Source organism: Rhipicephalus microplus, chromosome 4 (assembly GCF_043290135.1).
Source record: "Rhipicephalus microplus isolate Deutch F79 chromosome 4, USDA_Rmic, whole genome shotgun sequence".
NCBI classification, from domain to species: Eukaryota; Metazoa; Arthropoda; class Arachnida; order Ixodida; family Ixodidae; genus Rhipicephalus; species Rhipicephalus microplus.
Window position 1 is genome coordinate 49,228,487 of NC_134703.1, and position 140,518 is coordinate 49,369,004.

General features: G+C 45.2%; 1 protein-coding gene across 8 annotated transcripts; it reads right to left on the reverse strand.

Annotated features, from left to right (window-relative positions):
* Window positions 1-18,584: 18,584 nt before the first annotated feature.
* On the reverse strand, window positions 18,585-121,541 carry LOC142814263 (kin of IRRE-like protein 2). 8 transcript variants are annotated; one of them, XM_075892721.1, is made up of 12 exons: window positions 120,967-121,495; window positions 81,123-81,206; window positions 71,979-72,103; window positions 69,611-69,884; window positions 64,153-64,488; window positions 62,419-62,688; window positions 36,148-36,423; window positions 33,307-33,485; window positions 23,731-23,908; window positions 22,331-22,429; window positions 19,589-19,677; window positions 18,585-18,805 (listed from the first exon to the last, which is right to left on the reverse strand). In XM_075892721.1, exons 2-10 carry the CDS (start codon window positions 81,127-81,129, stop codon window positions 22,344-22,346), a joined length of 1,731 nt encoding a protein of 576 aa, XP_075748836.1. In that variant the 5' UTR covers window positions 81,130-81,206; window positions 120,967-121,495; the 3' UTR covers window positions 18,585-18,805; window positions 19,589-19,677; window positions 22,331-22,343. The 8 variants fall into 8 exon arrangements, with proteins under 8 accessions (XP_075748836.1, XP_075748835.1, XP_075748834.1 ...); XM_075892720.1 differs by lacking the exon at window positions 120,967-121,495 and adding an exon at window positions 103,569-104,422; XM_075892719.1 differs by lacking the exon at window positions 81,123-81,206 and having other exon boundaries at window positions 19,612-19,677; window positions 120,967-121,501.
* Between the last annotated feature and the right edge of the window lie 18,977 nt (window positions 121,542-140,518).

Here is a 140,518-nt window from a genome sequence, read left to right on the forward strand (position 1 = left end):
TTCAATGCGTGGAGTTCAAGAACTGGGCTTATGAAGGCTGTGTGTGGGCCCATGGAATGAACTTTAAATGATTCTACTGCAACAACTGAATGAATGAATGAACTTTATTTAAAGTCCGGCAGCTTTCTTCGGGCAAGGCGGGGGGAAGGGGGGATTAACTTTACTACCCCTTCCCACCCTCCGCCGATAATTAGGGTGGTGTCTCAGGTTAAACTGACGAGATGATATTTTTCACGCTTTGTTTCATTTTGCCCCGCGTGTCAGGGCAAAATGAGACACTTGGTGCATGCTTTATTTTTTATAACAAACTTTCTAATTGAGGAAGCATGTTCAAATTTGTATAGCACATACTTTGTGCCCATAGGAAAGTTTCTGCCGTGTTCTTTAATGGTAACGAGTGAAATAAAAAACAACCATAAGAAATCTATTCACTATTATCAAACTTTTGTCGCATTTTTCCTCACCCTACCCTCCGTATACGGGTCGTAATTCGTTAAAAAACATGGTTCTGGAATGATCGCCGTGTTATTAGTTATAACGTTCTGCTTGAAAATTGCCGAACGGAGACAAAAGAAAAAAAATACTTCGCGTAAAAATTGGAGTATAATAGGGCATCAAAAGCGCCTAATGGTCGGTGGACAATAGGAGTGCTCCATAAATTGCGCTGCAAGTGAACCTGAAAGCCGGAAATTGAGAAATTGGGAGAGATGCTTTTGTTAATCGGGATGTTGTAATGAAATATTCTGAAAGTTAATCGTCGCGCATTGGACGACAAAACTGTGCCGATTGATTTCTTTGTTTTCATACGCCTAATTGATTTGTGCTTACTTTTTGCGTTTCTTAACAGTGCATATAATGACGAGCCTCCCTTTAATGTACTTTTTTGTAATGTTAGGGAAGAAGCGTTTCTTATTGTTGCTTTTATTTACACTAATTTCATATATTTCTTGCATATACGACATCTAAAAGCAACGTTCATTTTTACTAGAACCCGTTTATGTCGGACACGAGGCTGTGGAAGGGATAGAGATCCAAATCAAAAGTATACAAATTCTACAACATTGTCAAATTTTTGCGCGCTATTAGGAGGAGACGAGCAGTTCACTTGATGTACTTGTAGCGCCAAGTAAACGAAGACAGGCGAAAGCACTTTTTTTTCTTGAATCTTCATTTTCTTTGCGTTTCAAGCTCATTTATAGATCCTCAAAACGCGCCCAACTTTCACATAGCCTAAGTGAACAGCACGTCAAACAAAAAAAAAAAAGGGCACGAAAAAGAATATCACATTACAAAGGACCCTCGGTTGCGTGCCTTCTCGGATTTACACGCACATGCAAATACCATGGCCAGCCATCTAATTTTGTCCCCAAAAGTACTCTAAAAAATGTTACTCGTTCGTTACGCTATCTAACATCTACGTACTTTAAACCACGACGTATACTCGAATAAATGGGCCTCAGTAGTCATCTATGAAGGTTATAAAACCCTCCACCCCCATTAGCTTTTTATTATTCTTTTTATGTAGCTCCGTTTACGACTCAGTTATGGCAAACGAACGCGCATAAAGCACTTTCCGCATTGCGAGTCGTTCTCCTTTCGCGTCTGCTGCCACTATGGCTCCGAGGTGCGCCGTAAAGATTAGCGAGAAATTATACGTTGTCTTTTATGAGCTACGCAGGAGATTGAAAGCGCCGGCAGAGAGAGAGAACATGAAGGGAGTTGCGTAACTCCGCGCTATGCGCACCGCGCAACGCCATAAGCCAATTGAAAAAAAAAATCAACTTAGGCTAATGATCCGAATTAGCGATGCTATTAGCCCAGACGCTGAGTGGGCTATGTTCTCTCGTATAAGGTACCAATCGCCACAGCAGGACTCATTTTTAGCTCTGATGAGGGATTTTTATGGCCAATTGAATTTAACGAAAGAAGGTATAGTGGATACGTCACTCGATTTTTTGTCCGTTTATCGTCTGTACGGGACGACGGGACGATACTTTCGAAAGATCGTTTTTTTTTCTTGTATAATTTTTTATCCCGAAGCGACCTTGCGTGGTAGGTTCCTGAGTTTATTGGAGATGAACGTACGTCATCATAGATGCCAGACTTCTTTCGTAAAGAAGCTTATTTTACGCGGCGTCTGTAAAGCGCCTTATCGGCTTTTCTGTAATGTCTCATTTGTGGCCATATCATACGTTGTTTTACGCGTTCAAAAGGAGCTATATACTGAGGTTGATTGATTGATTGATATGTGGGGTTTAACGTCCCAAAACCACCATATGATTATGAGAGAAGCCGAAGTGGAGGGCTCCGGAAATTTTGACCACCTGGGGTTCTTAACGTGCACCCAAATCTGAGCACACGGGTCTATAACATTTCCGCCTCTATCGGAAATGCAGCCGCTGCAGCCGGGATTCGAGCCCGCTGCAGCCGAGTACCTTAGCCACTAGACCACCGCGGCGGGGCTATATACTGAGGTGCGTACCGTTTCTCAGTCCTCGATGAATTCTCGATAAATTATAAATGCTTGTCGAATAGTATGGCTGCTGAATGAAACAACTACCTTTTCTTTTTGCCGCAGCTTGGTGCACTGCGCATGTGCGAGACGAGAGTGGGAAGTAGAAGACTACGTGAGTGTACGGTACACGCAGATCAAAACAGGATAACTTTGTGCTAAGTAACGCACACAATCTCGCGCCCATTGTCTTCAGCTTGGGCCATATCGGTGTAACTTATTTTGTTTTCCAACCTGAAAACTACTTTCTTTCTCAACCCCCTCACTTACGCGAGACCACTTGCAGCACGTCGAACATGGCATCATCACAATTTTTTAGCACCATTTAAGAAGACCAGAACTAACATATTCAAATTTTCGTTCTTTCTGCCCTTTCTAACCGACTGGAATAGACTGCAGTTATCACCACTAATAAGCGCAAATTTCATTGAACGTTTATCGACTTAGGTGATGTTATCGCCACTGTAATATTGACTTAGTCTGCAACAAAGAGGCTGACCGCCTGGCTCGAGACATGACAGGTCGAGCCTCGGAGCACTCGGCCGCAACGAACACCCCCACACCAGTCACGTCTCACGAAATTCTAGAATTTAAAAGGTACGGATGACGAACCAAGGCTTCGTCCCACAGCAAGCTCAGTGAGGGCCAGGCGACGGACTGGCACTGACTGCAGTGCTGACTAGCACATTCAGTTGCAAAGACTACGTAAGATGTACCCGGACAGACACGAAAACGAGTGCCCTTGGTGCGAAGACAGATAACACTTCAACACATTATACACACACATGCTAGAATCAGCCAGCAGGCGCTGTTTTGCCGCTAGTGAAAGACCCAATCGCAAATTGGTCGTGGGAGGTGCCACTTTCCGACCTGGACTTGGGAAGCTAGTTGGGAAACTAGCTTCCCAGAAGCCAGTGGGGCCTTGTGATAGGGCTTCATTAATATGAACATATACCATCTGTTCGTTTCAATAAAGTTGCTATTTTTGGAATAATACAAATATGCGTGTTTTTAATACAATGCTCACACACAAACATCGTTCTTCTCACAACAACTGCGAAAAACAGCTGCAACATGATTATAATCGAATATAACGCTACGCATATCTTGAATATTCTCATTCATGAAGCATTCCTTGAAATAACTTATATCAATCATGTACGAATCGTCAGTACTGTATGCTGATATGAATATTTCCTGTTGTATTCACAGTCATCTTCGCTAGATTGCGTGCCTTCTCACTGCACTACAGTGAATTTTTTTTGTACAGTACGTGCTTTGTAGCACAGGTTCACCATGCCGTGGCGTTATTTAGGCCATAAACATTGTAAGCTTAAAAAGGCATATTATAAGGAAAGATACTGGTTCATGAAAGCATTTATCAAAAGGTCATATGAATGCAAGTAGCCAGCCTCGCAATGTTTGATAAAGTGCCCGACGAAGTAAACCCAAGCTACAACTGTACGTCCGCACTTGATCTTGACTTCCGAGGTGACAGCGGCTGTGATGAACGATCGACATGCACACGGGATGCCATAGCGGGGCGCCAGGGGCCAGTTCGAGCTCTGCAAAATGACCCGGATGGAGAAAGCTATCGGCCGTCACTGTTTCTGTCATCTGTCATCGAGGACGTCGAAATTTTTGCTCGTCGGTGTGCGAAAGCTGTGACAGGACATCGTTCGCGCCTTTGATCTCGACATTTCCGCATAGCCATTGAACAAATCGAGTCTTTGAGACGTTTCTTTCTTGCACTCAGTGAACTGTGAGCGTTTGTAGGCCCGTGTGCTCAGATTTGGGTGCACGTTAAAGAACCCCAGGTGGTCTAAATTTCCGGAGCCCTCCACTACGGCGTCTCTCATAATCATATAGTGGTTTTGGGACGTTAAACCCCACATATCAATCAATCAATCAATCAATCAATCAATCAATCAATCAATCAATCAATCAATCAATCAATCAATCAATCAATCAATCAATCAATCAATCAATCAATCAATCAATCAATCAATCAATCAATCAATCAATCAACTGTAAGCGTTCGAGTTACTGCTTTCTATAAATTTTCAGTACCCTAGTTTGATCACTGCCCTGTGTGCTGCTGTGCATAAAAAGATACCAGAACACCCACTTTAAAGGTACTGAATGTATGTACGGACGTGAGCAAAAGTGAGCAAATCACGGTATTGCTTGGCAGAATGCATCGACCCTCCATCTAACTACGAGACGCCTGCAGCAGTGCGCATGCACTGCAGCAGGCGTCTTATTTTCAGGTCGCCTCTCATGTCGCTTTGGTTAACTCTGTTACAGCGCTCGTATAGCCAAAACAACTGGGTGTCGCTGTTTTTTGCTTCATTGAATTGATTGATATGTGGGGTTGAACGTCCCATAACCATCGTATGATTATGAGAGACGCCGTAGTGGAGGGCTCCGAAAACTTCGACCACCTGGGGTTCTTTAACGTGCACCCAAATGTATGCACACGGGCCTACAGCATTTTCGGCTGCATCAAAAATGCAGCTGCCGCAGCCGGGAGTCGATCTCGCGACCTGCGGGTCAGCAGCCAAGTACCGTAGCCACTAGACCACCACGGCGCTTGCTCCATCGAATCTGCGCAGTTTTTTTACGTAACGGCTGCGAAGGGCCTGGTTCAAGCGCCAGGCTCGCGTAGTTTTTCGCACCGGTTAATTAGTCTGACTAAGCATTGCGAGCATCGTATAAACTAATGAAGCCAACCGTACAAATTGTTTTATCAGCCTAGCTTGCTTATGTCACATTAAATCAAGTTAAATTTGATTAATTTATTTAAGCAAAGGTAAGCGTAGCTGAAACCAATGAAACTGAGTTTAGCAGGGCATGACCTAATCAAGACAGACATGAGTAGGTTTAATTAGGCTGATTTAAGTCATGTCTAGTCCAGCTCGCTGTCTTCATGTTCAGCCAAGTTAGGCTTAAGTCAGCTCAGATTATTCGAGGTAAGTATAACCAAATGTAATTAGGCATACCTGACTATAGTATTCATTCAGCCGAGCATAATTAGCCTAAATAGGGCAAACCTAATAGTGGCAAATAAATCCAAGACGAGTTCTCCATGAACCCAGAAAAGCAAAGCCCACGAAAAGACTAATTACTCATTACTGATTCAATACTAAATAATCTCATTTAGGTCTCATAGGTGTTCATTGAGACACGTGTCTGAATTAGGCTTAACTAGGTATAGTTTTGATAATTACGCAACATCAAGTACCTCAGGTGGTCTTACTAAGAAGACCACCTGAGGTACTTGATGTTGTGAGGTACGAGATAAGAAGCCACACATATTAGTGAGTAATAATTAGTCTTAGCGCTAGTTTGATATAATTTAGCTTTACGGGACTCGACTCCGTCACCAGCAATTAATAACTTCCTGAGCTGTGATTTTCGAAGCTCATAGGCAATTCCACTGCAATGAGTTTAGTTCTTTGGGTTTAGTTATAATTATGCTTAAGCAGACCTGCGATTAGTTAGCCATAGCATAGACCAATCATGCTAAATTAAATTGTTGTACACCTACCTCATCCCCACCCAATCAGCGTAGTTATACATAACTGACGCAATTGTGTCACGTGAAACTCCAGTATCGGTGGCGTGTCGGGTTGGGTCTCAGGCTAAATAATCAGGCATAGTTAGGATTAATCTCAAATACGAATAATTAGACATAAAATATCTTAATTATTATTGAGTTATAAAAAGTGATTAGTCATCAGTATGAGCTTGGCTTCTCTTGGCTCGTAGGAAATTCAACTTGGATTAATTGGTAACAATTAGGCTTGCCTTATTTAGGCTAGTTATTATCTGCAAAATATAAGGGATAAGGGACATCATGATAAATTATGTCTAATTAGATTTGCCTATAGTTACCTCGACTCATCAAAGCCTAATTTTTAATAACATGAAAACAGCAAACTGCACTAGGCCTAATTAGAATCAGCCGAATGTAACCTACGTATGCTTTGCTTTATTAGGTGATACCACGGTCCACTATGTTTGATTAGTTTCGGCTACACTTACTTTGGGTAAACTAGGCTCATCTAAGTTTAACTTCTCTTAACTCGACAATTGTCAGCTGGGATGAGAAAACTTAATTTTGCATGGTTGGCTTCATTGGATTACACGATGCTAACTATGCCTATTTGGCATAATTAGCGAGTGTAAGAAATGACACCTGAGTGCCCGATGTATTAACACCCCATTCATCGAGGCCCCAGCCTGATCCTATGCGATCATCGACAGAACGTTCTTTGCCATCACTACGTACGCATTATGGGACCTGCACAATACAACGCTTCCTGCTTATGTCAAATGGAATATCGGCTAGCTGCTTTACCCTCATTCACTTCGCCGTAGCTTAGCGACCATATAAGGTAAGGACCATGTAAGGACCTCTAAGATGAAGGTTCGACTCTTGACAATGGCAGCCGCATATAAAGGTGGTGCCAAATGCAAAAGCGGTGCTGTACTCAGAAATCTGTGCCCTTTTTGTGGACCTACAGCGCGCCTTATTACATGCCGTTGTTTCTCGACTTACACCCCCGAAACCAGGGATAAAATAAAAAAAACAAGGTCCCTTTTCTACACAGTTGTCTTCTCGGGACTCAACGCTACATTATCATATTTCAACACATCGCGCACATAATCTCTGACATGTGCTTTTTGTGCATTACGTGTACTTCAGACGCAATCAAATAGCATGCTTGATAAACAAACAAAAAACGGGTCGATTAATCGAACACACACAAAGCTCATTTGCGTCTTGTGCCATTTCCTCTTGAATTTCTAGATAAATGTATTTGTTTCTTACTTACCTTCCATTTCCACGTTCAATGTCATGTGCACGAACACGCGAAACGATCATTTCCCTCACTCACGCGTCATACTATATGAGCTGACCGATGTTTGCGTAAGCCATAATATTCACTAGGTTGCCTACAAAACTCGGGTCCCTAATCACAGACCACCCTGCCTACTACATAAGTAAAGGCTAATCAAGAAGAAAGTTCCGAGCTAATGGTGAACGCTTTTGATAGCCCCAGTTCGATGCTCAAATCTCTGTTGGGCCACTTTATTTTGAGGCATCATTATGACAATGCGTGGCAGGGGCACGCAGCTCACTTAACGTGTTCCAGTTTTTTTTTTTGCATGCTGACGTTCTTTTGATTACCGTTCCAGGTAGATGAACTAACGTTGTTAAATCTTCAAGGCCGAAAAAAATATACTATCCATGGAAGGTCATAGTCGTGTATCAGCACGTATGCAATACCGCTAGTTATCTGTGGTTGTGCCTAGCATTATACTGCGTATTTAACATGTTCATTGGTAAATAATGAGGAAAGAGATTAGTTTTCTTTAGTAAGAGCAGCACAAGTATTCGACCAAGCTATACTTCTAACGAAACGTGTTTTTGCTTCTTTGGTAGTGACAAGATGGATGATGACAAAACTTATTGTTGAATACGTCGCGGTAGTGTCCTAGCCCAAAGCGGGCCGCCTCCACGCTAGGACCGAAAAAGACTTGCAGCCGCTTCGTGGGCCCGTTGGACTGCCTATAATTGTCGCTCTAATGTAGAACTGCGTAGAGCTGCGTCCAACCGTTCTTCAGTATTTTTTTTTTGTTCTTGTGGCTGCGTAACGCGGAGAAACTCCAGAGCATATGAGCGAGATCTTTGGTGTCGTGGCATTTATCGTATGTTAAAGGAAGACATAACGCTAGATAAATCATGGTAATCAACAGCGGATGATAAGATATCGTCGTTATTTTTAACTCATCTCAGTAACCTTGAACTTTTTGCCGACAGAACGATGATTTGCTTCGCGTCATATTTATTCATTTGGTATTTCACTATTTGCGATGCACTGTGAATGAACGTGGTAAATCTGCCTAATTAACTCGAAAGCTCTGCAATTTCCATAAAAGAAACAAGGGTAACTTTTCTAATTCCACGTCATGATTATGTTATAAATTTCTGAGTTCGCGCAGTCATGCGCGTCACTATATTGTCGTGTTCCCTTCTTTTGCGTTTTGTAAATCTGTGCGCTAACTAATAATAAGTAAGTAGTTATTTTGCATTCCATTAGACTTGCTAGTAATGTTATCGCAAAGATGGCTCGTGTAGACATATGCAGCACGTTCAAGGGAAACGAATCTGCATTTCGCAAGCAGGCTGTCTATGATTCTGGCCCAATCGGAAGGAACTGAGAAAAACAAGTCGCATTCACAAACGTCCTCGCCACGACTGACGGCATCGGACATGTTATTAGATGCGAAGCTTCTAATGGTCGAGCTCTATCTGGTGTGTGGCGTGACCACCCTTACGGCGCATGCGCGTACTCTTTCCCGCCGTCTCCTCCAAATTCTTCCCCTCTCCGACCTCGCAAAGCCGATGCAGGCAGCGTCTCCTAGCCAACGCTTGCTCCCCTCTCTCTCCTCTAGGCATCCCTCACCACGGTGTTTACACACCCATTGCACATACGTGCCTCCTCACCCTTTTCTGATACGCTCCACTCTCTCTCGCCTCGCAACGCCGACGAAGGCAGAGTCTGCTAGCAAGTTTCTTGATTGAAAAAACCGACTGCTCGCACTGCGCAATCGTTCACTGGCCACCCCGCATATATAGGCACTGGATGTTGACCTCCAAGCAAGAGCGCCAGTGGGAGATTTCTCCTGCGCGTTGTTCAACAATAAAAATTTGCAGCGTGTGCGTTGACTAAAAGCGGACTGCAGGTTTCTGTGTCTAATCAGAGTTTTCCGCCTCTCATATCCCATGAGCAGCGATTGGCACGTTCCAGTAAGAAAATACGTTCCATCCCTGAGTGCTTTGCGCCTCCCCAGGTTTCTCTCCTGCGCAACACCGTGATCATCCTCAGCGTCAATGCTGCTACCAGTGTTAGTGCTAGCGCGCGCTGCTTCACATCTACACATGATTCTCTTTAGCGGGAGATTGCGTAATTTATTATTTGATATTCTTCGTAAGTATTACGGCGTGAAGGCCTTACAGCAATGAAAAAGTAAGCCATGACGCTTGAATTATGACCACATAAGATTTGTTATCAAGGCTATTTGAAGAGACAACACATAACAACAAAGTTTTCTTGCACGTTCCGTAAATACAGGCATGTTATCGACGAGACGTTCGGCTGATGAACGCAGCACGGAGGACCAAGCCAGACTTCGTGTTTTGCAGACAATGGAATGAAAATGAAATGAACGCACACAGCACTTTAGACCGTTATTGTTCCGAAATAATAAATTTCCCACAGGCCTTACTACAAGGAAGTCACAATGTAAACGTAAACATAGATTCAGCTTTTCTTTTGTATATTAACCATGGCATAGTTGCCTCTAGTAGAAAAGCAGTGCTAGGCAAACTTACGATCCCTCAGAGGCATACTAAAGAAAAAAAAAACATAAGGCTTAGCTTGGTGTTGCAGCAATGTCCTTTGTTGGTCCGGCCATAAAGGAAACATCCTCGCTGGAGCCAGCACGAAGCCGTGGTGGCGGAGAGTACACATACGGTTCCTAATCCAGACATCAAGCAAAATTCTGGAGCGAATCTGAGTTATTTCTCCGTTGAGAAACTTGAAGAGTGCCATTGCTAGCTGCTGTTATATACTTGTCGCACTGCATTGTTTTTTTCTTGAAGACACTGCCTTGTTTCTACCTGTATCGATGTTGTTTTTCATTTGCTCTGTGGATCTCCGGCGACCAACCTATCTCGGAGCCTAAATGTCGGAAAAGTCCACTTTATTGAATCACAATGAACAGAACGTTGAGCGAATTTGTAAAGTACACAGCACTCCGAAGTTGAGTGCTGTCAGAGCAGAGGATGTGGATGAAATTTCAATCTAATCAACTCTGCGTCGTAGAACGTATGTACTCTTTTTCTGCGAAAACGTTGTTGCTCGGACAAGTCTGTGGGGCGTTCTCGAAGACAGCACAATAACAGCACGAAATAAGAAAGGAACAGACGTGTTCACACATGTTTTTGTATTTTTTAATATTTGTGTTCTTTAAGATAAGCACCTTTCAGGTTTTTCTGGGGTTGCGTAGATACTTTTTTATTTACAATAAAAGAGATCAATCCACATAAGCCTTAAAGGAGTAGTAGTTCAGTTAATTGTATATGCTGTGCGAACGTGACCATCAGTTTATGGAAAAGACGTGTCATAACACCATAGCGTCATGCGTCTGCTATGTACGAAATTGAAAAGTCCTGCTGCAGTTCTTAAGGAACGTTGGCCTATATGCACTCATAAAAAACTTCAATGCTAACACAATCTAGGCTTAACTAAAGCTTGTTTTGAAGCAAGAACAGTGAATGCATTGTTTTTCGAATGCGGTTCTTCAAAATATGTCTCCTGTAGAATTTATGGTTCTGTCGGGGTCCACATGTACTCGTTTGTTCACCAAAGCATAACGCTGTGTACATAGTACAATTGTGTGCATCACGAAACACGATCTATTGTCGAACGTACGTCTCATTTTTGAAAGATTGGGTTGACTTCATTACACTTTGTTGGTCGGAAGCGCAATAAACAAACAGAACAGAGAATAGAACACGACACCACCGTTGAACGAATGCAGTTGCGCATTCAAAATTATGGAGAAGGTGCGTAAATCAGCATTTTAGTGAGCTATATATAGATGTCGAGTCCTCTAGTTGCCTTCTTACCTGATCTGTTATACTTTGCATTTTCGTTTATGAAATTGCGTCGGCGCCATAAAAATTAAGCGGTGTTTTATAGAGTTACTCGTATATTTTCTAATGGCCCGCACTGTCAAATAAATCGAAGCTTTGTTCACGAACCATCGACTTTCCCGGCCACGCAGCGGGGTACTCTAAAAAAATAGCGTCTACTGAGAAAACAGAAACAATTACGCATCTATTGAAAAGATCGAGCTTCAGTCTTCCAAAAATCAGCAGTTGAATGCTCCAACTGGTAGTCCGCAATCAGTTCCAGAGCATCAGCGCACCCTCTGTCTCAGTAAGCTAAACTTAAACTTCAACGGTGGCTGAACGGTGCAGCCAATATTGAACTCCGAAGCACGCCCTTTTTCGTAGTTCTTCAGTTTGCTTGACTGGCCCATGAACACTTCGTGTGCATTCATTTTCGTATAGTGCACTGTATCAACATATTTTTTTAACGGTCCTTAAGTTATACATATATAGAGTGGTGAAAGTTATTGATAAAGCTTAAGCACTGAAGTAATGCAAAATGTGGGAAAATAAATGAGCTTGATGGCGTGCTAGTTAGCTCGTGCTTACGTCTGAACTAGTTAATAAGAGCTTAGCAAATTGAGTCAGTTGGAAGATGCTTACGACGACCAACAGAACATAACACAGTGCGAGAAAAGGAAATTATGACACATGCGCTGACGTAGTAGAAAGTAGTGATTAATAATCACGACAAGTATGTACTCACGCAATTATTGTTTAAGCAATGTGCTTGTTAGCGCTCTCTTGGACCGCTGAGAAGGAAAAGGATCAAATTTATTACTGACGTCATTAGGGCTAAGTCTAGCTCTTAACTTAAAAAATGAGAGCCAAGCTTTCAGGATGCATATTCCGAGCGTAAAAAATTCACGATATAGTACAATCGCAACGAAAAAGCATTAACTCAAGTTAATGATGTCTGGAGAAATGGAAGCGCGGCAAGCTGCGCTGTTGTATCCTTATAGGCCGATAGCGAAAGTGTCGAGCAGAATTAAACCATCTTATAAAGCAGGGGTTTGCTGGTCCTCTAACGATCAGTTTTTTTTTTTTTTTGACAACTCTGCTAAAGACGAAGTTGCTCGCAAGTCGAGCGCAAGAAAATAAAACGATAAAAATAAAAATTATGTACGTAACAACGTCTGCCGATGTGGAATGCACAAACATTTATTGAAGATGCGCGCTTTCGAATAGTCCAAAAGAGCAAGATGGGCCGCTCCCTGCCGGTCATTCCTGGTTTGGGAAACGGAACTCGTTTCCCACTCTTGCTATCTGAGTGTTCTGAATAAGAGCGCCACGTGTCGCAATTTTACCGCTCCAGCTCCAGTGACTTGCACGAATCCTTTTCCGTTGCGACTGTAGATGCCTTAGGAAGTGAAGATCAACGATTACACGCGATGCACCCCTGTGTCGGGCTCATTTTTGCTGATCACAAGTTTCTTCTACCTGCACTAGAGAAATACATTGCTGTGAAATGCATCGGGAATGAAGTGTGAAAAGAAAGTACAATAATGAGATGCTCTATTCTTCGAGATAACCTCATGGTTTCGCCATTTGCCGCTAAGTATGACGTTGCTCCTGGTGCAAGTGTACGACGAGTAAGTTTTAGGCCAACGGGATACCAGCTTAATATGCTGGAAACACGATTGCGTGCAATATTTTGCTCAAGGTTCCCACCTATATTCCAGTGGGAACTGTGAAAGAGCTTTCTACCTCTAAGTGGTTGTACAATAAGGTACCGTATTGAGGTGCGGTAGGTGATTCGGCTTCATTAAGAAGTGCATCGCAGTGCACAAATTAATTGGGAGTCAGAGCTGAACTGTGGATAGCCTTTCCTGTGTTTTCGAGGCATTTCCCTATGAAAAACATTATTCGTTAAAAAAAGCGACAAATTATGAGCGCTTAAAACTCGGAACTAGCGGAAGGCGGCATTAAGAGCCCGCATAGAGCACAGCAGCTCTGTGGCGTACTCAGCTGTAAAGCCGCAATCAGTTTTTGTTTTTTTTCCCTTTGCGAATCAAGATTTATACCCTAATTTCCTGCCTTAAAAAAATGGCCGTTAAGCTCGCTTTTTCAATATTCAAATTGTGTAGAGCCTGTAAAGTTTCATTTTTCATTTCTTTTTTTTTCTACTAGCTTGACGAAGTGTGCCTGATTTCCTGTTCTTGAAGCAGTCATCGTTGTCTGAAATTGTTCTCTTGAGAAATTTTTTTTTTCCTCCGAAATGACTTGGAAAGATTTCCGCCGTATTTGCACCAGCAATCAAATCCGTGAACTCTTGACGCAGCGAAATATTGAACGGCTGCCAGCTCTGATAAAAAAAAAAAAAACTATTTTTGTGATCGTTATTTTCTTATTCTCTGCAAGCGTTGAGAGTCCATGTTATTTTGCTTCCTTCAGTTTCTTTTACAAAATAACTTGAATTCCCTGGTGACATGAAGTCACCGTTAAGACATTCATTCACCTTTCATTTTAGTCTAATTAAATCACTGCAGAAGAGATTAGTTATTAAGCAAAAGGAAACACCCGAACTTTAGCAATGAAAATGAATGAAGTTTTAAAACAAAGTCACATTGACAAGCCTTAAGCTAGAAGACGTACTCACCAAAGTTTTTTAGACGTGAAAACACTGCGGGTTATTTAGTGGGTCAGCAAGCTAGAAACGCAGCTGTATTTTTTGTTTGCTATAAACAAAAACACTTTTTTTAGCATCCTTGGAATAATTGACAAGTTATCTTACTGCCTGCACTGATATTGTTCGTATAAGTGAGAGGTGTCTTACTTTATAAGGCATCGCTTTCTCTTGCAATGTGACATCGACAATTTTCTGCCTACTCGTCAGACTTGCGGGCATTTTAATTTTTGATAACCTTCTCTTGAATAGAATTTCAGAAACACCTGCTTATATAAACAGACAATTGATTTGGGCTTGGTGTTTACTCATTCAGGAAAAATAAACGTGTTTGCTATGTGATACGTAAGCAGTTGTGGAAAACACGTCAAGCTATGAAGCATTTCCTATAACTTGTCTCTATTTCAGACCACCTACGCAGTTGCAATAGAGGAATGTCATTTAATGGAATGTTCAGTTAGAGGAATGTCATTTAAAACCATTCTTCAGATTTGCCAATTACTTTTACCAGTGTTAACACGAAAAGCCAAGTATTGCGATAAGTCCGAGTACGTTGCCAGAAGCAGCCACTGAGACATTGCCGTCGCTTTTAGAAGACCTGTGCCTTCGGGACGCTTTCCGCGGAGTGACGTCCTTCTCTAGATGAACCGCGATTAGCTTTAGCAGCTTCGCCTTTAAATAGTTACAAGTCGTATTAGGGCTGAGTTTAGGATTTTTGATTACGCGCGGAAATCAACCGGTGTAGGTGGTGCCAACACTAGTAATTTAGAAAATCATCACGTCTCTGTGTGACTGTACCGTGACGTCCAAGATCACCAAAATTTGTCGCATCGTCATAACGTCTTCATGACGACATGCGACGTCATCACATAACGTGGTATACCTTATTCAAATGGAGGCTGATCTCGGAGGCCGTGCAAAACTATGTTAACTGCGGAAAGTTTTCGAAGGGAGGCGGGCGAATGAACACATCGGGTGAACATCAAAAGAAAATGAGTTTTGCCTTCCAGTCATATTAGGTGCATACAGGAGGGGTCCTGTGAGTTTTTGTTTCAAGTAAAACTTTACCGCACATGCTGCAATCTTTGTGATAACCACGTATCACCACCATGGTGGGGCAGTGGTTATGGTGCACGGCTACTGACCCGAAAGACACGTGTTCGATTTTAGCTGTGACGGTCGCGTTGCGATAGAAGCGAATGGATAGATGCTCGTATAGATTTATCATCCCATCATGCGCATAATTTTATTCATATAAACAGCCTATTAGCATTCGTTCGCATAACTTACAAAAGTTGAGGCTGCTAACTTTAATGTATCAATTCACGGCCCGCCGCGGTGATCTATTGGCTAAGGTACGTCGCTGCTGACCCGTCGGTTGCGGGATCGAATTCCGGCTTCGGCCGGTGCATTTTTAATGGAGGTGAAAATGCTGTAGGCCCGTATGCTCAGATTTGGGCGCACGGTAAAAAAACCTGAGGTGGTCGAAATTTCCGAAGCCCTTCACTACGGCGTCTCTCATAATCATGTGGTAGTTTTGGGATTTAACGATGACTGAGTGTGCGCGCGTGTGCTGCCTAATGTGCTGTGTTTATCTCTCTTCCTTCTCTCCTCTCTATATTTCATCTCCTCCATCCCCCTCCCATGCGCAGGGTAGCGAACCGGCTGCCTATAGGCTGGTTAACCTCCCTGTCATTCTTTGCCTCCTATTTTCCTTCCTTGGGACTTTAAACCCCGCATATCAATCCCTGTATCAATGCGCAGGAGAACCGATTGGGAAGGCAGAACTTACGTGGACAGCCGTGTACGTGTACGTGAGAACGAACCACGCGTGTCGGTGCATAAGGTCCGCTGGCACACTTCTCTCGTGTCATCATTGGCGTGCAAGAACAAGGATCAAACAGAAAATGACTGCCCCTTATGATTACTACTCTGTAAGGCATCCTCTTGTAGCCTGGACTCTCAGGCTTGAAAGAGAGCGGGATATCCATTGCCGGACCTACTTTCCCGTCACTGGGCCCTGGTCCGCACACTAAAGAGACCCCCTTTTTTTACGTTTCCTTTTATATGCGTCGAAGAAATTACACGACCGTCTCCATTTCGGTATCCCGTTCGCACGCTTCACCAACGAAGCTCAAAAAAGCGGGGTAGTAGGCGGCTGCACTTAACTCTTCGCGGCATAACAGCCGAGCACTGCGCAAAGAAAGCTTGTCGGAAGGAGTTCGGTCGTCTAGACGGCGTACTTTCTGCTACGCTGCGCTCGTCTGTGGCAATGTTTTCCGTGTGCGCCCGACCTACAAGGACACGCTTTGTCTGACTCGACTGATTGCTTCGCTTCGTTCTTTTCACCTCGCCAGCCTTTGATGTCTAGCGACGCGCAAAATTGGAGGGGATGGTTGTTGTGTTCTCATTTCTTTCTGCCCTGATCGAACACACGATATTTTCCGGGAACAAACCTTGTAACGACCACCACGTACATTTGACCCTTTGTGACGGCTTCGCATAAGCTTCGAGAGATGCTGTGTTTCAAATAAGAATTATTTGTTTCCGGGGCCCTTAGGGCTGGACAAAAAATGCAGAGCAACAGCATAGGCTACGCTCCCGGAGATGTGACATCTTTGGAAACTGAACCAATGTGGCCACCGACCAATAAGTGAATTAAGTAGTAGTTAATTTCAGTAGAGTACAGTATAGTGTTTATTTATTGAGATCTACGTTATGATATTCTTTTGGATCCTGTTAAACATAATTTAATCAACTTTTCATGAACCTCGCTTACTCACTCAACGCAGTGTAAGAAGAGTCTAGCAGGATTATTCTGATTTCAACTGGTGAAGTGATAAGTTATTACAGTCGTGCTTCTGCTCCTACTTGTGCACACCACTCATGAGCTTGAAAAAAATAATAGGGCATATAGAAACACGCTTCAGCGTTTAGGTGATACCAATGCGCATTAGCAGGCAAGTAAAGTAAATTGATGCCAATTGCAATTCCTCAAGCTTATCTTCCCGTTCCCTTTGTTTCCGTGTCAATTTCAGGATTTCTTATTGAGTAGCTTTTCGATTAACATGTTTTGGAATAGGCCAGCTAAAACGAATGGCTACAGAGCATAGTGATATTTCTTAGCCAGACATAGAAGATGATCAGCGGCTAAACAAAGCACCTTGCCATCTCGACTTCATTCAATATATCTCGATACAGATACTGCATTTGTACGCAACGCGGAAAGTGAACACGATGCTGTAGCACGAAATCACTTTGTTACGAAACTGCATGAAACGGAGAAGGCGTTTCGGCAGTGAGGAATATTGTTTTTTACACCGAGCACACTGTGAATATACGTTTTCAGTGACTACATTGAAAAGCAAGGCTGGCGTAAGTCTGCGCTTGCACAAGTCTCCATTTCACATTCATTCCTGTTTGTGGGGTAGCGCTTCTGTTGTATTGGGACTACCGTCGAGAAAGAGTTGTATTCGGGGACAGAGACCGGAATCAGAAGTGTTCAGGGCACCTGCCATTTTGCTGTCGGGCTGTGTTCCCTTGTGTACAGGACCTTGACTCGCAATCTGCGCAATTCACGTCTGCTGCATGCCAGAGTGAAACACGCGAACACGTCTTTTTTTCTCTGCGAAAAATATGGTTGCTACTAGAACCGAAGTGCCTCGTGATTCAAGGTGGTCTGAATAGAGCAAAAGCTCCTGGAACATTAACAGAACGATGTACTTTTTTGCAGTCTGTGTACATGGAGGTGTAAGAAGCCCCCTCTCCCGCCTTTTTTTCTTGCTTATTTCACCTAGCGATCGGCGACAACCATTTTTTTTTCAGGTATTTCCCAAACTGTCATGGTCTGGCGCAACAACGGCTTGTTCTGTCGTAGGCATGCGATTGTAACTTTGAAGCAGCATTGAAATGTCTGGCCATGCGACCAAGCTGAATAACATATCTTTCGACTGTTCCTGCTTCGAAAAGGGTTTCGAATTATCCATGGCAGTGTCTATTCAAGTGGGAAACCAATAGATCACAGGACGAGTTGTGGAAATAATACAGCATATCCTGATAAGGTGTCTCTCCTTAAAACCTATTCTGCTTCAGGACATTCAGCTCAGTAGTTTACTTTAGAGGACTTGTTTTGCTTCTTACTGAATAAGATATTTGCGAAACTTTTCACCTTAGAAAATCATTTACGTTTTTTGTTATCACATAGCGAGGTACTTGCGCGAAAATAAAGCACACGATATTTCTCAGATATTAAATAAGTCAAGCATATAGGACAAAGAACCTAAAATTAGATATCAAGCTACGTTCTCTCTGTAATACCAGAACGTTAAGACTTTTCTACATATAAGTAATGTCTGCATTCTGGTGCGTTGTGTTTACCACAGGGCATTACAGTGGACGTTACTAGAGTTGTAGTCGTCATAAGTAATAGCTCAAAACAGATAAATTGCACCACTCATGTTTTTCCTGCCTTTTTGTGTACTATGCAACAAATACAACATGAAAGCAGCAACCACAAAACCGGGTTCATTTGCGAACACCGGAGAGGCCTTTTCCCTGCAATGGGCATAGTCGACCTGATAGTGATGAATGATAATGATTTACGCAATGTACAGCCCTGTCTCCACTTGCAAACACAGATCTGCAGAAGCTTATGTTCTACAGCAAGTGAAAGAAACACAAGGTTGACACACTGGCGGTAACCTTCGCAAAATACCATAGTTTATTTTTTCTATTTACATGCTTCTGGATGAAAACACTGAAGCTTCTTTGGTAGCTTTCATGCGTTGTCAGCCCTGTTGATTTAGCTCAGGCCCCAAACGCTGACAAATCTTCGGGACCGGAGTAATGTCTTGGTTCATTCCTGCTGATAGTAATCGGTCAATATTTCCGCTCTTGAAGTGTGAAAAATGAGAACAGGCTGTAAATAAAAAAAAGAAAAACAGAGGACGAGAGAGGGGAAATCAGTCATTCACATGGTTTGCAAAGTATTGAGCAATCAGGGAATCCTTGCAGGTTGTTAATGAATACTTCACAATTGTTAGCGCAGTTTGTAACGCGGTGTCTGTTAAGTAGCAGTACTCGTTTAAAAATAAATGACAAGGACGGCATTTCTTGGCAAGTAATCATTACGACAAGCAACGTTAATATTCGCGAACGCAAGTTTCACCTACACCAGTTCTTTCATATACGGGGTGTTCATTAGAAAAGTTCACATTGCGACCTAATTTGAAGCTGTAAAATGAACTAAACGAACTCCACGAAAGATTCTACAGAAAGCTGGTTGAAATTGTAGCTTGTGCTCATTCGCATTCGTTGTTGAATGGAAAATAGTTGTGAATACCTACAGCGTTCGATGCATCTTCAAAGTAGTTTCTTAATAACACACAGCAAAACCCAGAAAAGATAAGAGTGACTGGGCATTAATACGTTAAGGAATTCAAGAAATGAACCCCATTCGTGCATACTTGCAGACAATGCACGGCGGCTTTCAGATTAATAGCACTCTTTGGACATCTCTTAATTTCTCTCGAACACGTAGTTGAAGACTTCTGGTAGAAACAATGTGAATCTGTAAGCTTAACTGGTTATCTTTCTCAGGCTGCTGGGCATTCAAAACAATGAATCCTATCACACCTCACAAAACTCACAAGTTTCTAGCTTTCGACACACATATAATACTTTATACGAAAGATTTGCTTACCTTTACAATAAATTTTCAATTACCTTCGTTTTTAAAGTGGTCCCCCTTTATGGTGGCTCAACTTGTTCTTGTTTTAGAGTTGCTATGACCTTAAAACATTAAAAATAAAAAGAAAACGTGAGGATACAGGAGGAATACTTATAGAGAAAAATAACGACAAAGATTACGAAATAATCGGCAACCGCTATTGCTAAAGCTTCACACACAGCCAAGGACAATTTAACCAAATTTGAAATTTGTCGACATGGTGCATATCTATGAAATTTCGACCACAGAAAACATGACATTGACAATCACAGGAGGAGACAACAGAACAGGGCCCATCCTGTTTCCTGGTCTTGTGAATGGATCCCAGATCATAACGGACAAAACTTCAAAACGCAGGTTGTTGGTAGATAGAGGACGTACGTCCACATTTATACCAGTCCTGTGCAAATCAGAAGGAAATCAACATACAACGTGAGGATCCCAGACCTCAACACAGAGGAAACCGGCGTACAACATAGGACCAATCAAAACTACCTACCCGAAGTTTTGACTTCACACAAACACTCGGGCTATCGGGTGAACCCGCAATTCAGGGCCAATTTTTTTAGCAACAGGGATCTAGTATGTGTTCTATTCAAATACCAGCCACCCATGAACAATGAGGGGGGGAGCTGTGGAGTCCCCCCTGGCTGGCACGTTTGGGCGACGGACTACCTAGTTCTAAAATCTAATAGGGAGGAATTATAAACTTAAACATCCAAATATCAGCGAGTATCCACGGTAACACTGAATTCATAATAAATTAGTGAAAAGAAAATAGAAAAAACACCTTGTTTTTCCTTTATTTTTTTAACAATTGGAAAATCTCTATATGCCTCTCCTTGGTCTCCGACTACTCGCTAATTATTTACCCAGAGGAAAAGAAAAGGGGGAAACAAAAGGGGGAAGGGAACCCTCTTGACGGTAATAGTTCAAGAAAACAACAATAACCCACACACTTGAGTGGGTCTCAAAAAGTCAATACCGACCATGTTCCAATAATGTTCCGAACAATGCCTTCAAACTCTTTACCACGGAGGTACACCGAAAATATAAACGTTGTAGGTAAAAATGTACAGAACCTCACAGGCACAATACAGTTCTCCTGAAAATTGGAAGAACATGAAACTTAAAGTCTGTTCTGAGCAGGAGCGGGATGGAAAGAAGGAGCAGCCCGAGGGAGATGACACATGCTATACAAGAGCAAAGTTGCATCATTGCTTGGGGTCCACCACGATCCGTGGTCGAGCAAAGATTATCACACAAGAAAAGAGGAAAAAACATGATCGCAATAAACAAATAAAAAAGGGGGAAAGAAACTGATAACGTAAACATAGGGAATAAGTGCGAAAAAGTATAGCTCAGAACATTAGACGAGGACTGCCTGCAATGAACAGAATAACATAAATAAATGGCATGCTGATACCAAATTCATTATCCATCCAGGCTTTAAAATGTTCTAATTGGCTGAAAACACGCACAATGTAAGAAAGGCTGTAAATACACCAACCGAGAAATCATGGGGCAACATAATAGGTGTTTCAGAACAGTGTTTAACAAGCCACAAATAGTCTTCTCTCGAGCAGGAGGAGGAATTGAGAGCAAAGATCAACTGCGTAACAAGAGACAAGGATGAACAAAGGAAGAGTCAAGCACAAGACCCAAGAAACTCAAGAAGAAGTTTCTTAGTCAAGACAGAGGGTACTCGAACGAAATCAATTGTATAACCACAGATTTTATTAAAAATAAATCCCGCTGGTCTGCTCGCCTGGTTCCCCTGTCTGGAGGGCGCTGATGGTATTTCACACTCTATTTTCATAATATCCCACGCCTTCCCGATTCACTTATCCCCTCGTAATCCCTTATTTTTCAAACCAACTATTTGGCGCAAGCCCTGTTCATTTGATTTTAAATGATTTACGCCTGTTATACTTCGGTGGTGCAGGCTGTGGTCTTTATGTTTTTCTTGAAGCCCCAACGTAATTTCTGTTCTTGTGAGTGTGCTTTTTGTCGCTGAAAATTTCCTTTAGCTCAGAGAATTAAAGCAAACTAAAATGCATTTTAAACTGTAGATGCACGTTTAACAGTGCTTAACTGCTGATCTGTTGGTCACGGGAATCCCGAAAGCGGCGGGTGCATTTCAACGGAGGTGAAATTATAGAGGCTCGTGGGCTTAAATTTAGATGCACATTAGGAAACAACAGGTAAAAGATGATTCTGGAGTCCTCCAGATTACCCTTAATATTCATATTGTGGTATCGGAACGTGAAACTACTACAGATATTAGTATTTAACTGCCCTAATAAAGTCTGCGTTTTGTATTTCCTCCATCCTTAAACTCGGCGGACAGGCATCGTAGTACAGGGATACTGATTGCGCAGGACCTGCCATGGTGGTCTAATGACTAAGGCACTCGGCTGCTGACCCGCAGGTCGCGGTATTGAATCTAGACCACGGCTGCCACATTTTCGATGGAGGCGAAAATGCTTGAAGCCCGTTTGCCTAGATTTGGGTGCACGTTAGAGCACCCCGGGTGGTCGAAATTTCTGGAGTCCTCCACCACGGCGTCTCTCACAACCACATGGTGGTTTTGAGACGTTAAACACAGACAATTATTATTATTACTATTCATGTGCAGGAAAGCTTCATGTCGCGTGCAAAGCTTCTGCAGCTTGATTAGGGTTTCTGTAACCAGCATGCAATAAGAGAGCTTGCCTTAATGTGCGTGTCAGCTTCCACCACTACTCAGTGTGTCAGAAAGGACTAGAGATAAGCTCATGCATGTTGGTAGTAGCCAGTGAAGTCCTCGCCTTTCTGAAATGACAGAGCAAAGACACACGCTTATGATATTACAAAAACGAGAGTCGATGTTGAAATTCATTGTCGCGTTTACCTTTTAACCAAGACATTCAGGCTTCTCGTATTTAAGCGCTCGCATGACTTTGAAAAAGTGCGAAATTTTGAGGAAGCTCTCGGCTTGGATGTGTAACCTTATCTGTGAACATTTATACCAATATTGATCAAATATTTTAGAAATACAAAATTTCAGTGGCAGTAGTTCTCATTGTGCGAAATAAATTAGCCCATTGTTGTCTTGTGGTTTAATACACTAAATAATGCATGCTTATTCTTTGCTGACATCTCAACCAATGTGTGGATCACAAAAAACGCAAGAATGGAACATGTAACCGCACCTGAGCTATTGTAATTTACAACACTAGCTTGAAAACTTAAGCAAGAAAGGAGAAAAATAAACATAAAAAATTTGTAATGAAAAGTAAATATGAGATTAAAAAATCAAACAAGAAAAAAGAAATGCAAATATGCTAGTAAACGCAGAAACGATCAAACGAAGCACCGAAACAATGAATGAACAACTTTATTTATCACTTGTTAAAGGGAAGGGGGCAATAGAAAAGAGTGTATTGGGGACGAACTACTTGAAGTATAGTCCCACCTCTACCCTCTCAGTCCACTCCAGTATGGTCTCCTGAATGTCGGGCCTCGAGCTGCGCAAGGCAGCCAAATATGTTTAAAAAAATTGAAAAATAAAGTATCACACAAGCAGGAACAACCATAATGCTGACTCACTATAGCGCAGCTTGCGTGTGAGTTCATGCATTTTTTCTTTCGATTTTTTGACAGCACGCGTATTCGTTTTCTTTATATATAGTTAAACGGATTTCTTTGTACATACTGAAGCTTTAGCGAACACACACGAGGACACAGACGAAATGAACACAAAAGCAGTGCAGACTAACAAATCACTTTTGCTGAATCAGAAAACAGAATATATACTCTCTTCGGGACCTCATGATCACTGCGCGTGAGTGAAAGTTGCATCGTACATTCTTTCGAATAAAACAATAAGTCCTCTAACAGATGCAGTTTTATATCACAAGTTATTCCGCAATGCAATATCTTTTTCATTCAGCGATACTGAAGGATGACTAACGCACATGTATAAGTCTAGAGACATACCACGTTTCTACAATATTTTTTGCTGTCTGATTAGGGCATGCAGATCGGTATGCAGCAAAACTAACTAGCCTGTCTTTCTGTACTACTGGATTTCTTTGACAGCGATAGCTTACCGAACGTAACGCACTACTTACCTGCAAAGGAGCTCGCCTCTGTAAATGACAAGCTCGTTTGATGTGTTACGTTGAGGAGTATGGAGGCATGATCGATGCCCTTTGGATTTCTCGCAACAAAAAGTATCTCTCCGCCATCGTCGGGGTGAACTGACCTAATCTCGAGAGACGTGGTTCTACAAAACGGTGTGTCGGCACTCTGAAAAATGAGGGCATAAAACAAGAATTTTAAATAGGCATACACATTTACCTAAACCTGCACTCAGTACTTTACATGAAATATTTGTGAATTACTAAAGGTGTATACATTTCAATTGCTTCACGAACTTCTATTCTACTTCTCGCTGCCCCGCCGAGGTGGCCTAGTGGCTAAGACACTCGGCCGCTGACCCGCAGTTCGCGGGAAGGAATTCCGGCGGCGACGGCTGCATTTTTGATGGAGGCGACAATGCAGTAGGCTCGTGTGCTCAGATTTTTGCGCATGGTAAGGAACCCCAGGAGGTAAAAATTGCCGGAGCCCTCCACTACGACATCTCTCATAATCATATGGTGGTTCTGGGACGTGAAACCCCACATATATATTTGTTTCTCGCTGTATATATCTGCATATGATAAAGTGTCATTTTAACGCAATAGCGTTAGAGAGCTCGTGTCGCAGAAATTCTGCCGTTGGAGTCGGCCCCGTTGGTCCTGAGCGAAAAGGCTTGTTACAGAGATCGCCGCGGCAGGCCGCTACTGTCCACGCGTGCGCGTGCGATCACACTGAAAAAGCCACTCATTCGAAGAAGGAAGAGAAAAAAGTGCTCAAGGTCACGAGGCGGCGGGTGATGTATAGTTTCGTTGCCTCTGCCATCCCTCTCTGCTTAGCTTCCAGCGCTTTCGTCGGGACCAGAGAAGAGAGAATGCAATTGCAACATGCGACAAACCTTTGTAACTCCACTCGCACTGGACGGATTTTTGAAATTTTTGCGGCGTTGAATTCGTGAGGCAATATGCTATTCTAGTGAATTCATTTCATGATTACTTAAAAAAGTGTTGCAGGGCCCCGTTCATGGATTTTGTTCGACAGGTGTCACGACGAGAACAAGCTTTTTCGGCGATTTGTAGGCGCATTTGTGAGGCCTCAAACTACGTCGACAAAGGCCAGGAAAGTGCAACCATCGCCGCTAAAAACACACAGGAACTTTCAAACAACTCTAAAAATGGACTACTACGTCCATCTAGCGGAAAACATATTATGCCTTTCCAGAGGCGTTGACCAAGAAAACAGTGAACGCTAGATAATGTGCTGCCATCTGTGAGGCATTGTCAGACTCTTTATGGCCTCTGAGATGGCAAGCGAGTGGCGTGTATCTTGGAGGCCATGCGACTCTTGCTTTAGATCAAGAACCTGTATGTACCATTCGCACGCGCGTGCTTGTACAATCTACTGTGTGTGAGTGTGTGTGTGTGCGTATGTGACAAAATATATTACTAGGTATGCACTAAGCGGTTGAATGGCGCACTAAGGGCCGGATTTCGCTATCGCGTTCAACTCTTAAAGGCAAAGCTCAAGGGTCCTTCATTTTTTTTCTTTTATAATGGTTTTATTGTGGTAATGTTTTGTGTAATTTTACTGCTAAAATCGTGGATGTAACTTACGTTATCAATTCCTTTTTTAGGTGTAGTATTGCAATTTTTTGTAAAAAACTTTTGAGCACTCACTTTGTATTGTTTGTTGTTCAACAGTGTTTTATTAGAAATGATGTGTCTATGACGCTTTTAGTGTCATTTTATATGTTTCTTTATATAAAAACATTCTTGGCTACTTTTGTGTTTGAAAAGTTTTCTCAGCCTTAACTTGTTTGCCATGTAGTTGGTCTCCTGGGCCCCATTCAAGCTGTTTGATAACAGCTTTTAGCCCAGGGGGCCATCCAAAGTGTAATATTTTGTAAATTCTACAAAATAAAGAGAATGAATGAATGAATGAATGAAAGTTACGATGTGCTTGCAATTGCTAAAAAACAAAAAAAAAACAAAAAATGGAGGTGACCGTAAAGTGTGACGTAGGTGTTTGCTAATGGAAATCGCACGTCACGTCGGCGTTGATGTGGCTTGGTCTGTAAGAGCTTTACTGGTGTGTTCGTTGCGTTAGTAATTTTTTGTATGTATCGTGCAGACAATGCGAATCTCAGGGGTCACGTAGTTCACGTGACCCCTGAGATTCACCTCAGGAACCACGTGCTTCCTGAGACTCAGGAAGCACGTGGTTCAGGTCTGCTCCACCATGTTGCACAACGATTTCTGCTTCGCCCAATCTTTCATTGACCTCACTCGATTAATGTTCATCTTCTATGCGGACAGTTAAATGGTGCCTATATGAAGTAAATATATACTCCTACATCGTTTGCTTATGGTAGAATAGACTGCTGCGCGAGTCGGCGTTTAATTATCAGTGAAATAGTGCGAGAAAGACGTGGACCAAAAATATTAACAGCCCTTACGTAGGATAACAGCTGAGACTTTTATTGAAAACATGAAGAATATAAAGGGCAGAAAAATCCCGTGCGCATTTTTAACACCAGAAAAATATACATGTGCAATATTTGTGCATCACTGTAACCAATATCGGCTTATTGTTAGGCTTAGGAGAGCTCGGTGACATACTTATACACCTCCGGTTTTGCAAACATAGTGAGCATCAACAGGTCAACAGGCTTTGTGCAGCGCAAGAACTTCGATAATGATTATGCAATCGATGTCACTCTTGAATCATAACCACCAATTTATATTTTTATGAGGCTATTTCTGGATATTCGGAGATCTAGAAGTAAGTGCCCGATCGAGAGTGCTTGGTAGTAAAAGGAGTGTAGCTTTGTGCTTGCGTCATTAAAAAAGGGAAATTCTCTATTTTAAAAGAAGGGCAAGGAAGCGAGAGGCAGGAATGTTAAGCATGCTAGGAGGTCTGGCAATGAAAATCCGAAAAATCGCTAATGAAGAAGTACAATCCCTGTGGAACGCTGAGTGCTTACGGCACACGCGACTGCATGGTTGGACACGTCTCGTCGACTTCGGCCTCCGTCCGGACTATCTCGTTTTGAGACAACGGCACTTTGCTGACTGTGGCCGGGTGTCGCTTTCACCAAAGCTTTCGGCTTTCGGATCGACATGGAAGACAGTGTTGCTTGCAGCCATTGCGGCAGCGATAGAACGATAGAGCACGGTCTTTGTCACGGCCTTTGTTATAGCGTGCAAAGACGGCAGCTAGCTGCTGCGTTAGCTTACCTTGACGACAGACCTGTCTCAGAACAATCAGTGCTTGAAAGGCGACAAGATCTGTCTTCACACAGAAAATCAGGGAAGGCCTCATTGAACTTTTTGCGTGCTAGTGGCCTATTGTATAAGCTATAGCACCCCAGATCACTTTTTTTCTTTTCTCTTTCGCGCGTTCATTTCGATTTTCGCTTTCTTTCACATCTTTATTCTCCATTCTCTCCTCCCTTAGTGCAGAGTAGCAAAACGGATGCTCCTATTTCTGGTTAACCTCACTGCCTTTCCCTCATTTTATTCTATTTCTCTCTCTCTAGGAGGTCTGCTATGCTACTATACACAGGGGAAATAAGAATTATTGCAGTGGTTGTAAGGATGAACTGTCTTACGAATGGTACGCTAGTTTTTCAAAACTTTGGATATTGGTTGGCTAAAATCAAGATAAAAAACTACTTGAAATTTAGAAACACTTTTTTTTTATCACAAGCCCGTTTCAACGAGACCATTTTTTTTCACGTGTGCTCCGGCTAGCGGCATTTCGTTGTGCTTGCCCACAACACCCAGCAATAATCGTCCGCCTCAAGATCATCAAATTTCTGCTTGACATGACGCGTGCATCACGCCCCTTTTTTCCTAAGCTTTAAGCTTTTTGGGAGTTTGAAGCCAGGCGTTTTTGTTGTTGACTGGCTAGGACTTAAGAATGCGCGTTTAAGATTGAAGCGCTCTACGTATCGCTCCTGAACAAATAAGACAGCTTTAGAGCAGAAACGTTTTAGTATTTTGCCGCATTTTTCTCGCGTTATGCCTGCGCGTACTCTAGAATTTGGTGTCTTATTAGGAGTAGGAAGTGAGCTTGAGGGGAGAAAAATACGCTGTTTCTGTAGGTCCTATAGCTGAAAATACGGCTCCATGGGGACAGCAACTATGTCTTCGCAAAGAACTCAGCAAATGAGATAATCAACCTCTGTAAGAGGAAAAAAATTTGCAATATCGACTGGTTGCAACATCACAGAAGACGGCCCTGCTAGCGCTACAGCGCTTTTGGTGATTGACCGACCTTTTTAAACGGTTATAGTTAGAACGTCCTTTCTGTTTGCGTTTTTGTTTTTTCCAAAGTGCACGTGCGCTTTTTTTTTCTCTCTCTACACTGTCTTTCTTGGCCCCTATTTCGCCACCCCCAGTGCTCGGCAGCAAACGGGATGTCAATGTTAATCTCCCAGCTTTCCTTTATTCTCTCTCCGCGGGAATCGAGCAGTTAACCACTCGTAATTTTTGCTGTCTTAAACGCTGTGCAGTATATAACTTTGATATTAGGGTGCCAGTGATGCCAACTTTTACGATGTACCACCAACGGTTTGTAGCCGGCGTAGCACTGGAGCGCTTCAAAGAAAACCGACAAATACGATATTTAGAACAATATTTCTTTGCATAGTGTTCAGGATTCGAGATTTAAAAAAAATGAGAAATTGGCAGCATATCCACGGAGTAAATGATGGAGAGTGGGGCGAAGCATTTGTCCGTCCATTTGTTCTTGCTTCCGTCCGTCCATGCGTCCGTCTGTGTGACCGTCCATGCGTCCATCCGCCCGTCCGCGCGTGCGTCTGTTCGTGCATCCGTCCCTGCGTTCGTCCATGCATCCGCCACTGCGTCCGTTCATGCGTCCATCCATGCATCTGCCTGTGTGTCCGTTCGTCTATCTATTCAACACTCCGAGTACCACCATCTCGCATATTTTCATCATATATTCCCCATATAAAACAACCGCCATCCAGCGGACATTCCAAGGACTGAACGAGAGGTGGCACACGCACACTTTCTTACGGCTTGCGCTTCGTGTCTACTTCCCATTTTTAACCACCTCGAGTTCATGGTATATACTAGTTCACTGTATCATGGCACTGCGGCCCAACGCTCGCTAAAACTTTCTAAATCCGAGGAGATTACGCCCAGCGAGTATAACGTAAAAACCTTTTCCTGTCAGTTAGTGCTCGATGTACATGCCAATGGCTGCTAATGGGAATTGAGAGACAGGAGAATTAGGCTTTTACTTTCTTACGGCTTGCGCTTCGTATCTATTTCCCACTTTTAACCACCTCGAGTTTATCGTATATACTAGTTCATTGTATTCATGGCCCTGCGGCTCAACGCTCGCTAAACCTTTCTGAAACTAAGGATGTTACACCCAGCGAGAATAACGTAGCAACCTTTTCTTGTCAGATAGTGCTCAATGTACATGCCATTGGCTGCTAATGGGGATCGTAGCGCGTGCGTTAACTAAAAGCCAAATGCTCTTGTCTCTCATTCCCCATTAGCACCCATTGACATGTACATTGAGCACTATTTTTTATTGTTCAACAACGTACAAAAGAAATTTTTCACCGGCACCACCTTGGAGGTCAAAATGTTATACTTGTTGCCCACTAAAACGGCTACGAGGGACGAACGGGTGCCGTTATAAACCCTTCGCCCCTAAACTCCAGTTTAGCGCCGGGTTTTTTCATTCAGCCGGCAGCGCCCCTTCGTATTTTAGGTATTTTATACAACCACTACGGCATTTGCGAGTCTGGTCAAACGCTCTCGAAGAAGTAAGACTGAAAATTCAGGATGCACGGGATTTTGACTTCCCGCTTCTTGAGCGGAGGTACCTAGCGCAGACTGTATTTTGCGGTCGCATTTGGTACCTTGCTCACGTCGTGCAACCTTCTTTACGTATCGTGCGATCACTGTAGTCTGCTTTGTGTTCCTTTTTTTGGTCAGGCGGCACTGAGTTGGTCTCTCGCGCGGCACTGGGACAGCAGCGTTCTCAGGGAGGCTTTGCTTTCCCTTCAGTGTCCATACGCTGTCGGCTGCTGGCACTGCGCTTCCTTTTGCGCCTAGTGCAAGGGGAGGAATCTCCCGCATGAGCGCTTGCATATTACTTTCTGGGTACTCACTTTCGGCATTTGATGCCTAATGTGCAACTTAACAGGGGGCCGCAGTCAATAACACTTCCTGCGTTTTATGCAACAACTGTTGCATTTTTTCGCCATGTCAAGTCGAGCTGTCCTGGCATAGATGTTTTGAACAACCACATAGTTGAAACAACTGCTGTTTTGTTGCTTCCGTTGGTCCCGCCAGCCCGCCGTGCTCGCTCTAGACGGGTGTCTCGGAGCACCTTAACGGCTTCTTTTCTGCCTGGACACCTCCGGGACTTCATGTGGCGCCTGGAATGGGGTGTGCTTCCCACTCTCGACCGCCTCGAAAGGTGGAGAATAGTCCAGTCTGCAACATGTCCGAACTGCTCCATTCGGGAAACAAATCAGCATTTTCTGAGGTATTGTGTCATTGCTCGCGTTTTTAGCCGTACATGCCGGATTTCGCTGCCTCAGAGTAAATCGCTTAATTCTTCTGGGCGTTGTTCGCGAGGCCGCTTCGCTTGTCTTCTCATTGTTGCCAGCTGTTTCTGACTCTGGCGCAACCGCTGCGAGGCGGTTGCTGCGGGCCGCCGCCGCCGCGCGCTCTACCCGATCCTAGAACGATTGTACTCGGAGCTGCTGTCTGTTTTGTCGGAGGAGCTCTTCTTCCTCGGTGAACAGGAATTTCTTCGGCACTGGTCTTGCCCTTTTGTGTCGGTCTATGACGGACGAGTGAAACTTGTCTTTCGGCCAGCCTGGTATTGGTAGGCTGATCTGTCGATGCGCCGGCAGAAATGGCATGCCAAAATGTAAATATCCGAAATGTACATATTTATGTTTTATTTGTGTCTCTTGTTTGCCATGAAGTGCTGCACTAATTTCAATATTCCTGGCTTTGACATTCCCGATATAACTATTACTGAGCCGGGAATATTTTCGGCTTTGCTCAACCTTGACCCTAAAAAGTCCGCAGGTCCCGACAGAATACCAAATGCATTCCTTTACCGGTATGCGGAGTGGTGCTCGAAATACCTTTACATTATATTTAGCGAAAGTCTACTAAGCGGTGTGGTTCCAGACGATTGGAAAACTGCAAAAGTTACTCCTGTGCATAAATCCGGCGATAAACTTTCTGTAAAAAACTACCACCCCATATCCCTTTTGTGTACAGCCGGTAAAGTTTTGGAGCACTTTATATTTAAACACCTAGTAACGTATCTTGAGAGCAACATGTTTTTTACGAGCAATCAACATGGTTTTCGGCGTGGATTTTCCACGGTTACACAACTAATACACACGACTAACGACATCTCAAAAGTTTCAGATAAGAGGGGCAAATTGACGCTATATTCTTGGATTTCGAAAAAGCTTTCGATCGAGTACCCCATAGCAACCTGATGTTAAAAATTCGAAACTTGGTCAAAAATGAGAAAATAACTCAGAGGTTGGACTCCTACTTATCAAGCCGGTATCAGTACGTTCAGATAGGTGACTCTGCCTCTCACTTGTCATCAGTTGTTTCTGGAGTCCCACAGGGCTCCGTCTTAGGTCCGTTGCTTTTCATTATCTATTTAAACGATTTACAGTTCGACTGTCTGGTGCGTTTCCGTTTCTTTGCCGATGACTGCGTTGTTTATCTCCCTATTGAATCGGTAAATGACCAGAAAGTTCTCAACAAATACTTTACAGCTGTTAGTAATTGGTGTGCCGATTGGAACATGAGCCTCAACACAACAAAGTGCCGCCAAATGACAATAACGCACAAAAAGTTTCCATTTCAATATGCTTATCAAATTAACAATGTTGAATTAGAGGTTGTTAACGAGTACAAATATTTGGGTGTAACCGTCACATCAAACCTCACCTGGAACAAACACATACAAAATATTACATCATCAGCACTGCGCAGACTTTGACTTCTAGGACACCGACTTAAGCACTGTACAAGCAGAACGAAGACCGTTGCGTACACTACGCTGGTCCGCCCCTTGCTCGAATATGCAGACGTTGTTTGGGACCCACACACAAAGACGGATTCAGCGATGCTCGAACGGGTACAAAAGAAAGCGCTGCGATTTATTCACAACGCATACAGCAGGCGAGTATCCGTGACAGAACTGCGCAAGCGTTCTGACCTACCAACACTAGAGTCCCGCCGTAAATTACATCGACTTAAAACATTACACAGTATAGTCTATGGTTATTCAAAGCTTGACTACAATACTTATCTCGAATTCAACATGTCACGCCCCACCCGGAACAAGCACAACAAAACAATCCTAATGCCTTTCATGAGAACAAACGCTCACCGTCTATCCTTTTTCCCGAGAACGATAGCAGAATGGAACACTTTGCCACGCGACGTTACTAACTTAACTAATCAAAATGCTTTTTCAATGGCTATTCAAAATTGTGTATGATTGGAAGTGCTGGTCTTGTTCCCCTGTCCTACTGAACTAACGTATTTCACGTGTTATCTTGCTACCATGCCACAACGTACACTGCTTTTTTTCTTTTTTTTACTTACTTACTGCATTATTGCTTCCCTGTGTACCGCGGACCGTGTTACTGGTCGCGTGTAAACTTTGTGTTTGTAAACTTTGCGTGTAAACTTTGTGCACTGTACCACTCCTGCCCTGGCTGCCAAAGGGTGGCTGGCAGTACTGAATAAACAAGTATTTTTTGTCGTTGTGTTTTTGTGAACCATCGAATGTGCATGTTCTTTCAACGCCATCTCATATCCATGTTCATGTAAATGACGTCTGTTTTGTCATCATCGTTAGAGTATGTCTAAGAAGGAAATGTTCTGTTGAGTCTTATTGACGTTTGTGGCAATAAATTTTTTCTAAACACAAAAAACATAACAGCTTTACTGACGTGAAGCATGGAGTGGTGGGAAGCATCGGTGCTTCGCATAGAGACCCGTCAATAAGAATGAGAGTAGAGCGTCCTATCATTGCTACACGCAGTGTCTAGTGCCCGTTGCAGAAACAGAGCTTTTCCTGAATGAATGCACCGGCCTAACTGCCACGTGCTTCACCGTGACGGCGATGACGGGAGACACTTGTGACGGGCTAAGAGGACAGTAGATGGAGATCCCCGCCGCGGTGGTCTAGTGGCTAAGGTACTCGGCTGCTGACCAGCAGGTCGCGGTATCGAATCCCAGCTGCAGCGGCGGCATTTCTGATGGAGGCGGGAATGTAGACTCGAGTGCTCAGATTTGGGTGCATGTTAAAGAACCCCAGGTGGTCGAAATTTCCAGAGCCCTCCACTAAGGCGTCTTTCATAATCATATGATGGTTTTGGGACGTTAAAGTCCACATATCAATCAATCAATCAGTAGATGCCCATGGCCAAAGCGAATGACGTGCTTCGCACCAAAAAGTCCGCACATTGGCATTCGTGCTCGCGTGTTGCGCAAGTTCTGCCTCTGCCGTCTCACTGAAGTACTCACACTGTAGTTCCTGGCGATGTAATGGGCGTGCGACGCGTCTCCGGGGCTCAGAAGTACGCGCCTCACGATCCAGTAAGCTCGTGTCGGTGGAGGGTTGGCACAAACTAGCACCGTGATCCTCACAGGCTTGCCCACAATCGCCGTCAGGGTTTTATTCACCGCTCGGACGTCGGGTCGACCTGTACAGAAAAAGATGGGGCGTATTCGAGCAGGTACGATTAATTACTGATACAGCTAAACATCCCGACATTAATCAAAATAGATTCTCGATCGCCGCTGTTTTGGCTTCGCTTGTGGGCGAGACACAAGCACGGGATGCTCACAGTGATGAAATATTGCCTTCAATAGGCACAAAATGTTTCTGTCAGTTTCATTAATAAAAATCAGCTGCTACAACAGTTAACGTGTTTCAGTATATTTCCACCCGAATACGTTGGAGCCTCCTCAATCACTATCGTTGAAGAAAGCACGTATATTGCGAAAGTGAAAGGACATTGACACTTCAAGGTGTGATAAGCGCCGGTCGTATCATTCATTTGACCTTCATTAGCTCGGAAAACAGGATAATTTGGATGTGCTTTCTGGCCCTGGCCAACATCTGCATTGTGTAAAGGCACTAAACACTCGTTGATTCGGTCACTTTTGGCCGCAGCTTGGTCAGTTCTCACGATGCTCGGAGTGCGCCGAGGGTGAAGCGCTGCAATGTGAGACACGAAAACAAAACCGATGTTCACGCACAACCCAATCAAGCTGATTGTTGTCTGCATCGCTATCTTCATTAGTTAGGGACTATGGTTTTGTTCACATGCGGAACCAGGACTTAGCAGCTCCAATATAGCTCGATGCAATGTGCACTCAATTCGCTAAATTCAGTGCTGTCGGTCACTGAAGATACTGAACTCCAACCAAGAGACAGCTGTTGAGAGTCTTTTAGTTGTACAAGAATAAGAGATCTTCCTCGTAGAGCGACCATACAGCTGTGGCTGCTATGCTGACACCAAACTCATTTGCTACATAGTGATGCATGAACTACCAGTCATTTTACCTGCGTAAGGAATACCATCACGTGTGCGTGGTGGTGATGGGCGTGCTAGTAATAAAAAAGGGGTCCTGAGCATCCTTCCCGCTAATTAAACATGGGACTGTGGCACACTGATCACATAGAGAAAGAAACTGAAGGATGAGGAAAGTTGCAGCTTCTACATTGATCTTATGCAAAATAATGCAATTGAGCTTATGCAAATATCTTACGTATTCATCAAGAAAATTTAAGTATATTGATGTAACAAGAATCTGTTTTACAGCGAAAGCTGTTATAAGATCAAAGCCCGGGTTACGTGCAGTTAGTTGTCCACCGCCGCCGCCACTGACGCTGCCGCTGCCGCCGGCATTCGTAACCACATCGCACGAAATTAGAAAAAAAAAACACCTACGGCCAATGACACCGTGGGGCTAGAACACGGGTTCCAGTATTCTACCACTGAGCCACACTGGTGCTTAGGACTTGTTCGTAAACTTGTCTTAGGCAAGCTTGATGTCAGACAAGCAATCGCGTTAATATGACCTATAAGGCGTTTTAAAACAGCTAAAAAACAACTAGTCGTTGAACAATGCGAATAACGTAACGAGTGGGTCGTCCAATGCTCCAACCTATTACAAAAACTTGTTCTTGTTCAGCTATCAATTATGGCGCATACCCACTTCAAGCATGATTCCTCATCGTCGTCAGTCACTGCATGAACAATTGACAGAAAAATTTCTCGCAAGTCTTTGGAGGATACCACACTTCTCAGAAGAATGACGAAAAATAGCAAAGCGAATGCCGGCCTACTACCCTAAACTTTTTAATATTATAACTTTTGTGGGCATCAAGCAAGTGTGCTTGCAGCAGTTACCCATTTATTGTTTAGAAAAGGCTCTAAGAGGCCACTCTTCTAGCTTTCGCCGTGATTGTACTGCGCCTTCTGTGCAGGCCTGGCGTTTTTATTGGTTTCTTGATGCTTTGGGTAATCCGGTGTAGTTGGTTGATTCGGACATTTTCCCCGGTCCCTTGAAACCAAGTTAAGGTTCCTGGTTCCTTTAAATCCAAGTTTAGCGTTTACCTTAGTGATTAAGGTACTAAAGTGTAGAAAATGTTGCCCCTCATTTTAGAGCCATGCATATGCAACGCAACATAGTTCAAGAACTTTTCAGTAGTTAAGCACAGATGCATCACGCATGGCTATTTTACATTATGTGCTTATTATACCCATATTCTGAAAGGAAGACTTGTGTTCCACCGAGGCGTATGAATTTAGGACACAAGATATTCTCGGTCGGGAAAGCGTTTGCCCCTGCCTGGATTCCCGAACCAAGAGGACATTTTCTTTTTCCTAAATTCCGAAAATTTCTTAGAAATCGTCGTTCGGTGACCTTTGCGACCTAGTAGTCCACTAAGTTGATGACGATACTCCTCTCATAAATAATTCCTTGATTGTGAGTTTCGTCAAAGAGTATTTGCCAAAGTCTTATATTAATGACAAACTGTGAAAGTTACAAGGTATTTTATCAATTCGCATAAGACAACTTGAAAGCTATCTTCTTCGTACTTTGTCTTGATTGGATGACGGGAAGGAGGACGCATTGCTTCCGGGATTCGGGGAAAATAGAAGCTTTCGGCCCCACTTTTGGCAGTGCCTCCGAGATCTGCCCACGCTTGACCGAACGACGATGGTATGACGTCATAAAGAGACGTCATCACTTGGCAAATTTTTGAATAAATTGTGTTCAAACGGGATACAATGGCAGTTTTTTGTTCGCGTTTTTTTAGACATTTAAGACATGTGAGCTTGGTAAACGAACCTGATATCGTGAGCAGGATGTTCCTGGTGCGTGCTCGTTCCTCCTTCCATCCGAGGTGGTTTGTTGCCGTGCACTGGTAGCTTCCAGCATCCGAGTACAGCACTGGGTCCAGTAGAAGGGAGCTTTCGGAGGTCATGCTTTCTAGCCGACCCGAGCGCACACGCGTCCAGCAGTAAGATGGTGGCGGCTTGCCGTCAGCCTTGCAGTCCAGCTGCACGGGCTCACCGAAATCGGCCGACACTTGCGACGGTGGCTGCTCGACTATTTCTGGACCGTCTGCGTTGAACGTTTCCGAGTCCACGTTAAGATGACGAGCACACGATTGTCGCACGGCTACTTAGCACACTTTCTCATACCCACTCTTACAAAGAATACGCAGACGGGGACTACGAGAAGTTATCTTGAGCTCCAGTTATCTAGAAGTACATGAATAGTTCCCATTCTCTCATTTTAATTGAGGCTTACTCAAAACACAGCTCTCGAATTATTTGCCCTTCCTTCCCACAACTATCCCTATGTGCGACAGCTGGCATCATGCTCGCCTCGGTGGTGCAAAGCGGTTATGGTGCATAGCTGCCAACCCGAAGACAGTGTATTCTATCCCAAGCACGAGGGTTGCATTTTGATATCGGCGAAATGCTGCAGAGGCGCATAATGTGCGATGTCAGTGCACCTTAAAAGAACACTGGGTGGTCAAAACTTCTGAAGAATTTCAAAATGGCGACCCTCATAATATCGCAGTCTTGCCAAGCAAAACCCCACAAATGTGGTTCTATCGAAACGCGACAGCATATGTGTTGTGAATGTGTATAAAAAATGGTAAGCTGTTAGCGTGAGCACACACAATAATCTCCAGGTTATGACAATGTGCCAACAAATTGCCAAAGAGAGAAAGATAGGAGAAGCAAGGAAAGGCAGGGAGGTTAACCAGGTTCACGTATGGCCGGCAACCTTGCACTGAGGCAGAATTCTAAAAGATTTATTGATTGATATGTGGGGTTTAATGTCCCAAAAACCACCATATGATAATGAAAGACGCCGTAGTGGAGGGCTCCAGAAATTTCGACCACCTGGTGTTCTTTAACGTGCACTCAAATCTGAGCACACGAGCCTACAGCATTCCCGCCTCCATCGGAAATGCAGCTGCTGCAGCCGGGATTCGATCCCGTGACCTGCGGGTCAGCAGCTGAGTACCTTAGCCACTAGACAACCGCAGCGAGAATGATAAAGGAGGCGATAAGAGAGACATAAAATTATCCAAGGTGTAAACTACGCATTGCCTGTGTAGCTGCAGGCTCCTGTGTAAGTAAGTGGCACCGAAGTGCTTGATGTCACAACAACAACAACAACAACAACAACAACAACAACAACAACAACAACAACAACAACAACAACAACAACAACAACAACAACAACAACAACAACAACAACAACAACAACAACAACAACAACAACAACAACAACAACAACAACAACAACAACAACAACAACAACAACGACAACAACGACAACAACGACAACAACAACAACAACAACAACAACAGTAATAATAATAATAATAATAATAATAATAATAATAATAATAATAATAATACTTTATACCACTGAGCACATAACTCAAAGATTTTCAGAAGCATAGAAGTGCGCATAGTTGGTACTTGTCAAGTGCTTAAACTGACGCGAAACTAACACACACACACAGACACCGACAACACGAGCACATTTTCTTTGTCATGCTGATGCCAGGGAGGTACATGACAGTCAACGCTTTTTCTGTGCATTTCATCGATGCTTAATTTTTAATACATTATTTCGCTTTTTCCTTGTTTCTTGTCGGACAGCAGCCGGCAAACAAGAAAAAAATGAGGAAGTTATAAGAAGAAAAGGGAGGAGAACACAAGCTGAGAAGGGCGTTACATGCGCTGTCATTGTCGAGCATTCTAAGCGACAGGGCAACATCTGCCCCACGTCTGACAAAAGACACGCCACCCTCTCGACGCCAACAATAAATGTAGTTAAGAGCGGAAGCGACGCCCCTTTATAAGCCCATCTTTCTCGAATTGTTAAGATGGGCTACATACGCACGAAGAAGTGAAGGAGTGACGGCAAACGGCATTTCGTTGCTTCATACGAAGAATAAACTGTCAGCTTCTCGACGCCAATTTTTGAGGCAAATGGCCGCCGTAATAACGTCTTTGCTTAAAGAGCTATATTTAGCTGGAGAAAGAGAAGAATGAACCGGCGCGACAGCGGTGGACTGGATTATTAAAAGTTAGTCTCAGCTTCCCCACTTGTTTCGTTTACTCTCGAAAACTTTGTCAATCAAAGAAAGAGAAGCGCGCCAAAATACGCTGACATGATCCTGAACTCTTTTGTTTTGTGACGGCTGCTCGTTTTTTTCCCTTCATTTTTTTGATTTTCTGAAAGGAATGAAGGAAGTCTCTCTGGGCTGAGTAGCATATATTGTTCGTGTGTACAGATGACATCCTCAGCGGAGTGAATGGGCCGGACTCCGCGAAAAAGAAGTAGCTGCCTGAAAAACGCGCTTCAATGGAGGGGAAAGAGGAAAAAAAAAAAACATTTTAGAAACGTGAATGATGTTCCCGTTTCTCGATGGTGGTGGTGGTAAAAAACATTTATTTCAGAAAAAGTTTACTAGACAGTGCCGACATGGCACATCGGCGTGCTAGAGTGGCAAGACCCTATTCCGGGATGCCAGTGGAGCTGGAAGCTACCCGTGCGCGCTCCACCAAGGAGCGTTGTGCAGCCAAGGTAGAGCAGCCGAGCAGGTGCTCCTCCCAAGCCTCTCTAGGGGGGATAGGAAAAGGGGATGAGAAAGGGACGGGATTAACTGGGCACGATGCTACGATGTGATATGTGTCGGCCAGCACATGACAGGTCGAGCAGGTGCCATTGATTTCCGGCAAAAAGTGCCTGGCGACTGCCGGACTGATAAAGGTGTTCGTCTGCAGGCGGCGTAGCAGTCGTTCGTCCGCTTTCTCCAAACCGCGTGCGGGGTCCGGGTAGAGGCGGCGCGAAGCCCGGTAATAAGCCGAAATTTCGCGAAAGCGCGTCAGGTTGGTATTGCCAGATTCCGTCTCGGGACATGGAGGGGCAACGACCCGGACAGGAGAAGCGCGGGCAGCGGCATTTGCCGCCTCGTTGCCGGGCAGGCCCGAGTGGCCTGGGGCCCACACTATACGAATGGGATGAGGGTTAAAGCGCCAAGAGGCTGCCTGTAGTAGGCTAGCCGCCAGCGGAGCAATGGAACCCTGAAGGTACTGAGAACAGGCCGAGCGCGAGTCCGTCAGGATGGTGCGTGAGGCAGGGTGAGAGGCGGCCAAAGCTATGGCAACCTCTTCAGCGTGCGTTACTGTGTCTGCTCGAAAGGAGAGGCTATCTACGTGTTTGCCCTCTGTAATCACGGCGGCCGTGAAGTGACCCGAGGGGGAGGGACCCGAGACGTCCACGTAGAAAACACCAGGATGATCGGAGTGTCGCGTATGAAGGGCCGCGGCGCGTGCTAGTCTACGGCCAGGATGGAGGTCAGGGTTCATATTACGGGGTAGAGGTTCCACCCATAGCTTTTGACGCCAGAGCTCTGGTACCGGCTGCAGAGGGTCTTGGTCAGATATCGGGTTAAGGCCAAGTCTGTGTAGAAGACGGCGCCCTGAAGGCGTCTGCGACAGTCGATTGATTTGGTTAACGCGATGAGCTCCGCGCATCTCTGCAAAGGTGTTGTGTACCCCCAGAGCCGTGAATCGGCTGTTGGAAGTTGCAGTAGGTAGGTCCAGAGCGCGTTTGTATACTGAACGAAGAAGGACGTCCAGCTGGTGCTCGTGTCGACGACGCAGGCGAAGGTAAGGCAAGGCGTAGAGGACGCGACTGGTCACAAACGCGTGGGCCAATCGGAGGGACTGAGACCCGCGGAGGCCGCCGCGCTTGGTAGAAACTCGCCGTATCATGCGGCTCACCTGTTCGCTGGTGCGTCTGAGGCCTGCTATTGTGCCCTTTGGATCCAAGGACGATGTGAGGTGAAGGCCAAGAACCCGAATATTTTGCACTGATGGGACGGGCCCGGACGGAAGAAAAATTTGAGGTGGCGGTAGCGGAGAGACTGAAAGAAGAGCCGATTTAGCTGGAGAGCACTCCAGGCCACATGAACCTGCGTAGGTGTCCACCAGAAGGGCAGCCTTTTGCAGGCGTTCTTCGATTTGCGCTAAGGAGCCGGTGTTGGTCCAGATTGTGATATCGTCCGCATATAGTGCGTGTTGTATTACCTCGACCTCGCTTAGAAGAGAGGGGAGGTTCATCATCGCCAGGTTAAAAAATTGCCCGCAGCTTCCCTCGGGGGAACACTGAGGAGGATGCGGAGCATATAATTGGTTAACGGGGTGTTAAAGTGCGACTTACTTGGGTCGATGGCTAAATTGGTTAACGTGGTTGTGAAATGGGGTGTTAAATTGCGACTTACTTGGGTCGATGGCTAAATTGGTTAACGTGGTTGTAGGAGGGGGTGTTAAATGAGTGAACACGTACACACGTATGCGAAAGGGCGGCGCTGGTCGAAGGGACGTCGATCATTGTGTTTGTGGATTCGTTGGAATTCATTTCACCGCGACCTTGGACGTCGACGCGCCGTACAAACCAACCGACGAGCGGCAACTGAGCGAGCGAGCGCCGACCTTGAGTATATATACAGCACGACGGCGCATGCACTGTCAGCTGTTGAATGTTCTCGAAGCGCGACGCCACATGCGCGTCCACTGGAGAATCAGGAGAATTGTAGATGTCGAACGCGGTGTGTAGAGGAGGAAGGGTGCAAAGATGGTGGAAGAGTGGGCGACGGCGCGACGGCGCATGCGCGCGCGTCAGCTGTCGAATGTTCGAGAAGCGGTGCGGACGGCGCGGACGGCGCGGACGGCGCACTACAAGGCGCGAGTATAAGATGCTCCGCATCTAAAAAAACACAGAAGAGTGTATACGACATACGCCACAATGTCTTAGTGGAGCTCAATCCTTCATTATGTTGTGACTTTAGGAAACGTTTGGACAGGAGAATCCGTCATTTGAAATTGACAACAAAAATGGTAGTTCAAAGGTCTTCTCATAAATATTCATCTAATTGTAAGACAGATACGAAAAACTGTGATAATCTTTCACTGCTCTCACCTCATTCTTGAGGTCGGACTTATCGCAGCTTCACGCAAAACTTCTGACGTATAAAGCTCTCTAGGAGACATCATCCTCAGAAAAGGAGTGCTTCGAGTGAACTAGTTTTGCGAAGCGTAATCGCAGATTTGCTATTTGTCTGAAATTGTGCTGTATGCTCATACTCGCGAGTCAAAGCCAGTGAGTGGAGCGATTTCATTCATTCATTCATTCATTCATTCATTCATTCATTCATTCATTCATTCATTCATTCATTAGCATGTAACAGACGCTGAACCAAAAGCGGCTAAACGATAACGTTATTGGGAGCGACAAACAACAGACAAGAGCACGCAGTAAGCAAAAGAGGTTGTAGTGGGCTGTTGATTTCAACTGGTATATATAAAGCATGGAAGGCATTTTCCTGACTGTGCGTTCACACATAATCAGAACTGAAAAGAGCAATACTAATATTTACACAGCCTACGAGATGACGCAATATTTGTGTAGAAATAGAGCTCCGGAAGGCCATTGGTGAAAAAAGAGCAATTTTTCATTAATTATTTATAATTTGAAAAAAAAAATTGGTTGGCTTCTTAGAATGACTATGTGTAAGGTTATGAAAATGATGCATGCTTTCACTGGTTGGCAATAATAGTGTTGCTTGCGTATATCTACTGGCTGTATTCAAGGTAAACAAAAAGTACTTTTAGCTAAACATTGTCTCTTCGTTAAATATGAGACTTTCTAACGAACGCATTGTAGTTCCAAACCTCAGATCGCATCCAGAGATCTCGGGTGATTATATTCATTTGAGAAACGTTACCAAAAAAAAAAGAGAGCATCTCGAAACCTTCCCTGGCATGCTTTTTTGGAAACACTGGCTGTATATTGAACTGTATCTTCCCTTGTTCTACCAAGTTTCTTTACCCTTAAGTTGTGTCTTTTGTAAATCTTGTTTGTACTCTTAAGTGAAACACGTATATTTAATTTCATTTATTTTTAATAGTTTTTGCCTCCAGCCATGTGCGCGCGCTGAGCGCCAGCTTGAAGCACTGTGCCGCAATAGTGGGAGCCCGTGCGAACACTACCGTGAAACAAGTGAGTGCATGTCTCAGGCCGCGACACGCCAAACAACGACGCGCAACTTGACAGCGGGAAGACAGGCGCCGTGATCCCTTTTTATTGCCAGCTGAAGGGTTTACAACGCTGCAGACAGCGTCGGTGGCATCTGGGACCTTTGGGGACGTCAGTGAAGTGTCCTCTTCTCGAGTTACGGTGGTGTCGAGTAGAAAAAAATCATACAGAAGACAACAACAGCAAACTGCGGTGTGCAGAAAAAAAAAAAAAAAACCAGGAACAACATTGTCGAAAAGGCGCAGCAATCGTGACTTCCAAGGATGTTAAGTCCCTCCGCTGAACAATGTGCTCTACCAACCCGCGTGGCACGTGGGTATAAAGCAGAGAAAAACGGCTGCAGGGAATGCGAGATCGTCTTCTAAATGCACTCTCTCGAGGATAGGGATACGGCGCTGGGTAAAATGAAAGCTTCTGCCAAGAATCGGTTGTCATTCTTGCTTTTTTTTTCGTAAAATTCTGCTTTTACACTTAATGTTTGTTCAAGCTGAAAGAGAGAGAGGTTCAATGAAGCAAACAGTGAAGATATGCCCCCCTATTTCCTGCCTCTTATTCCTCCTGTTTATCGAATGCGTTTTGCAAACGGAGTTACAAAGATAGAATCACATCTTCTGACAGCCCCGTGTCCTATGCGCGTAGCGTGCTCTGGAGCCACCCAAGGAGATTGCGTGCAATAACTCGAATAGCGGGCTGGGTCCGCTATGTTTGTTGAGTATATATACAGCTCGACGGCGCATGCACTGTCAGCTGTTGAATGTTCTCGAAGCGCGACGCCACATGCGCGTCCACTGGAGAATCAGGAGAATTGTAGATGTCGAACGCGGTGTGTAGAGGAGGAAGGGTGCACAGATGGTGGAGGAGTGAAGCGCGCGCGGTGTGTAGAGGAGGAAGGGATGCACAGATGGTGGAAGAGTGGGCGACGGCGCGACGGCGCATGCGCGCGCGTCAGCTGTCGAATGTTCGAGAAGCGGTGCGGACGGCGCGGACGGCGCACTACAAGGCGCGAGTATAAGATGCTTCCGCATCTAAAAAGCAGAGGAGACAGGACTGCCCCTTGAGGTGTACCCCGCGTGCCTAATAAGTACGGGCCGTGTTCGGTAGAATTAAGGCGAATGAAGGTGGTGCAATGTGATAGAAAGGCGCGAATGTAGTTGAAAGTCTTCTGCCCGCAGTTTGTGGTAGACAGGTTAGTGAGTATAGTGCTGTGTTTGACGTTGTCGAACGCCCCGCGGAGATCGAGAGCGAGCACGGCTTTATCGTTATGGCGCATAGTAGTCGGCTCTATGATATCGTGTTGAAGCTGGAGCAGGACGTCCTGCGCCGACAGATGCGGGCGAAAGCCAAACATCGTGTCCGCAAAGGTCCTCCTGCCTCCAAGTAGGCGGAAAGGCGTTCGCGAACCATGGTTTCCATGAGTTTGCCTGCGCAGGACGTAAGTGAGATGGGTCTCAGTGCCTCGATACTAACGGACTTTGCCGATTTGGGTATGAATGTCACCACCGATGTGGTCCATTCCGTTGGCAGCGGAGAGCCGTGCCATATCGAATTTATAAGGTAGAGTAGCGAGAGGTGTGCGTGGTCGGGAAGATTTTCCAGGAGCGATACTGTGATTCCGTCGCATCCAGGGGCCGTGCCCCATCGCATTTTCGTGAGTGCAAATCGTAAATCAGAAAGCGTGTATGGGGCGTCGAGGTCGGTGTTAGGGGCGCCGGAATACGTATATGCTGGGCCTGCGGGATCAATTGTGCGGCAGATGTAGCGGTCACAAAGTTCTCGCGCGAGTTCATCCGTAGTGCCCTGAAATGCATGCTGAACACGGTGGAGCTGGCGTTGCGTTTCTCCCCTGGTGGTGGAGGGATCGAGAAGGCTTCTAAAGAGTCGCCACGCATTCTTAGAGCTCATCTGGTTAGCAGCCTTCGAACAGGTGTCTGCCCAGTTAGCATCGGAAAGTTGTGCGGAGTATGCGGCCGCCTCTGCAGTGAGCGCCTCAATGCGAGCGCGAAGTTTCCGATTAAGTTTGTTGCGTTTCCAGCGCCTTATGAGCCCGCGGGGAGCGTGCCAAAGATGTAGGAGGTGTGGATCGATTGCAGGAGTCAAACTAGAGGTTGCAAGGGTGCGAGTGTTCGCTTGTTTCATATGAAGAGCGTATGATGCCCACGCTGCATATTCGGTCGAGGAGAGGACGGCGGGAAATGGTTGCATTCTGAACTGAGTCTAATCGGTGAGACGGGCTTGGCCCCAGTGTTGGCGCATTTTCTGCCGCGGTATGAACGAAATGCGGAGTAAAAAGTGATCGCTGCCTAGGGTTTCGCCTAAATTTTCCCATGTAGCATCGCGGATGTGACGGGTGAGGGAGAGGTCGGGGCATGTGTCTCGCGTGACCGAGTTGCCGGAACGTGTGGGTTGTGCTGGATCGGTAAGAAGCGTGAGGCTCAGCGAGGAAATGAGCTCCTTGAGCTCTCTGCCCCGGGCCTTCTCGTAGTGGTAACCCCAGTGAGGGCTGGGGGCATTAAAGTCCCCTACAATCACCAGTGGTTGTCGGGCCGCTATACGCAGCGCCCGATGGAAGAGATGCGCAAACGAGGCCCTCGCAAGGCGAGGGGGACAGTACACGTTTAAGATATGTAGTGATGGTTGGCCCCTCCGCTGAGACAGCACTGATATCATGCAGTAGTCGTAAGGAAGATCCAGATCTAGGTCAATCTGTATCGCCGTGTAGGCTTTATGCACGAGGAGACATGTGGTGGTGCCGCCTACATAGGAGCAGTATCCAGAAAGGGATGGAGCAGGGCCAGATTTTTGGAGCGCCAAGACGGCCGGCTGAGAGCCAAGTGAGCTGAGGAAAAGGGAAAGATGTGATCGCTTTCGCCTGTTCCCGAAGCCTCCAGGGTTCCACTGTATGACCTCGACTTTAGACGCAATGTTTGAACGGGGCGTACGATTGGTAGCCATCGTGATTGTCTTAGGTTTTATATTTGGCCCTCCATGTCCCGCTCAGAATCCTCAGAGGCAGGGAGGGGCACAAAGGCCGGATTGTCCGACGGCGGGGTGGTGGTAGCCACCTTACGACGAAGCCGTGGAGCTGCACTTTCACTGCTCACCGAGCAGGAGCGGGAACGCGATGCCTTTGGTTGAAACTGGGTGATTGCCCAGGCTTGAATAGCCTGGGTAACCTCTACTACTATGCGTTGGACAGAGAAGCTAGTGTTGAGGTGATTAATCGAAGCTTCGACGCGCGTAAGGCGTTCCTCTATGCGCGGGGCGCGCTCCTCACTAGGGAGAGTTCGGTTAGCGGGCAAGAGAACCTGAGGTGCCCCAGGAGCCTCAAGAGCTTCTGGAGTAGATGTGGCACCGGTTCCGAGTGCTGGAGTACACATGGCTGCTTGAACCGGCGGTTACGAGGCGTTTCTGATGAAAAGAGCAAGTACCCAGTGCGTTAGCGCCCCTTCGCTATATTTTAGAGACAAAGAAGAGGCATTTTTGAAAGATAACCTGCAATGGGAGTGGACTTAGCGCGAGGACTAAGCTTGGACGTAGCTGGTGTAGCCGCCTGGACAGAGGAGGCAATACCGGATGGCCTTGCAGTACACTGTTGTTGAGCTTGAAGTCGCTTATTTAAGAGTTCGAGTTGTTTAGTTAAAAGAGAATTTTGCTTTTGATGTGCCGCAACTTGCTGGCGAAGGGCCGCAAGTTCGGGAGAAGGAGGATCGACAGAAGGGGGTGAGAGAGGCTTAGAAGCGGCATTCCCTGCCCAACTGCTCACCTCAGGTACCGCCGCTGGTGCTTCGAGCGGTGGGAATGCCTGAGTGTCGGCGTGGAGTGGTGGAGCCGACTGATGCAGGTTGGTGCCGCTGTCTGGCTGTGACGAATATGAGGTGGTTCCTCGAGGAGATGTTGAGGGCTGCTTGCGTTTCCGATATTTTCGGTATTTTGCCGATGAGCCACTGGTCCCAGTCTCATGGGCGCCGTGGCAGAGGAGGCACTTGGGGTGGCAGTCGTGGGCATTGAGACCTGCAGGTGCGGGGGTTCCACATTTGGCACACTGGGTTGGAGCGGCGTGAGGGCACTGAGGTGGTCGATGACCGATGGTACCGCACTTGGTGCATACAGGGACCGTTTTCTTGTAGGCGCGGATATACGTCGCCACGCAGTGGTAGAAGAGGAAGCGGGGTAACTTCGTGCCCTCGAAAGTCACCACCGCCGCCGCGGAATCTCCGAGTTTGCGGACCGCAAGGATAGTACCTTGAGGCCAATACAGTTCAGACTTTATCTTCTCCGGGCTTTCAGCAGGGTTTACATTGATGACGCCCTTGCATGTATCCCCTGGTGCTTTGGCGTGGCCTCGAACGGGCAGCTGCTGATCCCCCACTTGCAGCTGGAAGTCCCCGAGGAGTCGCTGTGCCATAGGCAAAATGGTGGTGGTACAGACCAAGATGTTCTGTTCCCAGATTGGCCACACTTGAATTTGCGTGGTAGTCTGGTCGCCGAGGGAGCTGCGGATGGCGTCGCCCGCGTGATCGGCCGGGACGAATGTGCGTAGCTCGCAGGGAACGCGAGGTTTCACTACTACGATGTAGTCGTCGCGAGAGAGGCGAGGAGTTTGACGCGGACGCCACTTGCGTTGTTTCGCTTGCTGCGAGGACGGAGCAGAGGTAGGCACACCACCGGAGGGATGGCGCGCCGGCGTTCCTTGCAAGGCTGGGGAATGGTGGCCCGCCGTGGCGTCTCGTTGTTGTTGAGACGCAGACTTCGATTTCGCTTGCTTGCGTTGCCACAGTCTCACCATGTCGTCGAGGTATTCATCTTCTGATGGCATAGTGTTTTCGGAGGATGAAATCTCCATGGACAGCCTTTGGCTTGAGGTAGGATCATAGCCCGTAACCACGTTAGCGGCTGCCATCGCCGGGCTGAGAGCCCTTAGCGAGGCGGCGTTGTAGCCGGGAGTGAAGGACGTCCCTCAAGTTGTCAAAACTGGACCCACCTGGACGAAGGTGTTGTCTAGGCGAAGCGGAGAACTTGGCGGTGACGATAAATCCAAGTTTCAGGGGTACCAAGGTGGATGTCCGCAGAAATAGCAGAAAATCTACGGAGGCGATGTGGAGTGCGTCCGTCACCATCGAGCGCTCGCAGCGCCTGTAGCGATGACGCGTGCGCACGCTGAGAACAGCGACGCTACGCGAGCACTCTACGCGAGCACTCTACTCCGTTTCTCGAGAGAGCAGAAATTTTTCTGCATCACACAGAGGACACCGCTAGGGGGCCACGGAGTGCGGACGTGTTGCGCGTCGGCTTCGCAACTTTCCTATGTTTTCGGTGGATTGTCGAATTTATCGTGGAAAACGCTTCTCACCATCGATCGGCGGCAGTCTCAAGGACTTCCCTGACACCAAGTTTTGCCAGGTGGGACCACTTTTTAGCCACTTATTGGCGCCTTTTATTCCACCACGAAAGCAAGAACGCCAAGTCCAGCGTCTCTGCGCACGCCATAGGCCGGCCGCTGCGGCGGTGGGGCCTGCAAGCCTAACGTGTCGCCGGACCTCCTCGGAGCTCCCGATCCCCGACGGCAGCGTACAAGGCCTTTGCCAGGGCTAAATGGATGTCGTAGAGGTAGAAGGAGAGGACATTCGGCCGGAAGATTTCGGCGAGGGAGCAGGATGGTGCAGCGTAAAGAGAACGAAACAGGCCGACGGCGCGTCCGAGTCAGCGCAAGACCAGAAGACGGAGACGCAGAAACAGGCGGCTGCCGCGGAGACTACAGGGATTGCCCCGGATACTGCCACAGTGGCGCAGAATAAAAAGAAGTGTGCTCGTTACTTGCAGCACCTCGCTAAGGCGAGCCGAATGCCAGAGCTACCGCCCGATGACTACAGGATCATTGTGCGCCCCCGCGGCGGATTCAACGGGGCTGAATACAAGATAGATCGCATTTACTGCTGCCTTCGTAACGCGGCAGGTATCGGTAGAGAAGCGGCTAGAGAGGACAGCATCTGCCTAAACATTAAACAGAACGTCGTGGTGCTCAGCACTCCGTCCGCGGACAGAGCCAAACGCTACGGAGCCATCAGCAAGCTTTGCATCGGGAACCGAGAGTTCGAGGCGAACGCCTATCAGGCCACCCCGGAGAACACTTCCAAGGGCCTGATTAGGAACATTTCCAAAGACGAGAGCCCGGAGGACATCGTTAACAACCTAGTGACGCAGCGCAACCCCGGCGTGCTGCATGCCAAGCGAATGGGCACCACGGACAACATCATCGTATTGTTCGACGGTTTCCATGTTCCCAGACACGTATACTATGGACCTATGCTTGTGAGATGCTCCCTCTACAGAAAGCACATCGACGTGTGCTACGCGTGCGGGAGGCTGGGCCATCGCTCCGACGTGTGTCCTAACCCTGCCGACAAGATTTGCCGTGGCTGCGGAAGCAGTAACCCACCGTCTGACCATCACTGCGAGCCGCGGTGTCAACTGTGTGGCAAGCATCATCTCACGGGTGACCGCGTCTGCAAGGCGAGATACAAGACTCCTTACATAGTCAAGCGTCGCCGCCTAGAGCGAAAGCGGCGTGAAGAAGAGCAAGCGGCCGCAGCGTCCGACAGCATCTACAACAGCGGCATTAGCACCGAAGGCAACGGAGGTTACTACAATCATTATCCGGCGTTTTACAGTCATTCATCCAACGCCACCCGAAGAGGACGCTCGACAAGCCGAGACGCGAGAGGCGGCGGCGGTAAATCCCGGTCCCGCTCTCGCAGCCGGACACCAAGGCCGAGAAGCATGTCGAAGACGCGCTGTGGCGCCGTTCCGGGCGCCGCAGCTGTCAACCAAGGCATCCAACAAAGTCAGCAGCATCAGACGTGGCGGCAGCCGCAACAACAAGGACCCATGGGCACATGGCAGCAGGTGAGATGGGCGGATGTAGCCGCCTATCGCGCCGGCGGCGTTGTTTCGGCGGGACGTCCTGGCGGTCCCGCCGTCGGTGGCGGCGGTGGGAGCGAGCTCGAGCTAGCGGTAGAGCGAGCGCTAGAACAACGCCTAGGACCATTACAATCGATAATTTCAGAGCTGAAACGCGAGAACGCCGCCCTTAGAGCGGAAAATTCCAAATTGAAAGGAGAGGCTCCACGAATGCAACAACCGCAGCAACAGTCGACGGCGCCGCCACCACCGACGCCTCGGTCTTCGACTCCGTCGAGACCCGAGGCGGCGGAGATGGACACGGATGACGAGAGCAGTTCGGGAGAGGGGGCAGGCGGACGCGAAGACCGCCCGTGTATCGCGAAAAGGATAGCACTAGATCCTGCCAGGCACGAATCCACACAGCGATTTGGCCGTTATGATAAGCTACATAAACAAATCGATACTATCGAGACCAGCCTCGATGAACGTTTTGCTAAACAGGTGGCACAGATGAATGACATGTTCAATAGTGCGATAGCTAAGCTCTCTGAACAAATGACACAAATGCTCACCGCGCACACGGCGCGCATAGAAAACATTGAAGCGCGACTCCCGCCATCTGCGGGCAGACCGATTAGAACGGTGAGTAAGCCCTACGCTAGACAGCAACAGAGTCAGCAGCAGCAGAACGCGCTGCGAGACGCCGAGCTGCAGATTCAGCCGCACCCCAGTCGCCTCGACGGCGATGGGCTAAATTAAACACAAGCATCACCATGGCTAGACACGCGCACACTCACACTAACACTCACAAACAACAGTACACGATCTGGCAGTGGAACTGCCGGGGATATAGGAGGAAGCGGGGAAATCTCGAGCAATTTATTCGAAGCCGTGAGACGAAACCGGACATTATCCTTTTGCAGGAAACAAATTATCCGGCAAAACTAGCTGGTTACAAAGCCATAAATGCGGCCGCGGCGGACAACAGGCGGAAAGAAAAACGTGCTACACAGCGCTCGGCGCGTGGTGGGGCGCCGGGGGCGGCCGCGGGTCGCCGAGGGCGGGGCGATCCGCTCTTGTCGTCGGCGCGACCGCGGTCGCTGCCGTCGCCCCCGCCGCGTCCGGCGCCGGTCGCCGCCGTGCTAGTTAGACGTAACATCACGGTGGCGCAGCGCGAACTTGAGTGCGTAAGGATACCGCATGTTTTTGTAGAATTAATTCCTAAGCGCGGCCGAGGCCTGTTTGTACTTAACGTCTACAGTAAACCCACGCTACAGCACCGATTTGGGGAGATGCTCCGGAGAGCAAGCACGGCCGCCAACGGCGCACCTCTGCTAGTTGCGGGTGATTTTAATGCGCCCCATGGGGCCTGGGGATACACGCGTGAAACGCTCAAGGGCAAACACCTTTGGGAAGACTCGCAAGACCAACGGCTTGAACTGATCGCGAACCCCGCCGATCCGACGCGCCGGGGTAACAGCGTGAGCGCAGACACGCTACCGGACCTCGCGTTCGTGTCGAATGTCACAGCGGCGTCTTGGCAAAACACGCAGGAGGACTTAGGGAGTGACCACTCTCTGATAGAGATTACGGTAGACACGGGCCCGAGCGTTCGTAGAACATACTCTGAAAGCACAGGCCGTAAACTCAAATTAGTGCAGTGGGACGCGTTCCGCAAAAAGAGAGCAGAAGGCGGGCAGGGCGACGAGCCGATCACGGATATAGACGAGTGGACCGCGACGCTCAATCGGGACGTAGACGCGGTAACGTGCCACATCCCGCCCGAAGCGAAGCTCGAAGTAATCGACAGCAGGCTCCTACACATGTGGGAAGCAAAGCAAGCCCTACTCAAGAGGTGGAAACGCCAAAGACATAACCGGGCGTTGAGGAAACGCATAGCACGGTTAGACAGAGAAATTGAGGAACATGCGTTTCAAGTCTGTAGGTCACAATGGGAAGACCTGTGCAACGGCCTCGAGCGACAGATGCGCAGGGCGAGTGCTTGGCGCCTTTTCCGGCACCTATTGGATCCGGAAGATACTCGTGCCGCACAAGGCCATAAAACTCGGAGACTTGTGAACGATCATAAAGGCGATGACCTGCTCGGTGCAATACGTGACCGTTACTTTAAGTCGGCAGAGAGCGTCCAACACGGTGGCATCGCCGTGTGGACACGGTGGCATCGCCGTGACAATGACGCCTGACGTACCGCTGTTCATGCAGGTCCTTTGCGCGTGCCTACGCTTCATAACCGGAGGCGCCGCGGAATCTTTTCAAACTGGAAGCGACGAGCTTCGCTACGATGCCGGCCTGCCGCCATCCTTCTGTGTGGGCGGTGATCCCTTCCGGCTTCATGAGGGTGTCTGCAATCAGCAGCTTGGTCACATCGACGATCATTTCGGACAGCCACCCGGGAGCACGATGACGTCAACACGCATGCCCACAAGGGTCCGCCTGTATGCTTTAAATCTGGGACCATCGCCTACCTGCTTCAGTGGACACGGTGGCATCGCCGTGACAATGACGCCTGACGTACCGCTGTTCATGCAGGTCCTTTGCGCGTGCCTACGCTTCATAACCGGAGGCGCCGCGGAATCTTTTCAAACTGGAAGCGACGAGCTTCGCTACGATGCCGGCCTGCCGCCATCCTTCTGTGTGGGCGGTGATCCCTTCCGGCTTCATGAGGGTGTCTGCAATCAGCAGCTTGGTCACATCGACGATCATTTCGGACAGCCACCCGGGAGCACGATGACGTCAACACGCATGCCCACAAGGGTCCGCCTGTATGCTTTAAATCTGGGACCATCGCCTACCTGCTTCAGTGGACACGGTGGCATCGCCGTGACAATGACGCCTGACGTACCGCTGTTCATGCAGGTCCTTTGCGCGTGCCTACGCTTCATAACCGGAGGCGCCGCGGAATCTTTTCAAACTGGAAGCGACGAGCTTCGCTACGATGCCGGCCTGCCGCCATCCTTCTGTGTGGGCGGTGATCCCTTCCGGCTTCATGAGGGTGTCTGCAATCAGCAGCTTGGTCACATCGACGATCATTTCGGACAGCCACCCGGGAGCACGATGACGTCAACACGCATGCCCACAAGGGTCCGCCTGTATGCTTTAAATCTGGGACCATCGCCTACCTGCTTCAGTGGACACGGTGGCATCGCCGTGACAATGACGCCTGACGTACCGCTGTTCATGCAGGTCCTTTGCGCGTGCCTACGCTTCATAACCGGAGGCGCCGCGGAATCTTTTCAAACTGGAAGCGACGAGCTTCGCTACGATGCCGGCCTGCCGCCATCCTTCTGTGTGGGCGGTGATCCCTTCCGGCTTCATGAGGGTGTCTGCAATCAGCAGCTTGGTCACATCGACGATCATTTCGGACAGCCACCCGGGAGCACGATGACGTCAACACGCATGCCCACAAGGGTCCGCCTGTATGCTTTAAATCTGGGACCATCGCCTACCTGCTTCAGTGGACACGGTGGCATCGCCGTGACAATGACGCCTGACGTACCGCTGTTCATGCAGGTTGGTGACCGGAAGGATAGCTTCCGTAGCGATTCCATAGCTCTTATAGTGCTGCCGTGTCCACAAGTTTTGGCTGATTGTGTATGTGACTGTTTTTCTATTGTGGGTCTGTTGTTGAGTCTTTCTGGCGATGTCGAGCTGAATCCGGGGCCTATAACGGACGCCGTATGCAAAGAAATGCTCCAGAATCAAAAAGAAATTTTGTCTAAACTAACAGCGGTTCAAGAAAAGCAAAATTCGTTTGAAACTAGAATTCTAGACATGCAAAATCGGCTTCTTGTTATTGAGACTAAGGTGCAAAGCTTAGATGAGACTCGCAGCAGGCTCGCAACTCTTGAAACAATTGTGGCTGAATGTCGTGACAAATCATCTAGTCTGCTTGATCAGGTGGACGATTTGGAAAATCGTTCGAGAAGAAACAACCTTATCATAAGGGGAGTAGCAGAAGATGAGAATGAAAAAGAAGAAACTCTACTAAAAAAAGTAAACGAAGAAATCTTTAGCTCTACCCTAAAGGTAAACATAACGTCTATTGAGAGAATTCATAGGATAGGAAAAAAAAATTCTGGCAAAACTCGCCCCGTCATCCTTAGGCTGGCAGACTATAGGGATAAAATGAAAGTCTTGCAGAGGTGCTCAAGACTGAAGGATACGGGTTACAGTATCAGCGAGGACTTCTCAAAAAGAGTACAGGGAATAAGAAAAAAACTTTGGGACTCTGCTATCGAAGAAAGAAAGGCAGGAAAGAAGGTAAAACTTGTTTTTGATAAGCTGAAGGTAAACAATACTCTTTACTGCTGGAATGAAGCGCGTGCCGAAAGAAGCAAGCTTGGAAATGATGATGCAACACGTGATAAGTGACAGGCACAGGGACAGAAAGATAATTTTAAAATAATCAATTTAAATGCCCGAAGTGTATCAAATAAATCACATATGCTTGAAGCCTTGGTTATCGATCACGAACCTGATATTGTTTTAATTACGGAAACATGGTTGCACGAAATTATACCTGATACTGAAATCGCTCCACCCGGTTACTCAATGGTTCGGAGGGATCGTGATGGAAGAGGGGGTGGAGTTGCTTTCTTAGTCAAGAAAGGCGTTAATTATAGTTCCCTGGACGCAGCAGATGGTATTGAGGCCGTATGGATTAAAACAAAACTAAATAATCGCACCGTGTTTATAGGTGGGGTCTACAGACCTCCAAATTCCCCTGTTGAGTACATTTTGCAACTAAGAAGATTCATGGACAGCCACTTTAGAGAAAAAGACAATATCATCTTACTAGGTGATTTCAATCTTCCGGCTATTGATTGGCATTCGCATGTGGCCGTCGACTCACATGATGCTTCTTGTGACTTATTTCTCGACTTAATATTCTCTTTCAATTTACATCAGGTTGTAAATGAGTTCACTAGAGTATGTGCAACACGGTCCTCTGTACTTGATTTAATTTTATTATCCAACGCTTTGACTTCATATGTGAATGATTGCCTTGTTGAAGAGGGTTTATCAGACCACAAGATGATTATACTGTCCATGAGTATGTCGTCGTGCACCTCACAGCAGAAATCGGGCATCACTTATCCGAACTTTCAAGCTGCCGATGATGTTAGTGTTTTGGATTTTCTTGAAAGGTCGTTTTGTAACTTCACTGCTATTTATGAATCAAATGGTAGCTCTAACTGCTTGTGGGAATATTTTCATAATATAACAATGGAATGCATTAGGCGGTTTATTCCTAAAAGTTTTAAAAAGTGTAAAAGAAATAACCCTTGGATCACGAGAGATATAATTCATGTCAAACGGAGGATTAAAAGGAAGAGAAAAGCTTGTTCTCGTGATCCAAGTGCCCAGAACAAGACTGCACTTCATAACATGAGGCTTGATCTAAATCGTCTTGTCAAGGAATCTAAGGAAAGATTTTTTAATGTAACATTGAAAAAATTTCTGTACGAAGCACCTAGCAAATTCTGGAGGTATGTAAACCCGTCCGAGAAACAGAATACACCGGTCGATGAAAAAATTGCCCTTGAACGCGCGGAAAATTTCAATTCATTTTTTTCTTCTGTTTTCACCGAAGATGATGGTACCCTTCCGTCCCTTTCTGACGCTTCCAATCGCCCTCCGGTATCCGACCCGTTAATCAACGAAGAAGGAGTATTAAACCTTCTTCTACACATTGACATTAAGAAATCCGCTGGTCCAGACGGCATTCCGAACGAGTTTCTATATAGATATGCTCAATGGGTCGCAAAGTATCTTACTATAATCTTTCAAACTTCAATTAATCAAGCCTCATTTCCTGTAGCCTGGAAAGAAGCTAAAATAATACCAGTTCACAAAAGTGGGAACACTTCAGAAGTGGGTAACTACAGGCCTATCTCTCTTACGAGTACCTGCTCCAAACTGCTTGAGCATATACTGTGTAAGCATCTCTCTAATTATTTAGACACTCACAATTTATTATCACCTGTGCAACACGGCTTTCGAAGGGGATTATCTACAGTAACGCAGCTTGTTGTTACAGTTCACGATTTTGCGCAGGCAATTAATCGACGGGAACAGATTGATCTAATATTCTTAGATTTCGCCAAAGCCTTCGATAAGGTCTCGCATCCCAAACTCTTACTAAAAGTAAATGAAATATTCAGAAACTCAAATATTACTCAGTGGTTCATTTCTTACCTTCATTCTCGTACACAGTACGTAGAAATAAATAAAATTAAATCAAAGTCCAGACCCGTTATATCCGGTGTGCCTCAAGGCAGTGTTCTGGGGCCTCTTTTATTTCTTATTTTTATAAATGACCTGCCCTCAGATTTGTCTGTTCCCGTGAGATTGTTTGCAGATGACTGCGTTATATATAACAAGATCACATCCCTGAGAGACCAGGTAGACCTGAACAACAACTTAAACAAAATTTTACTATGGTGTAATGAATGGCAGATGGTTCTAAACCCCGTAAAATCAGTTTGCATGAGCATAACAAGAAAAAAGGTACCTCTCAAATATAATTACAATATTGGTTCCCACGATCTAAAAAGGGTAACAGAATATAAATATTTAGGGCTAATATTCACTCCAGATTTGAGGTGGAATACTCACGTAGACGTCACCTGTAGAAAGGCAAACAAAACTCTATGGGGTCTGAGGCGAAGGTTACATGACGCAACACCCGAAGTAAAAAGTCTTGCGTACAAAATGCTAGTACGCCCAATAATTGAATATTGTAAAATAGTATGGGACCCTCATACCACCACTAACCTACATAAACTGGAGAAAGTTCAAAGAATGGCTGCCAGGTTTATATTCAATAAATATCAACGCATGCACTCTGCTTCCGATCTTTGCAACCGTGCAAAACTACAAGCCTTAGAACTTAGAACTAAGTATGACCGTTTGAAATTCCTATTCCTCATTATTCGTAGTCAGGTTAAAATCAACTCATTAGATTTCTTTGAAATTTCTCCAGATCCGCGCTCTAGACACAAACACACTTTATATATACAGCCACCAGCCACCCGAAACAACGCATTTAAATACAGCTTCTTTCCGAGGGCAATTAAAGAATGGAATGAACTACCAAACAAAGTCGCGATGTCTTCCTCTATCACGGCGTTTTCTGCAGCTTTAGAATCGCTTATTTTTTCCGAAATAGATGCGTCATAATTCACGATGTCAATGTATATTGCCTCTCGCTTTGTTAATTGTTGTTTTCTATGCGCAGAATGCAAGTGCACATGCCTGTGTTTAACTTTGTCTTTTAGTGTAAATACCTGTGTTCGCTGTATGTCTCTATTTTGTAACGTATTTCATGACCATTTCTTTCATTTGTTTTCCACTCCTGTAATAACCCCAGCTGGGGTTGACAGTATTAATAAACAAACAAACAAACAAACAAACAAACACCCAGATTATGACGGCGTTGCTAATGAGCAACTAGACGCCGAATTTAGCGAAGCGGAAATTCGGGCAGTCCTTTTTGAACTAAACACCCGATCGGCGCCCGGCCTGGACCGGGTTTCGAACAAGGCTCTCCGCAACTTAGATGACGAGTCAATCTCCCGATTTGTGACTTATATCAACGAGTGCTGGCAACGCGGTTCCCTTCCTGAAGCGTGGAAAAGAGCTCGAGTTATCATGATTCCTAAACCGGGCAAGCAGGTTGCGCTTGATAATCTAAGGCCAATTTCGCTCACGTCTTATGTAGGAAAAGTTCTGGAGCACGCAGTCCTCAAACGCGTGACTGACTTTCTCGAAGTCCGCGATGTATTTCCGCACACCATGCTAGGATTCCGCCGCAATCTCTCCGCACAAGACGCGTTGCTTCAGCTGAAGCACCACATTGTTGATGACATTACCAGCTCAACCAAGGCGATCCTTGGCCTAGATATTAAAAAGGCCTTCGACAGCGTTAAACACGAAGCAATTTTAAACAGAGTTCAAACATTAGGACTAGGACAAAAAACATATAATTACATACGTGACTTCCTTGCCGGCAGACGCGTACGCGTCGTCGTTGGAGATGTGGAACTGCAAGAATTTGAGATGGGCTCGAGGGGCACGCCACAAGGCTCCGTAATTTCGCCATTACTCTTTAATTTAGTTCTATTGGGGCTACCCGAGAAATTATTAGGCATACAAGGATTGTATCACAGTATCTACGCGGATGACATCACCCTCTGGGTTCCCGGCGGAGGTTGTGATGGTCACGTCGAGCGTACGCTCCAGGCAGGAGTAGACGAAGTTCAGGAGTACTTGCGAGGAACGGGCCTCGAATGCTCGGCAACCAAGTCGGAACTTCTAATCTACAAACCTACAAGTAGAGGTCGCAAAACCCCGCGCGACGAGGAAAGGGAGTGCTACAAAATAAACGTTCTATTGGCAGATGGCACTCCCATTCCACACGTAGACAAAATTAGAATTCTGGGGTTACACCTGCAGGCAAACGGCCATAATGGTGAGACGGTGCGAAGACTACGTCGTTCGGTAGACGACACGATCCGACTCCTACGTCGTATCACGAACCGACGTACTGGTATGCGCGAACACTGCGCGATCCGTCTAGTGCAGGCGTACGCAATAAGCCGTATAACATACGTTGCCCCCTACCTCAAATTGCTAGGCTCAGAAAAAAACAAGATCGAATGTATAATACGAAAAGCTTTCAAGAGAGCAATTGGAGTTCCACTGAATGCGAGCACTGAAAAGTTACTAGAACTTGGACTGCACAACTCACTCGACGAGTTAATTGAGGCCCATGTCGTTTCGCAAAACGAACGCTTGTCGGGGTCTAAGACGGGTCGACACATCCTCGAGTCACTTGGCATCCGGTACCACACTCAGCAGGGAGAAAAAGCGGATGTTCCTGCCTCGGTCCGCGACCGCCTAATTGTTCCGCCGCTTCCTAAGAATATGCACCCGACGCACCACGTCGGGCGCCGTAACCAGCGAGCTAGTGACCTTCAAAAGAAGTACGGCACTAGCGACGAAGTTGTGTACGTAGATGCCGCGAGATATGGGGACGGGAGGCACGCACACGCCGCTGCGGTCGTTGACCGTGCGGGCAAATGCCTCGCGAGCGCCACGGTGACCACGGGACATACGGAGGCGGCCGAGGAAGCCGCGATAGCCCTAGCAATCGCCACGGTGCCGAACGCTACGATCGTAATCAGCGACTCGCAGGCAGCAATCCGCGGCTTCGCGCGCGGCCGCGTCTCGCGGGAAGCGGCCCGCATCCTTAAGATGTGCGGTGATGGTGACTCAGCGTCGCGATCGCCACAACAAAATTTAACAGTCTTCCTCCTTTGGACCCCGGCACACACCGATGTCCCGCTTCCGGGCAACGAGGCGGCCCACGCCGCGGCTCGAGGTCTCACTCGCCGAGCCGCGGCACATTCCGTGGCCGCCGCCTCCGCTCCCGAGAACGGGGCTTCTGATCTGCCGGATCGAGACACTTTGACAGACACGCAGCGACAACACAGACCACAATGGTCGTGGGGTGATCGTCTCATCACGTTCCGAGATATTACGCAACACTACAGACTGGAAAGGCGAAAGTTCCCGCCACCGCATGACAAATTAAACAGACACGATGCCGTAAGCTATCGCTTACTACAAACCCACTCTTACCCCAGCCCGGTCGTCTTACGCCACTGCTACCCGCACTTACACATTACCGATCTATGTAAAGCATGCGGGCACAGAGCAACGCTGCGCCACATGCTCTGGGAATGCGCCGATAACAATGGTCGAGAAACGGCCGCCGTTCGCGATGAGCCTATGGCGGCTGCCAATACCAGGCAACAAGAAGCCTCGAGCTCACTCGTTCCCGCCGCCGTCCCGTCTGCGGGAGCCGCGGGGGACCTTCTCCGTCGGCGACGCCGCCGCTGGGAGGCGGCGCTCAGAAGCTCGGAGCTCAACGACCAGCTCTGGGCTGTCCGGCAGGCCGAAGATGCCGCCCGAGTTCAGGGACTCAGCGCCGCCATCTGAGGCCACCAAGACCAAGCTGCCGGCCAAGTTCTAATAAAGTTTCCTCTCTCTCTCTGCATCACACAGCCGGGTATCTAGCGCATTTCTTTTTTACAACATTTTATGTATTATCCTTCGTGAAAGAGGGTGGCCGGCCTTTATGATGACAATGTTGAGTACAAGGGAGACAACAGTGAACGATTATCTTCTGTATATTACATTAAGTACTTGTTATAGTCGTTAACAATATTACCCCGACCAACCACCGTTCTGCTCCGCAGTATTAAGCCCATAGATTCAGTCATGAGTGGGAAAGCCGAAAACTGCCTGTTAACACTCTTCTGTGTATCTGCTCAAGACTCCTGTCCATTCGTGTAAAAGAACAACAGTTTTAGGCATATCTTCGTTATTTGTTCCCCGAACTGTACTCGGACAGATCTTGCTGAGGGACTAGCAGGCGAAGCCTCCCTCACGCAGACAAGAAAATTGGGAGTCCAGATGTGTCCGCATACTCACACGGATACTGGAAACTGAGCTCGCTTAAATGATGTTACAGTAAGGTTATTACGGGCAGTACATGGCGAAGATTTCGGACTGAAGAGTACGTACATGGACGAAAAATGTAAGGACAGAAATGAGCACCGTCATGCCTTCGTTTGCTTCGCCATGCCCTTCCTATTGCGTCCTACAGTATCGCTCCAGTTAGCAGTAATGAGTCCTTGTGAAAGTGTTGCAAAGTCAGCATGTTGGTACACGTGCCCCGCCGCGGTGGTCTAGTGGCTAAGGTACTCGGCTGCTGACCCGCAGGCCGCGGGTTCGTATCCCGGCTGCGGCGGCTGCATTTCCGATGGAGGCGGAAATGTTGTAGGTCCGTGTGCTCAGATTTGGGTGCACGTTAAAGAACCCCAGGTGGTCGAAATTTCCGGAGCCCTCCACTACGGCGTCTCTCATAATCATATGGTGGTTTTGGGACGTTAAACCCTATATATCAATCAAGCATGTTGGTACACGTGCGTCAGCCTTCCATCAGTTATCGTAAGTGACCAGTGGCATTGTCATCTTGCTGACACTTGTCGAATCAGTCAGTGTAGACAGGTTTGTTTCAAGTCGGTATTCGCCTAAAGGGCCATTCAACAGGCTCCAACTTTTTTTTTACACCACGCAAACAAGCGCATCTTTCATACGCCTGATCAACCTCCTTCCACACACAGTGACGCCAAATCGGTGATTGGTGACGTTGACTTCATTTTTGTTTGCTATGACCTGGTTTAGACCAATCGACGAGCTGTGTGCTGCGTCACGTTGCCGATCGCCGAATTGACGCCAGTGCGCGTGGAAGGAGATTGGTCCGGCGTATGAAAGATGCGCGAGCTTGTTTGGGGGGTGTAAAAAATTGCAGATCCCACGTACATTGGGAATCGACGATATGTGAAGCACGAATGGGAAATGTTGATAGTCACTTTAAAATCAGCACAACGTTACGAGGTGTAGGTAAATGATGCCATACATGACTTCCTTGTCATGATTATCATATTTGATATGTCGCTTACCTTCATCATCTATTCAAGTGACGTGATACGAAATTCAGTATGTGTGGAGCTAGCGAAACGGCCGCAAGCATGCTGTGAGCGCGTTATGTTGTCGTGTTCTTACGTGACACGCCTATCAGGGTTATCATGTTTGCACCAGTGATATATTTCGTCATCCATTCACGTCATGCAACATCAAATTTGGTATATGTCGAGCTAGCAAAATGGTTGTGAGCGCATCATGAAGGGCCCAATATACTCCAGTGTGGCGTGGACGCGCGCGCACGCTGGGCCCAATGACGCTACGTTAGCAAAACGCGAGCACTCTATACTCTGACGCCAGGCACAACCAGCGTCCATCGGCGTGGCCCAACGGCAACCGGCGCGAAATGTGACATGCTGCATTTCGCGCCGATGCGTTACCCAGACAACACTGCGTCTCCCTCTTTTCGTGACGGAGGAATGCTGAACGCGCTGAAACGTGCAAAAGCAACGCAGCGCGACGCGCGCCTGCGAGTATATGAAAGGACCGGCGCATGGCCTAGCAACGCCGGCGAGACGCGACGAAATGAACGCCGGCCAGCACGCGTACCGCGTCACGTCGAAATGTATTGGCGCCTTGACTATGACAAGTAGTCATGTTCTCACATGACACGCATCTCATGATTATCATGTTTGCACTATCCACATACCTTCGTCATTTATTGGCGTCACGTGATACCAAATTTGGCATATGTGAAGATAGCGAAACAGCCGTGAGCGCATCATTAGAGTGGAGTGCAGTCATGTTGTTGCATGACACGCATGTCGTGATTATCAAGTTACAATGTGTCATTTACATATATTGTCCATTCGTTTCGCGTAATACCGAGTTTAATACATGTAAAGCTAGCGAAACGGCCGCGAGCGCATCATGACGGCCGCGAGCGCAGCATGTAGTCATGTTGTTACATGACACGCATCCCATGATTATCATGTTTGCACCAGTCACATACCTTCGCCATTCATTCAGCTATTGTATTGCCAAATTTGATATATGTAACACTAGCGAAACACCCGCTAGCGCATCATGAGCGTGGCATGTAGTCACGTTGTTACATGACACGCTTTTCATGATTTTCTTGTTATGGTCTGTCGCTTTTGTTCGCCATGCAATCATGCCATATCATACCAGTTTTGCAACATGACATGTGAACGAAACCACCGCAAGAGGTGCAGGACCATGAAATGTAAATCATGACATTCATGACATACATATCATGATTTTCATGTTAGGACTAGTCAAATGTGTTGCTCATGCAGTCATGTTATGCCATACCAAGTTTGGTATCGATAACAATATCGAAACGGCCAGGAGAGCTAAAAGTCGTAGGCGGATAGATAGATAGATAGATAGATAGATAGATAGATAGATAGATAGATAGATAGATACGCTCAAAGTCGCCGACGTTCGCTAAGAAATGCTTCGCATTTAAAAGTTAGAGCCTGTTGAGTGGCCCTTTAAGGAACGCCAATATGTACAAAATGTCTGAGATGACCGCGTACTCACATCTAACGTTGAGGTAGTATCCGAATGAGGCGAACGTTCCTAGGTGATGAACGGCGGCGCAGCGGTACCAACCGGCATGTTGGCGCTCGATGGCCGAGAAATTGAGGTATCCGTCGGGACTCTGTGGCACTGGAGGGGGTCCGTCGTCCTTCAGCCATCGTGGTGCGCACGGTGGATTGGCGTCCACGGCGCAATGCAGGGACACTGGCATCTTCTCCAGGATCGGGAAACCGAAGCCCGGCTCCCGGGATATTGAGAAGGACGGCACGTCTTCGAAGAGGGAGTACAGACGCACTACTCAATGAGTTTTTCGGAGCTGCTGTTTACAGTAGGCAAATCTACTATGATTTCTCGCTAAAGCTAAAGTTAACACGTTCAGGAGTCTCTACTCGACTAGTACTGATAGTCAGTATGGTTCCTTTGTTTTTCCTGCCAATGTGTCCGAAGGAATCCACGTTTAGTAATCCCATTGGGGTCAGTGTGTCCTTTTCATAATGTACGGGTGTACATAATGATCAAGTTTTCTTGGTCAATTCGCTTCGCAGTATCATTCGAAAAAGCTACTACAAGCTGACCACAAACAGAGTAATATATCATAACAAAAATAAAATTGGAAATCCTGCAAGCTTCTGCCTGCACTGGAAGCACGTACTCATTTGGCGATTACAATTTGCCCCAAGAAGTTGGAGGCCGTAAATCGTGCGTGTATTTTCTGAACCTCACGCTTGATCTATGCACGCATTAACGCTGTGGCTACTCAAGATCCAGAATTAGTTCACACTTTATTTTGTAATGTTTTATTGCTTGCATGTAAATTAACGAACGCGAAACATAGTTCTACCTTATAGGTTCTCCTCTTCAACGAAGCTTTAGTGTAAGGATCAGTTCGGCTAGTGGGCAGCACATGCTCTCGGTGGCATTACATCAATTTCATATAATTCAGAGTGGAATTAGTTATAAAACCTTCTTGTAGAGTTTCGCTAGACATTAAAAATGAACGCGGAATCATCAGTTGATCATCATCATCATCAGCCTGACTACGTTCATTGCAGGACAAAGGCCTCTCCCATGTTCCGCCAATTAACCCGGTCCTGTGCTTGCTGCTGCCAATTTATACCCGCAAATTTCTTAATCTCATCTGCCCACCTAACCTTCTGTCTCCCCCTAACCCGCTTGCCTTCTCTGGGAATCTAGTTAGTTACCATTAACGACCAGCGGTTATCCTGCCTTCGCGCTACATGCCCAACCCATGTCCATTTCTTCTTCTTGATTTCAGCTATGATATCCTTAACCCCCGTTCGTTCCCTAATCCACTCTGCTCTCTTCTTGTCTCTTAAGGTTACACCTACCATTTTTCTTTCCATTGCTCGCTGCGTCGTCCTCAATTTAAGCCGAACCCTCTTTGTAAGTCTCCAGGTTTCTGCTCCGTAGCTAAGTACCGGCAAGATACAGCTGTTATATACCTTCGTCTTGAGGGATAGGGGCAATCTACTTGTCATAATTTGAGAGTGCTTCCCACATGCATACGCTCGGTTGATCAAGTGAGGCCAAATGTAAGGCCAGGGTGATAAAGAAGTATGTTGAGAGGCAAACTTGTTGCCTGTGCTTTGACACCACACGAAAAGGAATGAAAGAAACTGCGTATTCCTTGAGGTAACTTTCACAAACAGCTGTTTACACAATTCACGAAGCAGCGACGAGCATTGATGAAAGAAAACAATGATGGGCACTCACATAGAACATCTAGAGAGGCGGCGACGGCCGTAGAGGTTGGCCACGACACGTGGTACACGTGGCAGGAAAGCTGGACTCCGTGCATGTCTCGCGACGCGTTCAGGCTGAGCACGCTGCGCGTCGTGTACGAGTCCTCCTGCGGAGAGAACTCCACGAACAACTGGCTGGCTCCGGTCATGTTGATCTCTCCCAGCATCCAGTGCATGTTTCGAACGGCTGGCACGGCACGGCGTGCCACGCAACCCACTTCCACCTCCTCACGCTCTTGGACGGTGACGCGGGAGCTATCTTGCAACCGCTCACCACTCACCGTCAGAAAAGGCTCTTCAGGAGCACCTGCGTAGCATGATTAAGTTTTTCAATGATATTGTGACGGGAACATTGCGCTCATGTGTCCGTGTCAATTATTGCTACCAGTCCACCACGGCCGATGAGTGGTTACCGTGCTCGTATGCTGATCCGAAGGTCAAGATTTCCATCCCGGCAGGCGCGGTCGCATTTTAGAGGAGGTGAAATGGTGGAAAACCGTGTATAGTGAAGTCAGTGCACATAAAGAACACAGATGGTAGAAATTTCCCGAGCCCCCCTGTTTTGACACTATTTGCCTCTCGGCACTTTTGGGAAAACTGAAGTGTTTTGGTATTATTGATGACGCTTATAACTTATTTTACAGTTATCCTACATCACGAAAGCAAAAGGTACTAATTGACGGTTATCTATCTGAACCAACGACTGTAACGTGTGGTGTCGCAAGGATCCGTATTCGGTACCATTTTATTTGCCTTGTATGTCAATGATTTCCCGCAGGTACTACAGTCGTCTAAAGCATTAATGTATGCTGATGATACTGCAATTTTGTTCACAGGTAGTCAACTGAAACCTTACAACATGTTTTGTCCAACGAGCTACTCCTTATTTCAGTGTGGTTTCACGCGAACCAATTGCTACTAAATACAGATCAAACAAAATATATTATTTTCGGTCAAGAGTGAAAAGTCTCGATTATGCCTCAATTGACGTATCACTAAAAATCAATCGATTGATTGTGTTCCGTCTATTAAATATCTAGGCATTATATTTGACGATAACCTTGACTGAAAAGAGCAAATCAACACTGTTTGCATAATGTTGTCTTTCAGCAGCTACACTCTGATACGAGCACATCAAAACTTTGACTTGAGTTGAACGCGGACATTATATTTCCGCATATTTCATTGCCACCACAGCTATTGTTGTGAATCGTGAGGCCTAACGTATACGTCATACCTTAGTCCCCTAATCCGATTACAAAAACGAGCTGTGCGTCTAATTGTCCCCGTTGCGTTATCCTTCGAATACTCTTTTCAGAGACTGCGTATACTGCCATTTACAGACGTACGCAGCTACAGGATTTCCTGTTTAGTATATAAAATAACACGCCTCTTTTCCGCGCCATTTTGACGTTTACGTCACTAAATACACGACACGCTAGTATTAATGATATTAACCTTCCTTTATGTTCAAATGTATATGGTGAAAGACTGATACAATTTTCTGATGCTAAGGTTTAGAACAATTTGCCTCTGAAAATAAATTGCCATAGAAGTTTTGGCATATCCTGCAAACGATACTTTGTTGCTAACCAAACATTTTCTTGAGATTTTAGGCATTCTTTTAATTGTTCTCCTGTGCGTTGGCTGTATTAGGTGACCATTGGTTTTTTGTTTTTTTTCCTTTTTTGTATATAACTAGATCGCACAAGTATGATGCTTTCACAATTGTTTATTTTTTTCCAAAAAACTGCTATTATACTATTTTTTTGCTAAAATATTTTTGTATTGGACTCTTCAGTAGCCGCTTAGGCAATGGGTTCAAATATTTCTGTACGCAGTTTTTTATATTATATTGCAATAAAATTCCCCCTATTGATTTGATTTGACCCTCATAGTCATATTGTGGTTTCGGGACGTGACACCAAAGACATTATTATTATTATTATTATTATTATTATTATTATTACTATTATTATTATCAGTAACTATACTAGCTCAAAACAAAGAAAAACCCAAAGAACTACGGCACACCTGTTCAGCTTTGTAAGGCAGTCGTGCTGGCTAATTTTCACTCGAACTGAAAGCTTTTTCTGTGGCAAAGTAAATTAGCGTACGTATCAACAGTTAAATATTCGTTGTCACTACGTAAAACATTACATTTGACTGAATAGCGATGCCAGTATCCTTGGTGAATTTTACTGAAATGCTCAAGCTCCCCACCTAGCACCAGCCCCAACGACGTGCCTGTTTACAAAGTCAACTATCCGAAACACACTAGCAGTAGTTCAGAAGCAATAAACATTCACAGACATAGATAGCACACTCCAGAGTATATAGTAGAGTACCCTGTACTCTAAATCGTTACCCCTTTTTTTCCAATCTTCCCTCTAAATCGTTTAAGATCTCTACTTGAAACTGGAGCAGCCTATTGAGCCCCATTGTAGAGAAAACCGCTCTCTAAATGGTCGAACATTGTTCGAAACACTAGTATATACGTGCATTTGTGATGATCTGCAAAATGTGAACGAACTTGTTGAGCTTACTGTATTTTTACTTTGTGTGATTTCGAATAAATCGACATAAATGAGTGTTTGTGTCATCAGAGAAATCGATAGCCGAAATTTACTTGTTTTCATCGTTTTGTTTGTTTATGTATAATTTGCTTGTATTATAAGACTTGCCATGGTACGAAATCTGGCTGAATTCAGTCCACTGCAGATTGCACAGGAGTTTAGAGCTCTCCTAGAAAATTTTTTATGCATAGCCTTTCAAGAACTACGAAATGTATCCCACTTAGTCATAACACTTGTTACCTCAAACATATGTTGCAAAAAAAAATAGCGCCAAATATACTTTACAGTCATCGGATTCACCTTCGCTGCAGTGCTAGCGGCAGAGCAGTTGTGGCCTTGACGTTGTGAAACAACCGTCGCAGCTAATTTGAGAAAACACTGGTGAAATGTGAGGCTCGATTTTGTTTTTCAAGTTAGTGCCATGCATGTCCAAGGACTCTCTTCGGAACGAAAGGTCTTTGTTAGTAAGCGAATGGGGCTTCTTTTTTTTTAGGTTTCTTCCAAGTGGGAAGAGCAAACACCTCTCAGTTCCCCTTCTTATCTTTTTTTTATGAATTGAACAAGCACATCTTTCGCAGATCGATGTCTCTGAACAAGAGTCGGGCGAGGCAAGAAAAACAAAACAAAACAAAAAACATAGAAATAAGATGGAATGGAGCTGTCAGCAAACCGGGAATTTGAGCCGCTCAGCGAATTGGCGCCATTCAATTACCGACTGGGTAAACACACTCTTGTCTTTCTCACTTTCAGCTATGCCATATATACTTTTCATTATCTCTATCCAATTAAGCGGATGTTCCACCTCTTGTGCTCTGGTCGACTTTCTCGGAAATGACGTAAGAGCCTTTTCATACCCTAAAGTGTCTGAATTGGTGCAGGAGCCGAAGAGTAAACAGAATTCGAAGTACAAAGACGTACTGATGACATAGCGATGTCATGGGGGAAGCCAAAACATTCACTTTCACTTCGAGTAAACGCACCTCCAGTAACTTTCTCCCCGCTTACTACAACTATCGGATGAGGAATAGCCGATGCCGTTTTCTTGCGTAGGTAATTGTGCGAGTCCTTTTTTTTTTCGTTGGAGCTCTACACGGGTTTGTTTACGAGCAATAAAGTGTGTGTTTGCGAACGAGGACGTCTACATGCACACCTATCTTTTAAAACAAAAAAAGCTTAAACTTGAGTGAGATGGTAATGGTTTATATGGGATATGAAAGCCCTTCTGCAGTTTTGAAAAGAACGCTGGCGGACTAAATCCTTGGATTTGTACACCCTGGTTGAAGAGCGGAAGCATTACTACGTCATGTTTCCCAAGATCATTCATCGCGTCGCAATGACCTTGAGCCGGCGGGGCGCAAGTCTGGCAGGCGTTACGCCACGCCACGTGGTACTCTGCGAAAAAACGTTGCAACAGCGCTCACTCTAAGCCTCACCGCTGTGGTACCAAGTAACCAGGCGAATGCTTTGAAGAAGCACTTCGTGCGTAATTTTTTGCAAAACTAAAGCAATCATCAATATCGCTCGTGATAACTAGGTTAACAGAACATAAACGTCAATTCATTCATGTGCACTCCCTCCCAGTCCCAAAATTAAAACATGAATCTTATCTCGCAGTCATGGTGACCCTTATTTATGATAAATCACTGTTCGTGCTATGCCTACTACCATGTCATACCTTGAAAAACAACAACAACAAAAACTCATAAACTTTTTAGTCACGTGACAGTATTTGCTAGCACTCCAGTTTGAAGCATACTACTTTTACTACTTTCGTAGATATGTTTCCTACTGTGATGCCTGAGCGAAAGATCCATGTGTAGTTAAAACGTCAAAACAAGTTCAATGAAAATGATTGACGTAATATTTCAAAAGCCTGCCTCGAACTCCAGTAAATGGCACTAGCAGACGTCACTCTGGTTGCTCGTTCTTCGAAACGCGATCGCAGTGCATGAAACACTGGCCACAAGTTTTTGAAAGTGGTTTTGAGTTTGTATTATAACAAAGCTTCCACGAAGAGAAAATATAATTTAATGTACACAGTCCATTAAAATTTGTTGATGATTGTTTTCCATGATACACCACAATGACAGAGTGTATCTAAGTGGATAAGGTACTCGGCTGCTGTCCCGAAGGTTGCGGGATCAAATCCCGGCTGCGGGAGCTGCATTTCTGATGGAGGTGGAAATGTTGTTGGCCCATGTGCTCAGATTTGGGGGCACATTAAAGAACCCCAGGTGGTCGAAATTTCCGGAGCCCTCCGCTACGGCGTCTTTCATAATCATATGGTGGTTTTGGGACGTTAAACTCACATATCAATCAATCAGAATGTATCTCCCAGCAAAATGGTGCATATGGTAGAGGACATGGTCAAAAGAAGGTGGGTGTTCTTTTTCTAAAGGAACGCAGATTGACACTGAGTTAACCGACCCCCAACCCTCCGACTTATGCTCTTAAGCGTAAGAATTTAAACCCCTCTTAACCTAGGCGTCGGTGTATAGATGACTACAGTGGAGTGATGTAAAAAGAGAACAGCAGTTAACAGCAGCAGCTGCGGCCGGTAGGCGTATTTTCTGGGCCGGAGAAATTTTTTTTTGTGCGTCTGGTGATGTAGTTAACCTCTTTTTTTCCGTCATGCATGGTTCAGAGTGATCAAGTAGACAAAGAGGCACTCTCACTTGCTCAGAGGGCCCTCAATGTTTATCGTGCCGCCCATCATGCCTCTAGCGTGCCAACTTCAATATTCACCGTTATGATAAAAGATAATTCATCATTACAATGGATTCTGGTGATGGATGATGGAGAAATTCTCATGCGAGAACGAACACGTCCTCCGTACAGTTAGGTGTCCCTTACCCGTCACGACGAGCTTCAGCACTTTGGTCACTCTCCTGACGGAGTCGTCGTCGGCAAATTCTCGGCACTCCCACAAGCCGTCGTCGGCTCGCGTCACCTGCGTGATGGTGAGCGCCGCAGTGCCGTCGCGAGAGATGTTCCACTGGCGACGGCTGCCTGCGGCCCCGGAGCCCAGGTCGAGAACCACGGGGTGTCCATTGCGCATCCACTGCACGCTGCCTCCGGGAGTCTCCAGGAAGCACGGGATGCTGAGGCTTTCGCCGGGGTTCACTACCTATAATAGCCGCGAGGTATAGAAAGAAAGTTCTCGTTATGAGTAAAGGTGTTTCAGTATCTACAAGGGAATATAGCTTTGTACTTCGCTTACGTATGTTGGGAATGTTACAAGTAGGAATGAGATTATTATTATTATTATTATTATTATTATTATTATTAATATTATTATATCTTTGCTTCATCATCATCATCATCAGCCTGACTACGTCCACTGCAGGACGAAGGCCTCTCCCATGTTCCGCCAGTTAACCCGGTCCTGTGCTTGCTGCTGCCAATTTATACCCGCAAACTTCTTAATCTCCTCTGCCCACCTAACCTTCTGTCTCCCCCTAACCCGCTTCCCTTCTCTGGGAATCCAGTTAGTTACCCTTAATGACCAGCGGTTATCCTGTCTACGCGCTACATGCCCGGCCCATGTCCATTTCCTCTTCTTTATTTCAACTATGATATCCTACACCCCCGTTTGTTCCCTAATTCACTATGCTCTCTTCTTGTCTCTTAAGGTGACATCTATGATTTTTCCTTCCATTGCTCGCTGCGTCGTCCTCAATTTAAGCTGAACCCTCTTTGTAAGTCTCCAGGTTTCTGCTCCGTAGCTAAGTACCGGCAAGATACAGCTGTTATATACCTTCCTCTTGAGGAATAGTGACAATCTACCTGTCATAATTTGAGAGTGCTTGCCAAATGTGCTCCACCCCATTCTTATTCTAGTTACTTCAATCTCGTGGTTCTGCTCCGCGGTTATTACCTGCCCTAAGTAGACATAGTCTTTTACAACTTGAAGTGCACTATTACCTATCTCGAAGCGCTGCTCTTTTCCGAGGTTGTTGTACATTACTTTCCTTTTCTGCAGATTCATTTTAAGATCTACCTTTCTGCTCTCCTTGTCTAACTCCGTAATCATGAGTTGCAATTCGTCCCCTGAGTTACTCAGCAATGCAATGTCATCGGCTAAGCGCAGGTTACTGCGCTTAGCCGATGACATTCGCAGCAGGTTCTGACAAGCGCAGGTTCTGCGGGACTTTACATGAAAGCCGGTGACGAAAGATGAAATTCTCGGTGATTGCCGTTACCTAACTCTGACGCCGCTGTCCAATACAAAGGCGAATACGTCTGCTGCATGTGTTTGGGGTAAAATGAAAGTAAAGTGTCCTGGTTATTACGCTTCTTACCAGGTTTATTTTTGTCCACAGATGTTGCACCATATGCATTAAAACCAGTCCAATATTCAATAAAGCTTATAGGCTGAGCCTTGATTGAGTGCATAACTAACTTCACAGCGGTATTGGCCGCCATTGTTGTTTGGCGAGTATGTTACTGGACTGCTGACCCGGATGTCACGGGGCGAAATTCCAGCCGTGTTGGCCGCATTTATATGCAGGAGAAAGGCTTGAATCCCATTTACTTATTCTTAAGCGCGTTAAAGAACACACATGTGGTTCTAATCCTAGGAGCCCTCTACTATACAGCGTTCCTCATCATCACATCTAGGTTTTAAACGTACACCCTTAATTAATATTATTATATCATCATTGATATTACATAGTATTATTTAATATCATAAAAGAAATAGATCACAGTTATCATGCAGTCGTTGCGAGTAACAGAAAAAAAAAGCAGAGTCCCCGTTCTGACCAAGAATACAAGCAAGAACAGGGCGCGACCGAAGGTAAAATGTGCAGACACTTCCGAGTGTGAATACTCTCAAGGATATATCTGAAGGAGCATATGCGCTGCGAATGTGTTGAATGATAAAACACTGCCATTCCGACAGAGGGCTGCCAACGCATTACTGCTGTTCTGGCCGGACTATAGACATGCGCATGCTCTTCTAGCTCCTTCCAGCGATCACTGTTATCCTTGCTACTGAACAGCAGTTGTTGTGTGCATTAGTTGTGCTTTTACTTTGTTTTATTTTTATTGTTCCAGTCTCGAAAATGACACTATCTCACAGGGTAGGGCAGTGGAAATGATTTTTATTCTGTTTAACCACTCTGAAATTTCTACAACTTAGTATAGCTCACTCTCACCCCCAATTCTTTGCGGATTAAAGATTCCTGACATCATAATTTCTTTCTTTATTTTGACTTACCTTCTCCGGTGGCTCGACGTTATTTGCAGTCACACCTCCTGAGCCAAGCGCAGCTGTTACCGACACCGAGAGAATGGTACAGATCACAGCGGTCAGCAGGGCTTCTGTAGTTCCTTGTGCTGATGCTGAAACCAAGGGCGAGAAACAAACAAAAACAGCTGGTGTTGATGATGGAAGAAGTCAAGATGAAAACCAAATTGAATTTTCTTTAGTGTTCGAATCAATCAATATATCAACCAATCCATAAATTAATTAATCGATCAAATTTTGTTCTCGCCTTAAACAATAAGGTGTTCAAGCGGAATCTAGAAGACCAGAAGGAAAAAATAGATTCACGATGCTTGACTATGCTCTGGCCACCCGTATAACGGTGCTTCACAATTTTAGCCAGTACATAAGGAAACCAAAACGTTCCAGCCAGGTGTGAAAAAGGTGTGTGTCCTAAACTAACACACATGGCGTTTTTCACTCTATAGCACGAAACAGAGTAATCGCGCGAAAGTGCGTGGTATGCTTGCGTGAATAAATTTTACGCGAAGACCCAACCATTCAAAATGACATGGAAGTACGGTCAGACTCTCCATCATTCACCCCGTGGATATTCTGCCATTTTTTTTCGTAAACACTCAGATAAAATTTCCAATTATCCGTGTTTGCGCAAACAAACTGAAGAGCTTCCTTTATGATAAACTAAGGTAGATTATGTACACTTGCTTTGTCAAGCCCCTGTAAGTACCGCAGGTGCGCTCGGATGCGAACTCGATATGATCATAATCCTAACGTCAACATTCAACTGCAGCACCACTATTTTGTGGATTGTTAAAGGAGGGTTCGTCAGAAGTGTCTAACACGTATAACACGACTATACACAGAAACACAAAGAATACACAGAAATGCAAAGTCGGTGCCTCTGCTACCACGGTTCTAATTGCGAAGCGCGCAGGACAAAAAAAAAAAAAAAAACCGAATGCCTCCGTGCCGTAATCACCACACTGTAGTGGAATAATACGAAGCGCCCACTGTTGCTGAAGATTACCCGTGTTCGCATCGCGGAAAGTGCTGCCCCGAGAAACGCTGCATAAGCTAACGGCATAATGAGTTCTGGGGCTTATGTTGAGGAAAAACAACGCGCACAACTATACAGTAGCCAAAACAAGCGCAAGTACACCCCATTACCGCGGTTAGCACGCCGAAATTAGGATTTGGGTTTTCTCCCTGCGATCTCTGACCGGGGCAAAACACCGTTTCTGCTTGTTTAGAGTAGTTAAGAGATTTCATTTTGTTTGTTGGCACGATGTGTATTCTTTTGGTGGCTTTTACTGCAGAGCCTCGCAATTCAGCCTGAATCGGGGTCGAAAGGATGAGAAGCCAACGATATTTACTTGGTGTCTGTTGGCACCAAACGTTCCAGGATTGCCATCCATGCTCTGTTTCGTTTCAGTGAAAGTGTCTTTCTTTCTTTCTTTCTTTCTTTCTTTCTTTCTTTCTTTCTTTCTTTCTTTCTTTCTTTCTTTCTTTCTTTCTTTCTTTCTTTCTTTCTTTCTTTCTTTCTTTCTTTCTTTCTTTCTTTCTTTCTTTCTTTCTTTCTTTCTTTCTTTCTTTCTTTCTTTCTTTCTTTCTTTCTTTCTTTCTTTCTTTCTTTCTTTAGATTGTGGCAATGTGCTCAGATTCTTCACGGTATGGACCTCATTGTTACAGCGAAAAGCAAAATCACCTGTGTAAAAACCTTGTGTTGGACATTGTCTAGTTCTATTGATTGTACTCGCATACGAAAGAATCTATGTTGGCTTTCATGTCACGTTTCTTTAAGTGATGAGGGAGGGAGTTGGTGAGTGAGAGATAAACAAATCACTGTATTTTATCATACATATTTTTAATACGATGGAAGTAGCGTAGTATGCTCCTCTTGTCGCAAAAATTGAGCGGAATTCACTCTCACTTTTTGCTAATTACAATTACCTTTGAAAAGCAAATTTGACGTTTACTGCGAAACGCTAACATCAACCGTTCATCCTGGATAGCTGATGTACACGCACTCCCACGTCCTCTGGATATGTCGGCAGAAAGTTGTTATTAGTAATGCTAGTGGCTCGTAAACTGAATTTCAACGCGATTGTTGAGCCTTCACCATGACTGAGGTGTGGAAAAGATGAGAAAGACCGTATTTTAGGGAAATGTATATTCTGTTCCTTGCGTTCCTATCGTGCCAATTCGATATATGAACATGAATTCAAGATTAAAAGGGCTTTTATAGTGTTTATAGTGCCTATAAGCGTTATCTTTAGGCGTTTATAATTTAATTGGCATAAGGCCCTATAATTGCCTACTTTTAAAATTGGTGCCAATACGAACACTACTTAACCCCGCATATTGCTGTCGGGTAGCTTGAGACCATTATTTATGTTATCGGGCAAAAGTGACCTTTCAGAAGCCTCATGGGGTTGAACCTAGCTCTTGTTGAATAAACTTCTAGAAAGCAACAGCTGGTAGCAATGACAGGTGGTTTAACAATAAAATCCTCCGATGCTTTGCCCCACTCATCTTGATTCACAGCGAAAATATGCTGTGATTTTCTTTTTTGCTATTCTGTCGTAGACACACGTAGCGCGTCTTTCTTCGGATTTTCCGAGGTTTGTAAAAAGCGATTGTGCCTATACTTACGATTTGCGGACCCAGAACTGTATTCTGCCTGCCTTTTTTTTGGCGCCTAAAACATGAATATTAGTGCCTGAAAATCCGGCATCGAGTGATATCTTCGCTTAGGATCATAATATAGCGGGCGGTTAAAAAGGTTCCTGCTTAGGAAGCCTTCATGTGCGCGGACAGATAAAGACTTCTCCCTACCCCCTACCCCCCCCCCCTTCTAAATGTTCAGAATTGTTTTTTTTTGGGGGGGGGGATACAAAACTACAAGTTGCCAAAGTTAGCCGCTCTACGCTCGCGAACCCCTTACGTAAAAAAAAAATGGCAGAATATCCACGGAGTGAATGATGGAGAGTGGGGCGAAGCATTCGTCCGTCCATTTGTTCTTGCTTCCGTCCGTCCATGCGTCCGTCTTTATGACCGTTCATGCGTCCATCCGCCCGTCCGTGTGTGCGTCTTTTCGTGCGTCCGCCCCTGCGTTCGTCCATGCATCCGCCCCTGTGTCCGTTCATGCGTCCATCCATGCATCTGTCTGTGTGTCTGTTCGTCCATCTATTCAACACTCCAAGTACCACCTTTTCGCATCTTTTCATCATATATTCCCCACATAGAAGCATCGCCATCCAGCAGACATTCCAAGGACTAAACGAGAGGTGGCACACGCACAGTTTCTGACGGCTTGCGCTTCGGGTCTACATCCCACCTTTAACCACCTCGAGTTCATGGTGTATACTAGTTCACTGTATTCATGGCACTGCGGCCCAACGCTCGCTAAACTTTTCTAAGTGGTTCTAAGAGAGAAAGGAAGACAACAGTGAGCCCCGTAACTGTCTGCTTCAAAAAGCGACACCTCAACGGTAGCTCACAAGGGAGGGGGGGTGAGGAGGGATTAAAAGAATAAGATTAAAGGTATATATAGAGAGAAAAATTCACTAGGCCAGCGAGCGAGGACAAATCGAGGGTATAGGAGAGATAGGAAAGATGGAAACACGGTCACAGGAGTCCGGGGACGGGGCACCACTTGCGATAGGTCTTGTCGGCGTCAGGAGATGGCGTAGGGCAAGTCCTGTAGGTAAGAGCTGCACTGTCGTCGAAGGTTGGCGTCAGGAAATGACGTAAGGGTAGCCCAGTCGGCCAGAGCTACGCTGACGTCGGAGATCTCGAGGGCAAAACTGGTCCGCACGGAATCCAGTGAGCGACTCCGCTAAACCTTTCTAAAACCAAGCAGGTTACGCCCAGCAAGTATAAATAGCAACCTTTTCCTGTCAGATAGTGCTCAATGTACATGCCAATGGCTGCTAATGGGAAATGAGAGACAGGAGAATTCGGCTTTGACTTTTTTACGGCTTGCGCTTCGTATCTACTTCCCACCTTTAAGCACCTGGAGTTCATGGTATATACTAGTTCATTGTATTCATGGCACTGCAGCTCAACGCTCGCTAAACCTTTCTAAAACTAAGGCGGTTACACCCAGCGAATATAACGTAGCAACCATTTCTTGTCAGATTGTGCTCAATGTGCATGCCAATGGTTACTAATGTGGATCGCAGCGTGCCCGTTAACTAAAAGCCGAATGCTCCTGCCTCTCATTCCCCATTAACAGCCATTGGCATGTACATTGAGCATATTTTTTATTGTTCAACAACGCACAGAAGAAATCTCTCACCGGCACCACCTTGGAGGTCAAAGTGTTATACTTGTTACACACTACAACGGTTACGAGGGACGAACGGATGCCGTTATAAGGAGCATCGCCCCTAAAATTCTCGTGTACGGCATTGCCTACACAACACTTGTTAGGCGCGTTTACGAAAGTTACTGTGGCGTCTGGAGAGACTTGGGGCTGCGCACAAGACTGCTTTATTAAGGAACCCCAGGTAGTGAAAATTTCCGGAGCCATCCACTACGGGGTCTCTCATAGTCGTATGGTGGTGTTTGGATGTTAAAACACACATGTTATTATATTAACAGGCTGCTAAACGTTTTAAGCTTCAGTAGTTAATGGTCGACTTGCTGAACGACGTCGCAGATGATAAATTGTGTTTGACTGAATAAGAAGGAAAGCAGAATAATCTTATGGATTCATAAGTGTGGGAAAAAAGTTATTTAAACTTGTGTCAATAAGAGTTTTAGGCGCTTCAATGTAAACACAGTGGTTTAAAACAACAGTTCTTCCAAACAACTGAAGTGAAGCTCTTTTAATTATACCCCTCAACACATATCTATTTAACGCAACTACTTGCAACTTATTAATAAAATTTTCAAAAATGGACAGAATGCCAGTGACGCTCCTAGCGCGGTACACAATTCAGCGGAGTCAGGTACTCACAACGAACTATTTTGATCGCAGAAAAAATGCGAGGCCAGTTCTGGCAAGGCCTCTAGAAGCACACGTGTCCTGCCAGAAGCCCTTTTTGCGCCCGATAGAGGGGGACTTTCCGAAGGGGACAGCCGAGGCTTGGGGCACACAACAGATGACACACAGTATCTGAGACGACTGTCCAGCTATTTCTCTCTGCGCCTCTTGACAGGTGCGCTAGATTGAGTGTGGTACCAGGTGTCAATTAGGTGATTCTCCGTCTCGCAAGCGACAGAGAGGACAGGAGGAGACGCTGAGCTTTGTTGTCTCTTTACAAGGCGCAACTTGTGTGTTTTGCCACTCTCCTGTTGTGGCACAACGTCACTATATTGCGCTGAAACGAGAGTACCACGAGACAGCAGAAACTTGTCGCTCGAGACACTTTCGCACAGTGAGGGACAGCGCTTTGGGAATGTACTGCTGCTATACGAGCGGCTGTGGTATACTGCTGCTTTTGGTGCTCAAACCATTGCGCACTGGACGCTCCCTTCTGTGAAAGCGTTATCCATTATGAACGTGAGAGAGAGAGAGATAAAGAGAGAGAGAGAGAGCTTGCTGTCGAGCTGTTGCCTTTTATTTTCATAATAAAGGCAATATATTGCAGCATCGAACTCACAACCTGCGAGATTCAGAAATTATAACGTAACGACCCCTGTGCTTAGGGTTTCTGCTACAAAAGTCATTTTCTTAGTTCCCAAGGTCAGGTGCTGCAATAAAAATTCAAGAGACTGCTAGTGAAAACAAAATTACTGTGGAACACACGAAGTTTGCAACGCATGCTATATACGGTATAGTACGGACCTGTCTCGTCGACTTCGGCATCCGTCTGGATTCTATCGACTCGAGACAACGGAACTTTGCTGACTCTGACTTGGTGTCGCTTTCACCGAGTATTTTGCAGCCCGAATAGGCATGAAAGACACTGCTGATTACAGCCAATGCGGCAGCGATGAAACGATCGACCACGCTATTTATCGCTGCCCTCACTACAGCGCGCGCCGACTGCCGCTATAGCTGCTGTGTTAGCCAACCTTGACGACAGAACCTTGTCAGAACAGTTAATGCTCAAATGCTGACACGGACTGTCTTCGAATCAAAAATCAACCAAGTCCTTACTGAACTTTTTCCGTCGCAGTGGACTTTTGAATAGGCCATAGTGGTACAAACGGTAGTACTTCCACTCTACCTTTTCTTTATGTTTATATGCTTTTCTTTAGCGCTTGTACTTTTCTCTCCACTTTTCTTCCCATCTCTGTTCATTTCCTCCTTCCCTTAATTTAGGTTACCGAACTGGATGCTACAAATCTGGTTGCGGTTCAGTTTTTCTCTCATTTTATTATTGAACTTTCGTACACTACGTGGAATAAACATCTGTTGTTCCGCGATTGCACGAGAACACAGGTGTGCCACGAGAAAATTGATAGCTGATCTACTAAGTGAATGATGATGGTATATTGAAGCTCCTTGGTTTATTATTGAATGTTTATAAAATGCTTACGATAAGATTACGACGGTGCCAGGTGGCCGTCGGGGCGCACCGATGGACGCTGGTCACGTCAGTCGCACCTTGCATCGAAATCTACAGCACTCGGCAAGAATGGAGATGCACGAATCGAGTTTTATTCTGACAGACCCCGTCTCAATGGGCACATGCGTTCACCGAACACACTTTGGCATTTACAAACTCACAAATTAACGGACGGACGCGTGGACAAATGTACGGACGCACGCACAGAAGGATGCACGGATGGACGGATAGATGGACAGAGTATGGGCGAACAGATGCGCGGACGGTGAGGTTGACGGGCAAAGTACGGTCTAATTAAAAACCATATGCACGCTAATAATGCTCTATTACTATATGGGTAACAGCTGTGTTTTGGTCCGACGGGAAGCTACGACGACGACGGCGACAACGGATGTCGTGCGAGCCTGCAAAGCTTTGAACGCCCCCCCCCCCCCCACCCCCAAAAAAAAAAGTTGGCAGCATATCCACGGAGTGAATGATGGAGAGTGGGGCGAAGCATTCGTACGTCCATTTGTTCTTGCTTCCGTCCGTCCATGCGTCCGTCTGTGTGACCGTCCATCCGCCCGTCCGTGCGTGTGTCTGTTCGTGCTTCCGTCCCGGCGTTCGTCCATGCATCCGCCCCTGCACCCGTTCATGCGTCCATCCATGCATCTGTCTGTGTGTCCATTCGTCCATCTACTCAACACTCCAAGTACCACCATCTCGCATGTTTTCATCATATATTCCCCATATAAAAGCACCGCCATCCAGCGGACATTCCAAGAACTAAACGAGAGGTGGCACACGCACACTTTCTTACGGCTTGCGCTTGGGGTCCTCTTCCTACCTTTAACCACCTCGAGTTCATGGTACATACTAGTTCACTGTATTCATGGCACTGCGGCCGAACGCTCACTAAACCTTTCGAAAACCAAGGAGGTTACGCCCAACGAGTATGACGTAGCAAACTTTTTCAGTCAGATAGTGCTCAATGTACATGCCAATAGCTGCTAATGGAAATTGAGAGGCGGAGAATTCGGCTTTTACTTTCTTACGGCTTGCGCTTCGTATCTACTTCCCATTTTTAACCACCTCGAGTTCATTCATGGTATATACAAGTTAATTGTATTCATGGCACTGCGGCCCAACGCTCGCTAAACCTTTCTAAATCTAAGGAAGTTACACCCAGCGAGTATAACGTAGCAACCCTTTCTTGTCAGATAGTGCTCAATGTACATGCCGATGGCTGCTAATGGGGATTGCTGCGTGCGTGTTAACTAAAAGCCAAATGCTCTTGTCTCTCATTCCCCATTAGCAGCCATTGACATGTACATTGAGCACTATTTTTTATTGTTCAACAACGCACAGAAGAAGTCTCTGGCCGGCACCACCTTGGAGGTCAAAATGTTATACTTGTTACATACTACAGGGACGAACGGGGTCCGCTATAAGGAGCTTCGCCCCTAAAAGAGTAAAAGTACACACGCAAGTTGTGTGGCTGTCATAGCATGTATGAAAAGGAGGAGGTAACACGTTACGCTGTATTAAACTGCGTAATGAAAAAGAAATAAAAGTAGGGGGGACTAGACGGGACAATTGCCTAACGCAACAGAATACATAAATATAGATGCGTTAACTAGATGACCTTCTGTTTGCTTTTAAAGAAACAAAGGTTGATGATGATTGATATGTGCGGTTTAACGTGCCAAAACCACCATATGATTATGAGAGACGCTGTAGTGGACGGCTCCGGAAATTTCGACCACCTGGGGTTCTTTAACGTGCACCCAAATCTGAGCACATGGGCCTACAACATTTCCGCCTCCACCGGAAATGCAGCCGCCGCAGCCGGGGTCCGAACCCGCGACCTGCGTGTCTGCAGCCGAGTACCTTAGCCACTAGACCACCGCCGCGGGGCGAAGAAACAAGGTCATACACGTGCTGGGAATTTCAACGAACATTGCTGTATAGTGAATTTTATTCAGAAGCGTTTACTTTACTACTGAGGCAATGGATTTACATCGTAACTAGTTCTTTATATACAGAACTATTACACTCACGATTTAACCTGGGAGCATATGAGAAAAAAAAAGAGAAGTTCGCTATTGTGCATCGCTATTTTTACGTGCTCAATTGTATGTTATTTTATATAGCTAACAAATATCTTGAATAATAAGTTGTCGTTTAATAAAAAAAAAACTTGACATATCGGTAAATGAGGGACATCGTAACATTAACACTGCACAAAAGGAAATGTGCATTGCACTCAGAATACACTGTGCTGATGAGAGTATATTACTAAACAAATTTTAATTTGTGACCGACACTGCCAATCAGCTGCCTAATTAGGCGCACAGTCAAACTAAGCAAAATAAAAACTTGCGTTATCTTCAGCATTTATATTGCGAAAATATATATACATTAACATTCGTAACTAACAAATATATCACTGCACTATAACTTAATACTCACGTTATTTCATATAATAAAAATTATAGGCAAATTACACACAGGTAATTGCGTGTGGTTTGCTGTTATCAAGCCGTGAATTATTTGAATTTTTTAAATTAAAAACACATAACTCTTACTTTCAGAATGACGTAATATCAAACAAATATACTGTATTCGAACTCACTTGACATGTCCTCCAAGTAAAATTTGTTGGTGTTCACGTTATTAATGCCGACGTAGCAACACAGCAGGTGGCTTCACACATTTCCTGATAAAAAAGAAAATGACAAACGCACAATAGACTATTATATTTCTTCTTATGTGAGAAAGAGGTACAGACTAATATGATCACTTGTTCTACTAGGTTTCCAGCAGGTTTAACAAACCCATACAGAACAGCTCTTGTCCTATTGCTGCTTAACTTTCATTCATTCGGACGCGTACGCTCGTTATTCTTCCACGTATCACTTAACAATCCCGTTAGCCAGTTCTATTTTGTATTCTTTATGTCACCCAATGTTACACATTCGCAAAAGCACCTTACGCTTAGACAATAAAAAGAACAAGATAATACTTGTACAAGGTAATAAAAGGTAATACAAGGTAAAACAAGGTAAAGCTGGGCATACTTAAAGTAAATACTGGCTGTATAGTGAAGGACCCCGTCATATCAACACCTGACACGTGTTAACGCATACCAGTCCGTGTCACATTAGGCTTATGAGGGTATGTTACTTGAATGGAGCTGTTTGCCAACTTGCGTGCTTTGTTTCTTTTGTGGGCAGCTCCTCTGATCACTTAGCAAATTATGTTTCTCGAAAAAAAATATTTCTGCAACTTCACGTTTTGTCAGGTTAAATATCTCAATGTCAGCGGCACTGGCTTCACCAGAAGCACGGGTTGACTCTTTCCAAGTTCGAGATCATTAAATATTTACATTTGTTATATACACGCACACATACAAACGTACGCATGGATACACATTGATACACATAAATTTTAAATTGAGCTCCTCTTCCTAATGTGCATATATATTCTGGCTAAGCCTCGTCGCGGCTGGCGCCGCTAACAGAGGCGTAGCCAGAATATATATGCACACTAGGAAGAGGAGCTCAGTTTAAAATTTATGTGTATCAATGTGTATCCATGCGTACGTTTGTATGTGTGCGTGTATATAACAAATGTAAATATTTAATGATCTCGAATTTGGAAAGAGTCAACCCGTGCTCCTGGTGAAGCCAGTGTCGCTGACATTGAGATATTTAACCTGATAAAACGTGAAGTTGCAGAAATATTTTTTTCGAGAAACATAATTTGCTAAGTGATCAGAGGAGCTGCCCACAAAAGAAACAAAGCTACGCCTCTGTTAGCGGCGCCTGCCGCGACAAGGCTTAGCACTAGCACAATGCACAACAAGTAATGTTTGCCTTTTCTGTACTACCTGTACACTAAGAATAAGCAAATACGATCTGATTGTTCTCATAGTTGGACACTTTTTTTTTACTTTCGATTGCCGTTGCCCGAAGCAAACACCGATGCAGTAGCTTTCCGCTGATTCTAGCTTTCCTCGCGTGATGCCTGTCACAACAGAATCTCTCTTGCGAGCAAAGGTCAAAGGGGAGTGCAGCGAATTCCAAAGCCGGGTTATGGCTCGATGCCCGCAGCGTTAGGGAGACGCAAACATCTTACTACTACGCCTGAACAGGAAGGCTTCCAATTCATTCAATGCCACAAGAGTCAATTTCCCAGCACAACAAGGTACTACGTTTCCTTTGTCATCTCGTTTCTCTTGAGACTTGACTCCCAAGCGGGGCCCGACATACGAGAATAAAGGCACACACAGCGCTCCTGAAAGAGCATAGCGAAGTCGAGACGGGCAAAGAACGAAACGTCAGCGTCAGCCGTTGCGCGAAAATAGACGCCACGACAGCGAACTTCCGCGCAACTACACATGTGGCAAACCCAGCACATGAAATAATAACAATGGCATGTTATAAAATATCATGGCACGAGTAAGGTATTCGAGCACTGGCAACAGTGTACAGGGGTCGTTGCACCGCCCAGATTCGACCACTTCTTTGTCGCTCTAGGCCGTGTTATTGCAATTTGTAGTTGACATCTTTTACCGAGATTCCGCTAGCGCGTTATCAAGCAAAAAAAAAAAAACTGTGAAACTAGAGAACTTCGCCTATTGAGGTGCAGCGAACAGACGGCTGTACTTCCTGTGACAAAGAAGATATGTCATATGCAGGGTACGTATAGTTCGAAGGATGCAAATGTTGCCCGTAAGCTGAGCCTTCGCCATCTCAAACGTATCATTGTTCCACCATGCAAACAGCACCTGTTATACTCGTTAAAATTTAGACTTCTCTCGTATGTTCCTTATAAACTCTGCGTTCGGCATCTTTGGCGATTCCTGCGTCTGGTTTCGTTTTACGCGTCTCCTTAGATGTGTGATTGTTCAGCCTGGGCACATTTTAACTGACATGACACTCGTAAGAGGCGCGGTTTGTCTCCCAATAATTATAATGACTTGTTGCAGTTGGTTTCCACGTTTGCGTTGCACAATATGAAAGACAAAACGATGCAGAACGGATGTATACTCCATTCCAAAAGAAAGTTCTTTAGTTGAAATAAGAATGTTGAGCTAGTGTATATTTGTCTGCTTGATATTTAGCAGGGTGATAGTATAGAAGGAGAAAAAGATACTGCGAGAACGGTTGCAATAACATATGTAGACAATAATAATAAAAAGTAAAACGCTGGCCTCGTAATAGGGTGATGATCGGATTGAGTATCATCAGGCAATGTCAACATAAAAAATATAAACGAAGAAAGGAGCACTTATGGGCACAAATCACACTTTCTTGATCTCTCAACAAACTCTGATGCTAAAGTGCAAGTCTAAAGTTTTCCGTATGCAGGCAAGCAAATGAATCACGCAGCAGTGCCGAAAAAAAAAGTAAGACGGCTGCCAGTGCGTGGACTACAGGTACGCGTATTTCTATTTACATGTACACTTCGACAACATCATGCGGGCGCGTATCATCACGTTGATTGGGTGCGTGATGAACACTCGTGTAGGCTGTGCGCGCATGAGGTGGTCGTGCTTGCGTGCATCTGTGCATCCCCGTTTGCATGAGGAACAGGTCATTCCCGCGATACCGAAGCTCGCCGAGGAAATAATACTTCAGCATTCGCCATCGCTCAATCGAAAACCTCTGAAGATACGCAACGAGGACGCACTAACGAGCTCGTGAATACTTTCCGATGCTATATTCATCCGCCTATTCGTGAGCCTGCCGTGGAAAACTATGTTAGTTCTCCCTTATCTCTGTTGTTTTTCTATGCACATCGAATGTTTTTTTTTTCGATGATTCCATCGTAAAGAGAAATGTTTGGGGCATTGCTTTCCTAGTTACAGGATTCCTCCAGCAAATCATGGTCCTTATTTTTAATGAAGAGTAGCAGTAATTTCGCCCGAACTACAGCCTCAACTAGAGACAATTACTCAGCAGCGTCCATAAAGAATTCCGTTTAACGAACAGTCTGCAGAGCTTGCTATTTCAATCGACACTACATAAACTTATTCACTCAGTGCCCGGTAGAACGAATAAGAAAACGTGGATACGTAGCAATATTACGCAACGTAGCCAGGTATGCTATGTTAGCACGTTGCCTGTTGCGACCAACTGAAAGCAAGTCATTTTCCAGTATAGTAGTGCTCCTGCAAGGTAATGCAGTGACCGTCACTATTAATTTTGAACCTCTTTGGTAGAATGGTGCCAATACACGACACCTTAACCACAGAATCCTTTCATTTTCAAAGCTCTTAGGCGCCCGTTCATTACCGAGGTTTGCGGAGACATTACCCAGCACCTTTCGCAAGCAAAAACCTTTCGGCGATGGACTCTGGGACGTTACGCCGACTCTAAACTAACATATACATAAACATCCGCAGATTGCATACACACTACCCCGCAGCATACACAGTCCATGGTGTGGAAACATACCGACGCTCTACCACATCACGTGGGAATGTACGGCACACTCCGAAGAGCAGGAGGGGGACAACTGCAGAAAGATGTGGGGGCAATGCTGTCCAGCCCCGTCCTTGAGGACCTAAAGAACCCCAGGTGGTCTAAATTTCCGGAGCCCTCCACTACGGCGTCTCTCATAATCATATAGTGGTTTTGGGACGTTAAGCCCCACATATCAATCAATCAACCCGTCCTTGAGGACCAGCGGAGGCGAGTCATGAGGGCTGAAATGATGGCGAGAGACAGCGGTGCATTGGAATAGGAGCCCCACTACGCGGCGTTGCCATATTTTAGCGGCAACGCAGTCTTTTACGCAAATAAAGTTTTGTTCTTCATGCGTCGAGCGGAGTCGTTGTCCTAGTAGCTGGCACAACGAACGAGGAAGAAAAAAATTGGCAGCATATCCACGGAGTGATTGATGAAGAGTGGAGCGAAGCATTCGTCCGTCCATTCGTTATTGATTCCGTCCGTCCATGCGTCCGTCTGTGTGACCGTCCATGCATCCACCCACCCGTCCGTGCGTGCGTCCGTTCGTGCGCCCGTCGCTGCGTTCGTCCATGCATCCGCCCCTGCGTCCGTTCATTCGTCCATACATGCATCTGTCTGTGTGTCCGTTCGTCCATCTATTCAACACTCCAAGTACCACCATCTTGCATCTTTTCATCATATATTCCCCATATAGAAGCACCACCATCCAGCGGACATTCCAAGGACTAAACGAGAGGTGGCACACGCACACTTTCTTACGGCTTGAGCTTCGGGTCTACTTGCCACCTTTAACCACCTCGAGTTCATGGTATATACTAGTTCACTGTATTCATGGCACTGCAGCCCAACGCTCGCTAAACCTTTCTAAAACCAAGGAGGTTACGCCCAGCGAGTATAACGCAGCAACCTTTTCCTGTCAGATAGTGTTCAATGTACTTTCCAATGGCTGCTAATGGGAAATGAGAGGCAGGTGAATTCGGCTTTTACTTTCTTACGGCTCGCACTTCGTATCTACTTCCCACCTTTAACCACCTCGACTTCATTCATGGTATATACTAGTTCATTGTATTCATGGCACTGCGGCTCAACGCTCACTAAACCTTTCTAAAACTAAGGAGGTTACAGCGAGTATAACGTAGCAAACCTTTCTTGTAAGATAGTGCTCAATGTACATGCCAGTGGCTGCTAACGGGAATGGCAGCGTGCACGTTAACTAAAAGCCGAATGCTCCTGTCTCTCATTCCACATTAGCAGCCATAGGCATGTACATTGAGCACTATTTTTATTGTTCAACACGCACAGAAGAACGCACGGACGGACGCAGGAACGGACGTGCGAACAGACGCACGCACGGACGGGTGGACGGACGCACGCACGGACGGGTGAACGGACGCATGAACGGTCACACAGACGGACGCACGGACGGATGGACGGAAGCAAGAACGAATGGACAGACGAATGCTTCGCCCTACTCTCCATCATTCACTCCGTGGATATGCTGCCAATTTTTTTACGTCTTTTCAGCCTTTACGGTTTGAAAACGTATATTTTTCTGTGCTTTGAGACAACCTGAAACGCTACAATGTGAGGGTTTTCGCTGGTTGGTATACTGTATCCTCAATAATACTGAGCGCAAAAGGTGTCAGGCGAAAAAAAGCAACAGTTTAGTATTGTTGAGCTAAAAAGAGTGTTTCTCGATCGTTGATGCAATGAAACTGGTACTTGTTGTTTGTCACCACTGACATTTATTTCCTGGCTCACCTGAGTGCTTTGACCACGAGATAGCCGACGCTAGACATCTGACCATGGAGAGGGACCGGGAGAGAGGCTGAGCAATATGGAAGTTGCTATCGCTGCAAAGATGGGGCGGCGCTAGCTTAGAAGGGCGAGAGAAATGCGACAAGCAGCAATTTAATAGGCACCAAGGCCAGCGCCCAGGGCAGATACGCGCAACGTTTGTGGAGCCGACAGGCGACAGCTGTGGGTCACGCTGGTTGAGTCTCGTGCTCTGCATAATACATTACGGGGACACTAACGAACACGCTGGAGCAGGGGCAGGCTTATAGGAAATTATGCAGGCGATGGCTGTAATATGCTCGAAGATTTGCAGCAGCGTTGATATGTGTGTATGTGACGCTCTGCCAGTGGCACGCCGCGGACGCGGCTGCCAACGTGGAGTTGCTGCGGCGCGCAGGGCGAGTGCCGGTGAACCCTTTGCCGTGTCACTAAGCAGAGCGCGCATTAACAAATTGGCTCGAAGTGAGTGCATTTCGCGTTCCCCCTCCCCTGTCCTCGCCCTTGCCTGATTATCAGTGCCGCTTCCAAGAGGGCTATGTGTTTTGGGAAGTTCACGTCCCCATAGTGTAGTGAAGTGCCGGGGTTAGCAAGGTTGGGCACGCTGTGTGAGGGTTCTCAAAGCACAGTCACTTCTCCCGGGAATGAAGCACGGTGCCGAAATCAAGTTCACTGCCTATTAAATTCACATTAGACCGTGAATACACCGCGGATGGGTGACGGTTCTTAACTTTTTTTTTTTGGCGTTATAGGCACATCAGCCTTTTTGTTCGGGATTATGTGTGAAGAGGAGAGGGCATAGCGAGTCAATATAGTTAAAAGCTATGGAGTAAGTGTTACTAAAGAGGTTTGAATTTTACTCATAATATAAAACATACATCATTGATTTATCAAATGGATGAGTGGCAATGGGTGATGAAAAGGCAACTGAATGCCTGACAGAACACACACCCCTGCCTTGGCCACAATAATGCGCAACACTCAGTAAATACGCGCACATACATGTCGGACATACATATGCAAAAGATGAATGCATAAATACAATACACTGTGAAAATACAATAATTACATCAATTGAAAGCATAAATACAAAAATTCAATACAGTGGAAATACAATAAGTTCAGATATACAGCGAAAAAAAAAATAGAGCGGGAAGAAGTAATATTTGATTACTCGTAGAAACACTGTATAGACAAAAACATCTACAATTAAAAAAACCGCTGTTATGAACATGATTGAAACAAGCGAAAATTTGCGAATAAGTGAGGTTGACTGTGTGTGGCTTGAAAGAATTGAGACACGTGTATTACGGTAAAGTACACGAGATGCGCAAATTTTATACGCAAAATAGAAAGAAAAAAGGTAGACGCATCATGCTTGAAGCGTCAGTAGATAATCATGTATCTTTTTTTTTTTTCTGGAGATTGCTGATGATCAACTTGCGTTGAATATGCCAATGATGATGCTGTTTGAATTTGAAAACGAAGGAATTGGATTTGCTAGCTTTTGTCTTCTCTAGTTGGTTTGTATCCTCCGACGGTAATGGGTGGTTTTTTCTGAAGCTGTACGTTTCTTGTTTGCTGAGGCAAGCGTGGTCAAATGTATCGACTTTCAATTTCATTTGAACATAAACGACTGTTGCCAGCTTTTTATTAAAGATAATTTCAAATGTCAAGATACCATGCGTGGGGCGGAAGGCGTTCGACGCAGAACATTTCCGATTATGCGAAAGCAAAAAAGAAATAGATCAGCCTCTGTTGATGTATGAACCTTTGTGAAGAGAAAATCAAAGGAATACGCCAACCTCTGTTCAGCCGAAATAAATAAAACTAACTATTAAGGGATTTCATTCAGTGAAATAAGGTATTTAGAGCACTGATGTGAACGCTGCATAAAAACTCACTTGTCATACAATGAACTACCGCTAAATGCTTATGCTAAGGCATAGGACGGAAAGTGAAGTGGTGAAAATTACGGCATTGTGTATATGTTGTGTTTTGATTGTGTATACGTTTTTCTGCAATAATGGTGACACTTAAAGATACCTGTTCGGAGAACACTGCTTCGATTGATTGATTGATATGTGGGGATGAACGTCCCAAAACCACCGTATGATTATAAGAGACGCCGTAGTGGAAGGCTCCGGAAATTTCGACAACCTGGGGTATTTAACGTGCACCTAAATTTAAGCACACAGGCCTAAAGGATTTTTGCCTCCATGGGAAATTCAGAACACTGCTTCGAGCAGTGGAACTTAAAACAAAAGACAAAGAAGATATACAAGGACGATGGTTTACTAACAGCTCAAATTCTATTTCTACGTGCGTGGCAAATAAATACCCAAACTCGCGCAGTTCCCAGCGGAGGGTACTTTTGCCGCAAATTGAACGAGGACAATTAATAAAAAAAACAGTATGGGTACCATTCAGTTATTTTGTGTTATGCTTGGATAACACACTCCGCTGTTCGCGTTTCGATTAACGCCGATATTATACGTGAATGGCACCGATGAGCAGGTCTAGAATGCGCGGCCAGGAGAAAGGGAGAACAAGAGACGGCGGGGAGATGCTGCTGATCGCCGTGAGTGGACTGCTGCGCGTATTCGCGCTCTACGTCAGGATCCAGCCTACCGCAAAGCCCCTGCAGCGGCGCCGGCTCGTTATTCGACAAGTGGGGCCAACTTTGCTATTACCAAGTTCAACCTAGTGAAAGCCACGGAAGACAATCAAATCGGCCAGCTTCGCTGTGTATATCAATCCTTGCGAGGCCTCGCAAGGCAACTCCGGGTACGTTTGGAGCCTAGGCAACTCCAAATATGTCTGTGATGCTGCTTCGACACGCGGGTACAGAATGTTGTTTGCGCGAACAAACTCAGGTCATTCATTGATTGATTTGATTGATGTGTGGGGTTTAACGCCCAAAAACCACCATACGATTATGAGAGACGCTGTGGTGGAGGACTCCGGAAATTTCGACCACCTGGGGTTCTTTAGCGTGCGCCCAAATCTCAAACTGGGGTCAGTCTCCTGTCTTCGACGCATTTAGTTAAGTTCACTAAGATGGCACTGTGAACAAAACCGACAGCGATGTTTGCAGCAGAAACCATAACGACAAAACAAACGTCTAAAAAAAGATCTTTTCACGATTACGGTACGCGCCTGAGCCCTCATTGCGTCGGAGATGGCTCGCGCAACACTAAAAGAGGAAAAAGAAAAACGCTGGGGTGCGAACAACGAGCGCCACGACGTCCATATCATCAGCATCGCAAATATATCGCGTGCGCGCCGCTGCATGCCTTCATCACGGCATGCACCTCGTTGTGTTCTCGCTGGGTGCGGCACTTTATGCGCAGACGCTGTACGGGTCACAACGAGAACGACGATGCAGGGCGCGAGGAAGACGCAGATATTGAACACAAGAACAAAAAGAGAGGAAGAAAGGGTAATCATTGCACATCTGGGTATGGACGTGCGTGCCGAAAATGGCCTGTGTGATCCATGACGAAGGAAGGATATGCAAATATCGCAAGATCTGCTCACAATGGTCTGCCTGGTGCAGATGCGGCCCCATGCCGCCTCGGCGAGAAGCGGCCGCTGCCTTGGACACCGTTATGCCACATAACCAATGAGACGCGCGTTCCATAGTCGAAAGGGAATACGAGAGGGGAGATTACGGAAGCCGTTGCCCGAGTGACCACTTAACGGGGCGCTTCTGTCACCGCCGAGAGAGTGGAGAGTTCAGACGTTCCTTCAGTTGTGTAATGTGGGCGGTCAGAGAGTGGTGGTGATGCTGAGAGGAACATTGAAAGCTAATGACTTTATTATCCGGGGATGCTGGAGTGACTACAGTCCGCTCGACCGTTCTCCATTTTACCATCTGTACTAACTCTAAAATGTAGAGAGTGTCCAAATTGCGGGTAGGTGTTAGCAAAACACGCTATCCCCTCCTCTCTCTCCTCCCTCAAAGACCGGGAAATCGAAACCCATTACCAAGTCTCAGCCCGAGACATAAGAAAACAGCAGGGACACCTGCTCGTTAGAGAGCTTGTAAAATGTTTTCGGCTTGCAACGCCAGGAAATTTCACTTGAACTCATGCCAGAAGGCATCACAGTGGCGCTAGCCGCTCCATCAGCCCGTTGGAAAAATGAATAAACAAATATATGTGTATATATAAAGAAAATAATTCGTTGAATACGCGTAACGCGTTTTTTTTTAACTTCGGGAGCTTCTACGTTAACCTAGCAAACCCATTGCGAACTAGTGCTATTAGTTACCTGAAGCTTGCTCAATTTATTCCATGCTTGCATAATTAATTTCAAGCGAGGACATCGCAGTGCTGGTCGTAACTGACAATTGTAGTGGAAGTGGTGCTCAAGTAAAGTATGCCACAGTTTCTTTTCATGCATTTACGCCTGAAAACGCAATATTCTTAACTACTAATAGATATCAACAAATCGTTAAGGATCCAAGTGATTAATATTGTACTCGGCCTGGTTCCCTTCCGAAGCCTTGATCAAGCTACGCGTGCTACACCATTCAATTTTCGTTACGGCGAGCTGATAAGAAAAGGTTGAAAATAGCGCAGGTGCTTCATTAATCATTAAATTGCAGAGCTTGTTAAACCGCCGACAAGCGTTTTTTTCTCGTAAATGTTATGCAATAATGCGAATCGAGGTAGCCTTCTTAAAAATAATCTTATTGTTTTATTGATAAGAAGACATTTAATTATACGTAGAACCAAGCTAAAATCAATTGTTAAGCGAACACTTTTTTAGGCGTCCTGCGAGCCCCGAACCTTCAACTTTCAGGGACCATGTTTTTGATAATAAAGCTTCGCTGAGCACTGCTGATGAGGAGTAAACATTTTTTGTATGTACTTTTTTTTTCAAGGCGTACTGAGACTACTTAGCACTCGACATACACCATTAACACTTGCTGAGATTTACGCATTATATCTGTTCTGTAGCACAGTGAAGACCTTTGAATACACAACAGCGCTTGCTATGACAAAACTGTACCATTTTACGCTATTTCACGGACACTGGCTATAAACATGCCGCTTAATGGTGTCTTCACCTTAAGAACACGTTTGGTTCAACAACCTCGTATAGGCGCATTGGTAAGCGAATTCACATCGGCTCAATAAAAAAACTTCGTTAGGCTAATTGGTACAAGCGTCATATATGTTGTAGAAGTTTGGGCTGCATAAATATAACAAGGGGGACACTCAATCAGGCACGGAGAAAAGATACACTACCAAAACAAGGGGGCGGCCAAATTTGAACAGTAAACCTTTCGTGGGGAGCAACTTCGGGCCGCCCCAAGAAAGAAGTAAAGGGCTTAAAGGGGAAATATAAGAATATGTAAAAGAGGTTTGACAAGTGGAACAGCAATCAAACATGTTCATGTGGATTTTGCGCAGCGCTCTTCAGCCAAGTGTTTGCAAGAGCCGGAACGTGTCGCTTATGTATTTAGTTTCTATATTGCTTAGCGATAAAAATGAGTGCTAACGCTTAGCCGAATTCTCCAGACGCCATGTCCTAGGCCTCAACTATTTCCCTCTTTTCCTGTTTTATCGCGCGATACACGACCTTGGTATGAACAAATAGGGCCCTGCATCCGCACTCTTTGCAGTGCGAGGCCAAGTTCCCTGGAATACAGACACACATAATACAAACACACAGAACTTATTTGTTTCATTGGGCTGTAGTTTTCTTACAGAATATTTGATTTTAATGTGGTATGAGTGAAAAAGAACAGAGAAAGCCAGAAACTGTGATTCACAATCCTGTTTTTTTTAATGAGTAACGTTTCAAAACAGAATAAATGAAAATTATAAAAAGGCGTGGCTGATCTTGCTATAAAGGGATTGGTATAATACGAAATTCAAATGTGTCTTTACAGAGGTACATTGTGTATTGATTCAGCATCAGCGACAAATCGCAAAGCCATGTTAGGGAGGGCAAGCAGCTTGAAATTTGCAGCGCACACCTTAAGCAGAAAGCAAATACGAAATTAGCATACACTGGACAAGCGCGGACTAACATCTGTCACAGCTCGACAACTAGTGCGTGCTGGGCAAACAGAAAGAAAGACGCACGAAAGAAGCGCGAGTAACTATCAAAATTCTTCCTGTGTGGTGTGTCAGCAGCGCGCTCCTTTCGTAAACGCGGCAGCGTGCGAAGTGAGCTTCGTCCTCTCCCGAACTACGTGTCTGATAAGCGTGCGCACAGAAGAGACCACGCTCCGTGGAGGCGGCGCATCGTGGAGGCGATGACCTTCAGAGCGCGCCCAACGCGAGTCTGTCGCACCATCTCCCCATTCATAACAAAAACGCGCGAAAGTGTTAAAGCTCTGAGGACTTTGATACCGTGTAATGTGCGTAAAAATGGCTTGCCGTTCGCATTTAGCAAAACGTATGCTCTGTGGTGTAGCTCACTTTTGCACATCATACAATATTAATACAGTGCATAAACACTACACACCGAGGTAGCAAACAGAATAGTGTGGTTAGCACTACGCGCTGAGAATCGAGAAGCTGCTGGTTCGCTTCCGCACGATAGATGCTTGCCTTTTTCTTGTGTGTGAATTTTCTTAGAATACATTTTCAACGTCACTTGTGTGACGAAAGTACGTCAACGGAGCCGTGGGGGTCCTGTCGTAAAACACTTTTGTTATGAAATGGCGATGTTTGACTAAATTCAATCTGAGAGACTGCATAAAGCCGGTGAGGAGACCTACTATAGGGTAAGTGGTGAAAAAATTTGATAATTTCTATGAATGCCTACTAGTCGCGTTTAGTATGGTGCATGACAATAATATTTAACAAGGTTTACATGCAGGTGGTAGCCGTTCCTTTTTTATATATCATTTCGTGCTTTTCGTTATTTCTCACTTTTCCTTTACATTCCACACCTAGAAAACGGGACAAGTCAATAAACTTTTCTCTTCCCTGAATTTTTTTGCCGCAGATCGCATTGAAATCAGATTATTTGTAACGAAACAACTGCTGAGTGATATAGGTCACATTTAAATGAATCTGAGATATAAAATACCTACCTTTTTTATGTTTAGTGCAGCTGCACCTTGCCAGTAGTTACCTCCGGAGTAGATACCCGGTGGCTTAAAAAGAGGGTTCAGCTCAAATTGACGAAGACGCAGCCAGCGAAGGAAAGCAAAAGGATTGGTGTAACTTTAAGAAACAAGAAGAGATCAGAGTGGGTCATGGAGCGAACCGCAATCAAGGATATGATAGTTAAAATCAAGAAAAAGAAATGAACATGAGCTGGGTACTTTACCCATTGGAAGGATAACCGCTGGTCATTAAGAGTAACTGACTGGATTCCCAGAGAAGGCAAACGTATGAAGGGGAGACAAAAGAAAAGACAGATCCCATGTACACTGGGAATCGATGATATGCGAAGCACGAATGAGAAATGTTTATATGTCATTTCAAAATCAGCACAAGGTTACGAGATGGATGTAAATGACGCCATACATGACTTCCATGTCATGATTATCATGCTTGGATGTGTCCTTTACCTTCGTCGTCTATTCACGTCACGCGATAACAAATTTAGTATACGTAGAGCTAGCAAAACGGCCGCGAGCACGCTATGCGCATGGTAGGTTCTCATGTTCTTACATGATACGCGTGTCAGCATTATCATGTTTGCACGAGTCATATATTTAGTCATCTATTGACATCACGTAACTCTGAATTTCGTATATGTGGAGCTAGCAAAATGGCCGTGAGCGCATCATGAAAGGCCCAATATACTCCAATGTAGCGTTGACGCACGCGCACGTTGGACGCAGCGACGCTACGTTAGCAAAACGCGAGCACTCTACAGTCTGACGCCATGCGCGACCAGCGTCCGTCGGCGCAGCCCGAACCGACGTGAAATGCGACATGCTGCATTTCACGCTGATGCGTTACCCAGAGAACACTGCGTCTCCCTTATTTCGTGACAGAGGGACGCTGGACGCGCTGAAACGCGCATGCGTCAAAGCAACGCAGCGCGCCGCGCTCTTGCTAGTATATGGCAGGACCGGTGCCTGGCGTGACAACGCCGGCGTGACGCGACGAAATAAACGCCGGCGAGCACGCGCACCGCGTCACGTCGAAATGTATTTGCACCTTGACTGTGGCATGTAGTAATGTTCTCACATAACACGCATCTCATGATTATCATATTTGCACTAGTCACATACCTTCGTCATCCATTGGCGTCACGTGAAACCAAATTTAGCATATGTGAAGCGATCGCAAAACAGCAGCGAGCGCATCATCAGTGTGGCATGTAGTCATGTTGTTACATTACACGCACGTCGTGATTATCATGTTTGGATGTATCATTTACCTATGTCGTCCGTTCGTGTCGTGTAATAGCAAGTTTAGTACATGTGAAGCTAGCGAAATGGCCGCGAGCGAATGATGAGCGTGGCACGTAGTCATGCTGTTACATGACACGCATGTCATAATTTTCATGTTAGGGTCTGTCGCTTGTCTTCGCCATGCAATCATGCCATACCATACCAGTTTTGCAACATGCAATGTGTTCGAAACCACCAGAAAAGCTGCAGAACCATGAAATGTAAATCTTGATATTCATGACATACATGTCATGATTCTCATGTTTTGACTAGTCAAATATGTTCTTCATGCAGTCATGTTATGCCATACCATGTTTGGTATTATTACCATTACTGAAACGGCCAGGAGAGCTAAAGGTTGTAGGCGGCTAGATAGATAGATAGATAGATAGATAGATAGATAGATAGATAGATAGATAGATAGATAGATACGCCCAAAGTCACCGAAGTTTGCTAAGAAATGCTTCACATTTAAAATTAGGTGGACCGATGAGATCAAAACGTTTGCAGGTATAACGTGGTAACGGAAAGTACAAGACCGGGTTGATTGGCGGAACATGGGAGAGGCCTTTGCCATGCAGTGGGCGTAGTCAAGCTGATGATGATGGTGATTATTATTATTATAATGATGATGCGCCAAGGCTCTCATTCAGTAGTATGTTAAATTGTGTGTAAAAGCAATATCGCCAAATGTTGATACACGCATACAGTAATTTACGCATCTACATTCATTTCTGTTGCAGTGCGATCCCATCCACTTGTGTCTGTATGTGCAACGCACAAGCCACATTTCCTATGTTCTGAAATGTACATGTATGCGCGTCGTATACGTACTTTTGTTCAACCTTGTTATGGTTCTGCTTACACATCGCCTGCCACGGTGGTCTAGTGGCTAATGCACTCGGCTGCTGTCCGGCGTGTCGCGGGGTCGAATCCCGGCCGCAGCGGCAGCATTTTCGATGAAGGCGAAAATGCTTCAGGCCCGAGCGCTTAGATTTTTGTGCGAGTGAAATAACCCCAGTTGGTCGAAATTTCCGGAGTCCCTCTACTACGGCACCTCTCATAATCGTATGGCGGTTTGGGGACGTTTAAACCAAATAATTATTCTCATCCTAGTTACATCCACATTTCAAGACGAAACATTTCCTCGTCTGCAAGCTGCCTTCCCTCTCCCCATTCCTTGAGCCACCTCCGAAGCAATATGTCAATGGTGTCCTCTTTCTCAATCTCCAGAGTTCGGATTTTCAGCAATCTGCACTTTGCCAACAACGCGTTCCTGTGCACGAAATACAGGCATGGCGGAGCCCATGAATGCTCTTTTAATGCTATACCACTCGCATAGTGATAACTTTGAAGTTTTTTTTCCCAACCTACGTCGTACAGCTGTCACCTTTTCAAATCAAAATCATTAATCACTTTCTCCACTGAAACTAAAAGAGCTCTTGAATCTGTGTTTCAACAAAGGTATTGTTAACGTTTCCGCATCAGCGCCCATGATTATCTTTTTCTTTTATGGGCACTATAAAACTTTCTCATGAACCAGAATTGCGTTTCGTTATAGCATATCTCTCTTTTGTGCTGGGAACAAACAGACAAAAAAAAGAAAGTGCTGAATATCGGCAAAGCGGAAGCAATTACTTGCCTTTGTGCATTCATCATGTTTGGCTGCTATCGGCGAACGCAATCCGACGCATAGTAAAATCCGGGTCGTGACAAATGGAAGCAGGGCTGACGTGGACGTCAGCGTCAGCGTAAATAATGGCACTGCAACCACGTCGTTCTCGGCGTTTCTCGATCCGCTTGAACGTCCAGCACTCTGCACGTTTCTCTGCAACCCACGCGGAGCGCTATATGTTTGGCTCGACCTAGCTTCGTTACAGTGGGGAGAAATCGGTAGTCACTTCTGCCACGTAGCATGTGTGGACATCATGGTGCCTAGCATATGGAACGAAACAAAAGTAAAAAAAATGCAGCAAGTTTGTTTCTTTTTGTTTTTGTTTTTTTTTTCACTGACATCGGAAGATTAATCGCTGCAACCGAAGTGAAATGGAGGGAAATGGACTTGCTTTACTTTTAGCACTGCTAAGCAATGAGCGTCGCTGTATCCCGAACGTGTGATAACGCGAACAACTTTTCCATGCTTGATGTTACGTGGACATTCACTCACGTACTGACATCCACAGAACGCACAGAATCTCTACGTTCTGTATGTACTGCCCCTCTTTTACTATTTGTGTGCAGTAAAGCTAGTCGTATAATTTTTCCGGAAAGTACGCTCGATGGTGTTTTCATGTAAAAAAAGCAGGTAGTTAAAAGGGAGGGGGGGGGGGTAAGTACGTGAGAACGGGTTAGATTTTGGTTAGTCAGACAGGGCACGGCCGTTTTACTGATTCGCCCAGCAGAAAGGTAAAAGAGAAAATGTTGAAGGAAAATAGTTCAGACAGACCAGTAGTACGTGATTGTCTTTGAGAGCTTGGAAATGAACCTACAAACCTGAAAGAAAATGGCCCCACAGTAGCAGTGCTGTATCATTATTTTGAAAAAGTCGCGTAATATTACTGCGCAACCCTTTCTGTGCTATCCTATAAAAACCCCCTATGTTGAAAATTGATTGGTCTTTATTTTTCTACTCACTCACTAATTTCACAAAGCGAAAGTTCTTCAACCAGCAGGTGGTTAACGCTGGGTAAAAATGAGAAGATATTATAAAAACACAATCACTTGACACTCTCCCATGTAATACCTGAGCGATGATGCCGGAACATAACACTGCTTTTTGTTCATGCACATTGATGAAATATGTGTAAATCCCAAACACCACCGCTATGCGCTAGTACTTTCAAGAGCAGGCAGCCGTTTTCCCTATGGGAATCATTCATGGTTAGCAATAAAGTATGAATGCTTTCCTTTATAGGTTTCGAACAGACTGCGTAAAGAGAGGGATGTTGTGGTATGTGGGTCAGAGGAGCATAGACCAACCGAGTATTCCGAATCAAGGAGCCTGCTTATGGAAAGTGAGTCAAATGCCACCAATGTCTAACGAGGGGTATGCTGTGAGCAATATTGATAGTTAGGCCAGCTTATAGTACATTTTTGTTGAAAATTTGCAATGCTCAAATGGACTGGATGCTCATGTTGCGTTTCTTCCACCATGCGTCCCGTCCACATGAAAGACAGAGAGAAATGAGAAAAGAGGAAGGCAGGTAGGTTAACCAGATGCTAGGATTCGGTATGTTATCCTGCACTGAGGTTGCAGAATAGGGGGTTGAAAGAGAGACCAGGAGATGTAAAAAAATGTATAGGAACAAAACATGGACACACACAGCCCACATGAAAACGATCCACTTAGTGTCGTTCAGACAGGCCAGTAGTTCGCAAGAAGCCCCGTAGCGCTTGCACGGCATTCAACAAAAAAACGCATTGTGAGACTCCGGGGAAAAATATTAGGGCCACATAAAATGACCAGGATAATTAACTACCTCCATTTGTGTCACTCATTTAACGCCCGATGACTACTCGCTGTATTGGCAGGGTGAAACGAGTTCTGGCAGGCGGATGGATGGTTGGATGGATGGATGGATGAATGGATGGATGGATGGATGGATGGATGGATGGATGGATGGATGGATGGATGGATGGATGTATGGATGGATGGATGGATGGATGGATGGATGGATGGATGGACGGACGGACGGACGGACGGACGGACGGACGGACGGACGGACGGACGGCGAATAGATGGACGGATAGACGGATAGACGGATAGATGGATAGATGGATAGATGGATAGATCTCCCATCAAGTCACTCCCGCGCCCTACTGTTGATGGGGTGGGGATACGTCATAAAAAATGTGAATTATTAGTGAAAAGGGCTGCGACATCACAGTGGTTACAATGTTAATATTTGAATATACATTTTCTTTGTCGCAGACGTCGAAGAAAATTTACAGGCGACTGCTCGTCAAATTGTTTCTACAGGGAAATATTTTGAGCTTCACGTAAAGCAGGGATCTAAGTCGTGCTTTCGAGCAGAAATATTACAAGATTCTTTGTTGCACCTTTACATTAGTTACTGAGGCTTCTTTATTTGGTAAGGTTTTTATCATCGATTGAAGTTTGCAATAGTTAATTTATCCCTTCTTCTTCATCACTGTATATATGAAAATGACTACTCCGCCAACTTCTTTTATTTTTCTGTATTTCTTTCTTCTTTTCTGCAGGTCACAGCGCAGTCCGTTCCCAAAAAAGTAAGCTAATGTGTAAGCGGAACGGACAGCGAACAGATGTTCTCGCATGTAGCGGCTGGACAGCCATCAAACAGTCGCGTTTAGTAGTAGTAGTAGTAGTAGTAGTAATTTATTTTTATTTCTTGAAAGGCAAGAAAAAGGATACAGAAGCAAAAGGCGTTTCATACGCCTGACAAAGGCCTCTGCACCTGTAGTTCGTCACAGATGCACTTTTTTTTTTTTTTTTTTTTTGCAGATACAAACAAGCAACAAAAACTAACATGTCATGTACCACATGAGCGCTAACAAAAGAAATACAGGAATAAAAAAAAAAAAACAAGCAACATATAATACACTTAGCATAATACAGATGCAGGAACATAAAATGGATGCATCGTATACCATAATGAACTACTTACTTTCTTAACATTAACATTCTACCTACTCTTTTTACACAATATAGATTAGTGATGATAAGTTATTTCTTTTTTGATCAAAATTTCTTTAACTTGTTTTTTAAATGTCCCTAGGCTGACGTCAAACTGCAAGCCATTTTGGAATTCATTTACTATTCGCGTTGATTGGTAATGCAGTGTTTGCTTTCCGTAATTTGTCCTGGTTCTCGGTAAACGCTGTAAGTTTCTTCTTGCAGGATAACGTTGGTCATTTTCTTTTTGTTTATACCACTTATTTTTGTGTACCTCTTGAAGCAGTTTAAAATAATATATTTGGTTTGCCTTTAAGATTTCATGTTTATCAAAGAGCACTGAAGTGCGCAAACGGTCTATTCTACCCTGGTAATTTTCATAACAGCGAAGTATTTTCTTTTGTAGCATTATAAGTTTGTTATAATTTTTCGCTGTTGTGGTACCCCATACTAGTACGCCGTAACAAAGTCTCGAATAGAATAGGGCATTGTACAAATTTTTCTTCAGCCACTGAGGAATGAGGGAACCAATTCTGTACAGGCATCCTACCGTTCCCGCAAGTTGCCTAACTAAATGATTAACGTGGACATTCCACGTTAAGTCTTCACTGAACCATACCCCCAGAAATTTTTGATGTTTTTCTCGTTTTATGACGTTCCCGTCAAAGCTTATCTTTATGTCATATTTAACATGTTTATTTATTGGGCGAAATATAATATATGTCGTCTTCTTGGCATTTAACTGTAGCTTGTTTTGTTTAAGCCAGTTTGAGAGTGACGTCATATATTCATTTACATTTTTTTCTAGTATTTCTAAGTGATCTGATGTGAAAAATACATTTGTGTCGTCTGCATACATAATAAGCTGTGGTGAGGCGGGTATACATACAATATCATTAACATAAAGCAAAAAGAGCAAAGGACCCAGTATAGAACCCTGCGGAACTCCTTGGGTCAACTGAAGCCGACTTGATGTGGCTGTCTTCATTTGTACTAGTTGGTACCGGTTATGCAAATAGTTTTGTAATAGCTTAAGGGTGACCCCACGTATGCCGTACCGTGATAGTTTCCGTAACAATATATCATAATGTATTGAATCGAAGGCTTTTTTTAAGTCCAAAAATAAACCAAGCGTAAATTTCTTATTTTCCATATTTGTAATTATTTGATCTTTAATAATCGTTAACGCTTGTTCAGTAGACTTGTTTTTCTGAAAACCATACTGACATGTTGTGATGATGCCATACTTATTGAAAAAGGATACCAACCTGTCGTGAATAACGCCTTCAAAAACCTTTGATAATGTCGAGAGTACTGAAACGGGTCTATAATTTGACATATTATTAATGCCACCTCCTTTGTAAATTGGGGTTACCCTTGCAACTTTTAACTGTGCCGGAAACACGCCTGTTTTCAGTACAAGATTTACTATGTAAGCAAGCGCCTCGGATATTAGCGGACATATCAACTTTAGTTCAGCTGCGGTGATTTCGTCTATACCTGGCGTCACATTGCTCTTAAGTTTTTTTATTAGGTTAGCTATCTCAGCACTGTCAGTAGGAAGCATAAAGATTGAATTCTGCATAGCTGTTGTTTCTTCGAAACACGAGTCATCTTCTCTTTCAGAAAAACCACTATACGCGCCCGCATTGACGAAATGACGATTTATAGCATTGGCTAGGTTCTCTCCACGCAGCACCACGTTTTCCTCTTGCATTTCTGTGATGTCATGTCTTGTTTTCTTTCTCCCAGTAAGGGCATCCACTGTTTCCCAGACCCTTCTTGGGTTATCACATATGTTCTGAAATTTTTTCTGATAATATTCTCGTTTAGCCTTTTTTAAGTCTGATGTAAGTGCGTTGCGGTATTTTTTGTACTCGGCAAATGCTTCGGGTTCTCGTAGGCTTAAAAAATTTTTAAAAAGGCCATTTTTTATTTGAATACGTTTATAAAGCGAGCAGTCTATCCAAGGTTTCCGGCAAGTTTTTCTCTTTTGAAAAGAGACTTCTTTCCTAGGAAATGCCGTGTTGTAACAGTGACGTAATGCATTCAAAAAACCATTATAGGCCTCATCAGCATCTTTTATCTTATATATATCATTCCAATCTACTGCTTTGACGAGCTGAAAGAATAAGTTCTTACTTTCACTATTTATGTTGCGTCGGACGAAGGTTTCCTTCTGTTGCTTTTGGTGTTTCAATAACAAGGGTATGTAACAAAAAACTGGCAAATGATCGCTAAGATCACTTGACACGATACCGCTTATGATCTCCGCTGGGTTCGAATTTGTAACGCATATATCGAGTAATGTTGCACTGTCCCTGGTCACTCTGGTAGGGGAACATACATGATTTGCACAACCAAACGCAGAAAGCAGTGTCTCAAAATGTACGGCGGGCGTATCGTTTGCAGCAAGATTGATATTAATGTCCCCCATGATAACATAAGAAGTGTTGTGAAGTAATGGGGAAGATAGGAGTGTGTCTATAAACTCTAAAAAACGTGTTTTGTGCCCTTGAGGCGGCCTATAAATGACAATCGCTACAAGTTTATCAACCTTTATAGCCAAACATTCAAAATCTGTTGTGATTACCGACAGTTCTAGTTTTTCATGGGTATATTTTTCTTTTACATAAATTGCGACTCCGCCTCCTTTTCTGTCCGCGCGGCAAAGATGCTCAGATCGATATCCAGGAAAACTTGGGACATTATTATCATCGGTTAACCACGTTTCAGTGAACATGAGCATATCAAAGTTTATTGCCGCGGTGTCTAGAAAAATGCTTATGTCGTCTATTTTACTTCTAATACTCCTGGCATTCACATGTAAAGCAGAAAGGAAATTTTTATTTTGTGGATAACACGATTTTAAATCAAGAACATTGTAATACTTATGAGTTTCACTGAAAACACTCATAGTGAACAACGAAAAACAACATTGGTACACGCAAGATACACTCAGCAAACTCAGCACATTTTTTCTATGTCATCTTGACAGGTCACATTAACCACAGCAGAAGATTCATCCTTACGGGCAAGCACTCTACCACCAGAAGTCCAGACAAACTTCCATTGTTTTTCCTTTTTCCTTTGGATGGCGGCTGAAAGCAGCGCCTTGTTAGCTTGAGTTAGGTGCTCATTTACAAAAATAGCAGCCCCTGGTCTAAGACCAAGCATTGAAGTGTCTAATCTCCTCTTTCTACATTTAGCCAGAAAATCATTCCTCTTTCCACGCCTGACGAACCGAGCAAGAATGTTCTGAATTGTAGGTTTTGGCGTGCGAACCCAGTGACAAATGTCAATATCTGACGTGTCAACGGTCTCACCCACGCTATCCCCAATCTTTTGAAGAATACTGAGAGCATCACTACCAGGTGGTATGCCTTTAATCTCCAGGTTATTTGAACGCTGATACTGCTCTAGCTCATCACACTTCTTCGACAGGCGCTCATTCTCTGTCTTTAGTTTCCTGTTTTCACTAAGCAGTTCCTTCATTTCCTGCCTTAATGTCCTGATATCTTCTGCGACGTCTTTAACATCATTGCATACATCAGAACAAAAAGACACTCCCTCTTTCAGTTCCTTCATTTCTACCCGGAAATCCCGTTTGAAGTTCTCAAACGCCCTGAACAGGTCACGTAACTCTTTAGAATCTGAAGTATCTTTTCCAGAGCCCTTACTTCCCATTTCCAAAATGTCATGCACAACAACAGCAAAGACGCTATGTTCGGCAGCAGTGCACTCCTATGCCAGAGAAACAAATGGGACTAGCCTCACCTGCAAAAGCAGTAGATTGAGCGTCAGAGGTACGCCTTTCTTGTGCACTGCTGCCGAACTAAGCGAGCCGCAGGATTCCGCCGTCTTTTCTACTGTTCGCCGTCACTCCCTCCGTGTCAGCTGACTTGATAGGCTCATGCGCCGAAATGGCTGCGCAGAAACGCCGAAGCGATGTCCGGGGGCCAGCGTGTCTTGCTTGTTCGTTGAAGAAACGGCAGTATTTCCACGAGGCTCGGTAGGCCGACTTGGCAGGGAAATCTGCAAAAGCAGTAGATTGAGCGTCAGAGGTACGCCTTTCTTGTGCACTGCTGCCGAACTAAGCGAGCCGCAGGATTCCGCCGTCTTTTCTACTGTTCGCCGTCACTCCCTCCGTGTCAGCTGACTTGATAGGCTCATGCGCCGAAATGGCTGCGCAGAAACGCCGAAGCGATGTCCGGGGGCCAGCGTGTCTTGCTTGTTCGTTGAAGAAACGGCAGTATTTCCACGAGGCTCGGTAGGCCGACTTGGCAGGGAAATCTGCAAAAGCAGTAGATTGAGCGTCAGAGGTACGCCTTTCTTGTGCACTGCTGCCGAACTAAGCGAGCCGCAGGATTCCGCCGTCTTTTCTACTGTTCGCCGTCACTCCCTCCGTGTCAGCTGACTTGATAGGCTCATGCGCCGAAATGGCTGCGCAGAAACGCCGAAGCGATGTCCGGGGGCCAGCGTGTCTTGCTTGTTCGTTGAAGAAACGGCAGTATTTCCACGAGGCTCGGTAGGCCGACTTGGCAGGGAAATCTGCAAAAGCAGTAGATTGAGCGTCAGAGGTACGCCTTTCTTGTGCACTGCTGCCGAACTAAGTTTATGCTTGTGTGCGCACGGCTAAAACGCCTACCCACGCACACTCGTAAGCTAAAAACTAAATTCTTCTTGCGCAACTGCGTAGGAGCAAAAGAAAATATTCATCACCGCAGCCATCAGTTCACGAGACGAGCAAAAAAAAAAAAAATAGGTAGCAGTGGTGGCCGTGGTAGAAAACACGATGCAACGAAGCACCGAGACGCGAAAATTGAAGCGAGTGACCCGGCCGGATCCCTCTATCTTCTTTAGGCACGTCAGTCGTGTCTGGTCGACGGCATTATCTCGTGGCAAATGGCCTAGCGCAGTGAGCGAACTAAGAAACCCCGCCCGCTTTCAGTAATCTTTTTTTTTTTCGTTTGTCAGGGCGAAGAGCTTCATGTTGTTTGCTTTTTGCGTGCCTGAACTAACCAGAACTCCTCTCCTCTTTCCTACCTCTTTTCTTTCAACCATTGGCAACGTCTGCATATATACTTTCTTCGCACACCATCGTACGCTTCGCCACCTTCGTATCACTCCTTCACATTTGTCTTATTTTTGCCATTGCCCCGCCGCGGTGGTCTAGTGGCTAAGGTACTCGGCTGCTGAACCGCAGGGCGCGGGTTCGAATCCCGGCTGCGGCGGCTGCACTTCCGATGGAGGCGGAAATAATGTAGGCCCGTGTGCTCAGATTTGGGTGCACGTTTAAGAACCCCAGGTGGTCTAAATTTCCGGAGCCCTCCACTACGGCGTCTCTCATAATCATATAGTGGTTTTGGGACGTTAAACCCCACAAATCATCATCATCGTTATTTTTGCCATTCAGCACATTTCTTTTTCTATTTCCGCGTCACTAAGGGTTTGCTTATAGAATTAAAAGGCATTTCTTTAACGTCGTCCGTATATCCAGCGTCTTTCACTCCGCCCTTTTCTTTCCATGTCCTTTACAAAGAACTGAACCTTACGCAACTTTCTCTCTCATTCTCTCTTTCACTATCTCTCTCTCTCTATCTAAGGACATGTCTCTCTAACAGCGTGTCAGTTTTGCTGGCCAGCCACAGTGGGCAGTAATGGAGTACAAGGGGACAGACTCAGGAACGGGGAGCTTAAGAAAGCAGAGCTGATAGCTCTCCGCTTTTCGCTTCTTCGGCGATCTGTGCTTTTGCTCGACCCTCCGCGTTTGTCCGGTGCCGCATGTTTTATCAATGGCTTAGAGAATGCTCGCTGATGCCCGTGTCCCGGGGCGCGCATTTGCTGGAGCACGTAGTATACATACATACGTACGTACGACCAAGGGGTTCGGGCCGCTGCCGAGGCGCGAGCTTCCAAGACCGTGGCTAACGAAGCACGTCTAAGGTTACACGTCGGACGTGCTGTTCTTCGTGCCCGAGGACGCCCGCTGGATCGGACCTCGCGTGCTGTAACAGCTTGGTTTCAACGAGGCTCGGCGGTGTTAACAGCAAGAGACAAAAATGGAGTGCGTGAAAAATAACGCGACCGCGTGCATTTTTTTTCTTTCTTCGCTCTTGGGATAACTTTAGCGAGAAAAAAGAATACACTGACTCACGCTATCAAGGGGGAATGCCCCGCACTAAAAAGAACACAACATGCTGGAAGGAGGGAGGCGTATTGCTAAAAGAAGGCGGTGGCACCTCGGCGCTTGACGCGTCGGCGAAGACGCTCATCCCTCCCTAACGATGCCGTAAAGAAGAAAGCTCATTGATAATGCACAGCGTTTGCGCCGGAATCAGTACACGGGCGCAGCCATGATTCAGACTTCGAGGCTCCACCTGTGCTCTATTTTGTCGCTTTGTAAGTTTATCGGTCCTGTTTCGCAGAACCCGGCTTCAATCGACCCGGGCTGTTAGAGTAAGACATTGTAGACTGTGAAATGAAGGAAAGAATGTGTCGACCCTTGCATGTCTCACTTTTATTCCCTTGAGTGCTTCTGAATGGTTTCGGATAATAATGAACGCTTGAACATGCCAAATAAAGCAGCATGTCGTAATGATATATTAAGCACTGCAGCATTTGACATTGAGAGAAGGCTAATGAGAAAAAGGGAAGTATATAAAAATTATAACCGCAAAGATCTACATTGTCCTATGTGGTCATTTATTTTAAACGATGTGCTTTAGTAGACACTGACTTGGCTAAAAAACAATTTTTTGTTACAAATTGTATCCTATGCGTCAGTTTTGAGTCTATATAGTGCATGTATGTAACGACATTATTATATAGTTTGTAAGTATGGGAAGACACGAATGTAACTTCGTCTTTGTGCATTGTAACTCTGAAACAGCTTACTTATATGTTTTAATGCTTAACACGTTCAACGTAACATTTATTCGGCAAAAGTTACTTAGCACAGTTAGAATCTACGCAGCAATATCTTAAATAGACAAAGAGATAAAAAGACAGCGAACTTGTCAAATAATTTTGAACTTTAATACTTTTATTTTCTGTTTGGTGCCTCAGGTGCAAAATAGTAAATAAAAAGAAGGGGACAGTAAAGAATATACATTTAAACCTACAATATATAGAAACTCAATAGCCTACCTCTATCAAAAGTTGTGCCCAGCCTCCCGCTACGACGCAAGAGATCCTAGGCGTTCTCAGGCACAACACTCGCCACGGGCCAAAGCAAAGTAGACCTCGAAAAATACACACATGTGCAACACAGGCCGAAAAATTCCTGACGTTGCACGGAGGCGTCTTAGCCGGCACGCACTGCTGCGTCTGAGTTTTTGTTCCTGCGAACCAACAGCCTGAGCTAAGCATTTGTTGGAGGCACACCACGGAGCGCTTTCTCCAGTGGCCCTCGGGAGTGTAATAAAAGCGACACTCGCTGCTTGCCAGCGCATTATATCGCGAATTTTCACAAAGCGTAAAAATACCTGGTATTAAATAAATCTTCCCGTCCGACCATATAGGAAGAGAGCGAAGATAGTTTTTTAACTGAAGTAAATATGTGGTTTGTATGCTTTACACTGAAAAGAATGCCTACGCAATAGAAAAACTAAAAAAGAAACCATATTGCTGCAGAAAAACACAACAAGAAGTATAACAACAAAACACAAGCTTTAAATACACTCGGGTAGATATTGGTTGGGAACATGGTCCGAGAGTTTGTTTTATTTCAGAAGGTTGTGTACAATATTGCAAGCGTTGCAAATAACGCTGTTCTTAGCTCTGCAAAACTACAACGCTCGTGTAAAAGAAACGCAATAGTTCCTTTGCTTCGAACCCTTCTTATCAAAGACTATAGGTCATTCCGATAAGAAAGGAGCACGCCTTCGTAAATTAAACCTTTAGGAATCGCGTTGCGACGGGATCAGGCGAGAAGTACGAAGTGGTAAGAGAACTATGGATAAGAACGCTGTTTTAGGAAGACACTGTGTTCTCAATTGCATGATGTAACTTTGCACACGAGTGCGAAGCGCTTCTTGCCATTTCAGTAAGGCATAGTACATCGCATAGTCATATAAAATAGCTGTGGCTTCACAGTGACGCTGATTATCCCCAACGTTCCTCAACACTTTATGGTATTTTGCCCAGCATTCCTTGAACCCTCTTCTTTCTGCTTGCCTCTTTCCCCATCCCATTGTAAGGTAGCATGTAAAACTTGTGATGGACCAGTTAGTATGCATCCTACATTTAGTAAATCAGACGCAGAGTGGAACGAAAGAAGGCACATCCTGCATACTTTTTTTTTCTATAGCCATGAAAATCTATAGTCATCTATAGTCACGAAAGAAAAAAAAAAACGTAGAACAGAAATGAAATCAAGGGTTCATAGAAAACTCTCCTTGTCGTGAATGCTCGTAGTCAAACGTAGAAGTAAGACATTGACCAAATAGAAAAAAAGAACGTTAATAAAATGAAAGCACGTTTCGGCACACGTGGGGACTTTGTTCACAATGAGCAATAAAATGCAAAAGTTTCCTCAAGCGATAACTCGAAAGTACACTCTTGCATATCCTATGCGCTTGCGAAAAATTGCTTGCGCTCAGGTGGAGGGTCCAGGTGCAAATCATGTCTATTTTAAGCACACTGACGAAAACATCGCTAAAGAACGTGCTATATATACATAGGCCTAGCATTTTTACATTTTGATTGGTCACGATTGCATGTTGCGAACCATCAGAGATATGCCCTTTGATCATTACAGATGTTCAGTCAACATAAAAGAAATGAAGTGAGAGACTCGGGTGAAGTATAGGACAAAAAAGACTCTTGGTCGAGGTTTTTAGGGAAACGTTGGTGCATGGTGAATTATGATTGATATGTGGGGTTTACTGTCCCAACACCGCCATATAATTATGAGACACGCCATAGTGGAGAGCTCCGGAAATTTCGACCGCCTGGAGTTCTTTAACGTGCCCACAAATCTGGGCACACGGGCCTACAGCATTTTCGCCTCCATCAGAAATGCAGCTGCCGCAGCCGGCATTCGATCACGCGACCTGCGGGTCAGCAGCCGAGTACCTTAGTCAATAGAACACCACGGTGGGGCAACACGGTGAATTATAGCCAAAGCGCTACTGGTGCCCTACCGCGGTGGTCTAGTCGTTAAGGTACTCGGCTGCTGACATACAGGTCGCGGGATTGAATCCCGGCTGTGGCGGCTGCATTTTTGATAAAAGCGAAAGCGCTGTAGGCCCGTGTGTTCGGATTTGGGTGCACGTTAAAAAACCCCAGGTGGTCGAAATTACCGGAGCCTTACATTACGGCGTCTCTTATAATCATATGTTGGATTTAGGATGGTAAACCCCACATATCCATCGAAAGTGTTACTGGTCTCGTACTGCGGAAAACGATGAGCCATTGTTCCGAAGGCCTTCATGCAGCGCTGTTTCCTGAGCTGCCTCGATGTCGCGGAATCCGAAAGGGACCCTCATAAAAGAAGAGAACAAAAATAGGGAGAAAATGGTGGTGTAGAATTTCGAGACGGAGACAAAAATGCGAGCACTGCGAGAAAATGCATAGTTGTTTGCACACAAGGAGGTCGACACGATCTTGGCGCAGGAAACACACCGTCAGGCTGCTATAAATGACAGACCGCAGGGCCTTCATGAATGCGTGGTATTCTTGCGACTGCGAGAACCTACGAATGCGAAGGAAATAGGAAATATGCGACGATGCATGGCGACTACATGTAAAAAAAGGGTAGTGTAAGGGAAGTGAGAAGAACACAAATGCGAGGGAAGCGAAAAGAGAGTGGAAGAGAGCACAAAAAAAAAGAAGAGAGCAGAAATGCGTGTCTCATATATAAGGCACGGAATGAATCGAAAGAAGCGTCTTTTTCAAAGCGCGAATGCTCCTGTATGGGTGCGAGAGCCCGCGGAATATCCTTGCTAGGCTAGCGATGAAATATAGTCGTCGGCAGCGGTAAAGATAAGACCGAGCGAAGCACCGCCCTTCTTTTTCTTCGCTTCTGTGTTGTGCTAAGTTCCTCCCATTTTCTTCTTCGTTCTACGTCATCTTCCTTATATATTTGCTTTCTAATTCGTCCATGCTCTCTCTTCTTTCCTTTCTATCTCACTGTTCCGTATTTCTTCGCCCTAGGTCCGAGTTCACAGCGACATGCGAAATGCACCGTTCCATTTGTTCTCGTCGCTTGGGCTACTTTTATTCGACTCATTCCTCCAAGCTTCTTTCTCTCCTAACTTCCGTTGTTTTCTTTTTATTTTGATTTGCTTCCCCACATGCATGAGCTTTATTTATTTATTTATCTATTTATTTATCTATTTATTTATTAGGCCATCCTTCGTAAACACCCTTCAGACTCGGCGTCCCCTTTTCTCCGACGAGACGAGACGTAGTCGCAATGACAAAAAGCACCAAGTTTCTTTTCTCTCCCATACTTTCGGTTTCTATTTGTCTGGTGTTGGAACTAAACTGAACTTCAATCAAAGCAAGGTTTGATTTAGTTTCCATGCCTAAGTACAACGTGTAACTAAGGACTCCAACACGCTTCCACGAGCCGCATTTTCTCGCTCGCAGGTTCACTCGTCGTATTCAACTTTGCTGTCCTGGAATTCAGTGTTACCTATGTGAATACGCATTAGACCATTTCAGCCCAGGCCCATTCTTGTAAACAAACAAAAAAACGCCATGAGTTACAAAGCCTCTATCGTGAACGACATTGCTTTACCGAAGCGAAACTGTATACGACGAGAAAAGAGTAGTGAGTTCGATTTGTGGTTTTACGTAGTCGAGAGTTCGACGGAATGCCGTCTGGTCAGGTAAAGGCATTGTTGAAAAAACACGTCACTGACCAATGTCAAACAAAACAATGACGTTTCGGGACCCGTACGGGTCCCTTGTTCACAAACTTGCATTCTAAAGCTTACCTAAAGCTTGTTCACAAACTTGCATTCTAAAGCACTAAAGCTTACCTTTCTAAAGTTGTGAACAAGGGACCCGTACGGGTCCCGAAACGTCATTGTTTTGTTTGACATTGGTCAGTGACCTGTTTTTTCAACGATTTGTGGTTTTATATTGACAACTTAAGAAACATACGGAAGTCGGAGAAGACGCTACTGTAGCCACTCTGTATACGCAAGGACATAATGACGTTTTAATAGGCGTTTGTATGGTAACCTCCTTCGTCTTGTGGCTTTGCAGAAATAAAAGTACTGCATATAATTGCAGGGTACAAATGGCTGGAATCTTGTGCATGCACAGTGTTCAACGCAGTGCCTGGACGCGACCACAAATTGTGTGAACTCTTTCTCTTTTCTCCATGCATGTATATCTTCCTTTTACCGCAATGGTTGAATGATTGCAAACCAGCTTTTCTAGTTAAACTGCCTTACCTTTCTAAAGCTTTGGTGTCTCTGTTTCTCTGTAGTTGTTTTTTTTTTCATCCATCTCAAAAGCCCTTTCAGGTCGTGCGTCACCATGAATATACATAGTCATGCGAATACAGGTTTCACAACATTGTAGCAGGATATAGCTTATAGTTGTTTTTTGTTTTTTTGTTATACGATAGACCGATGCCTTAGATAGGCTCATTATTACTGAAAGTCACAAACATCTTCCACACAAATTCGCAATTCCCTCCCTTTGCAGAAGTGCGCGTAGCTTTGCAAAGGAATGTAAAGAATCAACCAAGACAAGACTTACATTGTATATGGAGGCAGAAAGAGAGAGTAACTAAATTGTACGTAATTGCTTCTGGGTTAATTTAAGTAGCGCGCCTAAATCCCTAACGGCAGTATAGATATAGCCGCAAGCAGATGCAGCTGCACCCTGGAAACTCACTGTGTGGCATAGGGCGTGGGCTGTGGTTGCCGAATCGAATAATATTTCCATGGGTAAAAGTGTGCGCAGAGCACGGGTAAAGTAATAGGATGAAAGTAAAACAAGAAGAGGGAGAGAGGATAGGTGAGGATGCTTACATGTTTAGAAAAACCGGCGCGTTACTTTACTCTGGGTAACATGATGGGTGAGCTTGGAAGTTATAATAGTAAAGATAGTAAGCAAAAGTTGAAGCGGGGCGAGGGAAAGCGATGGTAGGTGACGTGAACCAATTGGAGGTGACGTGCAAAGCACGGAAGCATCAAAAGAAAGAAAGTGCCGTTCTGCATTTGCGGTTGTGCGTTTAGACGATGGCCTTGAAGAAACGAGACCCTGCCGCGGTGGTCTAGTGGCTAAGATACTCGGCTCCTAAATCCCTGACCCGCAGGTTGCGGGATCGAATCCTGGCTGTGGTGGCTGCATTTTCGATGGAGGCGAAAAGGCTGCAGGCCCGCGTGTGCTCAGATTTGAGTGCACTTTCAGGAACCCCAGGTATTCGAAATTTCCAGAGCCCTCCACTACGGCGCCTCTACTAATCGTATGGTGGTTATGAGGTGTTAAACTCCACATATTATTGAAGAGACGAGAGAAACAAACGAACAAACAAACCAGCAAAAGACTGAGTTACACCTGTTTGCCAGAATGTAGAGCTCCATCTTTCATGCTTAATTCCTCGATAAGATACCCTGATCATTTCAAACGTCATTCTACGGATGGTTCCATATCCTTGAGCAGGGAATTCCAGCGCAGGGTTCGTATTTGCGGTAACTCTCGCGAGCGGGTTACCACTAACCAGTTGCACGTTTGTGAAAAAAAATAGAAAGTGATTGAATGGTCACTTTCAAACAAATGCTGGGAAGAAAGCACCCGAGTTCAATACATAAATCCCAAATTAAACACATCCTCGTTGAAAAAAAAAAGGAAAAAGAAAACGTAATCTTCACAGACAGTGTGAGCGATAATTTCCTAACCCTGTCTAGCGTGGTACAGGAGTTCGATAATCGACTCTGAAAATGAACACGTATTGTGGGCGGGTCAGTCTGCCGTCTCCCAAAGTGGGTGGTCACTTCGTTTCCGTCACTAAAGGTGCGATGAACCCCAGACAGGCGCCCGCGGGCCCGTAGGTCCTGGACACGCGCCATCGGTCAGCCGGGATAGAGCGTCCCTGCAAGCGGAGAGCGTGCCAACAGCGCGTTGTAGCATCGAGTGCGCCCAGGGGAGCTGTAAATCGACGCTCGGGAGCAGTCATGAACCGGCCCTCCGTGTCCCTGCCGGCAGTGCCTATTCATTTCCCGCGCTAACAAAGCCGGTCTCATCTCTCAATCGATTCTTCTCCTTTGCTTCTTGTACATTCATTTCATCCCTCTACTCGCTTCCGAACGTCGGTATTCCAGCATTCAGAAAGTCAGCTGTCACGGCATGAAAAATAGCCGGTTGCGCACGCCCACGTCTTATTGTGAAAGGGAGAATCGGGATGCACACGTACTATCCCCAGCGGGTCGTCAATTGTGCATAAGAGAAGCCCGTCGCGGTATTATACGACGCTACCGCGCAAGCGATGCTGTCTGGAACACTCGCGGAGCAAACGTGCTGTACCTTTCTGACACATCGACCTGGAGGGGGATGCGGGTTTTCGTATTTGAACGCGTGGTTTCAGGGCACGAAAAAAAATTAATTGGTCGTCATGCGAGTAGAGAAGACGTGAGCGTCCCTGTGCATGTTATGCCTTGATATTAGCTTTTTATACGGCTTTTCTGGTCTCCGCCCACCCCACTATTCATTTTATCTTTTTCTCAGTTAGTTTGTGAAGTGCAGAGCTGAATTTTGTGGCTGAAAACAAAGATTTCGGAAATTCAACGCTGTACACCTTAATTTCTCATCAGAACTGTCTGTATACTTATTGTTCGAGTACCTGTATGATATTGACTGCGATTAACGGTTGGAGCCAATTTTGATTGTAATGCCAAAACCATATTTTATTTGGACAGCTGTAAGAACATTGAATACAACACTTCCGAGCCTCTGCCTGAGCTCCTATTCTTACATTCACACATGCACGCACACGCGAAACCGTGCACACACACACACACACACACACACACACACACACACACACACACACACACACACACACACACATACACACACACGCACACACACACACACACACACACACACACACGCACACACGCACACACGCACACACGCACACACGCACACACACACACACACACACACACACACACACACACACACACACACACACACACACACACACACACACACACACACACACACACACAGAGAGAGAGAGAGAGAGAGAGAGAGAGAGAGAGAGAGAGAGAGAGATTACAGCTGAAATCATCCACGCATGCACAAGCGGTAAGATGAGTACTTTTGCGTTGCTCTAAAGTTGATGTGAGTGTGTGCGTTTTGTGAGCTCTAAAGTTACTGCACACAGTCACTGTGCACGTGTCGCAGCCTTAATGAGCAGTGCTGCGGTGCTGCAGAGAGCACGTGCCCTGGCTCTGTATATACAAATGCCACGAATAGTCGAGGGGCTATGGCTTTCGCTGACACAGCGTAGTCGGGTATATATTCAATTGACGTCCCAAGTAGGGATACTGGCTCGAGGACGATTCAGTAAACGTTGGTCAAAATTTTCAGGTCTGAGACAGTTGCTTTTGTTGTATTGATGTACACCGGCCGAGAAAATGTCAAGGTGTGCAAGCATGTACCAGAGAATCAAATTGCATTACTGATGACGGTCGCGAGGGAACAAGCGTCGGTTCTCAATGCCCATATTTTGCACTAATTCCCCGATTGTTTATAGTACTAAAGTAGCAAAATCGTGCAGGTGAATGTGGTCCACAAACGATAAGAGTTGTGTTGTTAAACAGGCATATACAGTAAGGGCGGTGATTACTGGGCGAGTTTGTAGAAAGGAGTTCTGGCATGATTTCAGCGCACATCGAACGGCCGAGGAATAAAGTAAATATACGAACAAGCACTGCAATTAATACATAATGAGCCATAAGAGGGCGCGTGTGTGTGTTTTAGGCATACAGACTTGTCATTGAAAATGCGATCACAGTCAAGCTCCTTTCCTCTTCGCACTAACTTTGTATCGAGATGGAAATATTTGTCGCAGCTAAAGCGACATAAAAGAAATAAGTAAGGAGAACTCGTTATACTATAACTGTTTAACTATTGATATTAGAGCAGTTGTTTTAGTGTCTGTAAGAGCATCTTTCTCCTTGCACCTTCTAGCAGTTTGCCTTGCGAGGATTTCGCATGTCTTCGAGAAATCTATTGAGATACTTTCTAAGGTTCATGACAGCTCTATTTAGGAACAAATTTGAAGTCGTTTATCACAAACACACGTTGATCGTTCCTTTGATTTCCTTCTAATTATAACCCATAGGGATTAATGTACTGCTAGAACAAATTGTTCAACTTCTCCAGGGGATACCTCCCGCAAGGGAACAAATTCGGTAAGAGTGAAGTTCATGCTGTTTCAGTGAAGAATGAAGAAACATTTACTGTGACTGCTGTCATAGCGCGGTCGTACATAAATGGCTACCGACGTTCTGCTGACTTCCACTTGAAGACGAGCTCTTGCTAATCAACAACGTTAGGGCTGTGTATAATAAGTAATTCTTTTATCGTAACCTGATTAACCCGCGCCCCCTATCATGCACGCAAACTCACCTCGGTGGTATAGTGTTTATAGCACCGAGACTGATAACTGGAAAGTCGTGGAAGTAAATCCCATCCGTGGCTGTCACATTTTTGCAGACGAAAATGCTAGAGGTGCGTGTACTTAGATTTAGGTGGACGTTTAATACCGCCAAGTAGTTAAAACTCCCGAAGTCCTCTACTGCGGCATCCTTCATATGTATACGTGGTTTTTGGACGGAATATCCCAACTATAATTATTATTATTATGGTGTATGTGAAGGATGCGCTTCTAAACGTCACTATACCAGACGTTTTGATATCTCCACAACTTAAATAACTTTTCCACGTGTTTCGTTATCTGTACAGTTGAAAAATTTTTATGGTTGTGTACCCGCACTGTCTCAAGTCGTGCATATTTGAGTGTTGAGCAATGCCTTAACGCCGTCGATGACAAAAAACAGCACAACACGAGATGCAGCACAAGCGACGGAACGCACAGCACCATCATGAACCCAAAGGACAGGCGTGAACACAGTACAAAGGAATGAATGCACAAGACAGGAGTGATCGCAGAGGACGAGTGCTGTCCTGTGTGTTCCTTCTGGTTTTGTGCCGTTTTGGCCCAACTTCAAACTCATGGCCAACGAGCCAAACAAGTCAGGTGCGTAGCCAGGGGGTCGCACACCAGGTCTGGGCCCCGAACTACCCCCTCTCCTCAAAATTTTTATTCGTCGTGGCATACAAAGCGAAAAACGGCCACTTTAAGTGCCCTACCTCCACCCATTCTGAAAAAAAGTTTCTTGCAACCCTCTTGGAACGAGCCGCAATTTCGTGAGCTAATGAGGACTACGCAAACTTTCAGTTGTATACAAGTGGCGTCTAATGAGTGTGTCTGCGCAGGAACTGTCTGCTCTGTGGTCTTTCCCCTGTTCACCCATCATCTTTAACTGGGGTTCAATGCGAACAGCGGGCGCACGGGCTGGTGGCGGTTGCGGCGAGCAAGTGGAAGCGATGGCGCGCGTCACAACCACTTTTCCCGATCTGCGATCCCGTGTGCGAAGTGCTCATTAAGCCGGCCGAGAGGTCGATGAGCCAGGCAAGCATGAACGCTCGCGCTCCGGGTGAGAGGAGCCTTGATGGTAGGGCCAGCCAACGCTTCTGCTTTGCTGCTATCCCGTTATCCCCCAAGCAGACTGCACGTTTATGCGGCATTGCCTAACGGCGCAGCCTGCTGCTCACCCCCGTTAAGTTTATTTTCTCGCCCTCAACACTAGTGTGAAAGAAGCAAAGCTCCGAACTCATTAGAGAATGCATGCATGTTCTTAGTGCCGAGCTGTGACGTATAGTCTGATGTTTAGCAACAAAAAAAGAGAGGGGACGGGTGCGATGTAGGCGTTCGTACGCATTAAGCACAACGTATTTTTTACGAATTGATTCTATAGGGTCACCGTGTTGAAGTGCTAACCTGGCCGCCTTGTGTTCTGCCGTGGTGTAACGTTACGGTGCTCGGCTGCAGCGCCGCAAGTCACTGGTTCGAATCCGGCCGTGGCGGTCATATTTTGATACACGCGAAACACGAGAGGCCCATGCACTGTGCGATGTTAGTGCTCGTTAAAGAGCACCGGAGAGTCAAAACTTGCAGAGCATTATCCTACAGCGTGCCTCATAATTAGGGCATCAGTTTCGGACGTAAAACTGCGGATAATATTTTATGATTAGTAACCTTGCCGTTTTGTATACTGAACAACTAAGCGAACAGTGCTATGGTACGTATGGAACTAGTTGGTTTATTGCATTCGATGGTTCCTGACCTTATATGTTCGCATTGGGATGTACGACGTAAGAAAAAAAAATTCGTTTAACAGCGCAAGGTGTTGGCACCCACATGCTTTACGTAGAATTGTATTTTGCTGGATGAACAGTCTTCGTTCTATTCTTCCACCCTCCACCTTTTAGGTGCAGTACTAAAGCTTAATCTCCCTGCCACTTCTCTTGGTATCTTTCTACCTTTCTCTCTATTGCTGCGTAAAATTACATATCCGAACCTAACTTTCGAAGTAGCTTGCGAATATTCTGTTACTTTGTTGAGAGTGGCCATCTTTCGAGATTACTTGTGTATTGTGATGGTGGTCATTGTTTCATATTGCTGTTACGACAAAACTGCACGAAGTGAACGTCGTGAACTACGGGCTATGATGCTCTCGTACACTTTTAGGCTGGTTATTCGAATGAATTCAGTTATGCTCACATGTTGGTGATGCTGACTTCACTCTGTTGTCATCAATTTTCGAGAACAAAAAGAATGGGTACAGCGTTTGCAGCATACGGAGTGTGCGTGATAAACGCTGCTCTGTTGATCATGCCCCGTAAAAACGCTATCAAAAAAGGCGTGAAGATGCGGTAATCTGGTATATTTTTGCCGATATGTTATAATATTGCGTTAAAAAACAGAAAACACTTCTTTAAAAGTAGAACGGGATGGCATTATCAGGTTTTCTACTCCTAAATCATATGACCTACCGTTGGGCATGGGTGCATGACTTTATAAATTGATAGATGAAACTGTCCTTTCTAGGAAATGTTCATTTCGTTCCTTATATTAGAATGGGGTGTAAATTACTCTGAAGATTCATACTATGCGAGAAAAAAAAAAGAATGAGACAAGTTCCAGCTATTGCCTCTTAAAAAAGTTACCAGGCTTAGCATCAAAGTTATGCAAACAGAATACGATAGAAAGAAACAAAGAAAAAGAAAAGAACTGTGGAGAAAAGCGCACCACAATACGCCAAACACCACGAAGAGCTTTGATACCAGGTATCAAGAGGCTATATCCGTGACCCAAGAGAACAACGGCAAAGCTTTGCGATTCCCATCTAAACTTGAAACGTAATTTTATAGAAGTAAGAAATCAAACCTTCGTTTGAGTAAAATTAAGCTTTTGGTGGGACCTGCTCAGCATCACAAAGTAACAGCAACATGAAAAACAAGCTTTGGAATGGTTATTGCCAAAACTAATTGTTCTAGCTAAAAAAAAAAGAAAGAGAAAGGCATCGAATGCACGTATTTGGCACACCCTTGTATATATTGCCCTCTTTCGCTCTTACTGTCCCCTCCCCAAAGGCGTTTGGTTGTCAAGTAGACGTTTTCATGGTTACCTTCTTTGTCTGCCATACGTGTGCGTACGGGGAGGGGGGTGACTCTCCCCCCTAGTCGCCTAAAAAGGGGCGTAAAGTCAGTGCCCCACACTGGCATAGCAGGGAGGGAGTGCTGCGACTCGGGGGGGGGGGGGCTGAAGGGGGGAGCCTACGCCTATGTCGTCTGCTGTAATCTTGTTACTTGAACGAGAAACTGCAATGGTCCTTTCTCGATAATAAATGCACTGTTACGCGTTTGTTTGTACAAAATGAAAAAAAAAATCTATATAAATATTTTCTACTCTTCCGCCATGTTTTGAATATACTCTTTCTGCCACGACTTGAATCAGATTGCGTGTGCAAAAAAAAAAGCGAAACAACAAATAATTTATCGATTATCGTGTTTCAAAACGAATAACACGGTACTTTTCCTGCTCTATCTCTCAAACCGTTTATTGATTTCCACGTAACCTCGTTATGCACGGGTGCCCGGTCGGCTTCCTAATGATGCCCAACAAGATCGATTGCCGGCCGTCCGCTTTTAGACATGCACAGGTCACTCGGCGAAAGCCTTAATGAATTCCATGTTCATGTCATTTCGCGGTATTGTTCTCGAAGGAGTACAGACTTCATTGAAGCGCGGCCCATGTACTACAGTATAATCAACTTATCGCTCAGAAAATGCTGTCCACTTTTGTCTTAAGTGAGCTCTTCTTGTTCAGTGAGACCTTGAGGGACCACCGCGGTGGACCAGTGGTCATGGTGCTCGGATGCTGACCCGCAAGTCGCGGGCTTTATAACTGCCACCACGGTCGCATTTCGGGGGAGGCGAAACGTGGTGGGCGTCCGTGTAATTTACGATGCCAGTTAACGTTAAAGACTACTAAACTGTGAAAATTTCCAGAGCCCTTTACTACGGCGTCCATAATAATCACACAGTGATTTTAATTTTTTGAATGTAATGTCGATTGCTTGAGGATTACGTTTTGGAAATTAGACACATTTCCAGACAGCCGATCATAAGTCGCACCTGAAGAAGTTCAACATGTCTCAAGTGCAGAATCGCGCATCTGCAGCCCAGTCCCCAATGAGTAAACGCGATATAAATACGCGTTGCATGGATGAAATCGTAATCTTCCTGCTTATTGTTCTCTTTTTATTCCCTCTTATCCTGCGTACGGCAGCAAGCCGAAAGCTAGCCTCGTTTACCGCCCTCACTTTCATCTTTATCGTCTCTTTCTTTTTCTAAACGAACACTGTTAACCACAAATATTTCCTTTACTATATTTATATATAAAAGTTTTGGCTTGCAAATTGTTTTACTCTACATGTCACAGCGAAATATTTCTGAATTCTCGCTGGAGTTGCTGGTTTCACCGTACACAGAATAAGTGCTTAAAGTGAAGCTGCTCTCTAACCCCCCCCCCCCCCCCCCCCACCGAAAAAAAAAGAGAGAAAGAAAAAACCCCGAGCTATAATGATACAATTTGTGCTCACTTTATTCCTAACCGCAGGCCACATTTTCTGCCAAAAACATTTCAGCTAGATAGCCCATGTAGAGAAAGCATTGTAGGACACAATAAAGTTCTCGGAAAAGTATACTCGGGTCTTCTTTCACCGCTTCAGATCACCTGGTGTTGAGAAACTATAACGAGTAAAGAAAATACAAGGCTATATAGCACATTCAGCGCTTCGTTGAATCTGTGAGGGTGGAGAACGCGGGTATGAGGTACTTATAAATTATGAGCTCTAATGGCCGCGGATATCGATGCTTGCATAGCTTAAAATATTTAGCGCCCACGAAAAGCACGGGTCGTTGCTCTTGTAAGAGAAGCCAGCGTTTTCGATAAGGTCTCAACTCACTGTAAGATAGCCGCCCATTAAGAAAAGCAAAAAATAAAGAAAAGTGTAATCGCGATAGCTGTACACTTTGTTGAATGGCCAGTTAGTACATGACACTGTACACTGCATGAGAGCGCTAAGACTGGACGTAACAAAAGACGCACACGACACGAAATCGACAGTATCGCTTCCTTTCTACACAGAACGCGCTTTCACTACTTAAAACACGTTTTCCAAAGCGGTGGCTCTCGTTGTAGCTGAAAATCGTGAAGCTGCTTTGTAATCAATCACCTTAATATCCGTTCTTGTAGTTACTTATTATTCAAACCTAATCGTTGCATGACCAGCGCAGTTATTTATTGGCTATATTCTTGTTTTAGTATGTGTGTTTAAAAAATGTGGCATATGAGTGTGCAATAGCTCATCCATAAGGAAGGCTAGTCATGCCAGCAATTGATACACATTTTGGTAAAGAGAAAATACAATGAGTGTTTAAATTGAATGTCACAGGGTATGCGCTTGCTCAGTGGCCCATTAGTTTTACTTTCATCATTGCAATCTTTCTTACGGGTGTGTATTCTAAAGACCAGAGTGTACAAAAAAAAAACTGTGCAGGTGCTTACCACAAATCGGAAAGGGCTGACTGACACGGAACCCCTTGTTTAGAGTCATTCGAACTTGGCAGAAGCGACGGCGCCCAGCAGAATGAGGACGACCACGGAAAGGGGAATCAACAGTTTATCGAACATCGGCGGCAGTGAGTTCGAGAATTCTTGGGATCAAGAGAAGTTCCTATCTTCACACGGCAGTCTAACCCATGTTGAAGTCCGTCCACGTCAGCGAGTTCCGAGCAACGGAGACAAAACGCAGTCGTGTGTAGCGAGCGGCTCGCTAATTCACCGATCAAACAAGCGGAGCCAACGGTGTTCGATGGGCAGAACGCGCAGCCTCGTTGCCTCAGGGACCGGTCAAAGAGATTAGCGCCCTCCTTGCCTCTCCGCACACAGCGCACTTTTACTTCGTCATTGCAGACAAGCAGCAGCAGCAGCGCTTTTCCCCCACATGTCGGCAACACGGGCGCTGGAGCGCGTCGTCGGTGCGATGCGAGCGTCTGCGCTGAGCGGCAGCGCGTGTGCCAATGCCCCGGGCGTGCGGAGTCCGAGCCGTGGAGGCACTTCTTTCGAACCTTCCTCTTTCCCCACGGCCAACGGTGGGGCCTCAGTCTGATCCTATTCCCTGCTTCGGAACTGTGCTTGCCCCCCTCCATTTTTTTTATGGCAGTTCGATGCATTCTCTATTTCTCCGACCTTCTCTTCCTACTCGCTTGTCCCAACACTGACATGTCTCTCACTATTTCTATTTGACGCCTCTTTTTGTCTTACGCTCTCATTTTTCTTCTCCGGCTGGTGGGGGAGCTTTCTCCTTTCCATTTCCGCTGAGTGACGTCACATCCTGTGCCTCTCCGCTTTTTCCCCTTCCCATTGCTTCCTTCACCTACGGGGTGGCGCAAACGGCCAGTCAACGCTCACGAATCTAAACCACGAAGGAAGCGTCTGGACACTCGCTCCTCTCTTTCCTTTCCTTCTCTCCTCCCGTCTCGCTCGTTTTCCTTCTCTTTTTCAGTCACTTGCCTTTTGTCTCACCCCCTTCTGTCTCTCTATTCACCAAGAAAGTCCCACGTGTTCTTCGCTTGGCTGATACTGTCTGAAGCAGCACCGTGTTCGATTCTGCTCCAAATGTTGTTCGTGAAGCATTTTACGGACGTTCCATAAAATTAGAGACTGTAGAATATCGCCTTAACATGCATTCTTAATTATATTTATTAAGCGGTGAACATAGTAGATGGCCTAGAAGCACAAATGCATAAAATGAACCCCGAGGGATTTGCGGAGACAACAGAGCGCATACGGGCACTGGGCACAACAGTTTCTCGGTTTGGAACTACAAAACCGCGTGTCTCTCCTCGTGTACAAGTAACACATGACATCGCTAAATGCAGATTGGCAAAGAGTATTGGTAAGAATAATTTCTTGTCATTGTATGATAAACTTTATTGAGCTCAAAGGGTTTGATCTCAAAGATCAGACATAATGCGATGCTTTTATTTCTGTTCGTTTGCCTCAGTTGCTTGCGCTGCAATTATAGTTCTTCTGGCGAATCAGCGCTAGATGTTTAAAACATATGTAGACTGTGACGAATCACTGGTACATTTTGGCTTCATGGCTGTATATTTTATTACACGTGTCGAATGTGCAAGACGCGTTTATTTTATTTTATTTCTTGTGTGATGCAAAGACAGAGAGAAACATTTAAAACGCTGGGACAAGGACTTTACCCAGGCTACGAATGGCATGCTACTCACGCTGGAAAACGGATGAACAGGTGCAGAAGAAAATATTGAACACGTAATGGGTGTTTATACTGAACAAGATTCACCACATAATTTAAAGGTATACGAATATTTTCTTGTTTACAAGTTTTGCCTTGATCAGAAAAATGCGCGTGCTCAAAGATGTATCCGAGCAGCTGGATTTCAGATCGAACGTACATGACTGCGCTGTTTCACAAAGCAGTCATCATTGTTCTCTTTGTTGCCATCACTGCAATCGCATGGCTTGAACGAAATACCTTTCGCAGACCCCAAGGCAGTGACCACGCAATCCCACGCCATACTTCGGAAAAATGATTAAAATTGAAGTCTCCGAAAGCACCCACACACTATTACGTACTGTCCTGTGTGTCTGATCAGAGCACCGTGAAAGAAACATTAGTTAAGTGTAGCAATAACGGACTCTTCGAACAGGTATATAGGAAAAAGTAATTCAGCGGCCCCACGAAAATGATCGCTATTGAACATAGTCGTAGAATAATAAGATGCATTGTCATTCTCTCGAGGGCTATTGAGTAGCCCTGCCTCAATCTGCACCCCGGTGACATTTTATGCTATGCCTTGCATGTGTTATTTGATTTCCCGGTGCTACGAAGTAAGATGTCCCCAGTGCGGCATTATTTCCCCGTAGGAATGTGCTCTCGTCCACACGCAACCTCAGAATGTTTTGGATTAGTAGTGCGGACGTCGTGACGGATGCATTGGCACGTGGACAGGACGGCATCGTGTGCCCGGAGTGGTTCGCAGTAACATGACCGAACTAAGAGATTTCGAGTTTAATCTCTGGAAGCACGTGTAAAGTAGAAATAATAAAAAACGTTGTAGAAGGTCAACGCCCCAGCACAAAGAATGTCGGCAGAAGAAGAACGAAAAATGAATATGGAATTTTCTTTCTTTAGCTCGTCATCCTTTATTTCCCCTCGTATCCTTATTTTTCGCTACTTATGCGCACCGGTCACTCAGAAAATGGAAGGGGCTGAAGATTTGCATCGCTGACTGCTTGGAATTTGAATAACAAAAGTGTCTGGTTCCCGTTGGTACTGTCCCGTCACCAAGCTCGGGCAGCACGTGGCCATTCAGAATGAAGGATGAAGCAAACGAAAAACAAACAAACAAACAAACAAACAAACAAACAAACAAACAAACGAACAAACAAATGAACAAAGACTGTGCAGTTATCAATACATGAGAACTGCAGGGGTGTGGACTTTACAGAGAAAAGCTGTATAGCACCGAAAGAGCCTTGATAGTAATATGTACTCCCATCCATTCTCAAGACTCAGCTCTAGAATACGCGTTTCTGGCTTCTATTCAAGATCAGCGATTTCTTGAAATGTTTTGCAAAAACATTCTTTTACTACAGCGCAGTTTAAGTCATGTTTGTATTCTTTCGAAACGTCTGACGTGATGGCGCGATCAGTATGACGCTTACAAATTTGTCACCACAGAATGCATTATCCAAGAGGTAGAGTGCGCTAGAGTAAACATCTTACACTGACGACTATACCACGGTGTGCAGGTATTAAATAAACTTGAAGAAAAAAAAAAGAACGTCTGTTTTGCATAGAACAACATTGTGGTACTCTTCGTGTTATTGAAGCAATGAAAAGATCAAAACCAAAGTGCAATGGTCACAAACCATCCTTATTTAAAGTGGGAACAGGCTTGCGCATGCGCTTGGAAACGAAGTGCTTAAAGTCCAGTAACCAAAAAGCTTAAAAAGCCTGGCGGGCTTCCTTATTTACCTATAGTTTATGAATGCTTTTGATAAATGTCGAAGGCTATCACAACTTTCTACCAGAAGCCATTACAGTAAACACTTAAGAAGCTCAAACTCTCATTACAAGTCTAAACAGATTTCCCGTTTCGCAGGAGTGGAGATCAATCTAAGCCTTTCTCTTATTTTTAAAAAAATCATGCGCATCATAAAACCAACATTAGACACTGAAAAACGCAGGCATGTACAAACAATGAAGCAAAATGGGGACTCATCTATAACAATTCAGCGAAAGCATTGAAGGCATCGAAATCAAAACAGTTCTCTCAAGTAGTAGTAGTAGTAGTAGTAGTAGTAGTAAAAAACTTTATTATTCACATAATGCAGGCAGGCTAGAACTCTAGTGCACCGCAGGTGAGAAGCGCGGTCTGTCCGGCATGGTGGTGTCCCTATTCTTAGACACCATGGGCACTAGCTATCTGTTCAGCTCTTTATTTATTTATTTATTTATTTATTTAACAATACTGTCAATCCCGTCAGGGATTTTTACAGGAGTGGGTTGGAAAGTGTCAACAAACATTCTATATTTACATACTTATACAATTGTACGGGTATAAATAATCATGGTATAAAATGATAACAATTATGGACCTACATTATTAACGAGGCACATGTCTCAGTCACATGTGCACACACTGAAAAAAAAACACGAAAAAGAAAGAAAAAGGTAAGCACGCAACATACCAAGTTGGTACCGACTTCCGCCTTTTTTAGACCACAAATGTACTGGCAGGGAGGACAATGATCAGTACAATCCTGATAGCGTCGCTATCATGTAGCTGATAGAACAGCTTGGCCAACAAGTTCGTAAAATTTGTTGACAGTGGGCTGCACAACCACCGTCTCGGGTAAAGCATTCCACTCTCGCACTGCCCGCAGGAAAAACGAAGAACTAAAGGTATTGTTCAGTTGCAGCTAGTTTTCCAGGGCAGGGCTAGAAACTTAAGTTTCAGGCTTTTCATTTTGCTTTGCACACTCTCAAGGGATGTGAAAAAGCGTTGGTGTGGCTCTACACCAGTGACTTGAGTATATACGCAATGGGGGTAGATCAGGTGGAAAGAGTGAATATTTATGCAAGTAAAACTTGCGGACACTCAAGAGTGAGAGAAAAAAGGGCCCTGTTGCATTTTTTAAAAGTAACACGTTCTTTTTCCCTTTATATTCAGCTTCAACTTTAAATCGGCTCGGAGCTGGTCGTGTATTGCTTATAAGTTTGACTTACGAAAAGAGACGGCAGCTTTCAGAATCTTATTATTCGAGGCAGGACGATAAAGAATGCACGAGATTTGATTATTCAAGACACTTTCAGGAACTAAACAGCTTCCTGCGCGATAAAAAAAAAATAAACGGGAAGCTTCAAGTGACGTAAACACTTCCGCCGAGCTTGAGCTCCCATTTGACGTGACTTGACGCAACTCTTGATGAGTTGTAAGAAGTCTCGTGGACTGATGTCGGTTGCTGTGGCGAAGGTCGCTGACACTGTTTCTTATATTTCCCGAAGTATGCCACGCCTTGTCGCTATTTTATTTCCTTTCTTGTGTTACATCCTGAGCCACAGTGTACGTTTCGGACTGTACGTTCACCAATAAGGCTTGAACCGTAATCAACGCAACACTCTGTGCTCCAACAGTTCGAGCATCCCACGCAGGCAAGAACAGGCCCACGAGTACGTATGGGAATGTCCTATTTATCTCCTGCGCTTTGCCCTTCATTCTATTTCGAGCTAATCAGATATAATAATATTATCTGAGGCTTTGGGTGCCATAGCCATGATATGATTACGAGCCATGCCGTAGTGGAGTGCTTCTGAAGGTTTGGCCATCTCGTGTTCTTTGACGTGCTCTAACATCGAACAGTATACGAGTCTCTAGCATTTCGCCTCCATCGACCATCCATCCACCGCCACAGCCAGGATCGAAACCGCGACCTTCAGGTCAGCAGCCGAGTATAGAAAGTGCTACACGACCACGGCGGACAATCAGATACGTCTCAAGCCGGCGTACGTATGACCGCCTTCTAGTTGTAAGCCTTGCTATTACAATGTAGGTTTCACGCCTGCAGTTTTCATCCCCCCCTTTCCTTTCAGCCACTCTTGAACTTATGAAATAACTTATTTCGTCAATATTTGGCTCCTTGGCAGCGTCGTAATATCATCTTCAGCACATCTAAGTCGAGGAGTTTAACGTTATAGCACTGTTATTCGACTGATATTTTTGAATAACTACGAAATCAATCGACGGTTATGTTGCTATTGAATAGGGCATGAGGACACAGAAATAGAAGGAATTAAGAGATTTTTTTTAAACGAAAGCTACGGTGTCTTACGTGACTGCATGACTGCCGAGTTTCACTTCAAACGTAGTCGATGATAAATAAAAATCGGAAAGACATATATAGCAGACAGACGTAAAGCAACACCTACGCTTTTCTCTGAAACCACTAACGGTAAAATGCAGTCATATTATTAACTTTGATTAATTGGGAGGCGCCAAAATGACTTCTTCAATGCGGTGCGTCGATTTCACTATAAATAACAATATCTATCCATGGCTCAGCTTTCGAAACATCGGCAAACAGCAACCAAAAATGGTGCTGCGTTGCTTTGAATATAAATACTTCGTTGAGGGACTGCTCACTGTGATGCAGCGAGAGTGACGAGGCTGGAAGACGAATACATTTGCGCTCGGCAAAGTGAATGCGTAAAGGGGACGGCGGCGTAGGCATTCTGAGTTCCGAGTATACAATCCCGCGTGACTCACACCAAAGCCTCTTCCCTCCCGGCATCGACTTCTCTCCGTGTCTAAGTGGGCGTATTGTGATCGCGCTGTGCTTGCAGGGAAGCCTACCTTCTCATCCCCTCCTTCCCATCCTTAACCGCCTATTCCTCGCCTCGGACTCCACACACAAGCATCACCACGTCGTCTCTGAACGGAACGCCCCCCGTCGACCACACTACGCTTCAGTAGCGGATTGTTTTGTTACATGAGGATATCCTCAAAGTATATAACGGATGAGACCAGAGCGACCACAAAGAGTGGTTGAAAGGGTCTATGACTTGACATAGAAACGGGGCAGTTGAGAGATGCGCACGTACAAATCTATACACCCGTCCACCTACCTTTCCCCTCCAATATTACCAATGAATAATAATAATAATAATAATAATAATAATAATAATAATAATAATAATAATAAAGAGAATGTGTCATGTGATGTGCTTTTCACTAGACCGAGACTTGTCTATGGCGGAAAGTACAGTTTGTATCACGCTTAACATTCCATAGAGTCTTAAACGAGGTGAAATGACGCTCTGAGATCGGCTCTCGCGCTTACATTACTAGAGTAATCGAATGTCTGGGCTCAGGGTGCATTCACCGAGAGAGTTTCTCGTTGGCCGTACAGCCACCGCAGTATAGCGCAACTGTTACAGTGCTGGGCTGCTCAGCCGAAAGCAGCGTGCTCGACCCCGGCTGCGGCAGTCGCATTTTGTTTGAGGCAAGGAGCAAGGGGCCCGCATGCTGGGCGATCTCAGTGTATGTTAAAGAGCCCCAGATAGGCAAAATTATTCGAAAAACTCCGCTATGGTGTGACTCATATTCATGTTCTGGTTTCCGATGCCTAAAACCAAAAAAAAAAGAGAAAACAGTAATATCATTAGCCTCATAAACCATGTGTAAATGAAAGTGTGTTCCACTTAAGCTTGTCCAAGAAAGGTAAATATTTTACCGATGAGTTAATGGCACCGCTTGCGGCTGCCCTCTCAAAAAACGCTTAAAATGAACGCTGCCGATGTTCATAATTTCCCCTTCTGTGGTGGTGCCTACGTTTGGGTAAGTAACTTTTTTATGCAACTTGTTACAAATTGGGGCCAAAAAAGAGCAATGTACGTTGCTCGCCAGACGAATTGAAAACGCGGCCTAGTGAATACGTCTCGATTAAACTTCAATGTGTGCCACGTCACAGCTGGCGATTGCTTAAGAGAAAGTACTATATTCAATAGTTCGTTCTACGTCATGCATTCCAGCACTAACGTCAAAAGTATTTCTTTTGTTCTTCTCGAAATTGCCACAGAAAAAAATGCATTGCACACAGATTTGTAAGTCAGGATTTCATTTCTTTATGCCAAAATGGAATATGGCTGACTTCAAAATAATGAAGCATTTAATTGCGTACTCTATACAGTAATTACTTTCAACTCACAAAAAAAACATACATTTTCTTTCTTGATATATGATATTTAGTGCTTTGAAATCTTGGTATCTGAATTTGGCCCATACATACACACTGAATCATAATTCGCACTTGCAGATGATACTAAGGGAGTCAGTCAGCCCGCTCATATACTGAAAGTTGTTTTAGTTTTTAGCAGCACGACGAATAACATTGTTGCTCGCCAGAAGCTCACCGAGCAGAACTCCTCACTGCCATAAATAAATGATGAGAGGTAACAAAAATAAAGGAATGAGATCGAGGCTGGGATAGGCCTTCAATAGAGTTTCCACACGTGCTTGTTTATTTTCATTTTGTCCGTGTGTTGTTGAGCGTCAAACCCAGACTACGAAAGAACACAGTGACAAGAACAACAATACACTCACAAAATGGCGTAGACCCTGAGGAGAAGGTGTATAACGCTCCACGGCTGCAGAAACAATCACTTCCGCTGACGTTGCGGACACTTTGATAATCGCACATTTGTGACTCGCGGTGTAGCTGGGTAATGAGATATGTCCTCTGCTTATGCATCTTTCACTTCTACCCCGCGGTGCTACAAGTTGGCCCTCCGCTCCGAATTCAGTTCCGGGCTGTGCGTGAGTGCGCTGGCTCACCGGACGCTCAATATGCCGCCAGAGGCAGCTAGCAAAGACACATCGCAAAGCAAGGTCAGACCCGGGACATGGCCTCTGGCTGCAGAGCAAACCCCATTTGCAAAGGCGGGAACCACAGCAGGTTGGCAGCAGCGACAAAAAAAAAAAGAAATAACAAGCATGAGAAGGCATCCATCAATGTTGCCATGCAGCCGCTGCGGCCCCTGTGGCGCTGGGCCGTGCTGAGTTCCCGTCGTAGTGCAAATGGACGTCGATGGACGGCCGAAGGCACAGGAATACACGCAGCAACAGCATACTATGAGCGGCCGAACCAGCCGGTCCCTATGGTTGCGTGAGATGCAGTGCACGAGGAACGACGAGGCTTGGGGACGCCGTGGTTGACTGCAGCTGGATGGGACGTAGAGTGCATTTCACAACTACTAAGAGCACCCTGCAACGCGCGACGAGAGTTCACCCAAGTGCTGGGTAGCCTGTACACAAGCATCTTTTATGAATTGTGTTCCACCACATGTACCTCTAAGGAGTGTTGATAGCCTCAACAAGCGCTGAGTCAACTAGAAGCTATCTCTCTGTATATATGGGGTAGCTACGACAATTACGCGCAATTTTCGGTTAAGTATAGTATATGATGCTGCGAATAACAAATCTCACATTTTTGTACGTCGTGCCACTCCAGTGATGCTGACGTATGCGTTGTTTTCTATACTGAGTTTTGGCCTGTGCAGAACGCCGCCAACAGCCATCTTTCCATGTCTGAACGAAGTAGGAAGAGATATAAAGTAAACTTAGTAAGAACTGAGCAGCCGAACTGAACTCAATAAGGACAAGTAATGACCAGAATGTGAAACACGCACGTTGTAGGAACATCCGGAATGACAGCACAACCACAAAAGGACGGGTACGATGGGATAAAGGTAGAGGTCAAAGAATAAAGAAAAAAAATAAAAAGAAGTCCAAGTGATGTTGGAAAGGCTGGGCAGGAAGATGGGAATGATTCAAGGGACTGGAAGAGAAACAAAAACGATCACGAGCGACGGGTAGAGAGGCACGTTCCCACGAGAACTTGCCTCCGGGAACGAGGGTCGAAAGATCGGGCATCGTTCCGTTCCATCGGGCTCGTGCGAACCCCTGTCAGCCTGTGGTTCTTGCTCGGCAGGTTCTCTCTAATCATTGAATCGTCTTAAAAGCCCACCCCTACTCCCAGGGGTACTCCTTTCACGTAGGCGTCCGTCGGAACACCGACGCTGCTACCCATTTACTTCACCGCTGTCTGGGAAATGGATGACTTAATTTTGCTTCACGTGTTTCCGTAGTCCTTGAGTCGTGTAGCTGCCTTGGCGAGCAGAAAACTACACAAAATGGTACTTGTAATAACTCATTTCTTGTGCAGTTGCGACAACTTTGTCACTTTTTTCTCTCTCCTAGTGATTTTCTATTGGGCGATACTAAAATAGAAATTATGCTTTAGAAAAATTTGTTCTCGTAAGGCGTGCTCTAAGTGTTTCTGAAGAATCGATTATAAGTCTGTTGGTGTGCTTGACAGGTTTTATTGTTTATACATTTACGCTCTATAGTGTTTCTAGAAATTTTATATTTTTAACGGTTAGAAACATCTGCTGTAGTGGTTTCTGTAGAACGCTGCAAGTTACTCAGAAGCGCCTCAGCTGTAATGATTCTTGGAATGATCATTACGATAAATCATGTGGTGCACATGCAGCCCTCTTCTCTATCGCTTACACTCCTAAGGGCAGAATAGACAGTCACGTCACCACATCCTCCATAAGAACTTGGGTGCAGTGAAACCTAAGTATACATGATTGCACAAGGGAAATGAGGCATGATGTGTACGCAACCTTTTGAAGAACAGTACTTCTGGAATCTCTCGGTAATGTTATGCCTGATAGAATCACTTTTTTTTTACAACCAAGCGGAGGCTGCTTGTTAGAGATTTTTTGAGGTTCGAAGTACCATAAGGAACCGGCTTCTCGGCGCGTCCTGTTGTCACGGTGTGTGATGTAGTCAAGGTTCATCATGAAGTTTACGTCATGCGAAAACATCGTTCTATAGCTACATCATGATGAGGGAAGGTCGACTGAATTCGTGACGCAATCTTGACGGGCTTGTCAGCTCCCAATGTCGTCATCATAGGTCGGCAAAACATGTGAAGCTCACTCAGACTCACACATGAAATATGTTTCGAGCTTTGGACTCACTCGGACTTAGAATCACGAAAATTTTCCTGAGTCGGATTCACTCGGACTAACACTCATGAAACGTTTGCTCAACCATACTCATTCAGACTCAAGCTCATCAAAACACTACTCACCCAGACTCACTCAAATTCAACCTCACAGCTCGATCTCAGTCTGAGTGAATTCGTTAGTCTAGATATGGCTTTTTCGACCATGGTACGAATGCTTTTTGAAACCAATATGTCAAGTAATCAGTGATCTTCTAGGGGCCGTTTGCCATTGTATCTTCGAAGACAAGTTCTGAGTGCTTGGAAACCAGCAAGGCCAATTTAGCGGAAGAGATCCAGCATAGAATATATTTATTAATAATTTTCCTGGATGAGTTGGTGGAGAGGTCAAGACACCCCCTCTCCCCTCACGTAATTCACGCTTCCAATCGACAAATATTGAAATGGCGTATGAACGACATGGCTTTGGAATACCGGTAAGTTGACATGAGAATAAACTTGTATCAAAATAAGGTTGATAGTAATGCTGAAGACTAGATGGCACCTTAGGTCGGCAAAAAAAAAGTGGAATTCGTCAGAGTCTCCCCCAAAATGCATATTGCACTTTGGTCTCACTCGCACTCACACTCACGACAAGTATCTCCAACCGGACTTACCCAGACCTATACTCACGACAATATTAGTCACCCGGACTCACTCAGACTCACGGCTCGATCTGACTCTGAGTGAGCCCGCCGACCTATGGTCGTCACGGTCTGTCATGTTGTCATGGTGCATCATAAAAATAAAGGTCTGCCTCAGAAAAAAATTGTGAATCCGGCTACTCACCACCGGTCCACTAAAACGGAAAAAGGCAACAGCTATATAGTCCAACAAGTAGTCGATGGTGTTAGTGGAGGTGGAACACTCTTCCCTACAGACCGTAACCGTGATTGCTGGAGAGAAGAAGAAGAAGAAGAAGAAGAAGAAGAAGAAGAAGAAGACGAAGAAGAAGAAGAAGAAGAAGAAGAAGAAGAATTGCACGCTTCGTCCTTCTCAATGTTTCACGTCAGTGAAGCTGAAACATCCTTCTTTACATGGTTCGCTCTCCTACAGTTTTTTTTGTTTAGTCAGCAGCATGCCCATTACTTACACCTTCAATTTCCCGTACATTCAATTGAATTCGTCATCACCAGAGAGCTCGTATAAACAACTTATCCCTAGCTAGAAATCATGCATTACCAGTGGCAACCGATGTGCGTAACTCAGTCTCGGAGAACGGTTAGGTAGCCAGCACACCGTGGAAACATGCCTTTGAAGTCAATCGAAAGCCAATAGCCGAGACAAAATTGCATTCACGGTGAAGGGCATGTGGCGTCGTCACTCTACGTATAGCCAAGGGAAATAGACAAATAAGAGTAGTGCCACTTCCAGAAGCCATCTCCAAGTCAATGCTTTGGCGGGCTAGCCATGAGCGACATAGTTCTCTGTGCAAATGAAGACGTCAGTCTTCATTTCCGGCTTGTTAAAGAAGCAATTGAATATGACTTCTTCGACTCGTGCTTTCGTTTCTGTCCCCTTGTTGCCATCATGCGCACATTTTCACTGTCTTTTATCTTAAGATGAAATCAAGTTTGGTCTATTTTATATTCATCAGCTCCTGACTTTCTCTTTTCGATATAGTCTTCAAAACATGTTTCGAAATTCTCCTGTGTTTCATTCTCATAAGCACCTCCCAGGTAATAACTGCCAATTCAAGTAAAGATGCGCCAGAACTTTCCTTATCGCTATTTCTGCAGCACTAAATTCTTTTCGTGTCTCCTGTGCACGTGAATGCTGCTTCAGATTGTTTCTTTTTTGATGTCTAGTGGTACCGCACTCGATCGAAATTCAATAGAAACAAGACCCTTACGCTAAAGGCACATCGGCCATCCGGAAAGGAATCGAGTGAAGCGAAAAGGGCTCTTGTGTAGTAATGCTGCGGTTCTTTACAAAAGCAAGAAACGAATCTCAGACCGTTTAGCTGAACAGAAAGCGAAAAATCGAGTCTATAGACGGCCATATACGTCCGAAAGCTCGCTTAACCGATTTCCTTTCTCCTCATTGCTGAACCAAATAGTTTCTTCGGAGGAAGAATCTGCGGGCAGGTTTCGAGTATTATATTTCTTATCTATTTTTTGTGTGTGGTGTACACTGAAAGTACTGGACAGTGCACTCGCTTTTCTGCAACAGCGGGTAAGCGTTCACAAGGAGTTTAAGTTTCGTGTAATGAAAAAGTACTTGACAATTTAAAATAAAAGAAGCCCTTTTATTTTTTTCACTTTCTCTTGTAAACGTCAACGGATCTATAGGACTCATACATGGACTTCTGTCTAATATAAGACGATGCTCTGGTGAACATGTCACGAAGGAGCTGTTCCGTTTTTTCTTTGACGACAAGTTCATGTTCTCTTCCTTAAGTCTTAATATGAGCTCTTTTTTGAAAAACTATTTTATTTCAGCAATTTTTAATACTGGATTACTACAATTCTTACAACGATTGCCACTCGAGCTTAAGATATTATTCTACGTTGTCAATTTAGAGGCTTTTAGGGATTATGTGAATTCTATTCTTGCATTTATTAAATGATCTGAGCAATAGGGCCTATCAAAATTCTGTCCCTTGCTTCCTTATATTCATATTCTCTCATTATATTGTTGGGAGTGGCTCTATTGACAAACATTTAGTTACGATATCTCAGTATGTAGTGACTCCTGCCTTAAATGTAGCTCCTTACATTTTCCTATGCATATTTCATCTTTAGGACAACGTACTTCACATTGTACTAAAGCTGCTTTATTGATCAGACCAAAAAATACATGGTCAAGTGTTTATGATACGTTTATTACCATATTCAGTACACGTCAGTTCACGCTTCCCAGCATGGTGAATATCAGTGCATATGCTGACGACATATGCATATGGGCATCCGCAACTACTCGTTCCAATTGCGAGCTCGACTACAGCGTGCAGTGACGATCACATACAAATATCTACGACGTCAGGGGCTCACTCTTTCAATTGACAAATGCGCAGTGCTCGCGTTCGCGCGCAAGCATATGTCGCAATACCCGATATTTATTAATGGGACAGCGATACCTGCTGTAACACACCACAAGTTTCTTGGGGTTTTCGTACACACAGATCTATCGTGGACGAGACATGTCGCAGTACTTAAATCTAAATCGAAGAGCCTTGATCTCGTTCTCTGCCACATGGCAGGAGCAAGTGGGCCCATCAGAATCATCGCTACTTCAATTGTACAATGCTCTATTTGTGGAATACATTCAATACAGCATGTCGGTTCTCTTCAATGTGAGACTTAGTTGTGTGAAGACGCTAGAGAGTGTTCAAGCTCAATGCTTACGAAGATGCTTGGGTGTACCGCGCTGTACTTCAACAAATGGGACAATCGCAGAGGCTCGGACTTGCCCCATCAGTGTATACATGCTCTGCAAGCCACTTAGAGTTCACCTTCGATTGCTGAGCCGACACAGACAGCACCCACTATCAGTACTACCCGCCACTCACCCAGAGTGCAGTTTCTCAAGAGTAATATCGCGGCATGAGAATATTATACCATCAAGATTTTTCCCGCCAAATGTCCCTGCAGTGCCTCCGTGATTCCTGCCTAAACCATCTGTTTGTTTTACGATACCTGGAATTACAAAGAAGTCACTCGTTTCTTCTGTTGGCCTCAGACAACTGACCCTATTTCACATTAATACAACGCATGGTGAATTTCTGCACGTGTACACCGACGGGTCCACCACTCTAAACACCTCCGCCGCAGCTTTTGTCATCCCAGACATGAATATCGCTCGACGATTCAAAGTAGACCATAAAACCACATCAACTGCCGCAGAGCTTGTCGCTGTCCGGGAGGCAATAAGATTTATTTCCGGAGAAGTACCTCGTACCTGGATGATTTTCTGTTAAGGCAAATCCGCTTTGCAAACCAATAATTGCATCATGAAGCAAGGTCCGCATTACAGCTTGGCAATAAAAGTCGCAGAACGTATTGAGGTTGCTTCAACAAATGGCCATCTCATCACTTTCCAATGGATTCCCGCGCAGTGCGCCGTGATGGGAAACGGAGAGACAGACGCTGAAGCTAAAAATGCCTTAAGCAGTGCCCCTGAAGTGCGCATTGCGTGTTCACGAGCTGACACGAACACCCTGCTTCGCTGCGTGATGCGCAGCTACACACTTCAGCACTGGACCAAACCGGAACGGCGACACCGGCGACTTCACAAATGGGACCCGGAAATTAGGTTCCGCATGCCCCCTAAATTGAAACGGCAACTCACAAGTATGCTTCACTGCATTCGTCTTGGTGTGGCGTACACCAGACGTTATGCACATATCATCGGTCGCAGTGACACCAGTCCTAATTGTGAACACTGTGATGTGCACAAACACTTGAGCACATATTTTGTGTCTGCCCATCATACGCACATGAATGACAAACACTGATTTCTTCTACTGAACGATATCGCAGTAGGTCATTAACTGATGAGACCGTGTTGGGCCCTTGGCCAGACACCAACAGAGCAATTGTGGTCATAAGAGTGGTTATAATCTTTTTGAAAGCAACTGGACTATATGCGCAGCTATAACGTTTCTCTCAGCAAGAAAGAATACTACATACCTCTCTGTCTCACCATCGTCATCCAGTAATCTTTCTTTTCCCATTTCCTCTCTCCCAGTGTAGAGTAGCAGGCTAGAGCAAGCTATGGCTCAGGCCGACCTCTCTGCCTTTCCGTAAATAAACCTCTCTCTCTCTCTCTGTCAGTTCACGCTAAAAATATGTAAGAACTCAGTTGAAATCTTCTGCTTATGCGCTTTCTGTTTCTTACATTTTTCGTCGTGCCACCAAAAGTTGGAGTAATTTACTGAACGCAGACATACGGAATTGTGCGGGAGTGACACGTAGTTCGCAAAGAAATAAGACATTTGCATTGTATTGTCTTGTGAGCATTCTTCATATTGCTGCTGTCTGACATCTCAACATCTCCACGAAGAAAAAAATGATTCGAAAACATAAAAGAAAGTAGCAAGCGCGCGATATACACTAAACGAAATGAAACTTTAACATTACGCATTTCTATGAAGCGCCGTGGGCAGCCCCGAGGCTCGTCACATTCAGTATTGCGAACGTGCATGACATCAGCATACATAGTGCTCCCCTGCAATGTCAGAGTGAAAGATACATTAAAACGCTGCGGTGAATATCCCGAAGGAAAGTGGTCGTTTGTGCAAAGCGTTAGCCGCTCGCGCTATTCATTGGAGCTCCAGTTAACTCTACAACGAACAGTGTGGTGACCGTTGCTACCAAATACTGGGCCAACAGTAGCCAATATTAACGAGCGACTATTACTCAGTATTTCAACTAGGCAGCATTTATCGGACAAAAAGCAGCGCTACCATGGCCATTAAACTTATTTCTCTCCGGGGGTCTTTCATTCCTTGTGTTCTTTCTAAAGCTCTTTCTAAAATAGCTCTCTTTAAAACTTTTTTCTCGAGCTAGTTTGGTCAATAATTGTTATCCCAAGTAATTGATTCGAGTGAAGTTGCTTGGGTGAGAAAAAGCGAGCTGGCACGGTAATATGTGCATGAAGCTGTTATGTTTTGATAGGGCTAGGGAAGGTAACGCATAGGGCAATTTATTGGTGGAATTGAAAAGGGACGCACCTCAGTATGTTGTCGTTGGCACTTAGCACACTTTTAAGATGGTCGTACTGAACTGAGCTTATACGATTTCCTACAAGGTCAGTTCTATTAGTCCAAATTAAAAAGAAAGACCAAGTAAGTCGGTAACATCCCCTTGTTAGGCGAAGAAGAGAACAAGTGTAGCTTGAAAAGATTAGGCACTTGTGTCCTCCATTTTATATTCTCTATTATATTGGTTCATCACATGTTACGTGCTAGCCGCGGTTGTAACACAGGCGCGGCCAGTGTTAGTAAACTGATTGTACTTAAATACGCGGACTTTGATAACGATACTTTTCTGCATACAATAAAGCTTGCCGACAATGTCATGCTTATTCAGTTGCAAGAGTGAATCAGCCTTGGCATCATACAAGCTTCCAAAGATTGCTAAACTCCAAAGAGTGAAATTTTGAAAATTACGAAAAGCGCGTACGTATTGTCAAACCTTTATATTAACCGTAATTTTCTGTTTTGTCTGTTTTTTATTGTACGCATCAACTGACAGACACTTCGCTTCTGGAATGTTTTCTGTCAACCTTGTTGCTTTGAGTTCAATCAATGAGACTACCACATATGTATTTCTTTACGGACATTGCCGACTGGACAGCAATATTACAAATACCGCTACGCTCCTGGTCAGTGAAACGGAAATGGAAGTTTTTCGACAACGATTCTATTTCAGTATTTTTGACCTGCGCGTATTTCCACACTCCCCTCTATTCCTGTACAGACAGGAAATTTGACAAAAAAGAAAGTAAAAGCACTAGGAAACAAACTCCGAATGAAAGCTTCGTGTCCACGAAAAGCTCGCCGTTGTTGGACAGCAAGTATCCCGAAGGCGACCTCTCGAAACAGGATATACGGCTTCGACTAGAAAAGCAACTAAATAAAAATAGATGCATAGTATAAGGGTGGACGATTTCTGAGGACAATATGAGCCGTCGCGCAGAGTCGACGAATGATTGAACGATCCGGTAGCAGGCGTTCCCGCCTGGACGGCAGCTAGAAAGGCAAGAAAGCGGCTGAGATCGCAAAGGGAGTTTCATCGGCCACAAGCGGGCGGAAGCCATATTGAGGCACGAGCGGGAGAAGACAAACAAAGGCGGCCGTCGCGAGCAATCCACGTGATTGCATGCAATCTTCCTCGGGCAGCCACAGCGCACACAACGGGGATACGACACGGAGCTCAATCCTTTTCTATAGGCGCATGAAAAAGACGTGGCTCATTGCCTCTTTTTTCTTACTTCGCTTGCAGAAGGACTCGAAAAAAGCTCGCAGAAGCAGAAGAACGAAATCCGTCCGTCCGTACGTCTTGAGCGCGTATCTCCTGCTGTTTCTGAAAACGAGACGCCCTCCAACTAATGAGCAAGAAAAGAAAGGCAGAGAGAACACACAGCACAAGCGAGGACGGCGTGTCTCGAAAAACTTTCGGTTTCGCACAAAGCCTCCCTATTTCTCGGGGAATGCATTCAGGAGTTTTCCCCACGACCTGCCGTTACTTTCGCCCCCCTCCCTTCGTTCACGAGATCCTGCTGAACGGGGTACGCGCGCAACCACGGGGTCCTGCCACCAATTGTTCTGCGTGTGTTTGCAGCGTCCTTACAGACAAATCCGCGCAGCCAACTCGTCCTGCAATTTTCCTTGCTTACCGATAAGAACCTTTAACTTTGTGCAGTTTTATTTCTTCCTCACGTATCTCTTGCATTCTCGTTTTGCCCCACTTGCGTTTTATACTCCACACCACTGCCAACCCAAACTGACGAAAAGGAGACAGTTCACTGGTGTCTCGTGGGGGCTTAGACAACGTGGCGCTGCCTCCGGCGGCACTGCGAAACCCTGAACCCGCAATAAAAAGGGATCACGGCTGCTGTTCCTCCGCTGACAAGCGGCGTGTCGTTTTCCGGGAAACGGGGGCTTGCTTATTTTTATGCGAGTGTCGCGTTTTCCGTGGCGATGCTACAAATGGAGCAACTCGTCGGTACGTGCACCACTCGAAGTATGGGAAGGCAACAAGAAGACGTTGAAGGTCTCATGTAGGCTGAAGTAAAAAAAGAATAAAAATTAAAAGGAAGCGAGAAAGCATGGGAGAACTGAAGAGCCAGAAGAAGCACGAAGAAGCATGTAAAAGCGAAGCCACTGGACTTCTCTTTTTCTCTTACAGTCCTGTCGTTAAGAGAGAAGGTACGTTCTAGCCATGGTTCTCAGAGGACAGCCATGCCAGCTATCCGTACTATTCCTCTTGTCGAAATATACACAAGCGGCTGTGCATGCATGCACCAGCTCCTTGTGTGCATGTAAGCACTCGAATGCAAATATTAGGAAGCCTTGCACTTCTTTTCTCTGCGTAGCCGAGCTTTGAGAGTCTCTAAACTATGCGTGCTTTTTTTTCTCGTACTTATTATAGTCAGCATGGGAAAAAAATGTCTTGCATAGTAAATGTTGTCAGTATACTGTGCCCTATCGCCTAAAAGTATAATAAAGTCGCTTACGTAGTTCTCTTACAGCATGACGATGTTTATATCTCAGCAAATAGACGTCTAGATATAGTGCAGAACCCAGCTGTTAGTGTTACAGCATGATTTGTTTGGCAGCAGTCTGACATAAACATATAAGCCAATAAAGTCCGGACAAATCGTACATGTGCGCGGCACGTTCCTCAATACGTGAATGTCTGCTATATGGTAGCAGTACTGCAGGCAAGGCAAGTCAGGGCATCATAATACGTCATTGCTAAACGATAATATATGCTCAGTTTGAGCATAAAAAAAAGGGCGACGGCGAAGAGAGAAAACAGAGGAGCTCATCCTGTTGCTTGTGTTTCTCTTCTTTGCTGTTGTCTTTTTTTCTATACGCTCAAACTGAGCAGCGCTATAACAATACGGTATTATTCTGCTCTACAGGTTTGCGAATATATTGGTAATATGTGGCCGCATTACATGGTGACAGTGGATATGTCGTGCGTATTCTATGCGTGATTGCACTTGGTGAACTGTTACCGCTCTTTCGAGAAGCTCGTCCTGATTGCTTCGAGGTGCCACACAATTTGAGACATCTCGTTCGCTATTTGTGTAAGAATGCATAGACAGTGGAGATGCGAATTAAACTTTCCTGGTATCTGTTCCGCGGTAAATTGAAAGCCAAGTGTCCGTTTCTACAGGCCATATTCACTGTCAACTACACCTATCATGTAACTCCCCTCGATGACCCATTTCTGTCTCTTATGCTGCTCTAAGCAGCGAGTCCCTTGCAAAA

Excerpts from the sequence above, each read along its gene's own strand:
- LOC142814263 (XM_075892719.1), bottom strand. The coding sequence starts at position 121,015 with ATGACTCTAAACAAGGGGTTCCGTGTCAGTCAGCCCTTTCCGATTTGT. Across the intron at positions 64,489-69,610 it reads GCTGAAGCTCGTCGTGACGG|GTGCTCCTGAAGAGCCTTTT; the intron begins GTAAGGGACACC and ends CATGCTACGCAG. Across the intron at positions 62,689-64,152 it reads CGCCTCTCTAGATGTTCTAT|ACGTGCCGTCCTTCTCAATA; the intron begins GTGAGTGCCCAT and ends CCCTCTTCGAAG.